Below are 144,179 nucleotides of genomic sequence, written 5' to 3'. Positions count from 1 at the left end.
ATGATTTAAATAAGATGTTGAACATTATGTTTTAACGAAAAGATCAAATGTTTTGTATCAAATGATTCAAGTTAACGATTCCGCGAAAGTTTTAATAAACTCTGATTTGTAGAACTGTGTTTATGAGTAAATCCGACGATAAAGTAGGGCTTCCGGGAACGGGGTCTTACACTCGATACCTAAAACCTTATAACAGAATAACTAAAATAGAACATATAAAGTTATAAATTCTCTAGTTTATAAATTTTATATAATATGTATGTTAAAATTATATTTTTGTCTTTTATATATCAAAATATGTAAAATAAAAAAATTTGAAAAAGTTAAAGGAGCCCGGCTCGAGTTTTAAACGAGTCGAGCTCGAGCTCAATATTTTAGATCGATAAAGAAAACGAGTCGAGATCGAGCTAGCTCGATTAAGTCTGAGCTCGAACTCGAGCATACTCGGCTCGTTTACAAAATGCATTATTGAATAAATTTAGACTAGTCAAAAGTTTTTTCGAAATACGAAAATTTCATGAATACGCACTGTCTGATAATATATTAATCGAATGTATATAGGTGCATGCATAAAATACAAAGTTATAGGGGTATATTTAAAACTAGAGGGTGTAACTTTGTCTTTAACGTCTAAGAAGCAAATTACATTGCTGTCGATCGTGAAGCTCCACCGGTTAATTCGTATGGTATGTCTAACTTCTCAGTCAATCAAAAGCCTTCGGTTATCTTACTATTCAATTTCACAATTAGTTGCCACAGATTTTGAATGATTGTTAGTATTAGTGTTCAGATCGCGAAGTTAACATTTGTTGAAACTACGTAGCTGTAATTACGCCCTAAGTTACTTCACGGTGATGAATTGTTCGTTTGTTCATTGATCACTCAGTTGATAGATGAAATTAGGCTCAATTGATAGATGATAATGAAATTAGGTTATCTAATGGATTCAATTGATAGATGATAATGCAATTAGGTATTTAATTAGGTTATGATTGTATGAAGTGTAACCACATTAATTAATTACATTGATAGATGATGATGAATTTAGGTTATAATTATATGAAAAGCAATTAAGCAACTACTCTTATGGATTCAATTGTGCCTTAATTGAGAATTAGGTGCGAGGCACGAGTAAACCGGTTAGTTTGGCATAAAAAAAACTCACCAAAACCGGTTTCGGGCTTATTTTGTGCTATAAACATTAATGAATTTGATATCTTGAATAACTGAAGTGGGATTCAAATTGAGTTGATGATTTCTTTGGTTAATTAACAAGCTAGATTATACAAACTGCAATTTGGTTCGTGGGCTTGCTGGTGGATCTTGTGCCAAGTCTGTTTGTCTTCCCCTTGATGTGGTGAAGAAACCATATCGTGTAAAGCTTTTATAGTCTTAATGCTAACATCTTTATATAGCAACCTGTAGTTTTCGAGCACACTAATTGTCTTTTTTATGTCATTATTTCTAGCCATTTATGTCTTTATTATGTCATTATTTCAGTAACATGAATAATTTAAAGGTATACATAAAGCTCACCTAGATCCCATAAGTATAAAATTATCTTATTACCCTTCTCATATCGACAGACTAAACTTCCAAATAACTGTAATTATGTATTTTTGGTGCCAACATCTTTGTATTCACATGAATGCTTCGCTGTGCATGTCACGTCCCACCTACACATCTGGCAAGGATCCCAAAGTCTTATGAACAGCAGCAGTGGGCACTCAAAGTCGCTGATCTTTAAGAAGTATGCATTTCATATTCCTATTTAGTTTTCAACTTTGATTAATTCTATATATATTTATATTTATATTTCAGCCTGGGCCTAGGGTAACAACAAAATATCAGGAAGAGGGAACCGAAAATGCATTTTCACTTTCCAAAGGTTAGAAAAGTAATTTTACATTCTTGTTATGAAGTTTGTCACATAATTGGATGACATGAAGTATGTTTTTTATTTCGTAAGCCTGTTATTTTTATTTTATTAATGAAATAGAAACAAAAAATGTTCAAATTTCAAAATTTTCCAAATAACTTGCAATATGATAATAGTTATATTTTTCTTACTACAGAATTATTTAGTTGACACTTGACTTATTAATTGTCATGCATGGGAGCTCACGAAGCTTTGTATGTAATTATGTATGCAAAACCTCACTAATGCCACAATGTACAGTTTAGTAACTCGTGATATAATATAGGAAAAACCATGAATTTAATTTCGGTTATTTTGGCATTTAGGATCCTACCATCGTAAAACTGCTTTCTGATGTTGCTCAGTCTCTACACAATAATACTGACTTTTCAAACACAAGACAAGATGATAATCAAAATGCAGAGCATTTGGTTGCTTGTTTTGTTGATAAGGTAATTATATTCTGGCCTAATCAATGGTTTTTATTACATGATTTTGTGTAATTTGTAATGTTGACTTTCCATTATTGTTAGGTACGCCATGATATGGAGTTGGATCGCCATTTGGCTTTTTTGATTGAATGTCTTGGAAGCATAAATGATTTGAAGGTATACATTGTGAACACATCGTGAAACCTTGATGACTTCTTAGGTTTCTCATGTTAATAGTGGCGGTTGATGAAACCCTAGGTTGCACACTTGATTCTTTTTTATTTGTTGTGTTAGTTTCGTTAATATTAAGCTTCTTTGATATATATGTATAGAAAATTTTAGTTTGATTTGTGTTTGCATCTATATTTGTATGATTTTGTAAAATTTTGTATATATATGATAAAACTTTTAAAGAAGCTTTTTTTCCAAAGAAATTGCGACTGGAAAATAGTAAAAAATAGCGGTCGCATGATTGGTGCAGCAGTGGTCTCAGTATTTGCGACCGCAACAGTGCTCTCAGAATTTGCGACCGCAGCAGTGGTCTCAGAATTTGCAACCGCAGCAGTGATCACAGTATTTGCGACCAAAGATTTGGTTTCAAAATTTGCGACCGCAGAATTGCTCAAATATTGCGGTCGAGAATCGGTATCTAAATTTGCAATGGCGGCAATTATCGGAAAAATTCGTCGCAAATAAAATGGCGGTTGCAAAATGGTCGCAATAGGGCAATTGCGACCTGTGTTTTTCCCACCGCGTATATGGTCGCAAAGTCGTCGCAACTAGGCTATTGCGACCGTTTTGCGACCGAATATGTGGTCGTAAAAGCCTAGTTTTCTAGTAGTGTTGGTCCAAGATATTTTAGCCTTTTTATTTCTAGTTACAATTTAAAGAAACGAGAATTGTAAAATAGTCGATTATTAGCTCCGTCTTCAATTTGTTGGCATTGATTCGTTGGCATAAAAAATCGGTTGTCACACCAAGTATTATTTATAGACACTTATTTCTCCCAAACACCATAAAATTTCTAATACCTATTAAAATATTAAAATTATATATTAGACTATTCTAAACTCTTAATTTGTCACGAAATTGTTCACAAGGCGAACTAAAAAGTCCCAAATTCAAACCTGTAAAATTTTGTTTCATGTTAAACGTGTAGCCCAGTTTCGTGCCATATAAATAATTAACACCTACTTGATCCATGAGAAGAAATTTGGATTGTAAACCGTGTTCTTTATGATATCTCCAACGACTCCATCACTTCAAATAAGTGATATAATGAGATTGTAATTAATTTATAATCATATCAAGACATAGATAATTAATCGTCGATAGTTAATGAGACTAAAACACGAAAGCGGTTTTGTCCCTTAACCGAACAATTGTGTATACATTAGATGACAATACAGACTTTTCTATAAGTTTTAGGTCCGTAAAAATCAAGGAAGAGAACATGCTCGAATTCATTTACAATTATTCCTTGCGGATCTATTGGTTTATCAAGATACAAGATAAGTTAGTACATTACCAATCAATTAACCCTAGACAATCCAAAATTTGAAACATATAGGAAGGAAAACCAAAGCACTTGTACAACATTAATGTTTGTTTTAAGTTACTAGATTCCTCCAACATGGGTTGAAAGATTGACATAGGCTTAAAGTGAAGCATATCTTTATTAAATATATGATGCTCCATAAACTATTCAATATTCCTTGATTCGTGTCGATCTAAGAGCCAATCAAGTAAGTGGAAAACTTTACTACCTAGAGTCACGACAAACCTTCACAACATGAACATCACAATCATACACAATATCCATCTTACCTTTAACTCAAATTAGTTAAAGTGGGTTAATACGTACAAGTCCAATTAGAGTTACAAACAACTTACGTCCATTGATTAGCTATTGCTTTTATATGTGATGTGATGTTTTTATTACTTTCATTTTATAATTGTTTGACTATAGACTATTGTATTTTAGTAGTTAAATTGCACAAAGTATATAGTAAACCAACATTAATACTACTAGTGATGATATATCTCTTTTGTTAAATTGTTGGAAGTAATGTTGAGTTTAATTCGTGCATAAACATCTTCTTTAACAACAGCTGGTTTCCTCGGAGTTGAGTATTATGAGGGAGTTATTTCTTCGGAGTTGAGTAGTACGTCCAGAGTTGTGACCACAGGTGAAGTGAACAGTTATTGTTTGTTAAGTGGTGTACTAGGTGTGACTTTACTACCACGGGTAAAGGGTTCAGTACGGGAGAAACTTTAGGGGGCTTGTTTGTACTTCTTGAAAGTTAGTTTGTTAGCGTCTAACAACAGGCGATTAGGATATATTACTATATTAGGGCTCGTTTTAGACATAGATTTAGTTCGTTCAATTTGATTTCGATTTTGTATAATTTTTCGTAATCAATAAAAGTGTGTTAGTCCTAATTCAGTTTGGGGTTTTATTGTGTAATTATTGTTGGAAGTGATGTTTAGTTTAATCCGTACTTAAACATCTTGTTTAACAACGGGTACTTTCCCCGGAGTTGGGTATTACGAGGGAGTTATTTCTTCGGAGTTGAGTGGTACGTCCAGAGTTGTGATCACATGTGAAGTGAACTGTTATTGTTTGTTAAGTGATGTACTAGGTGTGACTTTACTACCACGGGTAAAGGGTTTAGTACAGGAGAAACTTCAGGGGTTTGTTTGTACTTCTTTAAAGTTAGTTTGTTAGCGTCTAACAACAAGTGATTAGGATATATTAGGGCTCGTTTTAGACATGGATTTAATTAGTTCGTTCAATTTGATTTCGATTTTTTATTATTTTCATTATTTTCGTAATCAATAAAAGTGTGTTAGCCCTATTCAGTTTTTATTGTGTAATTGTTCTAGTTCATAATTTGTGTTGAGTCCATGTTCTACGGGGTTAATCGATATAAGGGGATGTTTGAGATTCCTTATCTTTACCCCCTTATAACTTATTAACTTTTGTAAGTTAAAATGATGTTTGGATAATGTGACTATTTTAAGTTTTTAAAGAAGGAAAAAGGAATTTTGATAAGTTAGAATATTGTAACTTATCAAAAACTCCTTAAATAAGTCAAAAGAAAGGGTAAATAAGGAATCCCAAACATGGCCTAATTTATGCTAATTCGTTAACAAAAAGGGTTTCTTTTAATTTTGCTATATATTTATTTTATGTCATATGAGAAAATAAGGAGTTAACATATGAATAGGAAACAATGATCACAATACATGAGACAAATATAAAGTTGATGGCATATATCATATTTCTTAGATTATATTTAATGGTGATTGGGAACACGTATACCCGCGTTAATGGCACTAAGATTCGATTTAGGCAGACATAGAATAAGCACTATTAATCATACCCTGCACATGCTTTTCTATACCACTATACCACTCTAATTATCCAAGGATTTAATATATACACACACTACAAATTACGTGACAATGTGATTCACTGATTATGTTTATGTTAGTCATGTAATACGTATAAAGAAATCTTTAGCTACTATATATAATATATGTGTGCGCAGGGCCGGCTTAGACCTCATCCTGGGCTCGGCGATCGTTTAGGACACAGTTTTAGTAGATGACACAAAATTTTTAAAAAATATTTTATTATGTATTTTATACTTTTTTTTGCCCACTTTTTCAATATGCTTGTTGACTTTTCTTTTATCTTTTCTGTTTCGATAAATAATACAAACTTTTGTAGGTGCTATCATATAAGTAATCAAAGTGGGTTTATATTTTCATAAGCAATTTAGCAATCAACCCATTTATAAATGTGTTTTTTTAATGTTTGCCATCGTAATGATTCGTACTTTGTATTATTTATTATTACAATTATTGTTCATATTTTGAAAAAGAAAATTATATGAGGTCCATTTTTTATATTCGTCTCGGGCACTCGAATCTCGAAGACGGCCCTGTGTGTGCGTGAGGCTTTTTATGTAAAAACGATGACTTATAAGTATCTCGACCATGAAACTGCAACCTCTAGACCTAAATCCGATCTCCACATAGTAAAATGCGTTGACTCGTGCTACGAAATCTCTATTTGAAAACCAAAATGATTATACAACCGCTCTGCCCATGGAAGACGTTGGATTTATGGAGTCTTGATTGGGTTTTCTAAGTACAGATCGTTTTGAGCCTATATGGAGATCGCAAACTATGATAGTGCATGAGGCTGGCACTAATCTTTTATTATTAGATCATTTATTTTTTCTTGTTAAATAAACTAGTAACCTTAATATGTATATATATAATTATACATTGTACTACGTATTTCCTCACGAATGAGGTTGATAGTACTAAAAGTATTACCTTGGTTGCAGCCCGTCGATATTGGTTGCTTGATTGAACCACGTAAATTTGACATGTTCATCTTTGTTTTTATATTCTCGTGCAGTATCATTCGTGTTTGTGTGTGTGTGTGTTTTATAATTGAATCCCTAGTAGTAGTTACGTATAGAGGTGCACAAACCGGTTTAAAACTCAAAACCGGTTCGGGTTGGTCAACAAAAGTCAAAACCGGTTTATGATCGGTTTCAGTTCGGGTTAAAACCGGTTTCTTGACTAGTTACGATCGGTTTCGGTTCGGGTTTTGACCGGTTTCGGTTCGGTTAATCGGTTTCGAACCGATTTTGGTGGCGAAAATTACAAACCGGTTCCAAACCTCCGGTTTCAATCAGTTCCAAACCGGTTTTTACATAATCGGTTTCAAACCGGTTCCAAACCTCCTGTTTCAATCGGTTCCAAACCGGTTTTTACATAATCAATTTCAAACCGGTTCAGTTTCAGTTCGGTTAACCGGTTTATTTGCCCACCTCTAGTTACCTACTCCATTAGCTTAGTGCCAATACTTTATGAGACTATTTATTGTACCTTTTATGTTTCCTCATATTTAGAAACTAAAATAAGAAACCAAGCATTTGTAAAGTGGAAATTAAAATTTTAAAAACAATGAATGGGAGTGGAGTAGGCACCAAAATGGTTGCTTGCATGTGGGATCCAATTAGGGGCTGGTTTAACATATACAACAGGCTTAAAGGTGACACATGTAGAGAGACAATCTTTTTCTTTAAACCCACTTGTTGCATTACATGCATGATGAATCTAATCTAATGTATAGATCAATGGTTATCTATTTATGTGATGCTTTTATGATCAATATACCTTTTCTCCCATAACTTTCAAAAAAAGAGCTCCCAAGATTGTTATTTATTTATTTATTTTTAAAAACATAATTTTCTAAATTATTTAAAGAAAATTGTACAATTGGTTCATGCGGTTTGACTATTTTGCAAGTTTGTCACATATTATAAAAATTGTAAACTTAGTCCAAACATTTGTGAGAGAGTTACACATTAATCCTAATTACTTTTTAACGTAAAAATGATGTTATGTGTCGATCATTTGATGTTAATTTTGTTTTTCAAATTTGAAACCCTATTAAAAATACTATTTCAAACTACAAAACTCTTATTGTCGAAATCATCACATTAGGTTAGCGCAAAATTGAATGTTTAGTTAAACTGAAGGTGGCCAAGGCGACGTTAGGAGTTTAGTTTAAAGTATCATCATATATTTGATTCTTTCTCTCTGATCACATCTCCTCAAAACAACTCTCTTGAATTTTCTATCGGAATTGCTACCACCAAACAACTAGCAACGTTAGTGAACATCTTTGACGCTGAACCACAAAACACAAACCATCCCGCTAAACTAATTTGAGCAACCACAATTCCACCAAAGATAAAGCCCAAAATCAACACCTTAGTTTATTCATCTAATAGAGCCGCATCAGCAACAAATGCCACCACTACTGCTTTGTAAATATTTACTCTTTAATTTAGGTTTAAATCTTATTTGTGACAACTGACGGAATAGGTTGAAGTTGTCTTTAGGCTCAATCGGGGTGAGTGAGATTAGGGTTATTATTATTTTGGTAATTTACATAACTAGCCCTTTTATTTAAAATGTGGGTTTTAAACAAATGGCCCTTGTAGTTATTAGAAGGCAAAATTGTCATTTCATACAAAGTTAACTAAAATTTTATTGAAGGGACTGTTTGTTTACATACAAATGGAACCATTTAGATGTAAACATCTGATTCATTCAGACCTCAGACTGTTTGGTTCCAAACAAAAAAAAATCTGAATAGTTAAAATTAGGTCTCAATCATTCAGACTTATTGTTGTTGCTGAATGGGACAGATCTGGCTCATTCAGATCTGGCTCATTCAGATCTGAATGAACCAAACAGCCCCTTCGGGTAACTTTGTATGAAATAAATTTTTACAAAATTAAAAGCATCCCAAAGTTGTCACATTTACATATTAGTACCTAAAGATGTAATTGTACGTAAACCATAGATACCATCTTTGTAACTAGCTCTATTAATAGAGTACACTTCTTGGAGCACATTACCGGTCTCTTTCCCTATTTTGATTCAGTTAAGGAAATTTCGGAATATCCAAGCAAGCATAAGGGCACTAAAGATGAGTTTGAGGTAATACAAGCAATTTCACTAATAACATGTTAGTTGATCTGAAGAACAAGGAATGCCAAGTTTTTTAAGAACAAGTTGTTCTCGTTGGACAAGTGGTGAACGATATCAAAACAACCTCCCTTTTATTGGTGAAGCATATTAGCATAGGCACTTAAGATCATGTCTAGACTGGAAGGCTTGATACAAGTTTAACTTTATCAATTAATTGTTCAGTTTGATTGTTTTCCTTGTATGTTTAACCATCTTACGACTTGCAAGGTGCCCTTTTTGGGTTTTTTTTATAATACTGCCCGTTCAAAAGAAAAAAAACAGGAAATTTGTAATTTACCTGAAAGTAATAAAATTTTGGTGTAAGATTGTAAATATCACTCCTTTTTAAATAAAAAATAAATTTCAAATTTTTAGGAAAAAAAAAATAATAATAAAAATAAAAAAGGTAGAAGATGGGAAACAGTTGTTTAAGTACGTGGAAAAGGTTGACTTTGGGTTGTTGGTGTCAGCCACTAACACACTGATTCTTTCTAAGATTACTTTGGACCACTATACCCCTTGACGCCATCTCCACTTTGGTGGTATGGTAAAGGCTTAGGCCTTTGGATGAGAGGTCCAGGGTTCGATCCCTGACAATGACGGTTTATTGTAAATAGTAGGAGGCAAGCTTAAACATTCAAAAAAAAAAAACCCTTGACAATGACCAAACACCCCCATATATCTTCAATGGTGCTTCACATGACTGGTATGGTATCATCATCATGACCATAATCACATCTCCATATAAATCGGAACCATTTACATATCACAATTACATATCATAATAATGTTAACTTCATCATCACTCATGTTATTCTATTATTCTATGCATGCTAACAAAATAACAATTGTTATATAAAGTACATAAATCATAATCATTTAAAATTACTTTTACATATTAAGTGATAGACGGCTTGATGCAATATGAAATAGATTTTAATCATAGCGCGCTCTAACTAAATTGTTGTCACATGAACATAGATGTCGTTTATGACACACTATTGGGTTCGATCCTGAGGACGTCCGAGTTTTATCATCAGTGGACCTTTGAACAAGTGGATTTTACCCATAATTGAAGACAATTTGGAGGTGTTTAACGATTCTGTATGGTTGGGTTGGGTCAGGTGTCAATAACCTTTGTCATTGGATCATTCCATACGAAATTCGTAACCTTGATAATTCTTTGTTTGTATATGTAGGTCGTTTAAAAAATTAGTGAGATGTAGACCGCAAGACTAGAAGATTGTGTACATGTAAAATATCCACTCAAAATAGTCAATTAAAGTCAAAACATATGAGTGGGTTGTCATGGCATGTTTTTTTTAAAGTTTTTAACTAAAGTATCCCCCCCCCCCCACCCCACTTCAACTCCCAACAACATATATAGTTATATACATTACACATATATCACACACACTCTCACACAACACCACCCAAAGTAGAGACAATGAAGCACAGCTTCCGTTGTAGTGTTCCTTTCATCTTCCTTCTCTCACTTATTGCCTTCTCACATACATCTGCTCGTTTCTTGCACACCAAACCAGGTAATAACAATATTAATATTAATTTTCATAATAATAATATTCACTTGCATCAAATACTTTACCTTCATAAATCTATCAACACTCTCTAAACCTTAACTTGACATCATTTTGTAGATGAACACATGGTGAAACTTGATGAATCCATCAACACTTCTCTTCTTGACTTCAATGTATATTTACTATTTACCATCTTTTTTATTAATTAGTTTGTGTTATTATACACTTATACTATAAAGTTCATTTATTAATTAGTTTGTGTTATTATACACTAATATTATAGGAGGTTATGGGATTGGAGGAGTGTGAAAATAATGGAGATGAAGATGAAGAGTGTTTGAAGAGAAGAGTTCTAGCAGATGCTCATTTGGACTATATTTACACTCAACACCATAAGCCTTGAAATAAGTTGTGTTACACCCTTTATCTTTATATAGCTTTAATGTTTCTTCTCATTGTAACATAGGGTTAAGGTCCAATAATAACTACTTACTTAATTAGATTGATGGTCCAGTTGATTAGTTATACTTAATGATGTTTTCTATGTAGGTTATATCATATATGTATTCTAGGTAATGCTATTGATGATATTTCTGAATTTTGTTATTGGAGATTGTCACTTGAATAGTTCAATTAAATAAATAAGAGTAGTATGTATGTTTTGTTGTGAAAAGATGTACCCGAAATGGCGAATTATACCAACGATTGCATATTAACATTTAGTTGAAACAACACAATCTATGATTTTGTTTAACACAATGTTTAATGAAATATAAAGTTTGTTGTTGGTTAAAAACAATTGTTGGTTAGCGGAAGTTCATAATGCGAATTGGCTTCTATCAATAGGAATCTAGTTGCTACTGATTGTCACGTAAACCGATTCCTATTGATCGTTCAAAAACCACATCACCCATTATTAACCGATACTGGAAATTGTATTAATATCAAACAAACTTACATTCCGCACCTCCTATTAGACCAATAGTAATGTTGGTAATAGTGTAGGGACTATTCATGTAATATGGTGGCTATGTAAATATGTAACTCACCTATGATGTAACCCCAAATCTTACAACAATACAATCTAAAACAATATTCTCTATGACTTAGTTGTTCCTAACTCGTATCAAAGCTTATTCGAATCTCCGTTTGGTCTTAATTAAATTCCCAATTACCTAAATTCATTCGATTACATTAAAAATTAACATTTTCAACTAATAATTAAACTATTTTGACACTAGTATAATCAATCGTTAAAAAATGAAAAGTTGATTGACCTACCTTATTGAAAATTTGTCACAAGATAATTAAACGGTCGGGACGATAATACTTGAACACTAACACTTGAAATATAGATTTTGTTGTGTGTGACTTTGTGAGTTCAATTGTAATACATTACATGCATACATTAATGAGCATTTAAAAAGACCTATATATATCTGAGTATAAGTTGACTAAATTTGCACATTAATGGTTGTCATGGTTGCAAGTTTCAAAGATTGCAGTTACCATCAATATTTCAACAAGAAACAACATTCAATGGGAGTTAAAATAAGTTAAGCTTTTTAGACAGTTGGATCATCAACTCATCTTTCAATTTCATATGACACTTTCAACAGTTTTACCAGATATGCCTCAACAAAATTTATGACTGACCCGACTCGACCCGACCCATTTACCATGCAGACTGAGTGTTGAGAATATAGTGCCAGAATAATAATGATATGATAGTAGCATGATACATAACACTATAACAGCTGGAATATGATGGTAAAGTAACAGTGATAATTTTACTCTTAAATAATGGTGTTAAATGGGTCCTATAAGTCCTGACCATGTGCAACAATGCAATATATATATATATATATATATATATATATATATATATGTGTGTGTGTTTTTTTTTAAACAGCAGTTAATAACCGAAAGTATGGCTACATTAGCCCCACTTTAAGTAGTGGAAAAAAATAGTGGCTTTTTACGGCTAACTCGTTTAATTATGAAATTCTAAGAAGTAACAAATTATACATAGGTAATTTTGTTTTTAAGATCGTTTGACGAGTGATTTATAACTATACATACGTATAAATGACAAAAAGAGTCCTATGTATTTTAGATCTCAAAAGAGTGAGGCGTCCTGCATTTAATATCGTTAATGAGTCTTAACAAATGATGTTTGTATTGAAAACTTTAACATAAATATGATATTTTTTTATTTTTTATATTGAAATAGAAGGCAAACGAATAACATGCCTCAACCATAGCTCTTTTTGGATTTCAAATGATGTTGTTATAAGCCATTATCATATGTTTTTGACAATAATAAACAAAAAAGTTTATAGTCATAAATATTTGACTAATAAGCATAAATAATTCTCAAATGTCAAGTGTTGAAACGGGATATTGGAAGATAGTCGAATCTAACTCAATGAACTATTGCGCTTGGATGGATTAGAACAAAAATCGACCGTGTGTGTTGGGGGTGAATATGAATGGTGTAACGAATGCTCTTGTTGGTGGTTCCTTAGAGGTTGAACAATGATCTCTGCGTCAATTACTGTTCATATTGTATTTTAGTGATCGAGGCAACCTCTTTCCATAATAGTTTAAATGCCGCAGGGTCTTGTTTGGAAAGTCTGCCTTATTGGAACTCTAAGTCGTCAGACTCTCGGCAATCATCTTGTCAACAGTCTTATTGGATCGAGTCATGTGATTCGATCCGGAGTCATGTATTCGTTGTTAAACACGAGAAAGCTTGTTTAGAAAATCAACATGAGTTTTTCCTATTTACTTTTGATACATTTGGTTTTCTGATGCCAGAGACTGTGAATTTTCTGAGTAGGGTTCAACGTGTCGTGCATGGTACTTGTTCGGCTCCTAAGTCCCAAAGCTTCGCTTTTAGTAGGATTAGTTTTGCTATTCAAAAGGGGTGATGACGCAACTTGTTACCCGTTTGTCTGCCACATTATTGTAACCGTTTTGAGTTTAATGAGATATGAAGTACATTCAGTTCGCCTATACCTGGTCATGCGTCCGGATTTGTCGGTTATAATCTCAAATAAACACAAGTCAACTCTCAAATGGCTCATGGCCAAGTGGTAGTAAAACTTTCTCAGAATATTCAACAACTGCATATCAGATTTCACGATTTAAGAATATCAAGACAACTATTTTCTGTGTTTATTAAAATTTAATATTATATTTCATGATTAAGAATGACTCTATATATAAATTAAGCAAATCAGAAACATAATCAAACATCAAATAAGCAATTAGACTCAAGAGTATCTCTTTATAAAGCATAAAATAAGCATAATATCATTCTTTCAAATTGTTCAAACTGAATAAGATATTGTTCAAGAAATTAGACATAAAATAAGCGAATCAGGGATATGACTCAAGTTGAGAAATTCAACTGAGTACTTGATTCATATAGACCATTAACCCTGAATCAGAATTCATAATCAGAATTTTGATCGATCGATGATACGAAAGTTGAAACTATGAAAGAGCAATGATTCAAAGCTAGGGTGTGCATGAAAAAAAACAACACAATTGTAATTAAAACGAAAAAAGATAAAGAAATTAAATCTAAAAATCAAACCGAATTAAAAACCGATTGCTTGGTTTTATTTTTCCTAATTTGGTTTTGCACTAAATAGAAGCTGAAAAACCAAACTTAAATCCAAACGGTTTTCAAATACTCAAAAACCGCGACCTCAACCGACCCATGTACGCCCCCTAAATCAGAGATACACTATTAATCTGTAATGAAAAAACTCACCGAGTGTCGAGAATCCTCATTACTCGACGACCGATTCCCCTTCGAGAGTTCGGCCCATCGTAGCGATGGATGCCCCTTCGTATTAAACACTCGATTTTGAGGCCCGAAGATTTCGAACAATTCTTTTGAGGCTTTAATGTTCGGCCCAATAGATAAATTGTATGTATTTAAAGTTTATTGATGGGGCTTCAAGATTTTGGGCTCAATGCACTAGCCTATTTTCTATTCGGCAGCCCCCACGGCCCACCTCTGGCATTATAACCCAACCAGGCTTAAAATAAATCACATCATATCCTATATCCTTTTGTATTTATTTTAGTTTTTACAACTTAAAAGTTCGTTTAAGTAAACCGTGTTCGATATTTCGGGTTCTTCAAACGAGTACTAAAAAATGTCCTTATATATATCTTGTACAGTGAGGTTATTGCTTAACCACTTATTATGAAAAGTGAAATTTGTAGTTTATAAAAAAGGACATATATGCGAATATAGAGGTGCACAAACAGGTAGGAACCGGTTCCGGGTAGGAGAACAAAAAATAAAACCGGGTCGGGTAGGAACCGATTCCGAGCATAGTCGGAATTTGACCGGGTTTTTTCGGGTGTCCGGCTCAGGTTCGGTTCTTGGTACAGGTCTAACGAGAAACCCAATACCAGGTCCAGGTCGTAGCCACATGTCCGGTACAGGTAGAAACCGGTTGTTCAGGTACATCGAGTCATGTCCGGAACTGAATATTTTGTGCACATCTATGCCAATATACATACAAAATGGGCTCATTAGTCACATATTTTTATATTAAAAAATGGGTGCCTCTTAATAACGAGCCATTAGCGAGCTTTGAGGCTTGACTACCATATGAGCTAGCTCTACATCCAGTGGCGGATCCAAGAATTTTTTCAGGTTGTGTATAAAAAAATTCCGAATTGGTTTGAGTTTCGAGGACGACTAACGGAGTGAGGTTGCCGCCTAGAAGATTTGAAGAGGGTCAGGGGAGAGGCGCTGGCCGTTGTGTGCAGTGTGTTTTGTGTACTGGTGTCTTTATTTTTATCATAAAACCCTAACTGATGTTAGGGTGAGTTAGTTAAAAAAAAGTTTCAAAAACCGGAATCGAAACTGCGACCTCCATGTTACAAAACCAACAAGTTACCACCTGGACAAGCACTTCAAATGTTTATAAGGTGGTTCCTTCCTAATTTATAAGGTGGTTCATTTATTATTTTCTACTAGTCAGATGCCCGCACGATGTAGCGTGAAACAACACTTAAAAGGTTGTTAGCGAGCCAAGCCTAGCTCGAGTCGAACATCATATCTAGCCGACTCAGGTCAACTCGAAATTAAAGATAAAATCTTAAACTCAAGTTCACATTGATTATTTTGATATTTATATGATTTGAATACCTTTAATCATATTTTTTGTATAACATATCAAAATAAAATAATATTTATATAAACATGAGGTGTCAAGTTGTAGGTAATCCTTTAAATAATAAAATTTGAGTAAAGTTGAGGTTATATACTTGTAATTATATATTATTTAGCCAGAGAAGAGTGAACTTCAATCTGTGCCATAGAAAATATCTGATTTAATCATGACCATTAATATTGATGTAGCGGTTACAGGCGGTTTTCTTCCTATCTAATCCTCTCTCATGCGGTTACTTCCCTCTTCTTAACCACACGCTCCCGCAACCGTCTGTTCTAATTCTACACGTCCTTCCAACTATCTTCTTCTGCTTTTATTTCTCTTGAAGCCGGTGATAGGAATCATTGTTTACGAACTTGAAGATTCAATCAATTGGTGTTGGATTCTAAGCAATAATTTCAATTGCGCTGGTGCGTCAACTAATCGCCGGTCAGGTAATAATTGCTGTATGATCAATTTTTTTATTAGTTGCAATGCAATCGTATGATTGATTAGGTTTTGGTTTTCATATTCCTTCTCTAATTACTGATTATGCATTCTTCCATCTCCATTGGATACTATTTTAGGGGTACTCTTTGTATTTTAGGGTTTTTTTTCTTCCATGAACACACAAATGTGATATTGATTAGGGCTAATCAAAATCACCAAAGATTTTTATCATAGATGATGTACCTGGGTTGTTTTGATCACACAAGCCAAGCTCTGAACTTTTATCAGGCAGTGTTTTCTTTAATACTTACAATTAAAATGCTTACATATAGTTATTGAGCATTTTAAATGAAAATATTATCATATAGATAACATGCAATACTGAAGACATCTTAAACTCTTTTTTCACATAAGTTTATGAAGATTTTGAAGTAATTATATTTATATTGATTGGTATAGTTTGTTTAACCATATCAGACTAATTGTTAAATTAGTGTTATACATATCTCTTGCATATAATGCAAAATTGTACTTATTTATTTTGATTTTATTTTTTTATCAGATCCAAGCAAGATATTTTTCAAAAAAAGTTTTGATCACAGTTTCATTTTACTAGCTAAATTTCACGCCTGAACTCGACCTTCAGATTCCAACTGCTTTTGGTAAGCACTTTCTGTTGTAGTTTATCTTTAATAATTTATTTTCAAACTCTTTTTATTACTTGTATTTGTTTTTATAGACCCCTTTGCTGAAGCTATTGTTGAGGATCCTGGTGATGGGTCAAAAGAGTACATTCATATTCGCATTCAACTATGTAATGGTAGGAAAAGCTTGACAACTGTGCAGGGTTTAAAAAAAGATTTCAGTTACAATTAGAATTTGAAGGATCTCAAAAGGGAATTATGTTGCAATGGCACTGTTGTTCATGACTCTTAACTAGGACATGCCAGGTTACTTATCTTGCATTATTATTATTATTGATATTATTATTTTTATTATTATTATTAAATCTAAAATTTTCATTATCATTTTTTTGGTTAATGTTGTTTTAAAGGTCATTCAGCTTCATAGTGATCAGAGAAAGAACATCTCTACCACTCAGATTATTATTTTGATACTTTGTTTTAGCCAACATACATAAATTAATGTGCCAAACCAGTTTCGGTTCAAAAGTGATTACATTTTAAACTTGTCGAAACGGTTTCAATTTAATATCAATTGCTTTGTAATTTGTTGAAACAGGCGGTGTTAAGTTGATCCAAAACAGTTTTCGTTCAAAATTTATATTTTTTTCTTAAATAATTATTTAATGTTAAAAAGAGATTACAAATTTCATATTATTTTAGCGAGTAAACTACAATTTTACTTCCTAGTTTGTCGAAAATACTCCTAGGCCGACGGCTATAATTTGGCTTTTTTCTAGTATATTAGTTTCAGTTTCATCTCAATTAAAAACGAAATGTCTAATACTGTTAAAATGAACCCATTCCTTTTTGGCGTTGTTCAGCGCATTTGATTTGGATTGTTAAAACCGTGACAAGGTATCATCATCACAATTAAGCGAACTGAAATTTGAACTCGACCATGAAACCGGTCTTATCAAGGAATATTTATCTTTTCTTTGAAGCATCATTGTTTATACGGGCCTGTAATTAATATATTAATATTAATGAGTAGGTTGACCACATATTATATTCATTCGTGGTCTCCTTTTAGCTGACAAGGAGTTAGGAACCAACTATGATCAAATTGACATGCATGAGATGTTACATTTGTACTCAGTAAACCTCAGCCCACCGACCAAGGATGTTCGAGGTATTAGGATGTTAGAGGGGGACGTTTGGCCGAAAAATGGGCCGCGGCAAATAATAATATAAATCCTAACACCATGAGAAAGGATGGGATGGTCTAAAACTTGGAGACAATAATGATGACTGTACATCAAGCATGCTTGGTGTGATTTTGATGGATTTAGTTAGCACTATAAACAGGAAATGGTTTAAAGTTTAAACATGTACCTTTTTTATTTTAGTTTTATAAATAGTTAAAAATGTGACTATATTTATCACTCAAAACAACTGTAGGTTTTTTTTTATCTTGCGGTTTGAATTTTACATGAACTTTATTGTATAAATATAGCAACATATATGGTGAAATTCTACATGACCTCGTATCACATCCAGATGTCTTCTGCTCATTTATGTTACAAAATAATACAGTCGTCAAATTCCTGAGTTGATGAACCTGTCCACCGGACGGGTAAAGTACTAGTTAATTTTTAGTTGTAAAACTAACTTGTACATTAATGCTTATATCCATGCATTAATGACTTGTACAATTTAAGCATTAATGTACAAGTTAGTTCAGATTTAGTTTTAATGAAAATATCCTTGAATATTCAACCTCAGCCCACTTGGTATGTTCAGATTTAGTTTTAATCAAGTTTTTATAAAAGATATAACAAGAAAACCAAAAAGAATAAAGTTAGAGTAAAACTTAGGTAAATATGAGGAATGAAAGTTGTAATTATTTCTTAAATTAACAAAATTGGATTACAGTTGAGGTACCAAACTTGTAATTATATTTGTTGAAATTAAATGAACGTTTGTTTAAAAGTTAATTACAGTAATATTTCAAAACTCGAGTGGTTTGAAGGAACCACCCATTTATACCGTAGATCCACCCCTATCTACACCCAAAAACGTTACACATGCGGATCACGACTACGTTGTAGTTGCAACGTGAAGCATGTATGATTAGTTTATATTATATTATACTATCAATAATAATTGAGACGATATTCAATACTAAATTATTTAACTTTTGTAATTATAGTAGACGGTTGAATATTCAAGGAATTTAAAGTTTTGGCCAATTCGAATCTTTAAGAGGCAACCACGTCAGCAATGAATAACTGGGATATTATATTGATGCCTTTCGTGCACGACACTTGACAACATATTACCTTCTATCCTCCTGGTCCCACTTTGTATATAAGGGTGGTGGGACCGGTTTCACCACCTCGATCTGAGTAGGGAACTGTGGATAGCGATCGGGTTGATTTTTGTGTGGCACCAAGAAGGGCGGGTGATAATTGGTAAACTGCCGGTACCAAGCGGCACCGCCCCTTCTTGAGCTCCAGTGGCGAAGCTTGGACGAGTTCGTCAGGGGCGGACTCAAAATGTATTATAAAAATCATAAACTAGGGGGGCCGGCCTCAAGTTTTCGGTATAAAACGGGTAAATTTACACTACGTATACAAATTTTCGGACGGAAAAATGGTCGATTTACACTACCGCGCAAAAACAGGAGGGGCTGGGGCCACCCCTGGCCCTAAGAAAGTTGCGCCCCAGCTGAGCCCAGTCCGTCTACCCTTAATCTCCAATTCCATGAATTTACTTGTCATACCCTTTCGTAGCGTGTGTACGATTTGATTTGAGTTTGGGCTAACACCGAAACTTCAAATTTTAAACTTTTAAAACCGATTTGTTTCAGATATTTGGATTTTTGTTTGGGTTTTGTCGGGTTTGGTCCCGGTTTTGCCGTTTGAGTTTATAAACTTTGGATTGAAAAAAAAGAATGACCCAAAATAATGAACTTAGATCTAAATTATTTTGTTAATTTAAAGCTAATTGATTATATATATTTGAGCTAAAATATTTTGATTACATATTTATTATTCTTATAAATTATTAAATATAAAAATTACAAAACGAGAGTATACAAATGTAGTTTGATTCGTTTTTTTTGTTTTATTACACGCAAAATCAAAACCAAACTGTAAATTCGGTTTTTGCAGTAACATAAAACAAGCAACTAGTTTTTCTTTAGATTCATTTTGTTTCGGTTTACTGTATTCGAATTTCAGTTTCAGGTCGTTTTTTTGGTATCGTCCATAGCCCTATGTGAAATGGATCATAGTGGGTTTTTCCTGGAATTGGTGGCTTATAGACGATGTATGCGATTATAGATATACATGGTTGGCCAGGTTTGTAGGTTGTCAAAAAAGTAAAAGATTAAATTTTGACGATTTTGAAAGCAATTTCCTTGTTTTCAAATATTTGAGTGAGTGGAACATATATTTATGATCCTACTTGATTTATTAAATACGTATGAACTTAACAAGAATTTAAAAGTCAAGTTGTTTATTTTCTATTCGTTTTAGCCTTTCGTGTATTCTTTCTCCTTCATAAGTTAATTAATAAACTTGATTAAATCTATTTAGCTGAAATTAATTTGAATTGTACTAAGCTTAGAAGTTAGAACTGATAGCTAACCAAATAAAGCAAACAACCATAAATTCATTTTTAGCTCGACCAAACTAACTCAAATTCAATGTTTACATATCCGGACCGCAACTGGGACCACCAACTATGACCGGTCTGGTTCAACAGTTGCGATCATTTTGAGTTTGAGACGACATGCTCGGCTATTGATGGTTGGACAATGTCTTGTTCAACATTTTGATACCACTAGGCCAAAGGCATTTTCGGTTGTTAACGTGCGTTGTTTAACAGGTGGGATTTTTTGTATATATTCCTTTCGTTTTTTTCTTGGTCGGTCAGTTACTTGGGCCGTGCTCTAGGATAACTTAATATTCGGGAAGAAAGAAGACGTTTTTAACCTATATTTAAGAAAAAAGTAAATAAAACTTATTTACTAGATCATAGTATATTTAAACATGTATTATTTTATTTATTACAATAAAATGAAGGAGGTTTATCTATGCGAGATCTGAAAACAAATCTTTCCGCGACACCATCGGTAAGTACTCAATCTATATAGTTCGGTTCTTTAACAGGTTTATTGATAAATTATTTTTTTGAAGATTGTGGGAAATTTTTGAAAACTTTAAAACAACCAATTTTAATAAATGCTTTTATAACAACCAATTTGGTAAAAAAAAAATAATAAGAAAGTAAGAAAAAATGTAGGTGCAATATTTCAAAGAAGTTATTAACTTATTGGAAAATAAATGAACAACTTTATTTATGAAAGCAAGATGTATGGATATCTCAAATCAATCGGTGAGGTGTGACCGAGGTGTGGCACCTTTGACAAAGACAAAATAACATTGTTAGGTGTGACCACATTAATCCAAAGGCAAGTGTTCGTTACTGTTACTACAGTTAGAACTCTAATGTTAGAAGATATTATTGAAAGTTAAACATGTGTTGTTCAGTCCAAAATCAATTCTAAATATATTAGATTCTATATATCAGTTGATTTTATTGCGTTTTGAGCTAGTTAATAACCGTATAACGTATTTTTTTCATCTCTATGTGTTGTGTTTTATAAACGAAAGGACAGATGGAAAGCATCTTCTATGCATATAGATGAAACATGGTAAATATATATATGAGTGTTTTAGAGAACCTGTTGCTGGTAACAACCCGAAAGATTAAGATATTGAGAGTTAAGCCTCAAGAATCTAGTCCAAAATCATATTAGACGCTAAAATTAGTTGATTTTAATGTGTTTTAAGCTAGTTAACAATTTTGAAGAGGTATGCACCCGCCTTAACATCGAGCGGGGCGGGTCAACCCACAAGATATAGACAAGAGGCTTGAAATCAAGATGTCATGAAGGCACAAAGCCAAAACCTATGCGCATGACGCATATCACATATGCTCACGCATCACATATGCTCACGCGTATCACATGCTCACGCATCACATATGCTCACGCATCACATATGCTCACGCGTATCACATACTCACGCATCACATATGCTCACGCGTATCACATGCTCACGCACCATATATGCTCACGCATATCACATCTGCGTGTGGCGAATCTGCGCGTGGCGCATATCACATATGCTCACGCATCATATATGCTCACGCATATCACATCTGCGCGTGGCGCATATCACATATGCTCACGCATATTACATATGCTTGCGCATGAAATATCTGCGCGTGAGAATAAAGAGAAGACCTCGCGCATCCTCAGGATAGGCGCATATCACACATGCACATAATCAACCTCGTCCTTATCCAAATCAGGATAAGGACAACCCTGATTGTGCTCATCAGACAACCTTCCAGAAGGTATCCTTTAAGGAATAAAGAATATGCTGATGTTGACAGCTGCCAATGAAAGGTGGACAACTCAGCAAAACCCATGTGCTACCACGTGATTGCACATGGGTCAGGTGAAATACCTTGGTCAGAGAATAATCAATGAAAAAGCACCAGGTGTCCTAAGGACACGTGGCGCAAAGCAATAGGAGGAGGCCAAAAAGGCCCTAATGGGATCTGAGCCCAATCATTGGAAACCCTAACACTATAAATACCACACCACCTCCACAAGGGGAGGTAAGCAAGAAAATACACTCTAAATCCTTACTCACTCTCAGATTATTATTATTCTCATACAATCTCTTATTCTCACACCGGAGGGTTACCCCAAAGAGGACCCCTCTGTCCCTTTCTGAGGGGTAAGTTCACGGTGCTGCTCGTTTTGTAGGTGGAAGAATTCATACTCCGGAGAACCATCGGTGATCTAGCATACTCATACCCGAGGAAAGTTGATCGTCTACCAGTGAGCCGATCCACGTTTCTTCATTGGCGCCATCACCTGTTACAACGGCAACAAAACCACTGTCTCATCAGTTCTCTCTAAAAATCTTCACCATGGTTTCCGGTGTTCGAAACAGCGATCAAGTTCTGGAGGATAATGAGCTTGAGGATGTTAATGAGGGACAGCAGTTTCTGAGGGCGCCACGTGATTCTGCGCGCACCACCAGTAACCATCCCTTCATCACAACTCCTCATAGCCAGACTGAAACTCCTCCAGACGATCTCACGTTCCAAAATCTGACGGGTGCAAAACAAAAAGGACCAATGGGTCCAGAAGTTGAAACCAATGACCCTAAAGAATGGCTCATAAACGAACAACGGCGTTTAATGGACAAATACAATGAGCTGGTCAAACACAAAAAGTTAGCCGACTTAACACAAAGGCTCGCATTTGACAAGCAAACCATTCAGGGAACAACAAAAAGGGCGCGCGCGCCGGAAGATGGTCACTCTGTTCACACCGAACACGCTGATTTTAGTGATGAAGAAGTGCACAACATGAGGAAGACGCGAGATACTCATGCAGGAGGCTCACAGCTCCGCGCACACATGAACATAGCGCCTGGAGCCAAAGCCGATATGGATCTGTACACATCGTACAACCCACCAGCGAGAGGGCAAGTGGACGTAACCACACCATATAGGCCAGCCATCTTGGTGAAGCATTCAAAATTCACTGAGCGCATCGCGAAGGCTCCCATTCAACACAAAACCAAGATGCCAAGTGGTTTGGGCAAGTACGATGGCACAACAGATCCAGGCGATTTCTTACAAGGTTTTTACAACACTGGAAACCTAGAAAGCTGGACGTTGCCAACATGGTGTCACATGTTTGCTCGCTGCCTCACGGGCGCAGCACGTGTCTGGTTCGAAAGCTTGCCGACTGGACAAATCGATGGGTTCGAAGAGCTATTGGAGAAGTTCCAGGCTCACTTTGTACAGCAGCGCAGACACACGCGCGACCCTGATGACATCATGCACTGCGTGCGCAGGAATGATGAAACCATTGAAGACTACATAACTCGTTTCAATCAAGAATCTCTTGCAATTGGAGGTATCACTGAGCAACTCTTGCGCGTGGCCTTAATACAAGGTGCGCGCAGTGATCAACTCCGCAGAGCTCTCGTGAGCAGAGATGGCATGCCAACCACTTGGGCTAAGCTAATGGAAGCATCGCGAGTCTTCGCGCGAAATGAAAAACAAATTGCCCAAGACAGAGCAAGAGACAGAGGGCATCAAACAGAAGCACCACGCAACAATGAACGGAGGGGCAAACAAAACTCCGTATGGTCCAGGTTGCAACAAACCAGCTATTCTCCCGCAGAAAAGCAAGCGCAACCAAGTTCACCCCAGCCCCAAAAAGACATTCGTAATCGCGGAGAGAGTGACAAGAGGGAAGGCGGCAGAGAGCCTAACAGACCTCTACCAAGAATATGGACTCCCCTCACCAAAACGCCTTCGCAAGTGTTAAGCACGGAGAATGTCCAGTTTAAAAGCCCCAAGCCATTACTCCATAAGGGGCCACCAAACAGTGGCAAGTATTGTGAGTTTCACAAGTCCACAGGGCACAACACCGATGCATGCCACCATTTGAAGGATGCGATTGAAAAAGATGTGAAATCAGGCAAGTTGGCTCACCTGGTGAAAAACCCAAGACCAGAGAATGAACAGCCAGATGGAGCCCCAGCAAGTAAAAAATTCAAAAGAATCTGTGTAGCCGAGGGAGGAAGGCTGGGGCAAAGATCGAGAAAGAGAAGCGCGCAAGTCCAAGGAGATTGGCGCGAGCAACAAGTAATCTTCCCAAGAATCAGAGGAGGCCTGTCTATCAGCAGTCCTCTAGTCATCACTACACACATTGCTCATTATGAGGTGTCAAAAGTCCTGGTGGACACCGGCAGTAAATCAGACATCATGTATGAGCAATGTTTCAGGAAGTTGGATCCAGCAGACCAAGCAAGGCTCGAAATTGTGAATGCACCAATCTCGGGTGTCTCAAATGAAATTATTCACCCCCTAGGTCAGATACAATTTGAACTAACTATGGGGGATGAGAAACACAAGCGAGCTGAAATTGTCAACTTCTTGGTCTTGCCCACCACTTCATGCCATAATATGATCTTGGGTAGAGGAACGATTGCCCAATTCAACGCCATACCGTCACCAGCGCACGGCACGTTGAGGTTCCCAACACCAACAGGTGTAACATTTGTATACCGAGATCATTTGTGCGCAGTGACAAGTATACCGCGGGAAGGGAGAATGAAACTTCCAATGGCAAACAACGCGCCAGAGGAATGGATTCTCAACCCAAAATTCCCAGAGCAAACAATCACAATTGGAGCTACGATATCAGACGACACAAGGTTGAGAATGAAAAGATTGCTCACAACGTATATGTCGGTCTTCGCGTGGCAACATTCTGATATGATTGGGGTTCCGCGAGACCTGGCACAACATTCTCTCAATACGTTCAAGTCTGTAGAGCCAATTGCTCAAAAGAAGAGAGTCATGGGGGATGAGAAGGCAAAGGCCATGAATGAGCAAGTAGAGGATCTACTGCGCGCAAATATCATCCGCCCAATACGATACCAGACATGGGTAGCCAATCCTGTGATGGTAAAGAAGAGCAACGGGTCATGGAGGATGTGCATTGACTTCAAGGACCTCAACAAAGCATGTCCAAAAGATTGTTACCCCCTCCCAAACATTGACGCGAAGGTGGACTCTGTGGCGCCATTTAAGCTCAAATGTTTCCTGGATGCCTATAAGGGCTATCACCAAATTCAAATGGCACCACAAGATGAGGACAAGACTGCCTTCAGAACTGACAAGGGTGTTTTCTGTTACACAAAAATGCCCTTTGGTTTGAAGAATGCAGGAGCCACTTACCAAAGACTCATGGATGCGGTTTTCAACGAGCAAATTGGAAGAAACTTAGAAGTCTACGTGGATGATTTGGTGATTAAAAGCAGGGAGGAAAAACAAATGCTCAAAGACATCGAAGAAACCCTTTGGCGCCTAAAGGAAGCTCAACCCGAGCAAATGCACATTCGGCGTAGAAGAATGGAAATTTCTAGGTGTAATGGTAACCAAGGATGGTTTCAAGGTGAACCCAGAGAAGGTGGAGGCTATCCTTGACATGCCCTCACCATCCACCATGAAGGAAGTTCAAAAGTTGAATGGTAGATTGGTATCAATTAACAGGTTCCTAGCGAACCATGCAAGCAAATCTACCCCATTCGTCAACACATTGAGAAATTGCTTAAAGAAAAGCCAATTCAAGTGGACGCCTGAGGCCGAGCAAGCTTTCAATGAGATAAAAGAATGTCTGATAAATCTGCCCGCGCTCACAGCTCCACTACCTAGCGAAACTCTAACGTTGTACCTGTCAGCAGGAGAGCGCGCCATCGGCGCAGTATTGTTGGTGGATCGCAAGGGAATCCAAACACCAATCTATTATGTAAGTCGGGTGCTGACAGATCCTGAGACGCGCTACTCCATCATGGAAAAGTTAGTTTTATCACTAACGCATGCGTCACGCAAGCTTCACAGATATTTCAATGGTCATCCTATTGAAGTCCTGACTGGTTACAACATCCAGCAAGTCTTGCGGCGTCCCGCACTCTCAGGAAGGCTGACAAAATGGGCGCTGGAATTAGGAGAGCACACGATCGCCTATAAGCCCCGTCCAGCAATAAAGGGACAAGTCTTAGCTGATTTCATCGCAGAAATCCCTGAAGGAAAAATTGAAGAGGCTCAGCGCGAGGTAGACCCTCCGCAAGCCAATAATGAAGAAAATGTTTGGAGATTATTCACTGATGGAGCTTCAAACAACGAAGGATCCGGCGCAGGCCTCAAACTGGTGGATCCAGAAAATCATGAGTATACTTACGCAATCAGGTTGGATTTCAAGAGCACCAACAATGAAGTTGAGTATGAAGCCCTGCTGGCTGGTCTGCGCATCGCGCACAAGTTCGGAGTTAAAAAGCTAGAGGCTCATGTCGATTCATACTTGGTAGCAGCACAGGTCAATGGCCTTTATGATGCCAAGGAGAACACTATGCCTCTGTATTTAGAGCAGGCGAAGAAACTCACCGAGCAATTTGACTTCTTCAGAATCATACATATTCCGCGCAGTGAAAACAAGTCTGCCGACGCGCTGAGTAAGATGGCATCAACCAGCTTCGATCACTTTGGCAAAGATGTCAGGGTGGAAGTAATGAGCAACCCGTCGGTGGGAGCGAAGTCTGTCCTTGTAATTCATACAACACCTTCATCATGGATAACTCCATTAATGGAATTCTTGAAGGAGGGAAAGATACCGGACGATCGCGCACAGGCGAGGAAGATAAGACACAAGTCGCAGAACTACGAACTGCTTGATGGTACGTTATATCGACGCTCTTATCTGGACCGCTCATGAAATGCCTAGATGCTGAGGAAGCAAGCTATGTGATCAGAGAGATACACGAAGGAATCTGTGGAATACATGCTGGCCCGCGCATGGTGGTTGCCAAGGCGATGAACGCAGGTTACTATTGGCCAGGCATGTACTTGGACGCGTTAAAAGAGATCCAAAAATGCAAAGCGTGTCAGAGCTATGCGCCAAACACCATGCGGCCAAAGAACAACTTGATTCCAGTGACCTCCGCATGGCCTTTCCACAAATGGGCAATCGATATTGTGGGTCCCTTACCACAAGCGCAGGGGCGAGTAAAGTTTTTGGTAGTGGCAGTAGAGTATTTCACAAAATGGGTTGAAGCCAAGCCACTAGCAAAAATCACGGCCGAGGCAATGAAGCAATTTATCTGGAGCCACATCATATGCCGTTTTGGCCTGCCATGGAAATTGTGAGCGACAATGGCAAACAATTCACTGACAGGAAGATATCCAGTTGGCTCAAGGAATTGCGCATCAACCAAGTCTTCACTTCAGTATACCACCCTCAAGGGAATGGCCAAGTGGAGCGCGCGAACCAAAGCTTGCTGAATGGGCTGAAGAAAAGGTTGGAGGGAGAATCCCATTCATGGGTCGAGGAGCTACCTAATGTCCTGTGGGCGCACAGGACATTAAGCAAAACCAGCAATGGCGAATCCCCGTTCAGCCTAACCTATGGAACGGAGGCAATGATCCCAGCAGAAATTGGATGCCCATCCCATAGAGTGCTCATGATGAGTAAGATAGATAACGAGCGCGAAAGGAGGTTGGATCTCAACTTACTTGAAGGGCGCAGAGAGGCGGCTATCATCAGTGAAGCCAAATACAAGAAAAAACTAGAAAAATATTACAATCAGCGCGTGAAAGAATGCCACTTCAAGAAGAACGATTTTGTCCTTCGGAACAATGAAGCTAGCCGCGCGATACCCCCGGGAAATATGTCTCCCAACTGGGAGGGACCTTATCAAGTCTCGGAAGAATTGGGAAAAGGCGCATACGCTTTAAAAGATTTGAATGGAAAAAAGATCCCGCGCACATGGAACGCAGCGTAGATTAGAAAATGTTTCATGTAAAAATTGTCAAGTTTGTAATCAAGGCTTTTTAAGCCATTATGAATAATGATACGCGCTGTCTTTTCTTAATATGTGTTCTATTACCTTTTGCATACATGTTTCACACTTCCCTTTATTAATTTTGAGCAATATGACAACATTGTATTGACATCAAAACTAAAAATAAAACGAAGTAAAACATACATGCGCGAGCTTCAAGCTCAAACGCGTTAACGAGTTTTAACTCTAAAACGTCAGGGCCTTAGCACAATAATATGAGCCTTAGCTCAGGGCCTTAGCCCAATAACACGAGCCTTAGCTCAAATTACTCACAACATCCATCCTACATGCTGCGCAGCTAGACCATAAAAATACCTAAGCACAGCTAAGGCAAAGCACATGCCAAAACATAGTTGTTACGGTCTCAGGTCGAGTTCGCGCATGGGATTGTAATGGATATCAGAGTAACACATACTGACACGTAAAGGCTAAAAAACTCATAATTCCCTATAATAAATGCGCGATAACGTCGCGCAAAAGAGGAATAATGAAACGCCAAGGCACGTGTCAGCATATTCAGGATATTGCAAAATAACTTGAAATACGACAAGGATTAAGTAAAATAATTTCCTTACAACCTTGTTCAAATTTCAACGTGCAAGCATATCTTATATTCAACAAGCAAACACATGCAATATAAAGAGATGAATTGGGAATGCGCAAGATGCGAATAAGGGAAAAACAAAATTTCATTCCAAAACATAGAAGTTTACAAATTTACAAAATGATGAGATAAAAACTACAAAAAAAAAAAAAAACATGAAGGGCTTCTCAGGTCTCTATATCAACATCAGCCTCTTCATCGCCCTCATCATTACCTCCCTCAGCATCTGGCGCAGCCCGCTCCTCGTCATCTCCAAACTTACCATAATCAAGCTGTTCGTCTTGAATGGAGTCGTCTTCTATCACGATAGTGTCAGGAGCGGGTCCTTTGGCCACGCCAGAGCCGCTAGCAGAGGCAGCATTGCCCGCGCCATCATCGCTTTCACCAGCCCCTTCACACTCGTCAAGTAATTTCTTTAGCGCGCCGAGATCGGGCTGGTTAGCAAGCGCGGCTATCTGCAAGTCACAAGGAAAAGTATGAGTACAAAAGACTAGAAAAATAAGTCAAGGTAAACTCATTAAGGTTAAAATACCTGCTCAAGGATGGGAATCGGAGTATTCAAATACTTCTCCCCCACCTCGGCCATGTCAGCGCAGACAACGTCGAGCTGATAAGGGTAGTCGGATGGGTTCTTCTTCAGCATGCTATATTCACAGCCATCCTTAAACCCTTCAGCTCGACCCACCAAGCGCGACGCAGCGTTGCAATCCATCACAAGGGTCTGAAACTCGTCTGAGTATTTCATCGCATAAGCGCAACGAGTCATACCCTGTGAGACTAGCCATTGGCGATCCTGCGCGAGGGAAGAAACAGACGTCTCAAGAGCAGGAATCTGAGAGTTTATGTAACATCCCGAAATTTCAAGATAATATTAATTATATTACTTAATAATAGAGGGAAAGTTTACTCGGATTATCAGGAGATAAATAAAAGAATGGGAGTTGGTATGGGTCGGGCTAGTGTCTGGTAATGGACGTGGGTTATGGACTCGGATTAATAGAGATGGGTTAAATGAGAATGGGCCTTAGGTCCATGGGATTTCAGGGGTATAAATATCCCCTAAACCCAAAATATCTTTCATTTACATCTATTTCTTCACACACTCAAAACACACATATTCTAACCGATCAAGATTCGAAGCCAAGACCCGAGATTTTGTTGATAGATCTGAGTTGGTAAGGTAAGAACAAATCCAACAAAGCTAATATTACTGAAAATGGTTAGGATTGGATGGGTTAACCAGACCCGAAACCCAAACTGCCCAAATCGGACCCCTAAAAGGTCGATTTTATGCCGATTTGATGGTTGGGATTTGTAGGCGCCGATCATACGATTCCGTGGGTACCAAAATCGAGTTATTTGGCTAAGAAACGAAGGATTTATGGGCAAACAGATCTGCAGCGCGATAACTTCGCCTGCAAGATTAAGTTCGCCTGATGAACTTCGCCTTCAAGCGTAACTTCGCCTAAGGTTTAACTTCGCCTACGGCCAAGTTCGCCTAAGGTTTAACTTCGCCTGAAGCCAAGTTCGCCTAAGGTTTAACTTCGCCTGAAGCCAAGTTCGCCTAAGGTTTAACTTCGCCTGAAGCCAAGTTCGCCCGAGGTTTAACTTCGCCTAAAGTGAAGTTCGTTTAGAAAATAAATTATAAAGCGATAAGTTAAAGTAAGCTAATACTAGGCCACCAGATTAGATCAGACGAGTATTAATATGTATACTTGTTATACAGTCAGCCGTGCACAACTGAAGAAAGGGATTACGATCAACGGAGAGCGTAACCGTGTTCAGGTGAGTTTCTAGCCCCATTTCCTTGCTATGTTTTCGGGGCTGTGTGCATACTCGATGTGAAGTGTGAATACACTTACCTTAAGTGGTAAGTGTATGCTATAGATGTTATATGAGGTATATATTTTATAATGCTTGTCGGTACGTGAACGATCTTCGGATATTGCACGTATCGCCAAGGATAGTAAATTCCAAGTGGTTGATAGTGTGTATGAATGTTATGATGTGACTTGTTTATTACGCAAATACTGAACTGATATGAAGTGTGATATAGGCAGGTAGAGGTAGAGTGTGTTAGAAGTGGCAAGAGTCTAGTAAGGGTGTTAGTGGCATAACGTGAGCGCGTGATAGGGAAAGCCTGTACGTGCCATCGTTATTATGTGTGTATGATTGTTGATGTTACTTGCTTAGTATGTAAATAATGTGCTGGTAGGAAGTGGGTTATAGACAAGTAGAAGTATAGTGTGATAGAAGTGAATAGGGGTCTAGTAATAGAGTTAGGGGCATAACGTGAGCACGTGGTAGAGTGAGTCTATGCGTGTCTTCGTTATTAAAGTGGCACAAGTGGCATAAGTGGCATAAAGTGGCATAAGTGGCATAAAGTGGCACAAGTGGCATAAAGTGGCACAAGTGGCATAAAGTGGCACAAGTGGCATAAAGTGGCACAAGTGGCATAAGTGGCATAAAGTGGCATAAGTGGCATCAATGGTTAAGCTGTAGGGGTAATTAATTGGCTAAGCAGTAGGGATAATTAAGTGGTTGAGAAGTAGCGGGTTAGACAGTGGGTTAAGTGTCTTCGGACACGTATATGATGCATGTAGTGGTTGTATGATAAGTTGCTTGATTAACTAGAACTCACTCAGCGTAGCTGACTTTTAGTATGCACGCAGGTGAGTAGAATGAGACAGCTAGCTTGAGCGGGCACATGGTGGGCGAATAGGAGACTGGCATCTGAAGACTCAAGATGTTTTAATGTAATTGACGTTTATTTTGAAAGACAAGAATGTTTAATTAAGGCAAGTTTTGGATTGCTGTAACGTTTCATGAAAGTTTTTATATTCCGCGAAAGTTTTAATGAACTCTGATTTGTAAGAACTGTGTTTATGAGTAAATCTGACGCTAAAGTAGGGCTACCGGGTTCGGGGCCTTACAGTTTAACAACTCAACAGTTTCCTTGGTCTGTTTTAGCTCTTCTCTGTCGGACGCTGCTGCCGCCAAGGCCTCATTCCTTTCCGCTCGCGCAGCATCGAGCTCTTCGCTGTTAGACGCTGCTGTCGCCAGGGCTTCATCCTTTTCTGCCCGCGCAGCTTCAAGCTCTTTCTTCAGGCGCGCAACCTCACTCTCTAATAAAGATTTGTCAGTGATAGCCTGCACAAGAGTTTGATCACGCGCCTCTGCCTCTAACTCCAAATCACGCGCTCGCCGCGCGTACCTGGCTGCATCCGCCTCTGCCGCCTGCAGCTTCTCCCGGGCAGCCTGCAGCTCATGCCCGCGCTTCACAAAGGCAGCGTTGGCACTTGCTCGGTTCTCGCTGAGTTCTGCTTGGAGTTTCTCAGCTCTCTCTCGAGCGTCAGAAAGATTCCAAGCAGAAACCTTAGCCTCTTGCTTGGCCTCCACAAGAGCATCACGCACTTTTATATAATCATAGCGAAGCTCTTGGGAGGCAGCAAAGAACGCAGACCCAATAAAAAGATGGTCGTTGAGCAAGTCCACGCGGGCGCGGTCCTCCTGAAACCTCCTTTCAGCTGGAGGCACAGAGTGAGCCCAGAAGTCTTCACACACACCCATGGACTGAAATGAGCTATCCTCAGTAATATTCCATCTCGGGCGGTATATGTAATCGGCTTCCTGCAAACACAAAGCAACGTTTTAGTCATCTAAACACTAATATGGAAGTCCGCACAGCGGAGCAAAACGAACTTATACCTGCGGAGAGCAAGCAGAAAGTCAGCGCCAGCAGAAGGCTGCGCCACGAAATCTCGTGGCGCTACAGGGCTTGCGCGGCCGCCATCGGAATCTTCAAAATGGACCTCCTCATCATCCTCTGTAACAGGTCTTTTCTCCTGCGACTTGGAAAAATCAAAAACAGTCTCGCAATGAGGGCTGCGCGCAGGAGGAGGTGAGGGAGGTCTCGACGCCGCTAGATCAGCGCGTAAAATAGTCTCTGCTCCTTAGTAATCCCAATAAGAGGAGATTCAGTGCTTGTCGGAGCAGGAGCAGAGCTGCGCCGGCGCCAGCAGCTTGTGTGCCAGCTATAATTCCTATGAAAAAACCAAAGAGAAATGATTCATGACTTGATCTAAAAGAAAAAAAGTCAGAAAATCAAAGCGCAATATATACCTTGGCGCACCGCCGTCCGCGAGTTGAACATCGCCATGAAGTCCATTTTCCCCCTTTTCGAGGGTAAAACAGGGGACTTCAAAGCAACCTTCGGCACAGCCTCGGTACCTTGCTGCGCCTGAGGTTGATCCACCAAGGTCGCCGGCTCTACAAACATTTGAGTGAGCAAAGATTCATTAATAACTCTATCGGAATCACGCTCATAAAACCACAAAATATAAACAAAGTATACCTGTTGGAGAAGAGGAAACAGCAGGCGCAGCGCCGCTTCCCTTGTCCGCCGCGCGAAGAGATGAGGTGGCGGCACCATACCTCGTGTGGACAGGAGGACTGCCCACACCTCGAGGCAAGGAAGACGAGGAAAACTTGAAGGTAAACCCCTTGGTTTTCTCAAGTCCATTCGCTTGAGTAGGAGGATCCTGAGCAACAGGGGCGTCATTTTTCTTCTGTTTTTTACTGGCCCTTGCGCCAGTTTTGCCTTTAGCTTTGCGCTTGAGTTGTGGCGCCTCAGCTTCTTCCTCCACCTCCTCTTCTGCGAGCTCCAGCTCATAGTTCTCGAGCGCATCTACAATACGTGCAACAGAAATGTTAACCAAATTTGGTATTCTAAAGGAATAAGCATAAGTACAAAGGCTTACCAGGCGCATCGCTGTCAAAGCAAAATCCCAAATCAACAGGGATGAACATATCATCGAAGCGATCGGGGAAAGCAACTTCCCCAGCGCCCAGCGCGACAGAGCCACCCTCCATATGCTCATCATAGGCGGCGTGGACGTATTCCTTGCTGACTGCATAATACAAGACAAATGATATCAGTAAAACGAATTATATTCGCGAAGAAATAATGCAATGAGCTAATAACTCACCTAAGCCATCAACTTGAATGACAGGCTCAGTCGCGCTGTCGGTCCACCTCCTGCTCATACCAACCCCCACCAGCGCCTCCTCGCAAATATACTTGGCAGGGGATGGTTCAGCAGTCAACTTATTAACCCATGCGCCAGTTGGGTTTTTAAGAACATTTTCATCCGCGGGCGCAGAAGTGATCGCGCGCATGGTCATGCGGATGGGAATCACACCAGCCTTAATATAAAAAAATTTCTCAGACCAGTCATGAAGGCTTTTGAAGGAAACAGTGCAGCACTTAACCTTCTGACTGCGAGGAATGAATGAGAACCAAGAATCTTGGATTTTTGGCTTGTAAAAATATTGAAAGCGCCGAGGGGTGGGCTCCTCGCGCTGAGCTTTGCACATGAACTCAAAATGAGTCATGCGCACTAGTCCACAAGAATGGACTTGGGATATGTGAATCCCATGAAACTGAAGCAGCGCACCCATAAACCTTGTCATCGGGAGACGAAGGTTACAGTGAGTGAAAAAATGACAGTATAAGGAGATATAGCCGGTGGGCGGATCTGCCGCCGTTTGCCCGGCCGCCGGGAGCATACAGCCGTACTCAGGGAGAAAACCCTGAGAGGCGATGAGATTGTCGAAATCAAATTGTTTCAGTTTGCATGGAATCTCATCCCACCTCTTCACTGTTTTGCTCTTCCCCACCTCCTCCGACGAGGCCTCGGCAGCCCGTTTTCCCTTGCCGGTCTTCTTCAAAGTGGACATGACTAATGATTTTACACGGCGTTTGCTGGGGGAGATTGTGGTGTCTGGGTTATCAGTCATACAACTGTGAATCAAACAGCGGTTACTTCAAGAACGGAAATCTGGAAGCAAAAGACAGGCTCTTAATCGGAATGAAAATGGAAGGAAAGAAAAAGCTCTGAAATAACAATGAAGATGAAGAATAACAACTCAAAAGGCTTGCTTTTATAGGCCCAGAAGAGAGAAAGAAACAGGTACTGATCAGAGTTCACGCGCCCCCACTCGCAGGTGCAGGCCAACACGAGCGCGACACGTGTTCCTGACACTGTGTGAGGAGACATGAAAGGCAACTGTAGCACCTCGAGCACACGAAAAGTCTGACACATGTCTCCATCTCTGACGCATGTCAGCACCAACCAACCACGTACATGGACGATTCATTTCAACCAAAAGGATAGAATTTCGCGCAACGATGAGAAATAAAAAAGAAAAGACAAACCCTATTAAAAGAGCAAACTATTAAGTCTAATATCTATCTTACCTCGCTCGCGCGAGACAAGACACGCATTAGACTGGGGGGCTTGAAGAGGTATGCACCCGCCTTAACATCGAGCGGGGCGGGTCAACCCACAAGATATAGACAAGAGGCTTGAAATCAAGATGTCATGAAGGCACAAAGCCAAAACCTATGCGCATGACGCATATCACATATGCTCACGCATCACATATGCTCACGCGTATCACATATGCTCACGCATCACACATGCTCACGCATCACATATGCTCACGCGTATCACATGCTCACGCATCACATATGCTCACGCGTATCACATGCTCACGCATCACATATGCTCACGCATATCACATATGCTCACGCATCACATATGCTCACGCGTATCACATGCTCACGCACCATATATGCTCACGCGTATCACATCTGCGCGTGGCGCATATCACATATGCTCACGCATCATATATGCTCACGCATATCACATCTGCGCGTGGCGCATCTGCGCGTGGCGCATATCACATATGCTCACGCATATTACATATGCTTGCGCATGAAACATCTGCGCATGAAACATCTGCGCGTGAGAATAAAGAGAAGACCTCGCGCATCCTCAGGATAGGCGCATATCACACATGCACATAATCAACATCGTCCTTATCCAAATCAGGATAAGGACAACCCTGATTGTGCTCATCAGACAACCTTCCAGAAGGTATCCTTTAAGGAATAAAGAATATGCTGATGTTGACAGCTGCCAATGAAAGGTGGACAACTCAGCAAAACCCATGTGCTACCACGTGATTGCACATGGGTCAGGTGAAATACCTTGGTCAGAGAATAATCAATGAAAAAGCACCAGGTGTCCTAAGGACACATGGCGCGAAGCAATAGGAGGAGGCCAAAAAGGCCCTAATGGGATCTGAGCCCAATCATTGGAAACCCTAACACTATAAATACCACACCACCTCCACAAAAGGAGGTAAGCAAGAAAATACACTCTAAATCCTTACTCACTCTCAGATTATTATTCTCCTACAATCTCTTATTCTCACACCGGAGGGTTACCCCAAAGAGGACCCCTCTGTCCCTTTCTGAGGGGTAAGTTCACGGTGCTGCTCATTTTGTAGGTGGAATAATTCATACTCCGGAGAACCATCGGTGATCTAGCATACTCATACCCGAGGAAAGTTGATCGTCTACCAGTGAGCCGATCCACGTTTCTTCAAATTTCATAACATCTTTTTCTGCCTCTATGTATTGTGTTTTCTAACCAACATGACACGTGGAAAATCTTCTGCGCGTAATCAATCAAACTTTGTTTTCTCATATACGTGCATGGTGTGATTACACGATATACATATATGAGTGTCTTAGATACAATTTGTTGTTTGTTATGTTTGTTAAAATACTAAAGATTAAGATGTTGATAGTTAACCCTCTAATATTTTGTCCAAAATGAAGTCGAAACATGCTACATACTACAAATCGACTGAGTTTATTGTATTTTGAGCCAGTTAAGGTCTTTTTCAACCTCTATATATGAATTAGGTTTTCTAACCAACAAGGCAATTGAAAAACATCTTCAACGCATAGTTGATATAACTTTGTTTTTTCTAAAATTCGTATATTGTGTCAAACGAACACAATCAAAATGACATACATATACGAGCTAGTGTCTTAGACACAATCAAACACATTTACCGTCACGTCTGTGTGGGCTTACATAGTGTTTCTTACATTATATTCTTTAGCTGAATATATAAATAATAAATAAACAAAGAGTAACACGTCTAAAAAATTATTAGTTTAATAATAATTGTACCAACCAAATGAGTAATTAGGTCTTTGGAGTTCATCCGATGAAGGTGTTAAGCAAAACAACTTATAAAACACATGCCTACTTTTAACAAGAAACTCAAAGCTTTCCAATACTATGACTTAATGACAACGATAGACAGCCAATTAAATTAAACTTTGAGTGTATATAATTCTAAGTATTTGTTTTTAAGGTTAACATAAATGTAGAAATAGGTCAAAACCTGTAGCTATGTATTAAGTTAAATATTTCTAACCGTCACGTCACCGCTATCAAATTTGTTAGCTTTTTATAAATCTCTATCCACATTCATAAAACTCAACCCAGGTGACTTTCATCGACAATCAGACCATCCATTCCTTGAAAACTCTTTAAATGAATAACTGATGCACTTCTTTCTCGTTTCCCTCGCTAAACTTGCGCCTTCTTTCATGGGTGGTCCGTACTATACAAGTAGCACAACGTATCCCGCTCTAGCTCCTTGCCACGTCAACAATCTCTACTCTATCTGTTCTTCGGATATCGTATATACCCAATGCTTTGACTATAAACGAGACCACTTTCAAATTTTCTAAAGTTAATGTTGATATTCAAGTGAATTTGAATCGTGTCTTTTAAACGGGTGACAAAAAACTTGCATTTTCTAAAGTTTCTTTGATCATGAATATGTGCTACACTTTTGACATTAGAGAATAATACATACTTTTTAATTAGTAATGATCTCTCTTTACAAAAGCAAAGGGAATACTTGTTTTCAAACTGAATTTACCACCTTTCAAACATGTATTGTTTTCTAACACTCTTATCTACCCATCGGGAGTGCTTTTAAAAATTTGTTTTAACAGCCAACGAATCCTAAAACATGTATTATTTTCTTACACTCTTACCTACCCATCGAGAGTGCTTTTAGAATTTATTTTAACATCCTACGAATTCTTCAAATGAACCATTGGCTAAATTACCTAATCGGGATACACTGACCTTTAAATCCGAGAAAAATTTTCACCAAAGACCAACGCCCGTCAACACTTGCCCTAAGACACAACAGTGCGATGAGTGAAAACCCAGTTCAAGGAACCAACTTGTGAAGGCTACTTACTCGTACAGTCTTTCATCATCACTCTGATGTCATTAAAACTAAATGTTGAAGACAAGAATCGAACTTGTGTCACATACCAATGCATTTAGATAAATGTTTAAAATCTATACTCTCTCATAAAACGCTACAATGTTTTGCCACTTATCACTTCCACATTAATCCTCACAATTATAAACCAATTTAATCTATGAAATCTTTCATTACCATTTATTTGTTAATTAATAAAATTAAATACCTTTTTTTAACAACTAATTTTTCTCCATGTCTCAAGTGAGACTAATACCCACAATTATTTGGTTGTAAGACATACATCTTTGTCACTAGACCAAGTTAGTGATTAATAACATTAAATTTTTTTATTTTTTTAAATTTATTATATTTTTTGATTTTTAGAACGATGACTTTCTTGTACTTAGGCTACCGCACAATTCAAATTTAGAGAGCCCCGATGCCCCACCCTGACCATACTACGTTGTCTTAATCGGGGCCCCACTTGTTTCAGAGTTTCGCTTGGGTGTTCCCCCATGAACCATACCGCCGACTGCCACTTGACAGCCGTTGTGCCACCACAAGAGCAAAACTCTCTAGCGTAACACATGGTGGGACGAAAACCGAGTGGGCTCAGGGTTCGAACTGACAGCATTTGCATAAGGCCTAACTCAAATCTTTCATTTCCAATATCCACCCAAAAATGACACAAGTAGGATTCGAATTTGAGTCTCCACTTAAAAAATCAAGCCTCCTACAAGACCACACGTTAGGGATTGTTAATAAATTAAATACTAATTTGAATGATTGAAATAAACGAATAAATATCTAAACTGTGTTAAACACTACTGTACAACAGTTGTCTCTTAATATGCATGATAAGTTTATTTATTTAGTTGTTTGTACTTCGCTTAATTACTAAACAAGATTTTTTATCAATTGTCCGTGTAATACACGGGTAACTAGTAATATTATAATTTTCTATTATGCACGTGAATGTATCTATCCACCAAATGGGCATATCTACCAATTCCCAACCGCCACTATCTACTGACTCCTAACCTGACATAGAGAATAGATTCCGCCACGTGTTATTTTATTTTAAACATCATGTCAATTGTTGTTCGTCCTGTTTGAATTATTGATTTTGGGTTGATAATATTCAAAGAAAATAACAGGCAGGTTTGAAAATATTAGTTGGGTTAAATAATAATATTCAAGATACACGAGATGTAATAATTAAATTTTGATTTCAAAGATAAAGACATTATGGTAACTTAGAACCACTTTTTGTCTCTTTTAGTGTTATTAAGAACGAAAAAAAATAAAAACCATATTATATACAATGATCATACAACTCTATTTATACTAACTTAAACTCGTAAGCAACTCTAACTCTAATTAATAATAATACTCAAATAATTGATAAATAATCTCTATCTTTATCTCTAACAATTATCTCTATAATTCCATCACAATCGTCACTTTTAATCTTTAACCCTTCAACTTTGTTAATTCGCCATTCTAGTTCTTTAATCAAGATTAACACTTCATTTAAGATATGTCCTTGAATATGCATTTAATGTTGACAAATTAACGAGTCCCATAATACACATGAAACGAAGTTTAGCTTCAAATAGAAAAAAGATGAAGATGATATGAAAAACGAACCGCTAGAAGAGTTACCCACTGTGGTATATGATCTTTATAATGAAAGAGCAACGTGTAGTTTACTTTGTCACTATTTAAGAAGTAGAGAAGTTAAACTAATGTTTGAGCATTTCCAACACGACAGTCTATGTGGGTACGACAGGGAAAAGAGAAGGAACATTTTATCTATATATGAACGCACACCTACATAAAATCTCTGAAAAAGAAAATCAAGAATAAATAGAGAAAACGTTCTTAATTCCTAAAGGATATGATCTTAATTTCACATATAAATGAGAGTTAAGTATGAACAATCGAGAAGTATATGGGGTGAACCGAAAAAGAAGTTTAAATTGTAGGTTAGGATAAATGTAATGTTTTCTTATAGTTTAGCATTCCTAGTTTTGAGGAGTTAATATTAATGTTTAGGATTTATTAATTAATAGTTTGAGTGTTATTAGGAAGTACAAGGGTAGAAAGCCCGTAAGGCTATGCGTAGTGGAGGGGCTACAAATTGGGGCGTTTTGCGTCGTGTGGCGCCCAGTCAGCAAGGGGTGAGAATTTGTTTTTGGGGTGTAATGGTATAGGGGCTACAATAGTTATAATATATATATATATATATATATATATATATATATATATATATATATATATATATAACACATTAGAATATAATAATAATAATAAAAAAGAAAGGAAGCAAGCGATAAACTGTTGTAGCCCCGCCCCTTTTCGCCCCTTTTTATTGCCCACTACGTATGGCCTAATAGTTAGTACGAATATGGGTCTTATGTAAAAGTTTTATTTATGGTTTTTGTTCTCATTTAAATCAACTTGTGATTAGTCATACAACCATGTTATTTTTATTGCTCCATTCAATTGTTTTTAAGCAATACTATTTACTTTTTAAGAGTTTGGATTAAATACCAATTAATTACCATACTTACTGGACGAATAAAGTAGTATAATTATATATATAACATAATGTAACCAAAGTGTTAGTTATAGTATAATTAACATAATGTAATTACAATACTTGATTCACACAGTTAACACGTTAATTTAGTTTACTCCCCCTATTTTTTTAATCTATCTAAATTTCTTTAAAGGCGTGCGTATCACGGAATTCAAAGGAATTGGAATTAAAATCCCATAACATAGCGTGTTCGTTTTGTTGGAATTTGAATCTTAATTTTATTTTGGTGTTTTCGGTTCAAAGAATTGAAATTAGAATTCAATTCCTTCAAATTCATGTAAATTAAGAAATTCCAAATCATTCCCAAATGTGGAGGAATTCAAGGCAATTCATTGGGACCTTTTCTCGAGTTTATTTTAACGAAGACAACGAATAAAACATTTTAACTTTCTTACTTTTTTTGTTTTTTTATTTATATTTTGAGTTATGAATTTTTTATTATTATTTTTTGAATATTTTTGAGGGTTTTTGATCGTCATAGAAAACCCATCATAAAAATTTTTTAAAAAATAATAATAAAAAAATCATAATACAAAATATATATAAAAAAATCTAGAAAAACTAAATGTTTTCACCGTTATCTTTATTAAAAAAAAGGAAAAAAATGATTCATGTTCATTTGTCAAACGAATACATTAAGAATGTAATTGGATTTCAGTTCCCTTCAATTCCAATTCATATTAGGATGTTTAAATTCCAAATCCATTTCATTCAAATTTTAAATCTTATGCAAATTTCAATTTCAATTCCATATCATTTCGTGAAACGAAATTGCCCTAATATTTTTATAAGTTTTACATCAACTAGGATACCATTGGTTTTCAATATTTAAGCGGTAAGATTCCTTATTCAGAATTTTAGATAACATTTACAAATACCACTAAACCCCAACTCACACACCATTGGCTATTGCCGGTCACCATCAACCCCTCAATTTGACCACAACCTACAATAACCGGTTTCTAAGCAATCACCTTCTATATATCTCCAATACTCATCCACTTATAGTTATATAAACCTAACACACTCTTATTATTATTATTATTATTATTATTATTATTATTACCCAATGATCATCTCTTGTTTACTTCTATGAAACTCTAGGTTATATTATGGTACTTCTTATTGAACTACCAGAAAACAAGCCACACTGCTAGCTCTTTTCGTATAGCAAAATCTGTCAAAACTACGTCGTTTAAAAATATATTACAACGATGTCGACGAAGAAAAGCATAGCGAAAGGCCAAGGGAAGAGTATTACGAACAAGAAGAACCGATTATCAGATAAATCGATGTCGTTTCACGGCCGCGTGTCCGAACATATGGTAGAGAAGTTGACAAGGCCGAGGACGGTGCCAGAGTTGATATCCGGTAGGAGTGTTGTTTCGAACGAAACGACGATGGCGATACCGAAACTCACGAAATTGTTGATTAATGTTACGATTCAGAGAAGTTTAGGTCCCGTGCATGTGTTGGTTTCGCCGGAATCGACCGTTGGTGACCTTATTGTTGCGGCGTTACAGAAGTACAATAAGGACTGCAGACGACCGGTGTTTTCGTGTCTAGATTGTTCTGGATTTGAGCTCCATTATTCACAGTTTAGTTTAGAAAGTAAGTTATTTAATTTCTATCTAATCTAATCCCACAACGTTTCAAACGGTTGATATATGTCGGATGGTCGTTTTAAATATTAAAAGTTTGATCGTTTGTCTATGGTTGGAACGACTGTCCGGATATTGGTCAAACGACCGTTCTTATCAATAATTTTCAAAGTTTGATATCCAATGGTTAGAATGGCTGTCCGAATATAGGTACCGTATAAAACCGGTACTGACCAGACACAATCATTATCGGTATCAATATTTGTTTTGACCAAAAAAAAATATTAAAGTTTGATAGTCTATGGTCAGAACGACGATCCGGATCGTTCTGACCAATGATTTTAAAGTTTGATCATTTTGACCTCCAATGGTTAGAACGGTCGTCTGAAAATCGGTACCGTTTAAAGCTGGTACTGACCAAACAAAATCCGGTATCGGTATCAATATTCGTTTTGACCAAAAAAATTTAAAGTTTGAACGTCTATGTTCAGAATGGTTGTCCGGATATTGGCCAAACAGCCGTTATGACCATTAATTTTCGAAATTCGAAGTTTGACCTTCAATTCTTAGAACGACCATCCAAATATTGTTCATCCAAATATTCTTACCATTAATTTTCAAAGTTTGACTTTTTTTGGTCAAAACGGCCGACGGAGTGTTTTTATAATTTTCTGGACACCCTTGGTGTAGCTATAACATGACCCTTGATTCCTTGAATAGCCAAATCTCGTTTTTTCGCATATTTTATTCAACGCGAATCGTCGTTCGACGAATAATGATGTTAGTTGACCTAACTTGTTGCTTATAACTTACCAACAGGTTTATCTCCGAAAGCAAAGTTGAATGAGTTAGGTTCAAGAAACTTCTTTTTGTGTCCAAAGCAATCGGCCACCGGGGTTGGATATGAAGAAACCGGAGGTGGTTATCGTGCTATGACTTCATCGTCGTCCGCTTGCTCAAAGGAGGCGGAGAAAGGGGCGAAAGGCGGACCGGTTTGGCTCAAATTCATGGAGTTCATGTTGTGATATTTCATCATATAAATTTCTATAGTATTAATTGTGTAGAATATGTGGTTTCAATATGGTGATCTTTGTACACTGATCATTATCAAAATCATCAAAATAATATTGATTGATGATTAGATTGTATTGTTTGTACAGTAGTGGATTAGCTTGTATTCATGTGTATAAATTATGAATTATGAATACAAAATATCAGCTTAAATTCTTAAAAGTCTTTTGTGTAGTATAGTAATGTGATTTGAAAGTAATGTGTGATATGATGGTTTTTATTTTAACTCTAAATTTCTAATACCATACCTATTTTACCGGTTCGCAATCGGTCGGTACCTGTATCATTAAAATATCCAAGAATTTGAATACCAAATGGTATCGAAACCAAAAACATGAAAAATGAATATCGATACTGGACCAATTGTTATCGATTGGTACCGGTTTTCAATGCAAAATTACACATTCTTAAAATATAGATGGGAAATGATAAAATAAATAAACTAGGCTAAGCCAATATTATTAAACGAATAAGGAAATTAATGATTATTATATGAATACTATTTTTATTACTACCTGATTATGTTAAGGGCTTTTGGTCCAACGGTATCAGGGTATTAAAGAAGTGTTTATTTTTACAAGTGATGAGGGTTTCAGTTCTGTGGTTGATAAAAAAAAAGTATCATTAACGATCAATGAATCTCTAGCATTATGGAATGGTATTATTGAATCTAAAAGTGTCATTAAGGAATGAACCAATTATAGTCACAAGTTGTATACTATTCTAAATGTGACTGTTTAACTCATTTGGTTGCCACTGAAGTTTCAACTTAATATGTAATTTTTCTTGTTGATTTTTTACCTGTTATGACTTTGTAAGAAGACAGGGAGAATAAAAAAATATAAAATTATAAAAAAGGTATACAATTTTAAACCTCTTTGAAACTTGTTAATAATTTAAAAAGGTATACAAATATTGAAGTTAGAAGATATCGCAAAGTGTATTTGACTGAAATGGCTCATTAAGAGTCAAAAATACATTGTTAAAGTAGCTAGGGCGGGGCGTATAATATGTCACTAGGTGTATTCTATGCTGACTCATCATGTATATACACACCTAAACATGCTACCTACGCCGCTACAAAACACCGAAGAATCCCGGGTTGAGCATATGATACCCCACCCGGTGTAGCATACACTCAGTCAGTCGGTTGTGCATTATTTTGACGTTATAGCTCTAACGTGATTTTGTTAAATTACCATTACATATGATCTTAGTTTATCTCGTATATGATAATATAAATAAAAAGTTGTAATCATACTTAAATAATATTCGTGTACTATACACTAAATAGATACAAGTACACAAATAACTTCCCATGCTAGGTAAAAAATTATAAAAAAACACATACTCATAATAATATGACAGAAAAATTAAAAGTTAATACCAAAAACCAATTTTGAAAATAAAGTACATTAAGATAAAAAAAAAACTATTAATAGTGGATCAACGACTTGAACCTAACCGTTCTAACTTCTAATCAACATGTAATTTTCTGTTTATAAATGCACTTTGGCTCATCATCCAACTTCTGTGGTTTGTCATCTGTATTTAAGTAGCGTTTTATCCTGCGCGTTGCGCCGGGGCAGGTTGGTAAGACCCAAGCGTTATCGGTCGCAAGGGCTAAGACGGTAAGTCGATGCGAAATTGGCCAGTTTCAGTCACGCGTGTTATTGTACCATAACTAAAGCCAAAATAAAAACAAAAATAATAAAATTTGAGGTGGACCAAGTGGCGTCGGCCGGTAAAACTCTATCATTGTCAATCTTGGACGTTGAAACGGTGAATCTACGCGAATTCGGTTGGTTATTGTCATGTTCGTTACGGTATCAGAACTAAAACAAAAAACAAAATTGGCATTCGGTTGGTTTTAGCTATGTTTGTTACGGTACTGGAACTAAAACAAAACAAAATTGACATTCGGTCGGTTTTCGTTACGTTTGTTACGAACCGAAACTAAAACAAACTTAAAAAGACCAATAAGGTGTCGTTAAGTTGCCCAGTCGGGAGTTTGCGGCACCAAACTTTGTAATTATATTATATAGTAATTATATATTATTTCTTAAGATTTATGTGTAATGGTGTTTAAGGTCCTTGGCGTCCCTAGAATTGATGAATAGGCTTGGGCATTACTGAAGGATTAATCTTGAATTCTCAATAAAGTTGAGGGTTTATTTAATTATGTTTTAGTTTAGTTATTTGATTTTAATAAATTTAGGAAATGTTTATGAGGAAGTTTAGCAATTGTCTTCAAAAGAAAGTTAAGTAGATCTATAAATAGGGTCTAGATTATTAGTTTTATTTGAGATTGTCAGGAGAGGTCTCTTCTCCTTGTATATTCGTGAAATTATGTTCATTTGATTATATGAAAAGAATCGTGAGTTGTCACTCCAATATCTCGTGTTTGTTCGTTTGATATGATTGTTTGATCCGTCTGAGTAAACAATTACTACGTTAACCCATAACACATAATCTAATCGAGAATACAAACTTACACTATTTTATATTTGTATTAACCAAAATACAACATGTTTAACTAACATGGCTTTTATTTGGTCTACTGAAAATTATTGAAAAGGCCAAGGAGAGTGGAGGTGTTGGATCATGGCAAGTGGTGATAAATTCCAAATATCCAAAGATGAATATGTTTTCCCTTGTATTAATTGACTGATATTTTGACTTGAAATTTAGATATTTTCATATATCATCCTTTACATAATGTCACATTTATAGATTATGCTATTTAATATGTTCATTTTCATGTTTGTGACACTTACCAAAAAAGTAGATGAAATAAATTCTTTCTTTGAGTTTGACAGGTTATACTTGAGCCAAATGTTTAGATTTTATGTAGTGGTGAAAGAAATATCATGTATTAAAGGTGTTTGGGATTTTTTATGACTTATAACATATTAAAAGGTTAAAAAATATGTTTAGATTTGATTAACATCTAAGAGGAAAAGTTTCATAAGTTACGAGGTTGTGACTTATGACTTTTTTATAAGTGATAGAAAGGTAAAAATAAGGAATCCCAAACACCCCAAAAAGTTCCCCCCCCCATTTTTTCAATGTTATGAAGACTACATGTGCGCAAAATACCCGGTTTCGGACCCAAACCGAAACCGGTTGCTACTCGTACCCCATCCGTGGGTACGACCTGGTATAGGATTTCTCCCCGGCGCCGTACCCGGACCCATCGGAACGGGAAATAGGGATGACAATGAAACCCGAACCCGATGGGAAATCCCGAAATCTGACATAAATGGGACGGTAATACCCGACCCATTAGGGTTTGGGATTAATTTTAAATTTTTTTTACGGGTTTGGTATGGGTTTGAGATTTCTAAAATACTCGATTACCCGATAACATAAACTCATTTACCCGATTATATACCTGATGTACCCGATATAGCTTATTGTATTATACACACACACACACACACACTATATTCCAAATATATTATTTGTCGAAAGTTGTTTATGTTAATTATTTGAAATATTTTATCTTTATGGTAACCATTGTAATCAATTAGTTATATTTTGTCAAAACCCAGCGGGTTTTGAGCCGGGTATACCCGACGGGTACTTTATCAAAACCCGATGGGAAAACCCGAAACCTGACGGGTAATTACCCGATTAAAACCCGATGGGTTTGGGACGGGTTTGGGAAGAACTTTAATAACCAGGTATGGGTTGGGAATACCTAAACCCGATCCAAACACGACCCATTGGCATCCCTAACGGGAAACTCAAAACCAGACTCTACCCCGAAACCTGAAAAATACCAAAAGACCAGGGCAAACCCCGGTCAGATACCCGACTATACCCAAAACCGATTCCTTACCCGACACTGTTTTAACTTTTGTTGATCATACCTGAAACCGGTTCTACCCAATTCATGAAAGTATCTAGTTTGTGCACCTCCAATAAAGACTATATAATCCGCCTTGATTTAATAACGTAAAAGTTTATGATCCTAAAACATAAATTAGACAACTTGTTATGACTTGTATCAAGATAATATTATCACCATTCACCAATGTTGTTCCCCATATTAGTATTATAGTTTCTATAATAATTTTAAAACATTTGCTTGTGGGTGGGGAATATGGCAACTACTAAGCATTCCCAATGCATTATCTAATCAATCACACAAGAATGCCCAGCCCAATTGCTTTGCCACAGGACAAAGGTATCGCATTACAAAGATATGCTTCTTTATATGTTTGCACATAATATATATGCATGGGTAAAATTTTTACATAAAACTAATGAATAAATTTAATAACTTTGAAATTAGATATGTATAAGTTTTCTTACATTAAAATTTTATAATCTTCATGTTTTATTTCAATAGTTACATCAAAATATTAATATCAAAGTGATCATCGTGTAAAATTCAAATCATGATTCTCATTCAAGTTCGGAAAGTGATTACAATCAAGTATATATAGACAAGCATATGCGCTAACTAGACTAACATTACATCAACGGATGAAGTGATGCAGACAACCACTAACACAGTGATGATGAATGAATTCAATCGAAATCGATTGAAATATGAATCAACGAAATCGCTGATGAATAAAATGAAAATTTGAACCGAAGAGGATCGAATGAGATGAAATCAATTCAACGAACCGATATGAAAGATGAATCGACAAAATCTCGTTGATGAAGATGATTTCGATATTCAAACCAAAATCGGAATGAATGAAGAGAAGCCGATTCAATGAATCGAGAAGAAAATGATAAGATGATCACAAAGAAATGAGATCAAATGGAATGAGAACCGAGATCGAACGATGATGCGGAATCAGATCGAGCAAGATGCTTTGATACCATGTAAAATTCAAATCATGATTCTTCAAGTTCTAAAAGTGATTACAAGCAAGTATTTATAGACAAGCATATGCGCTAACTACACTAACATATACGCTAACTATACTAATATATGCTTTAACTACATATACCCTAAAATATATCAATACACTGCAATATTATTTACATGAAAACTAATTCATTTAACTTGCATATAAACATTTTAAATTAATTCAAAATATTGTAATTTTTGAAATAATTTTAAAGGTTATGAAGTATGCCCAATACAGAATAACATATTTAATTTGGCCCAAACCCAATTAGGCAATTAAAGAGCCACACGTCTCAAACACACCATCTTAAGCAACCTTATGACCTTATGTAGTGACAAGTTGAAATATACAAAACTCCTGCATATCATTCATTCTTATTCCACCTTTTCTTCTCAATTTGACCGACGAAACACGCATTTTCAACTTCTAATTCGCATCCACGGCAATGACATTTAGGATAAATACTTATAGTTTCTCTAAACTTAAATTTTCGAAGTTGCTTTATTTCCAAAGTTTAAGCCAATATATCATAATTACTATAAAAATAAACAATACAAACACAAGTTCAAACCCAAAATTGAATTACAACCAAAATATTAATATATATATTTTAAATAATAAATTTGAGACAACAAGGTGGTTTGCCCGAGTGGTTAAGGGGGAAGACTTAAGATCTTCTGCACATAAGTGCGCGTGGGTTCGAACCCCACAGCCACCAAAACATTTTAATTTTTTTTTTCCAATTATAAGTTTATATTTTTAAAAGAAACATTGCAAAATTTTGGTTCATTTGATGGTCTATAATTCAATTCTAACAAAACACATCACATAGATACAATGAAGACTCATAAATTAAACAATTTGCTCATAACTTACTACCCCTTCAATAAATCTAATGTAAAATTCACTAAAGAAACCCGATGCAACTCGAATAACCATCACCGTCAACAGATGCTTTTACTTCTTCTCCCTAAACCAACTTTTGATTAACTGTATCTACACTCTCCTCGTGTTTCTCTGTTTCTTTTTCAACCATGAAGAAACAAACATTGTAACTACTTTGATATCACGTACGAGGAGGAACAACTATCACGCATAGTCATGATGTTCTCTAAGATCTCTAGACAACCGTGCCCACATAACCTACTCCGATAATCAAGAATGTTATCACTTGGAGGAAAATGTATATGAAATATTGCCGCCTTCCATACATTACGTCGTAGCATCCAATGAAAAACAAGAACACCGCAAATCCAAGTTCAGTAACGTGAATCCTGATCATTAAAACACAAAAAGGTAAGTCTTTTTTCAAAATTTATATTATTTGGTAATACATTCCATAACAAATTTATCAATTAGCACATGTGTATGCTTTACCTATCCCCAAAGTTAATTTTGAATTTAATGTGTCTTAATTTTCGATTCTTGAGACAATCTCCAAGCTTCTTGGTGACAACCCACTCGTTAGATCTCTTTGCATCGAGAAGACCGATTATTGTTGCCTTTGTTCGGTGAAATGACATGACGTTCTCAAAAAGAATCCAGTAAAATAATAAATGGAACGACCTGAATCACTAAATACCATGTATGCATTTATATATGCATAGAGGGAATTCATTTCAAAACAACCAATACAAGTATATATAAACCATGCATATTTTAAACCTTGGTGTCCCGACCGAGTTTAATATCGTAATGATGCAAGGAATGTAGATGGCTCCCCAAACCGGGACTTCTACTTCCGGGACCAAGATGGAGAACGGGAGAACGACACAAAAGAAGAAAAATGTGACCATGTGTGCGATTATCTTTCGCACCAAGAAAAAACTATAGATCACGTACACCTTCTTCCACACCGTCACTTTCTGCAAACACTCGTGTTAATAACAACATTACAGAGAAATATCGAAAACCGATGTGTGATTAACAATCTTAGCTAGCTAACCTTAGTTCTAATGATTTCTAGCACCATCTTTCTAAACAAGTTAGCCGGCCCACAAGACCACCTATGTTGTTGGTAACAAAAGGCTTTGAATGTGTTAGGAAGTTCACTTTTAACCTGCATAGACATCATTACATAAACATTACATAAACATTTTCTTTTATTATTAGGTGGTTTAATATACGGCTAACTATTTTTTCTAAACGATTTTATAGTAAGTTGTACTTCCAGCTACTTCGGTACCATGCAAGTACAAGCAAACTCATACATGTTATGACAATTTTTAATATCTAAAAAATTGTCATGAGTTAACACAATATGAGTTGGCGAATTGTCAAGAAGTACAAAAACTTATAAAAAAACGTCTAATAATATTTAGCTGAATACAAAAGCACATAATAATCCAAAAAAATTCATCATTAAATTTTTGAAATTAAGATTATTGGAATATAATATTTAGGGTTTTAGTATCGAGCCCACAGACCCAGTTTATCTCTATATATTGTAACCTTTTATTGAATGGAAGGATTAATTATCGGTTTTACTTTCTTACAAAGATACCTGAAGTTCACCGAGATAAAGAAATTTCCATCCTTGGAGACCAGCTCGAACCGCAAGATCCATGTCTTCGACAGTTGTACGGTCCTTCCACCCTCCACACTCATTAATGGCCGCAATCCTCCAAACGCCGCCCGTCCCTGTAGTAAATTACGATATTGCCCTTTATGTTATTGTTGGAAATGTGGTGTTTAGTAAGTTTAAAGGGTTTATATAACATGATTTAGTTACCATTAAAGCCAAAGAATGCATGAGTGGCTGATCCCACTTCTTGTTCCACTGTGAAATGATAATCTAGTGACATTTCTTGCATTCTTGTTAATAAACATTCATCCGAGTTCACTACAAAAATGTACCCAATATAAGTTTTTATAAAACCCGGGAAAATTTTCAAAACTTAATCATGGTTAATTACCAAACCGCCATCGAGCTTGAACAAGCGTGATTTTGGGATTAAACTCGAGAAATGGGATGGCTCGTTGGAGAAAATCTGGTTCAGGCCGGAAATCAGCGTCGAAAATGGTGACATATTTACAGTCTTCGACATAATCATGTGTCAATCCGTCTTTAAGTGCACCCGCTTTGTAACCGACCCGGTTTTTCCTGATTTGGTACCATATATTAACTCCTTTGCTAGCCCAACGTAGGCATTCATTCTCAATCATATCCTATAAAAATCATATGTCCCAAAAGGTTAACAAAAGAATTTTTTATAGTTAAACTACACACGATTATGAAGGATCATGTTAATAGGTTACCATTTGATAACGTTTCTATTTATTTGTTTCCTTAGTTCATAATGCTTATGTGAATGGTATAAATATCGACGTGACATTATTCTATTAAGTAAAAGAATTAAACTAAAAAGTTGAGTTTTTTTTCTTAATTTAGAAAAATGGTCTTACATATAAAATAATAATTTCTAAGAATGAGCTAGTTAAACGGTTGCAACTACTTTTTTTTTTTTGGTTGGGGTGTGAGGTGGGGGGGGGGGGGGGGGGGGACAAGTTATGCGGTAACGTGTTATGCTGAAGGGAATGGGTTATTCTAGTTCACTATTTATGCTGGCGTGACTTGTTTGAGGTCATCGGAACACCACGCCCCCCCTCCTCCCAACCCTTAGGCCTTAGGTCATTGGTGACATGATCCACGTGACCATCCTCATGCACTTCACTAACCAATCAACCTTTTTTTCTTTTTTTTTCATATTTTTTTTATTTGTTTTTTCTATTTAAATATTATAAATAAATTGAATGATGGAGGTGGGGTTAAATGATAGAGGGAAAACTAAGGTAAAGCTGATATGACGTAAAATATTGATAAAAAAATAAAAATAAAAATTAAGAAGTTATGAATGATTTTAGTGGATTGATATCAAAACGTTTTTTTAGGCTTTCCTAAAACAATATTATCATATTCTTTATGAAAATTGATTTTATTAATTAAACTATCACCTATCATCTATTTTATGTACTATACCTTAATGTTTTGATCGGTAGAATCATCAAGAACTTGAATAACAAGGCGATCGGTCAGCCACGCCAAACCACACGCTGCGCCAATTGAGATCTTGTACACCTAAACCGCAAACATTCAAAATCGTAAAATCAAAAACCGACCCAAACCAATCCATACACAAACATTTCAAAACCGAAACTTAACTAACCTCTTTTTCATTAAACATAGGAATCTGAATAAGAACTTTAGGATAACACAAATTCCCGGTTTCTGCATCTTTACAAATCGGTTGCCATTTATATCGTTGTTCGGGTTTCTTCCAAAAGAGTCTTACTAGAATAATAACAACTCCCATGTAAAGTCTTTCAATAAAAAGCATTACAATCATGGCTAAACAAATGTACACTCCAACTTGGAGCAATGGGACTATTAATGGTGCCTTTAAAAGCTCCCATAACGTCCCGAATGGGGTCAGGAACACCGTCGTCTCTGGTATGAGTTCCGGTGTTAGATTGTCATTAGAGATAATGTCTGCCATTTTTTCTCCTTAGCAAAAGTTGAGCTGAAACAGAGAAACTGAAGAAGATTGTTAGATATAATTTGTTTTTTCTATTTAAATATTATAAATAAATTGAATGATGGAGGTGGGGTTAAATGATAGAGGGAAAACTAAGGTAAAGCTGATATGACGTAAAATATTGATAAAAAAATAAAAATAAAAATTAAGAAGTTATGAATGATTTTAGTGGATTGATATCAAAACGTTTTTTTAGGCTTTCCTAAAACAATATTATCATATTCTTTATGAAAATTGATTTTATTAATTAAACTATCACCTATCATCTATTTTATGTACTATACCTTAATGTTTTGATCGGTAGAATCATCAAGAACTTGAATAACAAGGCGATCGGTCGGCCACGCCAAACCACACGCTGCGCCAATTGAGATCTTGTACACCTAAACCGCAAACATTCAAAATCGTAAAATCAAAAACCGACCCAAACCAATCCATACACAAACATTTTAAAACCGAAACTTAACTAACCTCTTTTTCATTAAACATAGGAATCTGAATAAGAACTTTAGGATAACACAAATTCCCGGTTTCTGCATCTTTACAAATCGGTTGCCATTTATATCGTTGTTCGGGTTTCTTCCAAAAGAGTCTTACTAGAATAATAACAACTCCCATGTAAAGTCTTTCAATAAAAAGCATTACAATCATGGCTAAACAAATGTACACTCCAACTTGGAGCAATGGGACTATTAATGGTGCCTTTAAAAGCTCCCATAACGTCCCGAATGGGGTCAGGAACACCGTCGTCTCTGGTATGAGTTCCGGTGTTAGATTGTCATTAGAGATAATGTCTGCCATTTTTTCTCCTTAGCAAAAGTTGAGCTGAAACAGAGAAACTGAAGAAGATTGTTAGATGTATTGAATAAATTAATGTGCATGTAACGTTTGGAAGCATTTGTTATTTTGTCACACATTTGAATGCAATATAAACACATTTTATAAAATATTCTATTATGCTTCGTATTGTTGTATTAAAACCTATTATTTGGTATTGTAGTTACAGTAGACATGTGAATCCGAACATGACATAATATTAACGGATTACCCGAGTAAGATTTGTTTATCTTGAAATTTTCTTCTTTTGCATTTTAATGCTTTAAAAAAATTAAAAAAAAATACAAAAGAAAATATATCAATACAAAACAAGCATGTTTAATAAAAGTTGATGCTAATTTCTATTTCCCTTTTAAAACTTAGGTATAGAATACTAAACTATTTAGGTATAGAATACTAAACTGTTTACATGTAATAGCAAACATTTAAATGAAACAAAAAACGTCTTTAACGAAATACACCAAACCCAACACGTTAAGCTAAACATATCCGATGGTTCAACATGAAAATAAAATGTACTAAACAAAAATCCGCAAAAATCCGCAAAAATCCGTTTTTGTTCGTCACAGTTTTTCCCTATCTAGTCATAAATTCACACCTCTATATCCAAAGGTCATGATATAGCTAATAAAGATCAATAGTCATATGGTTATATCTTAATTGATCAATAGTTATCTGCTAAACCACATCAAAAATTAAAAAAAATTTACCTATTTTGAGAATGTAGCCAGCTGAGTCGAGCTCTCTGGCTTGGAATGAAGCCTAGTCCAAGATAATAAGAGTTATCTTGGGTTTGGCGTCGTTTTAAGTCAGAAGCTCTAGATTCTTATAACGACAATCCCAACCTTCTCCAATGTATGTTGTTATCGAAGATTTAGGATTGGAAAGAAGAAAGAAGTGGTGAAAGATTCGCATTTAGAAGATTTTGCATATATACATCACTTTGCCATTTTTTAGGTAAACCATTAAATCATAAATAGGTGTTTGTGGAGGGGGTTTACTTTGTAATGAAACCACAAATATGCAGACTTTCTATTTATATCCTAGCGTTCTTCGAGCACCATAATTTGCTCTTTTGGATTTGTTTTGTTATAATGTTTTAAATTCTCGTATTTTCGATCGCTTTGTTGGTCATAATGTATATATAGTTACAACTTGTGATTGAATTAGAGCCCATTATCTAGTAACTTTCACAGTTCACACAAAAAATTCGTAGTTTAGTGATATCAAGACGTGCAAGTAACGGTGTTCCTTTAAATCCCATGGGAGTAGGATTAAATTGTAAGAGTTTGCGGTTCTAAGAAAATGGGTAACTTGTATGCTTTTTTTTTTGTTAAATCATTAAAAAGTTTAAGCATAACTTATAAATATTAGTTAAAACTTTGAAATAAACTGTTGTTTTAAATAAATATGTACTAAACATCGTTTTCTGTTCATTTTCTTATTAATTGAAAGGTGCACAAAACACAACTTATAAGGTGATCTCAATATGTTTGTTGTGTTTAAGGATTATCTTAACTTGCATGTGTATACTATGCTTAAATCTTCATTTATATAAAATCAATTTATTTTATACTAACAGGTAAATAGTCATAAATTACATAAAAGATTATGTGAATACATCAGGAACTAGTTGAAAAACTAATTTTTTTAATGGTACATGTTTAGTATTGAGTTTGAAAACCATTTATAGACTTATTGGCTTTTTTTTTTAAAAAACAAGTAACTTAAAAAAAAGTGTTAGGCAAACATAGAAATCCCTCTTATATTAGCTTTTTAAAAGGGTCAAAAAGTTGTTTTCAAAAAATCCTTAAGTCTTAGCTTTTTCAAAAAGCATCAAATCTTGTCTTTTTGAAAAAACTATAAGAAAATAAGTTGTTTTCAAACTCAACATTTTTGTTCGCAGAAAAATGGCAAGGTCACACGGAATGAAAGTGGGAGGAACAACGACATAAATGAGGTGGCAATGAGGTATTGCTGGGAACAACGTCACGTGGCCTTCAGTGTTGGTGATCGGGAGGCGAAGCCCGAACCACTCACAGTTTTTAAAGAGAGTTATTGAAGGTCGAGAGAGGTTAGGTGAGAAGTGAGAACAGCGGGAAAGAGAGGTTCGGGTGCACTAGAAAACCAAACGTTTTGGTATCTATTGTTGAGCTTGATAACACCTGATGGGTTGACATAAAAGCCCAGCCCAAAACACTAAAAGTACACCGGGTAATCTAAATTCTAAAGCCCATTTTAGGCTTTTAACTTGTTAAGCACAAAAGTTTTATCACATAATACATAATCAAGTCAATAGTATCAATTAGAGATGCACAAAAGACCCGTACCCAGCACCAGACCTGAAAAAATACCCGGAACCGGTTTTCTTTATACCCGGGTATTCTATACTGGAAACCGGAACCGACCCTACCCGTAGGGTATGGATAGGGTATGCATTTTGAGGTCAATACCCGTACCCAATTTATACCTGGTTATACCCGAACCCGGTCATACCCTATACCCGATACCTGGTAATACCAATGTTTTAAAAACCGGTTTTTTACTCATACCGGATTGGTCTAAAAATGGTACAACCGGTTGAACCGGTTTATACCTGGTGGTTCAACCGGGTTGAATAGTTTACCGTGTATTTTCATATAAATACAACTTTTACTCAAAAAAATAACCCAAAAGTATATAATTCCATTAAAAAATGTAATCTAAAAGTTATTCTATAATAAAAAATAATACAAAAACATTTGATTTTCATAAAAATAAGCCAAAAGTTTACTCATTTCAATGTTAATCGCTAGGTTAAAATTAATTTTTATAAAATATGGGCCATAAAATATCAAAAATCTCTTGGATTTAGAACCGGTTTACCGGTTTAAACCGGTATTTTAGAAAAAACCGCCGGTTTGATGTTCTATCAAACCGTCCAAAAATACCGGCCTAGTATGCAAAATTCGGTATTACCGGTTCAACCGGCCGGTACGAACCGGTTTTTAAAACATCGGGTAATACCCGATACCCGATACCAATTTTCTAATACCCGAAATAATACATGAGTTTTTATAGTATATTTTTATATTTACTTTACAACTTTTATGCTTAAGTTTTTTGTAAAATGCATATTACTAAGTAAATAATTTATAATTAAGTGGATTTATAATTTTTGTAATATAGTTTAATTATTTTTATAAATTACAAAGCAAATTTAAATTTTAAACAAAGTAAAAAATGTATAAAAAAAATTACAAATTCAAAACCGGGTATTAAAATACCTGGTTGTACCCGGTTCCAATACCCGAACCCGATCATACCCTACCCGTGTACATAGGGTTGAGTTTTTCTCCTCAATACCCTACCCGAACCTTACCCGATTTCTCTCAATACCCGATTTTTCAATACCCGATAATACCCGAAACCGGCTCATACCCAAACCCGGGTATTAGAAAAAACCCGATTTGTGCACCTCTAGTATCAATTATAGAAACAATTAAGGGGATGTTTGGCTGAGCTTTGTAAAACTGCTTATTTGTTTTTTTGAAAAACAAAAGTAATTTTGAAAAGCTCCAATTTGAAGTTTTTCAAGCTTTAAACTGAAGCTTACCGAACAGCTTTTACTTTTCAAAAATTAAATAATCAAATAAGTTGAAAAGTTTCTTTTATTTGCCATTAGAACTAGTTGGTAGAACATATTAAACAACCACCTTTTATGTTAAATTGTTTGTTACTTTCCAAATCTTACATAATTGTTTGATACAATTAATAATTACACACACAGATGGACGTTCATGGCTCCTTTTTATAGACCCAAGACGATCTGACGAGTCAAGTGTCAACAATGAACACAACATTTTATGGTCTTGTTGTGAAAATAGGCTGCGGTTAGATGGACATTCACAAATAGTAGGCGGCTTCTTGCTCCATAGATCCTAAATATGTAACGTAGTAGATTCTTATTTGTGCAATCGGTGCCTCAAACTTGGAAGGACCATGAAGAAATTAACGATACCTTTTTATCTTTTGAATTATTTTGTCGGGTCGGTCACTCAAGATCTTTGGACTCTACCCTGACCCGATGAAAAAATGGGATCACTTGTTATGTACTTGAAGAAACACAGATCCACTCCATGGGTCCTGAATCCAATGAGTCACAGGGTAAGATACGATAATTACTACCAATGATATGAGTGTGACTTCCCAAAGTCCAATGACCGGAACCTGCAAAACAGACACCGTGAGTCTCGTTACAGGAAGGACAAGAGGGGGGGGTCTTCCTGTAACCACCCTCCGGCGTGAGAATCAGTAACGTTCGTAAATGGAGAAAGTACTGAAGTAAACAGACTAAGTGTAGTCAGAATGCAAGTGAGTGAATACCTACCTCATACCGTTTAAGAAGGTATTTATAGCCGAAGGATGTAGGAAGGTGATTGAGCCAACTATCCTCTTCCAGAAGATCTTTGATAACTGCCTGGACGCGTGTCCTCTTATGATAGGTTGAGCTATACGTCCCATGTGCATGGGTATAACAACCTGGACACGCGTCGCCCAATGATAGGATGGATTGCACCCTGGCCATGTGCACGGTTATAACAAACTGGCCAGGTGTCCTTTATTTATTGGCTGTTCAGTCACGTATTCCCCAAGTGAGAATCATGAACCTTCTTCTAGAGAGTTTTTGAGTGATGACAGCTGTCCCGCTGGCATTGCCTTCCGGATGTTTAGGCGGACAGATATAATGTCCTGCGGATGACTTTTGAGGATGCCAGGATGCTTCCGCGTGTGTTGTGAGGACGTTCCTCCTCATTCGTGATATGCGGGTGGTCCATGTGTTCCGCGGGTGGCTTACAAGAGGATTCTCTGTGACCCGCGGGTGGTACTTAAGGGTATTTGGGTCTTTTTGGGACCCTACCTCTACAAGTCCCCCCAGTCCAGTGTTTCTTTCGTGTGAAATCTTTATGCGGGTGAAATTCTGGACTTAATACGTGTTGGGGATTTTTATTGTTCAGAAATTATGTAGAAAATATCTTCTGATGGTATGGATAATCATGAAAAAGGACAAGTTGACCACTCGCAGGCGCGTGAACAGGTGATGGAACGTTTTTTACGGCTATCACTGTACCCGACTGTACAACTTTTTCTCTTTTTCGAATTTCCCGCGTGACGTGACAGTCACTGGTTGGGTGATGTTTTTCTCTCTCTTACTGTTCATATCACATCGCATTAATTGCGATGGATATAAATAAGGAGATATTCCTTTCTTTAGAAGTTTTATCACTTTTTTCCTCTGATTATCTTCTTATTCTTTCTCTGATAAAGTATCGAATCTTTCTTATATGTCTTCCTTAAATCTTCCTAAAATGTCGAATGTTCAGACTGAAGTTGATGAGATAGAAATTGTATGGGACTACTCAGAATATGAAAAGTTACTGGAAACGTATGGTATTCCACCTGAGTGGGAACCAGAGTTTCCTTCTATCGGTTCTATAGCCAGCTTTCCACCGCCTGGGAAAATGGCTTTGTATGCCGATTATTTTGTTCATGGGAACTTCCGTTTATCCATAACGAGATTCCTTCAGAAGGTGTTAACTGCCTATGGAATCCATTTATCTCAACTGCATCATCGTGCTATGATGCGAATTCGTCACTATGAATTCGTATGCATAGCACGTGACATGGTGCCACATATTGATCGATTTCCAGTTTTTTACCGTCTTGCCATTCGTGATGGTTGGTATACGTGTCAGGGGTTTTCTGACCGAAGCATCGGATATGAAGTTAAGAAGGTATCTAAAGATTGGGGAATAAGTTCTATTGGATTTCTGAGGACGTGGTGCCGTTAAACATGGTTCGCCGTCCGGTGAATTCTGCCTTTCCGGACATTGTTACCGCTAATCATGAAGGTCAAGAATGGTATCGTGTACTTACGATGGAACCAACACCAATGCGGGCACTGCCAGAAGAAGCCCTGGTGTGGGCAGGCATGAGTCGTTTATGGGCCTCAGAATTTATGGAGCCTATTTTTGTTGACTTATATGAACGTAAGTTATTCTTACTGTTTCTTCTTCTTTTTTGCGATGTATTCTATAATTAAAAATTTTTATCTCCTCAGGTCGGGGTTCGATGTTCAATTCCCTTTTTGAAGATAGGGGTTGTGTCCGACATGGCATCCGAGATGCCAGTGGCATGCCTATTCTCGAGAAAACTAAGTCCAGCTTCCTTTTTCCAAAGAAGGTGCGAGCTGAGCCCATTGTCTCGAACGCCACCTTTGAGACAGGTGCGTATGTTCTAAACCCTCATCCGCTTTTTGCTATTACTTCTGACGGGACGATCGCCACTTTATTGTCGAGTGACGATAATGGCGATAGTTCTAACTTCTCGATCTCCCAAGGAGAGAGGGAATCTGATGATGACATACCTGAACCTTCTTCTGTCTCCCATTTGTTGGCAGAATTAGAGAAAAAGAGACCTTTTATGGCTTCTCAAGCAGGACAAGCGGGCGTCAAGGCTGCGAATGTTGAGGCGGGACCTTCGAAAAAGAAACGAAAAATTCGTCGTCCTAAGAAGCCACAATATAGCCTTGCTGACCGTATTGACACTGTTGAAGGTACATACTAATCTTTTTAAGTACTATATTTTCATAAGATGTGTAGCTAAAAATAGCTTTTGTGTTTGTAGACCCACTGATCTTTAGTGAAGATGTCTCTGAGAAGTTGCCTACACCCACTCCTCAAACTGAACAGCAACCATCTCCATCTCCAGAGAAGAATGTGGAGGATAAGCCTCCGACTCCTAGCAATATTAACACGGAGGATCAACCATCCTCAACTTTGGTAGAGGAGAGAATGCCAACCCCTCCGATTGATACTGCCACTATAGAGGGGGCTAATATACAGTCTGAGACTGATGATCGTTTTAACTATCTTTTTGAGGCTGGGGGTGGTACTGGTAGTCAGCAGGACAATCCTGCTGTTAATGAGGAGAGTTACAGGACTGAGGAGTCTCCTCCTCAGCCTCCTCCTCAACAACTTTTTTCAACCCCAACTGGCCTTAAACCTTCGGGTTCTCGTTACTATAGGGATACGGGCCTGGGTGATACACATGAATTGTTTATCCCTCCATGGGGGATTACTAACGGGTCATGGTTCTCCCATCCTAGAACTTGTATGGATTTCGTTGAACATTGTACGCCACCCATTGAGATGGCAGTTCAACAAGACCTTTCCCGCCATGACCTACATACCAACGTGGCTTACCACCTGGCTAATGCTTTAGCCGGTAACCAAGAAGTCCTAAGTGAATGGCGTACCTTAGGCGGGAAGGTGGGAGAGGCCCGGCGGGCCGCTGAGGCTGCTAAGAAAGAAGCTGAGGAGCAACGCATTGCTGCCCAAACTGCTAAATGGAAGCAGGTCGATGCGGAGAATGCCCTTAAAAGTGAACAAGATCGTAATGCTGCTGCTGCTCGCCGATGGAAGGAAGCTTGTGAGAAACAAAATTCCCTTCTTGAAGCTGCTCGGGCGAAGACCCAAAAGGAGAAAGATGACTTAGCCGGCGCTCAAGAAGCCAATTCTTCCTTGGAAGATCAAGTGGCCCTCCAAGGTGCACGTATCCATGATCTCGAGACGGAGCTAAAGTTGCAGAAGGAGCGAGCCGAACTTAAAGACCAGAGACTGCTGAAATTCAGATTGCCTATGACTCTCTTCTTCGAGCTCATGAGGAAGCTATCACGGAATCGAAGGAATTCCAAGCGCGGGCAGAGCGTGCAGAGCAGGACCGTCAATGGTTCCTTACTCGGGGAGTTGATGCTGTAAGTTAATCTTTATCGCTTATTATTTCGCTCTTATTCTTTGATATTGGGAACTTATGTTTTTGTCTCAACAGGTCGTCCGCCATATTAAAGAAAATAAAGAGCTGAATGATAGCTTTGCTAATGTGATGGCTGCCTCTTCTTCGCTTGGGCGTGTGGCGGGCTTCCATGAAGGAGTGAGTTATACTCGAAGCAACCGCACATTTCAAGACCATCCGCAATATGGTGTAAACGTCAAACAAGATCGTGCGGACCGGGTCAAGTAGCATGACACTTTAGTGTTTCCTTTACAGAAGATACTTCGCAGAAGGCTCCGGAAGATCCATCAGGCTCGAACCCTTAGGATATTCTTAGATTTTTATCACTTGTAATTTTTCTTTCTCGTTTTGTAATTATCTTTTGAATAATTAATGAGAAAACCTCTTTGAATTTTGTGGACATTCAACTGTTTGGAGAAAATATCTCTAAAAGATATTTTTGAAATTTACAGCTTTTTTGAAATGTTTAAACGTTTGGATAACTATGACGATGTGGCGAAGAGAGAAATTCTTTTGAGGATAACTGACAAGACGTGGAGAACGCCAGTGACAGCCTGTTTGCATCATCTTGAAATTCCCGCATGACGTGTCAACCATCTGGCGGTCTGCGGTTTCTCTCTCCTCTGTTACTTTATGAATCGCATTAATTGCGATGGGTATAAATATAACCCTTGCGATTTCCACTTAATCTTTATCGCTTTCAAATTTCTCCCAAACACTTGAAACTTTTCTGCAACTTTCTGAGATTTCTTAATTTTCTTGAAACTGAAATGGCTAAAGAGAAGAAGAATACCCTCACCATCAACGACGTTGTCGTCTGCCTTAAAGAAGAAGATTATAATGACGTTGTTAATGTTTACGGATTAACGACGGAGTGGAAACCGGAACGTCCTGCTAGTAGTTCTATTGCCACTAATCCTCCTCCGAATAAAATGGCTGTCTACGTGGACCATTTTACCACGGGGAACTTCCGGGTTCCGATTACCAAATTTGTCGGATCGATCTTAACAACTTATGGGATTCATCTATCCCAGATTCATCCCTTTGGGATGTTGAGGATTCGACATTTCGAATTTTGTTGCCAAACTCATAACCTAGAATCGACTGTTGGCATGTTTGCTGTTTTTTATAAGATGACCTTTCGTGATGGATGGTACAGTTTTGCCTCCATCGAGAAGATGATTATAGGCACGGAATGGCTCCGTAGCCTTCATGGCTGGAAGCCAAAGTTTTTCTGGATTCATGAGGACGTCATTCCGTTCAAGATGACGAAACGTAAGGCGGACGCTCCCATGCCCGTAGTTATTGCCAGTGCTCATGAGGATCAGGCGTGGTATAAAACACTGGTCTCCACGCCAACTCCTCTACGTCCAATTCATGAAGGGGCGATGGTGTGTGCAAAGATGAGCCGCCTGTGGCCGTTTCCAAGTCTGGAACCGTACTACTAGTAGACCAACAAGAGTAAGTTTGTTGTTTTTTCTATTTCGTCACTAAGTAATTTCTAACTTTATTTACTTGTTTCGTGTAGGTGAAGGTTCCGCTTTTAGCATTTCGTTGGATCGCGATGGGGGAATGATGGTGCGCCGCTCAATCGATAAAAGGGATGCGCCTTTTCTTGAGCGCACTCGTCATAATTTTGTATTCCCCACAGCTTTCCGCCCAGAACCTAAAGTTTCCGAGGCGATGTATGCCAAAGGTGAGGCATATGTTAAAGATTGCATCTAGAAAGGTGAGGGCATTTTGAAACCCAAACCTATGACTGCTATTACTTCCATCGGAGTGATTGTGCTCTTCTCGTCTAGCGAGGAGTCATCACTTTGTGAAGAAGCTTGTTCAACTGATGTTAATAGAGCTGTGGACTCATATGCATGTCTCACTCGCCAGAGGGCTGCGTCTATCCAAACGGCGGATCAAGATGATGCTACAATTGAAGTAGAAGGTAAGAGACCTGCGTCTGATGACGTCACTGCTGAGGGTGATCGTCAAGCGAGTGAGGCGGACGTCTCCAAAGCGGCTGGAAAACTCAAGGTTAATCCAGTCAAGGTTGTCTCAAAGAAGAAGAAATCTAAAATGACAAACCCTGCTGCTTTGGGAGCTCGTTTGGATCAACTCGACGCTGACGATCCTTCGTTAGGTAAGCTAAATCTTTATTATTGTGAATTAGAATGTTTCTAACTCATTTGTTGATGTTTTTCAGTGAACCTGGATAACCTCTCTGAAGGTATTTCCGGTTTGAAGGATTCTCCTGTTCGTCCGCCACCACCGCCTCCTAATACTGCCAAGGACCGGGTAGTTGTGGCGGATGATTCGCCTTTGAAGGATAAGGGGGTCGACACGACTGATCATGCCAAGGTGTCGCCCTCTTATAATGTTTACCATTTCAGGGATCAAGGGGGTATAAGCACGTTCCTCTATGCTTCCCAAACTTCCCCTACTCCTGAAGAGGAAGACCCTACCCCGCATCAACCTAATTGGACCCTACGTCGGGATTCGACATTCCGTGACGTGGACGCATGTTATGAATTTCTGCGGGAGAGTCTTCCGCATGGTGAAAAGGAAAGACGTCGCCTCAGTGTCCGCCAGGAGTTGCTGAACTCCCATACTTACTATGTGGCAAATTCTATTTCCACTACCCATGAGATAACCAGAGATTGGCTGGCGATGAATGAATAATGGGACGAATTGGCGGCCTATGCTTTCGATGCCAAAGAAGAAGCTCTTAGGGCTATTAATGAAGCTAGGGAAGCCAACCAGGCCCTGGAGGCGGAGAAGGTTGCCCGATCTGCTGCCGAGGAAGCCAAGATTACTCTCCAAAAGCAACTGGATGAACAATCCAAGATGATGGCTGACCAGACCAAGTTGCTGGAAACCCTGCAGGCTGAGTCAGCGGCCAAGGACAGGCGCCTGGCTGATCTTAATGTCAGAAATCATGATCAAGCCCTGAAATGCGCAAAACACAAGATGGAGCTTGTTCGGGCCAAGGCGGATAAAAAATGGCTATTGGCGGAAGCTATTACCAAAGTATGTACTTTATTCTAGCCACAAATAATCTAAGTGTTTAGAGTTATTTATGCGTGATGATTTTGACAGGTCATTGCTGATGTCCGGGCTAGTGATGAGCTTGGGAATTGTGTTGCTATCCTCCTCAAAGCTTTTGAACAGGCCGGTCGCCAACTAGGCTTCCAAGAAGGTTATCAGTTTGGATTAAACTACAAGCTTCCTGAGGAGTATGTTTTGGCTGGCCAAGATACTGTTGCCATCCTCAAACAGAAATCAAAGGACTTTGATTCTTTGAAATTTTCTTTGACGGAGCAGATATCCGAGCTTGCTGATAAGGAAGATAGCATCCAGCAGCTAAAGACTCTTCTTGAACTTGATGAAGAAAACGAAGAAGAAGAAGATGACGAACATGCTGATGATGCGGGAGGCGAGGGTGCGGAGCATAATGATGTTGCACCATGAATTTTTCTGTTCTTGTAACTTGATCTTTTTTATTTGTTTGTAATCCCATTTGTGTAAATAAAGAAGGTTTTATTTTGTATCTGGTACACTTTGTTTATTTGTCATAATATAAGTGTTTTGTAAGATCTTCTTTGTATACCAATAAATGATTTCATAATAATACAAGTCTCATATGACTGAAAAGAAAATTTTCACAACTGAGGCGTAAGCCGATTTACAAGAAACGAAATTACAAAAGTTCTTAACATCTAGTTAGGCACGCAGGCCAAAAGAAAGACCAACTAAATGTAACATTTTTTCAGTTGGGCCCCATTCCAGGTTCTAGGTATCTCTGCCCCGCCCAACCTTTCAAGTTTGTAGGTACCTTTGGATAGAACTTTATGGATTCTATAAGGTCCTTCCCAGGTAGGAGCCAACTTGCCCGAAGGCTCTTGCCCGGAGGCTTCATTATTGCGGAATACAAAGTCTCCCGCATCGAATTCACATCTTTGAACCCGCGAGTTATAATATTTTTGCAACTGTCGTTTCTAATTATGCTCGCGGATTGATGATAGTTCTCTCATTTCCTAAAGGAGGTTAAGGTTCATCCGGAGTTCATGATAGTTATCTTCGATCATGAGAACTCTGGCGGATGGGATTCCGATTTCGGCTGGAATCATGGCCTCTGTGCCATAAGGCAAACTAAAGGGGGTTTCGAAATTACTGGAATTTTTCTGAGTGCGGAAAGCCCATAGTACATGGGGCAATTCGTCCACCCAACCTGTCCTTTTAGTTCCTAGTCTGGCCTTGATTCCTTCTTTGATGGTCCGATTAGTTCATTCAGCTTGACCATTTGCTTGCGGGTGAGCTACAGAGGTGAAGGTTTGAGAAATGTGTAATTCTTTTAGCCATTCTTGTAACCCATTGTCCGCGAATTGTGTTCCGTTATCACTAACGAGCTCTAGGGGGAGTCCGAAATGACATATGATGAATTCCCACAAGAATTTTTTAACACTCGCTGCTGTAATAGAAGCAACTGGTTTGGCCTCCACCCATTTTGTAAAGTAGTCGATGGCTACTATTAAGAATTTGACCCGTCCAGGGGCTTCAGGGAAAGGTCCCATGATGTCAATAGCCCATTTTTGGAATGGCCAGGGTGAAGTGACTGGAACTAACTCGTTCTTTGGTCGTAGCGTGTTAGGGCATGTCTTTGACAAGAATAACACTTTCTGATTTCATTTACTGCATCCAAGTGCATCCCCGGCCAATAATATCCGGTATTCATTAACTTCGCCACGACCATTCGCGGGCCAGCGTGAAGACCACAAATGCCTTCATGAACCTCTCTGATTAGGTAGTTCGCGTCCTCAGCATCCACACATCATAGTAGTGGTCCGAGGAAGGAACGCCGATACAAGACACCGTTAAGTATTTGATAGTTCAAGGCTTTGTGTTTTATCTTCCGGGCCGCTGTATTTCCCTCTGGAAGTACTCCGGACGACAGGTATGCTGTAATCGGTGTCATCCAGGATTCCACTCCCATTTGGATCACTAAAACCTGATGTTGCGGGACAGACGGACGGTCTAATATTTCGATGCGGATGTCTTTGGCAAAGTGTTCGAAGTTTGTTAAAGCCAGTTTATTGAGGGCATCCGCTGATCTGTTCTCACTTCTCTTTATATGAATGACTTTGCAAGAAGAGAATTGGAGCATCAGATCTTTCGCCTGTGACACATATGAAGCCATGATATCATTTTTTGCTTCGTATGTGCCGTTGATCTGTCCCGCAATCAACATGGAATCCACTCGGGCTTCCAAATGGTTAACCCCAAGCTTTTTAGCTATCCTCAAGCCTGCCAAAAAAGCTTCATATTCTGCCTCGTTGTTGGTACTTTTGAAGTCCAACTTTATGGCATATGTAAACTCATGGCCTTCGGGATTGACTAACCTGAGGCCTGCGCCACATCCCTTACTGCTTGAAGCTCCATCCGTAAATAAGGACCAAATCTATCCTGATTCCGGGGGTGCTTGGGGTTGATGCTCAATCAAACATTCTTTTCTTTGTGCTGCGGGACCTCTGTCACGAAGTCTGCCAACACTTGCCCTTTGATTGCTGGCCTAGGTTTGTATTCTATTGCATGTTCACCTAGTTCGATGGCCCATTTGGCCAATCGCCCAGACAATTCTGGCTTGCTGAGAACGTTTTTGAGCTTGTATCCAGTTAAGACATTGATGGGGTGCCCTTGAAAGTACCTGCGGAGGCGTCGTGCAGCGTAGACCAGTGCCAAAACAAGTTTTTCTAGCATGGAATATCTTATTTCTGGGTCTGATAGTGTTCTGATGACGTAGTAGATTGGTGTTTGAACATTCTTGCGATCTGTCAGAAGGACAGCCCCGATAGCAATGTCTGAAGCTGATAGGTATAACGTTAAAGGTTCTCCCGCTTGGGGTGCTGTTAACGTGGGAAGTTCCATCAAACATTTTTTAACCTCCAAAAAAGCTTTTTCGGCCTCCGCGGTCCACTTAAATTGTGCTTTCTTGAGACAATTTCTTAAAGTTGAAATGAAAGGATGGGACTTGGCTGCATGATTCGCCAAAAAACAATTTAAGGCAACCAGTCGACCATTTAATGTATGAACTTCTTTGAGGGAAGATGGGGAAGGCATGCGGGCTATACCTTGAACTTTATCTGAATTAGCTTTGAAGCCCGCATCCGTGACAATCACTCCCAAAAACTTTCCTTCTTCCATTCCAAATGAGAACTTGGCCGGATTCAGCTTCATGTTGATACCTTTCAAGGTTTCGAACGTCTCTTCAATATCTCTCAACATCTGGTCTTCCTCAACACTTTTTATTACGAGATCATCCATATACACTTCTAAATTTCGGCCAATTTGATCTTTGAACGCCATGTCCATTAATCGTTGATATGTGGCTCCCGCATTTTTCAGTCCGAAAGGCATCATTTTGTAACAAAAAGTGCCTTGATCGGTACGAAATGCTGTTTTTTCCTCATCGTCCGTTGCCATGCGGATCTGATGGTAGTCCTTGTAGGCATCCAGGAAGCATTTGAATTTGAATGGTGCCACAACATCAACCTTGAGATCTATTTCAGGTAAGGGATAACAATCTTTGGGACATGCTTTATTTAGATATTTGAAATCAATGCACATCCGCCATGACCCATTGCTTTTGGGAACCATAACTGGATTAGCAACCCAGGTCTGATAACGAATTGGGCGGATGATTCCAGCTTGTAAGAGGTCCTGGACTTGCTCATTCATGCTTTTGTTTGTTCCGGACCCATCTTACGTTGTTTCTGAACAATTGGCGTAAACAACGGGTTTACCCTTAACTTATGTTCCGCAATGTTCCTCGGAACACCGGTCATATCCGCGGGTTGCCATCCAAAAACATCATTATTCTTTGATAATAACTGTTTCAAGAAGGTCCGCACTATCTCGGAAATAGCAGGTCCTATTGTTACAGTTTGATCAGGAAATTTTTTGTTCAAAACCCATTTCTCTGGTTCAGTCTTCACAGTTTGTTTTGGAATTTTGCTTGGTTTTGAGCTCTCGGTTGCAAAGCAGTGCCGATTAACATAAATTATTGCTATGCTAGTGCAAGTTGGAACTCCTACTGCACCGTGTGCTGTGGACGGATGAGCATTAAAGTCACCAATCGCTTCTCATCCAAGAATAATGTCATGTTTTGATGTTGCTGGCAGAACCAAAAACTCGACTTCCTCAGTCCTAGAGTGAATTCCGTCACTTAAGGTGACTGGGAATGAAATTACACCCCACGGATGCATTATTTCCCCTCCGAACCCCGATACTGGAGCGTGGATGGATTTTAACCTTTCCTTATCTTCCTCGTCAAGATGTTCAAAACATTGTTCATACATAATGTCGGAAGTACTACCGGTGTCGAAGAAGACGTATTGGGAACGGTAATGTCCGAATTGGGCAATGATGATCAAGGGGTTCTTGTTATTCGGGCCCCCTTGATACGAGGAAAGATCACTGGCTCATTCTTCCAGTTCTCATCATCAGACCCCTTCCTCTTTTTCCTTGTATCGTACCCGCCTTGTATCATATGGACGTTTAAATCTCTGACTTGCTTTTTACTCGGACCTTGGATATCCCGTGCGGGAGCTTTACCATTTTCAGGTTTTCCACCTTTTACCAAGTATCCAAGTTTTCCAGACTTTACAGCTGCTTCAATTTCATTTTTTAACGTTCTGCATTCATTCGTATTATGACCAATGTCATCATGATACGAACAACGCTTTTTCGGGTCAAGGAATGATCTTCTTGTAAGTGGCTGTGGTTTTTTAAAATTCACATTCTCCGTGGTGAGAATTTCGGCAGGAGTCTTTGAAAGAGGAGTCCAATTATTGGGACCTCGGTTCGAGGGTCCCACTTTGTTTTTGTTGCCTATGAGGGATCGTGCATCAAATGGTTTTGATGCTTCCGCACTTGGCTGAAGCCTTGACCAGATAAGGCCTTTCGCCTGTCTATTAGGTCTTGGAGTTTGAAACTCGACTTTGAATTTTTTCTTCGGGTTACCATTTCTCAATGTTTTCTCAGTGTTAGCATACACCTTTGCCGCGGTCATGAGATCGTCCCACTCTTTTGGCATTCCATCTCTGCCAGTAAGTGTGCGGACTAAATCATCACATCTGATGTTTTTGCGGAAGGCGCCCCGAAGCATGTCTTTACTAATTCCACCGATGTTCAGGCTCTCATCGTTGAACCTGGTGATAAAATCTTCCATGGACTCGTTATCGCGACGAACGACATCTAAAATTTCTGATTGGTCTCGAGTATGTTTCTTTTGCTGACTGAACTGCTGAGAAAATTTTTTCACCAAATCGTCCCAGCTGTAAATTTCACCATCAGGCAACTTTTCAAACCACTCTCTTGTTGCCCCTATTAGTGTTAATGCGAACATGTGACACCAATAGGGAAGCGTCCAACCACTAACACCACCTACCGCCACAAAGATCTGGAGATGATCGCTTGGATCAGTCATACCATTGTATTTACCTACCGATGTAGGTATTTTAGCATTAAAAGGAAAGGGTGCTGTGGCAATGCTCGCTATAAATTTTGATTTTTCGACGAAAGCCGGGGGGCGATATGGTTTGGTAAAGTCTCGTTCAGCATTACTATGGTACTCGGTGTGGCGGACGGTGTCATGCGGACGACTACTTCTCGCCTGGGAGCTCATCCTACTATCCCCGGTATACATGCTGTAATCTCCCGGGTGGTAGGATGAATCGTAACTATCAAAGTCGTCCAAATAAGATGGTATCCGCATGTCTATGCGAGGACGAGGGCGTAGCCTTGGTAACTCACCAAACTCCGGCTCCGCCTGTTGGCTGTAACGAATCTGACTTCCTCGCACTATTGGTGGCGGGGAAGGAGATCCACTAGGGGATTCCTCATAATCCAAAGTGCGAGCGTGAAGTCTTTCACTACGTTTTCTTCTCTCGTATTCAGCCACCAAATTTTGTTGTTGCATGCGGAGCCACTCTTCAGGAGTTAATGCTCCTCTGGATCTAGAATTACGTTGGTGAGATCTCGCGATGTCAGAATCGCCTGAATCATTTTCCAGATCCAATTCTGACCGTTTCCGGCGAGTCTCATCCGTAATTCGTTTTTGACCCAAATTAGAACCTTCCGGTGCCAAGGCACGTCTCATGTTTGTGGGAGTGGGCTCGGTTGGTGCTGTTACATTTTCTAGGGAAAAACCCCCAGGTGTTACCTTAGTGATTTGTGACCCCGGAGCAGTGACACGTTCAAGAGCATGGCCACCCGGAGTCGTGATACGTGCAAAAACACTAAGACCCGGAGGTGCTTCTGTGTTAGTTATACGTGAATCGGGTGCAGCAGTTCCCGTCGGCCCTTCAGGAAGTTTACTCATATCAAACGAACCAAAAACCGACATAGACAAAATTATGCAGTTCTAACACCAACACGGATGGCGCCAATGAAGAAACACAGATCCACTCCCCGGGTATAGGTCCTGGATCCAATGAGTCCACAGGGTAAGATACGATAATTACTACCAATGATATGAGTGTGACTTCCCAAAGTCCAATGACCGGAACCTGCAAAACAGACACCGTGAGTCTCGTTACAGGAAGGACAAGAGGGGGGTCTTCCTGTAACCACCCTCCGGCGTGAGAATCAGTAACGTTCGTAAATGGAGAAAGTACTGAAGTAAACAGACTAAGTGTAGTCAGAATGCAAGTGAGTGAATGCCTACCTCATGCCGTTTAACAATGTATTTATAGCCGAAGGATGTAGGAAGGTGATTGGGCCAGCTGTCCTCTTCCAGAAGATCTTTGATAACTGCCTGGACGCGTGTCCTCTTGTGATAGGTTGAGCTATACGTCCCATGTGCATAGGTATAACAACCTGGACACGCGTCGCCCAATGATAGGATGGATTGCATCCTGGCCATGTGCACGGTTATAACAAACTGGCCAGGTGTCCTTTATTTATTGGTTGTTCAGTCACGTATTCCCCAAGTGAGAATCGTGAACCTTCTTCTAGAGAGTTTTTGAGTGATGACAGCTGTCCCGCTGGCATTGCCTTCCGGATGTTTAGGCGGACAGATATCATGTCCTGCGGATGACTTTTGAGGATGCCAGGATGCTTCCGCGTGTGTTGTGAGGACGTTCCTCCTCATTCTTGATATGCGGGTGGTCCATGTGTTCCGCGGGTGGCTTACAAGAGGAGTCTCTGTGACCCGCGGGTGGTACTTAAGGGTATTTGGGTCTTTTTGTGACCCTACCTCTACAGTACTCGTTGAGAATGAAGTGGAAGACACTCTGGTGGGATTCTCATGACATGCAAACAGTTTGATAAGGATTTCAATATCCGTCAAATAGTCTTTGCAACTAAGTCATACTTAAACATTTTTATTTATAAATATCTTACAATACATATCTTTAGCATGTTTTAATGTATCATATATCTTTAGTCGGGAGTCATATCTAAGCAATTTGCAAGTGATGAGTAAAGGGTCAAAAGGTGTAAAAGGATTGCGACTTGGACTGCTTATACTTGTTGCTGAGTTATAGTGGGTTGTTGAGTATTATTGGACTTGTAGCATTGTAGCAAGAGTCGAATAGATTTCTTGTTTATTCTCTTGTCTATTATCTTGTCACAGTTTTTTTATTTTTCATCTTGTTATGTATGTGTCACAATTTTGTATAATCTCACCACAATGGTAGAGATTTAGAGTAGACATTAATCATAGAAACTGTATTGAATCTGTAAGTTAGTCAAAATTATATTATTCTTGTGGTCGTGTTTATGAGATACATGTTTTGTGATAATAAATAAAAAGAATAAAAAGCTGCCTCTATGGAGGTGCAACATCGCCTCTTCACGTAGAAAACGGGGTTTTGAAGCCCCTCTTCAAAACATCTCTCTGTGGTTTGCGTTCATTTGTTGCCCCACTATATATATGCATATATGTGTGTGTGAAAGAGAGAGAGAGAGAGAGAGAGAGAGAGAGAGAGAAAGATGCAGGCCCCCCCCCTCCTCCCTAAATCGCCTCCCAATCCCTCCCCCAACGCCCACAAGGAGGTCTTAGAATCTTACACACAATTAGATTTGATGTGATTTAGAGACAAACATGTGATTAACAAACGACCATAAGATGTACCAGAATTTTCTAAAACTCTTATATTTATATAAGCATCGTATAATTATACTATATATATAGAGAAACATAATGCTACAGCTACAGTAACTTTAGTCTACGTCCAATCAGCCACTATTTTTTTTTATAATATTTCGAAATTGTTTTTAGTATTTATTATTTGAAAGTAACAACAGTAACAAACATGGAAGCTGTCAAGCTGATCTAGGTGTATTGTTGTTTTGTTGCAACCTGTAGGTTGCCCGTTCGAGCATGCTATTAGCCGGATTTTTTTTGTTTTGTTTTTTTAAATAGAAATAAATTTTTGTATATATAGATTTTATATTAAGTCAAGTAATAAAAAAATAAGATGGTGTGATGATAAAGTTACTATAACATACTATGTTTTATGTGTGTTTGAATCATATGATCAGGGTAATGCGCCTAGTAAAACCTCTAGTTACTATGATAAATATAGAATTGATTTATGTTTTGAGTTTTGACTGGTTTTTTTTTGAAAAGATATATTTCTCTTATCCTAAGTATTATTTCTATTAATCCGACTTTCTACAAAATGGACACATTTCTCCCTAACAACTCATTCAATAGGTTTATCTCCAATAGAAGCACGTGTCTTTTACATATTAATTGTAAGCCACAAGAGCAACAGTCAGTTTGACTCGATTGTTGTATCATGAACCGCCTCAAACAATATTAAAAAACAATCTACATGAGTCTAGAAATCAGTATCCAAATCTAATTCATGTAACATTTATTATGGCAAATAGAAGGTAAAACAAATATTAAATCGGAATTATTTACTTATATATGATTGACAAAATGACAAACCTAGTCCTTTATGTTTGTACATTTTTTCAATGGTCGTCCTTTATCAAACTTAATGACAAAAAACATTCTTTAAGTTTTAAATCCCTATCACGTTACGTCCTTTGTCACTAAGAGAGTTAATTTTACTTGTTAAATCTGGTCATGTGCATTGCACATGAGGGTAATTTGGTCATTTTTATCTATTTATTAAAAAACATTTTAATCTCTTCACCTATCATCTTTATTCTCTCTCTCTCTCTCTAACATTCAGAACTACCACCTCTACCACCATCACCAACCAGCCACCACATGTCACCGCCATCACCTGTTGTTATAAAATTACAAGACTACCCTCATGTGCATTGCATATGCTAAGATTTAACGAAAAATTTAACCGGGTTAGGCACAAAGGACGTAACGTGATAGGGATTTGAAACTTAAAGGATGTTTATTGTCATTAAGTTTGCTAAATGACGACAATTGAAAAAATGTGCAAACATAAAGGACTAGTTTTGCCATTTTGTCAACATGATTTGAGTCACATTATTAGTCGGCATCTGTTAGGCTATGCGTAGTGGGGGCTATAAAATGGGGCGTTTTGCGCCGTGTAACGCTCAGTCAGCAAATGATAGGAATTTGTTTTTGGAGTGTAATGGTGTAGGGGCTATAAATAGTACTATATATATATAGATATATATATATATAACACATGCATAAAATAATAATATATTTCCCCCCTTTCGGCGACAAAAACATCCCGCCCCCGCCCCAATTCGCCCAGGGGCCGTTGTGCTCCACAAAAATCGCCCATTTTCGCTCTCATCTCTCGCCCACTACGTTTGGTCTTATGGACTAACACACACTACCACATTATTAGGGTGGGGCCCATGGAACCTCAACCAAATCGCCATTTTTTTAATTTAATTTCTAGTTAAACCACAACGTAACAATTAAATGATAAGTTAGTTAATAGTTCACTGTCTAAGTGACAACGACGTAACAAATGATTATTACACTATTTAGTTAAACCACGACATATAGACTTATATAAAACAAAAGGTTCATATATATATATATAGAGACTAAAACCCTAAAATAAAGTATCATGGAAACCTAATGAAGTTGTTATTTCAAATAACAAATGTTCTTTGTGTGAATATGGTGCACCAAATTCGATACCAAAATATCATTTCAAAATTTCAAGAGCAAGGTTACTTCTAAATAATATTTGAATTTAATTCACGTAGCATATATATATCATATACAAACAAAATATCTTCTAAAGAATACACGAATAAAAGACGTGTTAAATTGGTTTCTATTGACGAGTTGGTTTCAAAGCTTCAGTTGGGGGAGGCTGAAGAGTATTTTAAAGGCAGTTTGAATAACAACTTTCTTCCTCAAACAACATAGGATGGGATCTTCTTTGTAGCATATAGATCTTTTATATATGTAACTTCACTATTTATAAGGTGATACGACATGGTTTCTTTGTTTTTATTCAAGCTCACATTTTTATTCACCACTTGGCATCACTGTTGTAAAAATCGTTAATCGCTAATCTGATAGTGAGATGAGAACTAGCGATTAATCGAGCTTAATCGGATAGAACTTTAATGTATAAATTTTTAGGTTTATACATGCAACGCACACATTTTTATATTTAATTTTCAATTTTAGATATATACAAACACATTTGGCCGGAAATTGGCTGGAATTTCGTTGGAAACAACTGATTTTGGTTGAAATATCACTGGAAACTGCTAATCTTGGTTAGGCCCTCGTCGGAAAAGGCCGAATGTGATAGCAAACTCACCAGTAACGGGTAGGAATTGAAATTGAATATAAAAATGGATAGTTCAACGGCTCGTCTCGGATACAGATTCACCACCGAAACAAACACTCACGCTGCGTTCTTTAACCGAATATCTGTTAAAGGATCGGACATCCAACTTGTAAAGATTGAACTAGCATAGACACATATTAATCTAACTCACTCCCAAAAAATAAATCAATACAATAATTTTTCATCAAATCACACACCAACTTCCCATTGCCATTTGTTGGATACATAAGAAAAAAGAATAACATACTACCCACTAAATAGTAACTAATGATTCCACTAACCTATTTTGTTTGGAAAAAAGTAAAACCATTATAAAAACAAGGTGCATGAAAGAAAAATAATAAATAATAATTTAAAACTAAAGTTTACATGGAAACAAATATGTTTCCATTTTCTTTTTAACGGGTCCACCTGGGTCGAACAGTCCAAAACGTCTCTCGATTGTACCAACCCGTCTTTTGTTCTGTTATCATGAAGGGCTAGGATCGTTGACACAGGAGGTGTCTATCAGAATGAGTCCAATTATTTCTAACTTTGGCCAGATTTGACCATTGACCGATTAATTGGCAGATTAACCCAAAATTAATCAGTGCGGGAACTAGCGTGATTAATCGTCGCCTAGTCAGGATTATGAATTCATATCTTTATTATAGATATTCTTATTACAAAAATGATTTAAACAATTTTTATTTTAAAAAATATACGTGAATATAAATTATACTTGTTCAATGCTATCTGGTAGATATTGTTTTCTATTATTGTCAATAACCAGCCTACATGATTTTGAGAATATAAATAAATAAATATTAAAGCCATAAACATAAGTTACATAAACTTAAGAAAAAAAGTTGTTGGCCATATATAGCTAGAGAAGAGGTTTGGTACTAAGGGCGAAGCTTCATTGAGGCCCGGGGTGGCCCCGGTCCCCCTGTTTCTTTTCGCAGTAGTGTAAATTTACTCGTTTTCGTACGAAAATATTTATACGCAGTGTAAGTTTAGCCTTTTTTCGGTCGAAAATTTGAACCCGGTCCCCCCTCATTTGTGAAATTCTGTATACATTTTGAGCTCGGCTCCCCCGGTGCCTCAGTCCAAGCTTCGCCACTGTTTGGCACTTTGTGTGTATGTATTTGCTATTAAAACTAATCATTTTGTGTGCCATTTTCATATCAATCTCTCTCTCTCTCTCTCTCTCTCTCTCTCTCTCTCTCTCTCTCTCTCTCTCTCTCTCTCTCTCTCTCTCTCTCTCTCTCTCTCTCAGAGAGTGATGAACACAATTCACATAGGCTCAGTTGGAGAAGAAAACATGAAAGAAGCTGAAGCATTTTCCACCACCACCAACCATCACAAACAACCACTTGATGCTGGTGCTCTTTTTGTCCTCAAATCCAAAGGTACATGATTAATGTTTCCTCTTATAGATATGGTCATATGTTAAAGTTCATAAATTTAAGTACTATATATGTTCTTCCATGTTTTCATACCATCCAACCAACAACTAAGGCTTTTAAGATGTTTAATTAATATGAATCATGATCATCTTATCTTAATTAGCTAATTAATTATCATGAAAGAATTTACAATATCTTCTTTATTAAATTAGTCATTTGAAAATATCTAAGGGTCCAACCTAAAATATGGGAGAAAAAGTCCTTACCATAAATACTTATGTATATAAATATATATTTTTAATTATATGTCAGTAGAATTATATAATTTTCTTAAAATAATATGTTTGTTCATTAAAACAATATATGGTATTACAACAATGATCATTCTTATACAACACATTTTTTAAAACCATTGTTATATATGTTACACTAAGAAACCTAGCTAGTATGATCATGAATATCTTGTAGTTGGCATTGTCACATGTTATCAAGTTGTTGAATCTAAAAGAACCAATATGTGGCAGGATCATGGTGGCATAGTGGCTATCATTTGACAACGTCTATCGTTGCACCACCGTTGTTGAGTCTACCGTTTGCATTTGCATCATTAGGATGGACCGCCGGAGTGTTGTCGTTGGTGATCGGAGCAGTCGTGACTTTCTATTCATATAACCTTATTTCTCTCGTCCTTGAACACAAAGCTGAGTTGGGTCACCGGCATCTTCGGTTTCGTGACATGGCATATGATATCTTAGGTAACATCTTACTTCCATTTATTGAGATAACTAGGTTAGCTACCCGTGTAGCACACGGGTTAAAATAAATAAACTTATTTAAATAATAACACAATGTAAAATATAAAAAATATGTTCAACAAATATAAAGATAAATGCTACACGAGTTAAAATAAATAAACTTATTTAAATAATAACACAATGTAAAATATAAAAAATATGTTCAACAAATATAAAGATAAATTATATGGTAGAATAAATTACACAATGCATAATATGAAAATAAAAAAGTTTTCACAAATTCATGAATCTCAAAATATTTCTTTGTACACGATATTTATAGTTTTATTTGTACCTTACTTTCTATATCAAAATTTAGTAGTTTGACACTGAATCTGCTTTTAACTCTAGATAATGCAACACATGACTAACAATAAGCTAAAATAAATCTTTTAAAAAATAAACCAACTATCTATAATGATTGACCTTAGCTTTTATCAACATTCATTGCAAAACAAAAATAAAGTGAAAATATCATTCTTTGAAATTAATTATTTTATCTAAAGGTGTAGGATTTTTTTAAAAATAAAAGTATGAGTTCCAATATTACTTCTTGATATGAGTTCGGCTTCTATAGTACGGTTATCATATTGTATTTTCATATTTAGTCTAGTTTCATTGCATATATCAATTTTCTAGTTAATATTTTAAGCAGCATCAATTCAACGTCAGCTTGACTAACCTCAATGACTTGCTAACCTTAGATTTTGAGGCCATAATATTTCTTGTAACGTATCATTTTATGTTTGATAGACAAATGGTAAAATTTTCATCTCCCGGAAACATGTATAACAAACGTTTGCTAAATTCTTGAACGACCTCATTTTTTGATGCAAGTACAACCCGTTCACTAAAGGATCTATATTTTTATAATTTTCAATAATAGAAGGATATACATAGTCAATTTTTCATCATCATCCTATTAACGGTGTGCTAATGTCTAACATTTGTATTCCAAAGAAAAATTGTCTTAGCCACCTGAAACTCAAAACATGTAGTCTAGTGTTTATATTTTTGTGAATTTTTAAGGTGATGAACTTAATATAAATAATGGGTTGATTAAATAATCAATTAAAAAAAGTTGTTAACGGTTATTTTTTAAACCAACCTGTGACCGAAACTCATTCTAAAAATAAACTGTTTTAACACAAACCATGTTTGATACTTTAACCAGTTAAAGAAACTCGTTCGTTGAAATTAACATAAACACTGAGAATACATCAATAGTGAATTTGTATTTTCAGGTTTTTGAAAGAAAAAAACTTGAAATTTAGTAATCTTGCCTCTTCATCCAATAATATCATTTCTTACAAAACCTTAATATTAATTAACTAATATATAATAAATTTAAAACCTTAACTTTTGCAATCATTATTCAAATAAACGTGAAATTGGTTACTTATAAAAAACTAATATTAATAACCAATACAATATATTTATATAAAACAAAATAACATATTTATGTTGGTATATGATTTTTTAAATCAAGAAAAATTTATTAAAAAGAGAAAATGAAAAATTAAAAAGAAAAAATAATAAAATACACAACTATTAATAAGAGAGATAAATGCATTTAACATGAGAGAGAGAGGGAAAAATTTTGTAAGAAATATCTTGGTGATGACATGTGTCATTAGAAAGCTTTATTTATTATGTTGTATAGATTGGACCACACTTTTATAATTTTGTTACTAGTAACATAATTTAAAACTATTAGAAATTCTAACATATTTCATTTGCATATACCATGATCATACCAACCACACCATATATACTTAATTTAAATTGCTAAGAAAGGAAAAGCATAAAATTTCAAAAAATATGAGTTTTTTTTAATTTATCTATTGTTGAGATGATGATTTGTGGAATTTTAGTTGGAAATATAATAAAAAAACGCATTATGAAGTATGAGCTTATCTTGATGGTAGATAATGGGTCCATAAACATTTAATCTAATTAGATTAGTAGTTCTTAGGATTAAAAATCAAGATAAAAATCTTATACAAAATCTTATGCTTGTAAAGATTTTATTAAGGATTGATTATTATTATTTTTTGTGTGTGTATCATAAGATATTAACATAAATAGTTAAATACTGTGATCTTAATAATTTTGATAGTAACTTGTGTATCATGTGGCTATCTTGTATATATGTTTTTTTGTTAAAAAGTATTTCATTTTTAAAAATTATGAATAATTTGTATTTTGTTGACTTTAATGATAATGAAAAAACGAAAATGTGTTTGTGTGCTTTAAGCCTTTGAATTTAGGGAAAATTCTTAAAATGATCCAATTGAGGAGAAAGAAAAAAAATGTAATTCTAATTATATCAAGATTCCCAAAACAACCCTTAAAATATGTACTGAGAAGACGCATTGGGAAAATAAACGACCATATTTTTTAACCAGTCAAAATGTGACACGTGTAAAGGTACTGACACACCAGACGAGATTTTTAAAAATCTCGTCTGGTCCGACCATATTTTTAAGTTAATTAACTTTTTAAAAAACCGTTTCTCCAGATGGTTTTTTTATGTTTCTCGTCTAGTATGTTCAAATTATTATTAATAATAACTTCTTCTTCATACCTACAAGATCTAATACCCACCTCCACGACCACCGCCACCACCACGGCCACCACCGACGTAACCACCGCCACCGCCATTGGGACACTCCCTAGCCATGTGACCATCCTCCCCACACTTAAAACAACCACCACCGCCTCCACCACCTCCATAACCACCACCACCTCCATAACCACCACCACCACCGTACCCACCTCCACGTCATCCGCCACGTCCATCTCCATTATAACCACCACCGCCTCCGCCACCATAGCGATCACCACCGCCACCCGCCACCGCCACGAGTACTCCCCTGAACCGGTCTTCACTAGACGATGAAGATGAAGAAGATGAAGTTGAAAAAAAAAAATTGTATGACATTAGAACTTGTAGGTATGAAGAAGAAGATGAAGTTAAGATTAATAATGATTTGAACGGACCAGACGAGAAACATAAAAAAACCGTCTGGAGAGACGTTTTTTTAAAAAGTTAATTAACTTAAAATATGGTCGGACCAGACGAGATTTTTAAAAATCTCGTCTGGTGTGTCAGTACCTTTACACGTGTCACATTTTGACTGGTTAAAAAATATGGTCGTTTATTTTCCCAATGCGTCTTCTCAGTACATATTTTAAGGGTTGTTTTGGGAATTTTAATATAGTTAGAATTATTTTTTTTTTCTCTCCTCATTTGGATCATTTTAAGAATTTTCCCAAGAATTTATGGTAACTAAAAGTCTATGGTCAAACAGGCCCAGGATGGGGCAGATACTACGTGGGGCCCATTCAATTTATGGTATGCTACGGTGCAGTGGTGGGTAATATCCTTTTGGGAGGTCAATGCCTCAAGGTTTGCTTCTAACTCCCTTTGGATGGTTGAGCGAGTCATCAGGTTTTGTTTTCTGAATGGTTAAGTGATTCTCGATGTCTGGGTCTTTATTGTTTAAAAAAAGTTAACCTTTAATTCAATCCTTTTTAGAGTTAGTTTTCGGCTAATAATAACTAACAATCTATAATTAGAATATAAATAGCGAAATTTGTGGGTTAGATCTTTGGGTTTTTTTGTGGGTTAAAAATAGATCTAATTTGTTTTCGGGTAATTAGGTTAATTGGTATAAGTTTGTCTTAATTTAATTGGTTGTGTTGGCGGTGGCTCCTCTAGGCTCGATGGAGGGGCACTGGTTTTCTGTTTGTGGCTGTTTTGTTTTTGTTGGTTAATGAAGTTTATTTTTCAAAAAAAATAATAATAATAAATAGCGAAATTTGTAAGTACTTATAATAGAAATTAATTTCACATTACTCAGTCTCTTTACAACACAAAATAAAAAAATAAGGCAAGACAGTCAATATATTTTAGTCGTAAACTTTCTTTACGTGACAATACTTTATATTTGTACGGTTAAGTTCTATAGTTTATAAAGAGCCAACAAAAAAAAGGTATTTATATAAAGTTTAAGAACAAAGATGTCATCTATTTTAAAATGTTTTATTTAAGTTGTTAAATGGTATTTTTCAAATAAAAATAGAAAGTCAAAAGACTTGTAATTCACTTAAACTTCAATCACCCAATGCAATAACGAATTGCTTTTTTAAGTGTTGTTAAGTAATCTTGTGCTAAATAAATAAGATATTTGACTAATTAGAGGTAATATCTGAATCATCAGCGTAACTCTGAAACTTAACCATTTAGAGACTCTATAAGCCACTAAGAGGTGCAACCAAACACACTTCGTTTTTGGCTGATTCAGAGGTACCCAATTAATTAAATCATTAAGATGTTACCAAACAACCCCTTATTATTAATCAATTTTCTTTTGATTTTTTTAAAGTGAGCTCAAATATAATTGAAAACTGGTTTGAATTTGGGTTAAAAACATATGTACTTATTTAAGCCATGTATATCACTAAAATTTAAATACTTAATCAGATTTGAAATTTCGAAAACCGAATTTGAATTCTTAGTTGGTGAAGCCAAATGGAACAAATCCTATTCAATTAATGAACACCCCCTCCATGCAGGCAATATATGTGCTATGGAATCCAAATGGAACAATGAAACTATATGAATTTGTAGTTATTTTTGGGGCTTTAATGTTGGTTTTGGCACAAATTCCATCCTTCCATTCTCTCCGCCATATCAACCTCATTTCTTTAGTCTTGTGTCTTCTTTATAGCGCATTCTATTTACATAGGTACAAGTTTTACAATTTATTGTCATTATCATTTATAAATTTATTTACATTTTTTGTTTGTTTCTTTTTAGGGAATTCTTCAAACGGACCACATAAAAACTACTCATTGAGCAACAATGATGAAACACGAATTTTTGGAATCTTTAACGCAATCGCGATTATTGCCACCACCTTTGGAAATGGCATCATTCCAGAAATACAAGTAAATTGTTGCTACTCAACCTGATTTGATTATGCTTACCCAATTGTTCCACACTAAAAAGTAAATGTGTAGACTGTTACTAATAATGTTGCAAAATTCGCTAGGCGGCCGACCCTGTTGGGAGTACTCAGACATGTTAAATATAACTAAAATTAATTATTGGATATTATATGTGTGTGTGTGTGTGTCAAAACAAGCATAATTCACGTCGAGACCAAACCAACGTTTTAAAATTTTAAATAGAACCCTAGTGTGGTCAGTGGTGAGTGGTCTAGCATCAAAGAAAACCAAAACATTGAACAAATTCAGCAAATTAGGACTTAGAACCCTTAAATTTCAAAAAATGGCAAAAAAAAAAAAATGAAGCAAGACCTTGGAGGTGGAGGTCCAAGGACCGAGTAATCACCGATTCCAAGGCCTTGAAGGCCAAGTAAACAGACTTTTAACTGAGTTTGACCATGGACAGGTAATATTGTTGAGTTGGAAAAAGTCGGCAACGTGAAGGTCCTAGAACCAAATAATCGCCAATTCCAAAGCCTTATAGGTCGACTTTTACAACACTAGTTACTACTCAACCCGATTATACTTAACTCATTTAACTCGCGCTAAAAAGCCATTGTTTCAACAATTACTATTCAATCATGCCAATATCACCACCAACCTTTTGTATTTAGACGGATTCTCGTGTTTGTTTGTAGGCAACACTTGCACCACCGGTTAAGGGGAAGATGTTTAAGGGGTTATGTGTTTGCTACACAGTGGTCATAGCAACATTCTTTAGTGTTGCGGTTTCTGGGTACTGGGCTTTTGGTAACGAATCCGCGGGTCTCATTCTAAGTAATTTTATAGACCATGACGGTAATCCACTAGTACCGAGATGGTTTATTATGATGATCAACATCTTTACCATACTCCAGCTCTCAGCAGTTGCGGTAGTAAGTATCCTAACTGTTGATAACTATATATTAGCTTTTATAACCAATGATTTAAAATAACATTCTTGTACTTTCACTTGCTTTTAAAGGTATACTTGCAACCAACAAACGAAGTTCTTGAAAGAGCATTTGTTGATCCAACAAAAAGTGAATTCTCAACAAGAAATGTGATTCCGAGGGTGATTTCAAGGTCAATATCTGTGATACTAGCAACAACAATAGCAGCAATGCTACCATTTTTTGGAGATATTAATGCAATGATCGGAGCATTTGGGTTTTTGCCACTTGATTTTGTTTTACCAGTGGTGTTTTATAATCTTACATTCAAGCCGTCGAGGCGTAGGGTCTTGTTTTGGCTAAACTCGAGCATTGCAGTGATATTCTCGGTAATCGGAGTTACAGCGGCGGTTGCAGCTGTAAGACAGATAAGTCTAGATGCCAAAAATTATAAATTGTTTGCAAATGTATGATCTTTTTATCATTCAAGGGGATATCGTTTAATGAGTATTATACATGTTACATTCTTTTTCGCTTCTTTAAGTTTTACCATTTTCGCTTTAATGAGCTAACATATATAATCTAGACGAGTAGAAGTAACGTGAAGGAGAAATTATATGTGCTGGACTATGATTCTCTTGTCCATGGTTTTGTTCCTTCGGGTTTTTCTAATAACGTTTTTAATAAGACAACATCTTCAGACATATTAAGTTGATAACAAGGTGTCATAATTATTATTTATTGTGATTATTTAAATTATAATTGTATTATTATCTCCATAGTATTGTATATACTGCATTGGCCACTAAACACCTTGTATGTATGAGTCTTTTGTATGAACAAGATAAACCATATGAAATGATACATGTTATGTTGATAAGCAGTTCTTTCACAACTTTGTAATTTAGGAATAGAATAGAATAGAATAGAAGAAATGGAAAAATGGGATAAAAAAAATAGCGAGAGGGAATGGTTCTGATAAAACAAGAATACATGTGTAATCGTCAATTCTTTTCCACTAATCAATCAAACACTAATCATATTTTTATTCTCTTACAATGACTTATTTCATTCCTCCTTGTATTTTCACGTATCAAAACTACCTAACAGTTTAAGACTTTAAGCCAATAGTTGACTTTAAAATCAAACTTATTTTCATTTTTATTTTTGCATATGATGTAATAATGTATAATTATATATCCATGAAGTTGGTAGCAACCATTATCTCAGTAGCTCCCCCAAAGAATCATAATAAAAATAGTAACGTTAATATGCATAGCTATATACTATTTATTTTATTATTTAATATGAAGAAAAAGTTGGTTGTTATCATAAAAAGGTTTTATAAAAGAACTTGAAATCATAGCATATATTAAAAATGTAGTTTTAAAATCCATGCAAAGATGTCCACATATTATGCCCCCTTAAAACTCCTTTAGTTAAACAATAGCTTTCAAGTTCCATTAATCACACAAGTAACTTTAAACATGTCATTTACATATGTTATCCCACACTTTTTAGAATGATAACACTTAAATTTCATTAATTACACAAATAACCTCGCAACCTTTTAACATGATAACCCTCATGTTCCGTTAAGTTACACAAACAGATTCAGACATAGTAAGAATTCACAGACTGAGAGTTCTTTCTTGATTCTATGGGTGATGGTGCGTGGACGTTCTTAGTTGGTGAAGCCAACCACCCGTAACAAACCAAACACAACTCATGCATCTTTACGATGGAAATTCCCAAGAAACGTTCAACTAGTGACCACCAACAAGGCAAAAAAGCAATGCGGACAGCCAAAAGCCATGGCAATCCACATAAAGCATCGGGCGACGTCTATATTTTAATTGGTAACGTGTCAGGTTTACCGGCCAGCGTGCTAGGTTTTCCGTGCTTTGCACTTGCATTGTGGCAAGGTTACCGGGCAACGTGACCCCACAAGTTTTTTAACATGGTACAAACCGCTACTGTAACAAATCAAACAGATATCAATCAAGTTCCCACCACATTCCTCTTACCGTGCACGGGTTTATAGCAACTAGTTAAAGTCAAAGACATTTACTACAAAACCTTGGTGGAATTCATGATAAAAAGAAATAGTTTGGCTTGAAAAGAAAAGGATTGACACTTTGTTTGTAGCTATTTAAAGCTATCATTTTGGGTGCCATTTTCATCTTCTCTCTCTCTCCCTCCACCCCTATCTCTCTCTTGTCTCTCCTAATCTGTGAGAGAGATATGGCCACAACTCTCACAGGATCCATTGGAGAAGTGCATGAAGAAAACACCAAAGAAGTTCAACCATTTTCCACCACCTCCAACCATAACAAACCACCACTTGATGCCGGTGCTCTTTTTGTTCTCAAATCTAAAGGTACACTATTTTCTTCTTTAGATGGTTATAATTAAGGTGAAGTTAAGTTTATCAATGTGTCATTTGTTGATTATCATGAGTATAACAAAATAATTTGTTTGATCCGACCCGACCCAATTTTCAAACTATTTTTTGTACTCTATAGTTTGGTTTAGGCTTGTTAAAACAATATGGTGGATATCATTAGAAATTTAGAACTACTTTTATTTTCTTTTCACATGTTAAAAAACTGCTAGCAAGCATGGATTACCGGTATTGTGATGATGTGATCATCAATACTTTTGTAATAGATATGTTTATTCGACTATATACCTATAGTAGCTTTAGAACCCATGCACGGAATGCTTAAAAAAAATAGAATTAAGCTATAGAATGTAAATAATTAAAATAAAAACCTTATATTTTATTAAATTAAATGATTTTATAAGTTCAAACTATATATATTTTAATGGAATATTCATATGAATGTGTTGTGTATCTCACGTAATGTCTTTATAATCACCAAAAAAATGAACCTATTGATTTAATTTATAAGTTGTAATTATATTTTTTTTAATGAAATAACGAATTCTAACAAAAGATGACAAGGTGTTTCATTATGAATAACATTAAAAAAAAGACATCGTATATAAAATTAGCATCAATAAAACGCGTTTTTGTATTACAGTTTCGAAAGAGATAGATGCAAACTTCATGGATCTATGGAGGTTGAATAAATATGTGAGAATAAATAATATCCTTTATCATTTTAGACTTATCGTTCATTGAATTTTACCACATTCATCTCATACACTTCAAAGTGTATATAAATTGATTTAACAAAAAAAACATATATGATTTTATCAAAGATATAAATATTTTGATATGTTAACATAAATACCCGCGTATCTTTAATCCTTATAATCTAGGTAATTAATTATTTTATTACAGGAAGAACTGAAATGTTTTTTATTACACTGACATAAAATGTTTTAATTAAAAATAAAAAAACAGTTAGAGCGGGAAATTTAGGTTGTGAATGAACCTCTAAGTGACATGTACGTGTCCATAGTTATTTTATTTTATTAGAATAGTTAGATTAAGTCATATTTTATATCATGTATTCCTAATAAATTTTAACAAGTTTAACTTGGTCGGTTACAATTTTACAACACGTTCTCATCAATGAAACAAAAATGTCCCTATCTTTATAGGTTTAAACTTTAAAGAGATCATATTTATTCATTGAAATTTATATGTAGAGCCCAGCACTAAATATGATAACGTCTAGACGTACGTCTAGTTATCCAACTATATCAAAAGTCAGAAATACCATAAATGATTTTTAGTTTTCTTTAAATGACATCAAATAGAATTATATAACTTTAACGTCATGGACGTTAAACCTAATTTGACAATGCTTAACGAATGAGACACCAGTACTTCCTTCATGGTTTAAGGGCCGTTAAGGGCAAAATTATTTAAAATGTTATGGGACTTTAAATATTCTCTACACTCATACCAATAACTTAAGAATTATTTTTAAATTAAATTGAGAATGATTAAATGGATTAAACAATTTCCTTTATGTGACTATATATGAGATGAAGTGAAAAGACTATATATGAGATGAAGTGAAAAAGGATATATGAATATATACACATGACCTAATAAGTCATAATTGCTATGATTTTACAAATTTGAACTTGAGTTGCTAAATTTATGGTACTTAAATTATGTTATACTAATAAAAAGTAATTAAAGTGTGAACACATGTAGGCAAATTTAGGTAGGGCACGATATGAACACAACTTTAAAGTAGTGTACTCTGCATGCACATAATATCTTCCACTCACAGCAATATCGGTTCACATGTAAACGTTGTTAAAAAAAAGATCTCTCAAGAACCATAAATCTCATCATTAATTATATATTAACTATACACCTTAAAGGGGAACTCGACCAAGCTGACAATCATGTTGTACAGTGACGGATCCAGGAAATTTTCTCACAGGGGTCGGGAATTTTTATGGTCGGTACTAATACAACCGTCGGGTTGAATCGGGTCGGATCGAATCCGGTCAAGTCGAATCCGGTCGGGTCATATATAAAAAAGGATTACCAAACAAAATATTAGATAACCAATATATTAAGTTGTTCTCTACGAGTTTTCATTTTTTGAAATCTAACCATTCATCATCTACTTTAACATTGATAAACAAGTCTTTATCAATGTAACAAATACAACTGTCGCTTAAATTTCATCACCCACTCGATTACGCAAATCGGACTTCACATACTTCATAGCCAAAAAGGATCTTTCAACGGTTGCGGTTGCGACGGGTAATATGAGAGCTAACTTTAATAAACGATACACCAATGCAAAGGAATGGTGTTTCTTTGTTTGAATCATCAATTGAACAAGACTTGCTAAACTATTCAAGTTTTTAAATCGTTTATCTCCTTTCAAATTATCGATGTATGTCGCGAGTTCAACCGAGAGTCTTCTTTTATCACTTTCAACAAAATCATATGGGTACAACTCGACTAATCGTAATATTTTTGGAATATAAATGCCCAAAAATTATCACAAGGAGTCAAACAACTCAAAGAAACAAGCAAGTCAGATGTTGGACTAAAAATTGAGTAGGTTTTGAGTTGGGTTTTGGGTTTAAAAATTGGATTGGATATTTGATGTGTGCTGTGCGTGTGGTAGTAATATTATGAAAGGTTGGATAATTTGCTTTTGCACAAGATCGTGTTTTAAATTTATAAAAGTGATTTCTACAAAGACTAAACACACACAAAACAGGCAAGTGTACCTATCGTATATGTAGAATAGTATTGGTAAGAACCAAGTATCGATCCGTGGACACAAATGTTTCTAATAATAAATCGTTGTTTTACTTTAATCGGAGGTTTTAATCATTTTGGGGTTAATTTTCTTTAAACTTCTTATAAAATATAAATACTTATATATATAATACATAGGTGACCAAGAAAAGAGATTCTAAACGAGTTGTTCAATTATGCGAAGGTTACCATCTAAGATCAAGAATCCACTTCATTTTAGCATTGATAAATAATATTTGAACATGTGGTAAACTTGCCATAATAATATATGATAGATAGCTCCTTAAACCTTAAGTGAGCATCTTTGGCACTAAGGAGATAGCATGCGCATTTTAAAGTCCACCCTTTCCTAATGTCATGTCATCTCATTGATGTCAATTTAAGTTGGCAAGTAGTTTCGTAAAGTAGAAAGATTAGGATTGACTTCAATTTCTCAAATACCAATTCTAACAACTTCGGGTGGTTGTAGTTTAGTCACACAACCTCCCATTGGTTGATTTATGTAGGTTATAATTACACATTCCGTTAACATATGATTTCTTTAACTAATTTGATATCCTAAGCAAAGCCATTTTCGAATTACCAAGGTTTAGAAAAATACATCATAACTTATATCTCATCATTTCTAAGTACAATATAAGGATCCATGTTTCGATAATGTATCAAAGTATTTCTATCTTTCAAGAACATGAATCGATCATGAACGATTGCCAATGGAATTGACAACCATCAACTTTGAATTAGTGATTTAAATTGGTGAAACATTTCTCATCAAAAGATAATTGTAATATAACCATGTACTTTACTAGACTACACCACATGTTTTATATAATTATCAAGTAAAACAAAGCTTCTTCATAGATTTTAGATGGTAAAAGGAGTTTAGCTCATAATGAGCATGATGACAAACATTAAGATGAATGATAATAACAAATACATGATTAAACTTGGAACAATCTAACCAAATGTAGATGAATCTTCCTTCTTAATGATGATGATGATGGATGATGATGATGATGATGATTAGTGGTGATGACTTCCAAACCTTCGAACTCTTCACTAGATCTTCAAAGTGAGTGTTAGTGTGTGTTTTTATAAGTGAAAACCGGAGAGAATTCTTTTCAAGGCACATCAAATGAGTGCAACATGAGCCACTATTTATAGGCAATCTGGATAGTGAGGCACGGCCCCGTGCTTGATGAGCACGCCCCCGTGCATTTTTATGACATGTGCCAGATTTGTTTTGTCGTTTCTGGAAGGTAGGCACGGCCCCGTGCTTCCTGAGGCACGCCCCCGTGCTTTTTAGTGACATGTGCTATTTATTTTTGTCGTTTCTGGAAGGTAGGCATGGCCCCGTGCTTCCTGAGGCACGCCTCCGTGCTTTTTAGTGACATGTGCTATTTCTTTTTGTCGTTTCTGAGAGGTAAGCACGGCCTCGTGTTCAGCTGTTCACTATTTTGTCTTTTCTTGTAGATTTTTTTGTCTTTTCTGAAAAGTGACCATAAGCACGGCCCCGTGCTTCCAAAAGCACAGCCCCGTGTTTCCCAAAAGCACAGCCCCGTGTTTCCAAAAGCACAGCCCCATGTTTCCTGAAAGCACAGCCCCATGTTTCCTGAAGCACAGCCCCATGTTTCCTGAAGCACAACCCCATGTTTTGCTGTTTTTTTTTGTTTTTCTTTGGCTTTTCATTCGTTTCTTCGTTTGAGGCTTGAATTCACCTGAAATACATTTTAACATGATAAGTAGTTATTTTAACTATATTATACGATAGAAGTTGCAGTTTTTAGAGATTATTTGATGCTAAAAAGATGTATATTTTTATATACATCAATATTGGACTAATGGACTTATTTATATTAAAGTCTACTTTAATAGGAAAAATTGTTTATATAACGTTTATATAATAAAAGTTATAAAATTTTCATTGTATTTTTTATCACAGTTAGTCTCAAAATCTCATGAGGTCGTCTTGAAATTATACAGTGTTTGGCTTCAAAATTCACAGGGGTCGGGATCAAATTTTTACAGGGGTCGATCGGGAATTTTCCGATATATTAACACTAAAAAAAATTTTCACAAGGGACGGGGGACACCCCTCACTTACATGTGAGTCCGCCCCTGATGTTGTATGGATCATACTCTTATGTCGGATACCCTCTCTGCTGTAACACGTATGCATGTTATTATAGGTTTATCATATTATCATGTTTTTTTCATTACTAATATGAATAAATCGAAAATATATGAACCATGTGATGAGTATGAAATTTATAAGTTAATAAAAGACACATTCATGAACATAGTAGGGGTGCATATGTACGTATATAAATCCTGAAAATGAAGATGCATGATAATTTGAATTTAGATAACAACACATGACTTCATAAATGTTTGTAGTGGTGACATATTAACAATTTCGTATATAAGTTCGACAACAAAACAAGATGGCTTGAATATATATAATCTTTGTTCATATCTAGATCTGTTCATATTAACCAAAGATGGCTTGCGACAATGCTACCAACTGTACCAAGTGAACGAAAATAGGCTCTAATACTTTACAAACCATGTTACGCATTTTTGAACAGCACAGACCGTTGATAATGGTTTGGTTTCACTTTTTAACGGTTTTGTTTCGGTTTATGTGATCCTAGTAAATGTTTATTTAAAAACTATCAAAACTGGATCGCAAACACCGTTACGTAAATGTTTATTTTTTTAACTAAAAAAACTAAGACGATATCATACTCAAATTAAAGAGAATAAAATTCTCGTTTTTGTGGTGCCGGTTTTTTTTTTTAAATATTAGTGTATGAAAAATTATGATAGTTTAAAAGTCGTGGGTGGAAGTTGGGTTAAATGTGAAATTATATATATATATATATATATATATATATATACATATAGGGTAAGGATCCTAATAGCATTCTCATCCCATTCTCTATCCTTATCTCTATAATTATATTAAAAAACACTACATTTCTCTCTCCTGTTCAATTAAATAATATTTTTTAATACCTTTATCATTACAGTTTTCTTTCTCCTTTACTCACAACCAATCCAACAAATATTAAAAAATAAATAGGGGCAAACAATATTCCCCAAATGTTTCCCCAAATTTACAAAAAATCACTACATTTTTCTCTCTACCCTATAATTTACACTCACAACCACCTAAAACCTCACCCTATAATTTACATACTCTCCTCACATAAATTTGGAGGGTGGGATGTGAATGCTCTAAGAGAACCCTTTACAAATTGAGAACTTTGAGAACCATTTTGGACCACTAAAACCACCTTTAAAAAAATATTTAAAAAAATCATAAAACAAAAAAGAATAAAAATTTTAAAAAAGTAAAAAAAACCAAAATTATTATGTTTCATTCCGGTTTCATTAAAAAAACGTAGTATTATACACATATGTATAATTTTAAAATCTTTAGTTACGTAATATACACATATGTACAACATCATTTATCTTAAACTATACACATGTGTACAAAAAAAACATGTAAATGTATATATATGTATATATTATACATATGTGTATATAATTTAGCTAAACCGAGTTTTTTTTATATTTTTTATGAAACCGGGATGATAAAATAAGAATTTTGATTTTTGTGTTTTTTTTATTTTTATGTTTTTTGTGGTTTAAAATGGTTCTCATAGTTCTCAATTTCAAAAAAGGTTCTCTCATGATCCTGATCCTATATATATATATATATATATATATATATAGTTAAAAGTTAAATGGCTAAGATTGTAACTATTACTTAAATTTACAAAAGTTAATTAAAGTTGAATGACAGTATTGTAACTATTTTTAAAGAAATTGAAGTTTACTATTTTGTCCCTCTTCAATATGCTATGTAAATTGTATCATTTGTTAATTAAGTTGTAAATAATTTAAAATCTAAGTGTTTTAATTTGCCAATGAGTTTTGTATTATATATAGTATAGATTGTTGCGTATATTTGTTACAACGAATGAATCGAGTACCATAATTGTTTAGATTTACCTACTTCATATTAATGTATGTAACATGTATTCATGTGGCAGGGTCATGGTGGCATAGTGGCTATCATTTGACTACATCCATTGTAGCACCAGCCTTGTTGAGTCTACCATTTGCATTTGCATTTGCATCACTAGGATGGATAGCTGGAGGGTTGTCGTTGGTGATCGGAGCAGTCGTGACTTTCTATTCATATAATCTTATTTCTCTCGTCCTTGAACATAATGCTGAGTTAGGTCACCGTCATCTGCGGTTTCGTGACATGGCAAATGATATCTTAGGTAACATACTTTATAGTTTCACTGATACCACCACCACCAATAATAATAATAATAATAATAATAATAATAATAATAATAATAAACAATTTGAGGTATTTTGAAAAGGAATTTATGATAAATGATTTTAGATTTTTATTTAGGAAATATAATAAAAAGAAATTATGAAATACAAACTTATCTTGGTGGATTGAATGCAAACCGACACCAATGTAGGTAACGTGACGCCGACTATTCAATTTTTTCTAACACGTTTGATACAAATTTGTAGCCCTATTTAATATCAATTAAACGACCAAGACGAGTACTAGAAATGACTCTTATATAAACGTTTTTAAAGATTGACGATAATTGTAATACTTTATTATTTTTACACTAATAGACTTGTTCAGATTTTTTTTGTGCCCTTATTGTTGGACGTGATTTCCGTTGGATTGACTCATCGAGCCTATGATAAGTTTGTGTCTTGTTTATCAAGTTGAACACGTAACTTAGTTTACATGGAATAAATTACTTGGTGAACAAGTCGAGCTAATGACTTGGACAACAAGGAATTTATTTATTTATTATTGTTTAAATATGTTTTTATTAATTAGTATTTTAGTGGAATAAAGAGTTAGTATTCTAGTCCAATTAGGTTTTCATGTTTAAACTAGTATATATATACCTGAGTTTGTGGGTTATATCAATTAAGAATTAAAAGAATTGTGTATTGTAATTTTCGAGTTAATGAGAATTACAAAGATCGAGCTTATGATCTAAATTTCGTTTTTGTGTTTATCGATCCTAGTCACTAAACTTCAAACTTCACTTATTAGTTTCCTATCAGTCATTTTCAACCCAATTAATCAATTGAGGTTAAAAACATTATGCTTATATATATTCTAATAGTGGGATAGATAGTTTTTTTTTATCCTTTTAAATAGTGTTCATGAATGGTTTTGAGATATGCAGATAAATTAGTTCAAAATTGTTCTCTCTAAATATTCATTCTCTTTTCTTTGATAAATCATACAAGACCCACATCTTAGTGCAATATGATTTGTAGTGATATAAATCAAATTAAGGTTATTGTGAACTATTTGAGTGTTAACTCTTGAAATCTAATAATTAATATAAACTTGATTTAATCAGCCACTTTTGTAGTTAGTCCTTATGTTATTTATTTTTTCATAGTTTACTAGTTTAAAAATTAGAAATTAAAGTTATGCAAGATCATATCAATATTTTACGATCATATAATCAAGAGATCGGGGACATATACGAAATGTTATACATTCAAATATCCTACTTAAGATCGATACGTTTTTTCTTTACAAAACTATTAAAAGCATAAGATATTAACACCAAGATCAGGTAAATTAGTATATTATCTTTTTTTGTTTTTCTACTTTTTCCTGGAAAGAGAAAAATCTATCCAAAATAAGTATTATTTGTATGAGGAAGGTTCATGTACGTTTTAATTTAACATGAGAACATAAGAAATAATACTAATTTATAAAAAAATGAGAACATAGGAAATAATACCAAATACAATACCAATTTACATAAACAATGATTTATAATAACAAAGAAAAATACCTAAAAGTAAAAGAAACAAAATAGTAACAACAAAATTTAAATCAGTTATACTTATAACGTCCCATAATCGAAAAATTAGCAAATATGAACAAAAAATAATAACAAGCACTTATAAAAATAAACCTAATGATAAGAGTATGTTAGTTCTTTTTGTTTTTGTTTTTATGTTAAGAATAAAATAACAACAGATACTTATTGTTGAAATTATTCAAAGAAAAAAAAAAGGTTATGTACTTATGTGAAAGGTTATGTACTTATGTAATCAACAGGCCCAGGATGGGGTAGATATTTTGTGGGCCCAATCCAGTTCATGGTCTGCTATGGTGCAGTGGTGGGCCTAAGCCTTTTGGGAGGTCAATGCCTCAAGGTTTGTTTCTAACTTGTTGTTCTAATTTTCCTTGGCCTATAGGTGCACAAACCGGGTTTTTTATAATGCCTCAAGGTTTTTTTTTTCTTGAAACCGGAACATGGTAGATATCAGTTCTGGTTTCGGGTATAGTCGGGATTTTGACCGGTTTTGCCGGGTAGAAATGAAATGGGTTCGGTTATGGGTTCAAGTATGTTTTTCTGAGGAACTAAAACTTGGCTCGTATCTACGTGCGAGATACACCAGGTCAGGTCTAGAACCAGGTCCAAGTATCAATCCAGATTGTTTCATTGTCTTTTAGAGTATTCACATCAATATCACATTATATGAATCCTAAACCATATAATTTAAGGAAAACTTTAAGGTTTTTGTTAATTTTTGGATATCATTCGATTTCATAAAAATATGGTGTAGATATATCAATTGAACACTGATTATATAATTACTAGTCACTCCCTATATACAATTTGTGACTTGTGAGTGAAAGAAAAATATAATAAAAGGAGATAAATAAGTATTATTTAAATAAAAAGATATAGATTTGAGGAATCGGACGTGTGGGGTAATAAATAATTAAAAGATATAGAAAGTGAATTTTAGCAAAATGGTTATTTGTATATAGTTTGATAACTCAATTATGTAAAAGAGAAAATCAAGTTTCTTCAAAGTAAGTATTAAAAGAGACCTTTTTTTTAGGAAATTGGTTTTAAATACTTCTAACTATGCCTTATTGGCAAATAACAGTCTCAACTTCACTATTGGCGGGTGACGGTCCTAACCAATGATGTATTTGTTTTTAACGGTCCCCGACTAACGGATTGTTAACTCCGTTAGTATGTTGCTTACGTGACGTGCTTTGTTGTCAAAATCTTGATTACGTGGCATAATATGTGGCAACCATAATAATAATAATAATTAAATATACATAGATAAAAGAAGGTTACAGATCCACATCATCCATCATTGACCGTCTTCTTCCTCCCCCTCCCGAACTTCACCGTCTTCTCCGGCACCCTCACCATCATCCGGCGAGTCATAATCTGCCGCTATGTTTCCAAACTCCTAATTTCGGCAGCTTTTTCATGTTCAATTTAAATTCTTCCAATTGAATGCCACTGATGTCGCTGCCCGTTGACCTCGACGCCATGGTGGTGGTGCTTTCATCTGGTAGCGTTGAACCGCCATTTGTCTCCGCCGCCATGGTGGTAGTGGTGCTTCGTTCTTTAGTTCCTCCCGCTCTGACTCTGGCACTGAACCTTCGTTTAGCACTCTGAAAGCTCAAGTTCCGACCTAGGGTTTGTGTAGACAGCCACGAACTGATGGATTTTGCCATCGAACAAGAGAATTGAACATGATTGGGTGAGTGGTAATCGGAGATGAGTGGTGGTGTGTGATGGAAGGTGGGAGATGGTGGTGGGTGGCAGGATTGTTTTAAGAGATAGAGAATACTAAAATAAAGATACTGCCATGTAAGCGGCCACATAATCAAGTTTTTGACAACTAGACGCCACGTAAGCATCAGACTAACGGAGTTAACTATCCGTTAGTCGCGGTCCGTTAGAAACAAATACATCATTAGTTAGGACCGTCACCAGCCAAAAATGAAGTTGGGACTGTTATTTGCCAATAAGGCATAGTTAGGAGTATTTAAAACCAATTTTCCTTTTTTATACTAAGTTTTTTTTAGAAGTGGGCGTGCCTATTCATATAAAAATTAAAGGTCACACTTACAATTTATTAAAAATTTTAACTTAGGTCATAAAAGTTAATTTAATTTTGTACTGGAACATCCGAATTCGGGTTGATTTGGAAATTAAAATTATAATTTGGAAACAGTTTGGTTTGAATTTTATTCATTTTAAATTTTATTTGAATAATAAGCATCTCTACCTTGCAGACAATATATGTGCTATGGAATCCAGATGGAACAATGAAGCTATATGAATTTGTAATTATTTTTGGTGTTTTAATGTTGATTCTCGCACAAATTCCATCATTCCATTCTCTATGCTATGTCAATCTCGTATCTTTAGTTTTGTGTCTTCTATACAGTGCGGCTGCTATTGCTGCTTCTATTTACATAGGTCTAAATTTTAGAGTTTTTATATTAAAATTATTATTATTATCATAAAAATATGAACTTTCTTTTATATATTTTTATGTTTTTTGTTTGTTTTTATCAGGGAGTTCTTCAAAAGGACCCCATAAGAGCTACTCCTTAAGCAACAACGATGAAACACGAGTTTTTGGAATCTTTAATGCGATTGCGTTTATTGCCACCACTTTTGGAAATGGCATCATTCCAGAAATACAAGTAAACTATTACTCGATCTTGTTTGACTCAATACCCACTACTAAAATAGTGCAACCTTATTATACAAAAAGAGTTGCATTAGACCTAATGCAACATTTTTGTTACCTAATGCAACTATATCCCAAAGAGTTACTTCATAAAAAGGCTACAATTGAAAAAAAAAAAAAAAAAACAGTTGCATTATGTAACAAAAATGTTGTATTAGGTCTAATACAACTGTTTTTGCAAAATAAATGTTGCCTGTACCTAATCCATTGATTTACCCGCCTTATCCCTTTTACTAATGTGTCTAGCGTCTGTTTTTTTTCCTTTTTTTTCGCCTTTTGTATTTAGGATCATTCTCATATTGTCACATTATGTGTAGGCAACACTTGCACCACCGGTTAAGGGAAAGATGTTCAAGGGTTTGTGTGTTTGCTACGCGGTGATTATAGTAACATTCTTTAGTGTTGCAGTTTCCGGTTACTGGGCTTTTGGCAACAAATCAGCAGGCCTTGTGTTAAGCAACTTTATAGACCCTGATGGTACCCTACTAGTTCCAAGATGGTCATTGTGATGATCAATATCCTTACCATGCTCCAACTATCAGCAGTTGCAGTAGTAAGTATATGTTAACTGGTATTGTCCATTTTCCGAGTTTACTACACACGCCATTCATAAAATCAATGTTGTATTTTCGCACTCTTTTACAGGTTTACTTGCAACCAACAAACGAAATTCTTGAGCGAACGTTTGCAGATCCAACTAGTGGTGAATTCTCAATAAGAAATGTGATTCCAAGAGTAATTTCAAGATCAATATCTGTGATACTGGCAATAACAATAGCAGCAATGTTACCATTTTTCGGAGATATTAATGCAATAATCGGAGCATTTGGATTTTTGCCACTTGATTTTGTGTTACCGGCGGTATTCTATAATATTACATTTAAGCCTTCAAAACAAAGCCTCTTATATTGGTTAAACACAAGCATAGCTGTGATATTTTCGATAATTGCAGTTACTGCGGCTGTAGCAGCAGTAAGACAAATAAGTCTAGATGCCAAGACTTATAAATTGTTTGCTAATGTGTAATCTCATTATCTTTCTAAAGAGATTGCAAACACTAAGACCATTTATACTTTCTATAAACGTATATTTCTTTACATGTGATGTAATATAGTTTTTTTACAAACATAAATATGATTCACAAAGTATAATGTTGGGATATCTAGCCCCAATAACCTTATAAATAAAGTTAATCTCCTTATTTCATTTCTCGTTATGGAATTCACATATGTTGGATGTAATTTCTTACTCCAAGTCACACGTCGGTGTACTTGAGGGACCAATACTGGCAAGTCGGTTATAATTGGTTATGTTTACTATATGTTTCTTAATTGATTTATAATTATAATTGATAATGTTTTGGCTAGCAAGTTAGCGTTGGTCTATATAAACTGAGTTATGGTTAGACATTAAAAACAAACGAGACGCAACCGAGTTAAAGTTCATCTAGAGAAACACGAGTTATGTGTAAATAGCTTCCTCTATATAATATTGAGAGTTATTTAATATTAATTATTTTGTGTTTACGTTTTCGTGAGTTATATTAATTCGTTCTTGAACATCACCATGTAAAAGATTGTGTAAATATCTTGTTTCCTCATGCTCGAAATGGCTAAAAGAGTGGTCGTGTTTAATCATAAAATATGCTAACTTCTCGTAATTGCTCGATATAAAGACACACGCTTCTCTGATTGTCCGGGTTCATCAAGATTAAAACACTCGGGAATATGTTATTAGTCGATCGACAAATTTGTCTATGATATGATTTAAACCTTAAGTTAGACCATTTAAGTTCAAAGTTTGACTAAGACAACAATTAATATCTAATTGAGTTGATACTTAATAATTTGTTTGTATACTACTATAATTGTCATTTTATGTACCATTTTCAACCATTCTCACTCTCTTGTCTAGCTCTCTATGTGTGAGAGAGAGATGCATGAAGAAACCATCAAAGCATTTTCTACCACCACCAACCACCTCGAACAACCACTCGATGCCGGTGCTCTTTTTGTTCTCAAATCTAAAGGTACATGACCTTTTCCTCTTTTACACACAAGTTAAAGTTCATGAGTTATTTATGCGCGCTTTGTAAAATAAACGGGCCCTGTAAGTTATAGATCAACATTTACTAGTAGCACCAACTGCTTGTAAGGTGATTATCATGAATCATAAGAAAAGAACTTGTTAGATGTTGTTTTGTAATTTTGATTATAAACTCCTTTTGTATAATCCGAGGTTTGGTTTGGTAAATTGGTTTGGTTTTGTTAAAATGATATTGTATATGGATGTCATTACCTCAGTGGCCTATCTAACTTGTTTTCTTCACCGGTTGAAATTTAAAAAAGTGGTTAGCAAACAATGATTGATGATTTTTTCTATTTTTTTAACAACCAGCAAACTGAAAATTGGCTAGATACTATGTATGGAGTGACCTAATGACATAATGCTATCGCTAGTTGACTTAACCCAACCGTACGGAGCCCTTAAGCACCTCCAAGTTATTTCCAGCTTTAGGGAAAACCCACCCGCGTGAAGGCTCACTTGTGATAAAACCCGGATACACTCAGGATCGAAGTGGAGATCACAATGATCACAGTCTTCTTTTATTAAGTCACCAATGTCCCTCCCAAAGTGTTGTCAGTGAGAATTGAACCTGAGTCTTCATTGAGAAACTCAAGTTTCATACCACTACAACACATTGGTAAGACGTATGAGATCAGTTGTAAAAATATTATTTTTAAGGTTGGGTAATATTTAAACACGAGAAAGCGTGTTTAGAGAATGAACATGTCTTATCCCTTTTATTTTTGATACATTTGGTGTCCTAGTCCTTATGGAGTGTCTAAATAAGGTTCACCGGGTCGTCGATACTAATTTTTCGGCCCCTAAGACCCAAAGCTTTGTTTTTAGTATGATCGATTTTGGTATTCAAAAGTTGTTTCGCAATTTGTTGTTCGATTACCTGTAACTTTATTATAAACGTTTTAAAAGGCAACTATAAAGGTATTAGAGAAAAGAATGAATCTAATGTAACTTGTTGCAGGGTCATGGTGGCATAGTGGCTATCATTTGACAACCTCCGTCGTCGCACCAACGTTGTTGAGTCTACCGTTCGCATTGTCATCACTAGGATGGATTGGCGGAGTGTTGTCGTTGGTGATCGGAGCAATGGTGACTTTCTATTCATATAACCTTATTTCTCTCGTCCTTGAACACCATGCCGAGTTGGGTCACCGGCATCTTCGGTTTCGTGACATGGCATATGATATATTAGGTAACATTGCACTTATTATTTACTGGAATGATTACGTAAAACTGTAAAAACCAATATACTTTCTTATATTTATTGATAATAATAACATAGTTTTAAAAAATATTTATGTATAATTATAACATAATTGAATTTTATGAAACAAGGAATTAGTGATAATGATTTGTGGAATTCAATTTGGAAAATATAAGTGGTCAAAGGTATGGCGTTGATTAAAAAAAAAAAAGAGGACCCATAAAGATAACGTGACGCTGACGGTATTTAATATGAATTCATCTACGTATCTAACATAAAAAAATATCTTATGTTTTTAAATATTTTTGTTAAAATTGTGTCACAATAATGAGGTGTAAATATCAATTTTATATTTTCTATTCTATTAAAATTTTGCAAGCTATTTAATATCTGTTATTTTGAAACTAATATTTCTATTTTTATGATGATCTAGACTATTATAAATGCAATTTTAGTTATTAAAAAAAATCTAAGATTTGATAAAAGTATCGGTTTCAGTCTCTAAACTTTTTTTTCAAAATAAAACTCTATGATTTCCGTTTCATCCCTAATGTTCAGTTTTGTACAAAAAAATATATATATACAACTATGTAGTTTTATTTATTTATTTTGTTTAGTGAAATAACGCTATTTTTCAAAGTGTGCGGTTTTATGAAAAAAACTATATCGGAATGTCGAAAAGAAAAGTTAAAACAAATTTATGCATTTACATGTTTAAAAAGGTTGAATATTACAAGTTATTAGAGACATTAAATTTATATGAAATATCTGTATCACAAGTTTCTAAATATATCTTTTTTATAAACTTGAATACAAGTTTTTAAAAGTTGATTATTTTTTTTTTTTCATTTTTCATATCCTTTTCGTTTAAAAGTTAATTACATTTACACATTATTTGTATTTGGTTTACTTTAATTCAGGTCCAGGATGGAGTAAATATTATGTTGGCCCAATCCAGTTTGTGGTCTGCTATGGTACGGTGGTGGGTCAATATCTTGTAGGAGGTCAATGTCTCAAGGTTAGAACTTAGAAGTTTAGGGTTTAGATCAAATACAAATTAAATTAGCGTATTAATTGTGAGAATCAAGTAATGTAATTATATATACAACATAATGTAATTATAGTTTAATGTAATTACACACTACTTACAAATATATTACACTACTTGATTATCACAGTTAGCACGTTAATTTAATTTGTACGTTAACTTTGTAATAACTAACAATGATTATTAATAATTTGTGATTATTACAATATTTTTTTTTCAAAATAAGTAATCCCAATTAAAAATTCTGTTTCGTGCAGACAATATACGTGCTATGGAATCCGAATATAACAATGAAGTTATACGAATTTATCATTATTTTCGGGGTTTTAATGTTGATTTTGGCGCAAATTCCATCCTTCCATTCCCTTCGTCACATCAACCTCATTTCTCTAGTCCTTAGTATTCTCTATAGCGCCTCTGCTGCCGCTGCTTCTATCTACATAGGTCCAGATTTAACCTTTTTTATATTTAAAATTATTCTTATTATAAGTAATATCGTGTTATATTTGCTTGTTTCTCTTTAGGGAGCTCTTCAAAAGGAGGCCATAAAAACTACTCCTTGAGCAGCAACGACGAAACACGAATTTTTGGAATCTTTAACGCTATCGCGATCATTGGCACCTCTTATGGGAATGGCATCATTCCGGAAATACAAGTATAGTATTGCTAGAAATGAACTCATTAATATTGTATACAATATTTATTATCATTATTATTTGCAATATTTTGCACCATTTTTAGTAATTTTGGACTAATTCATGTGTTTGTGTGTAGGCAACACTTGCACCACCGGTTAAGGGGAAGATGTTCAAAGGCTTGAGTGTGTGCTACACGGTGGTCATAGCAACATTCTTTAGTGTTGCGGTTTCTGGGTACTGGGCTTTTGGTAACGAATCCGCAAGTGTTGTCTTAAGCAACTTTATTGACAATGATGGTAACCCACTAGTCCCGAGATGGTTCATTATGATGATCAACATCTTTGTCATATTCCAGCTCTCAGCGGTTGCAGCAGTAAGTATATTATTAACTTTATTAACTTACCCTTTTCAACCAATGATTTGAAACATCACTTTTCACTTTTGCGTGCTTTTACAGGTTTACTTACAACCAACAAACGAAGTTCTTGAACGAACATTTTCAGATCCAACGAGCGGTGAATTCTCCGCAAGAAATGTGATTCCAAGAGTTATTTCAAGGTCAATATCTGTGATCTTGGTAACAACAATAGCAGCAATGTTGCCGTTTTTTGGAGATATTAATGCAATAATTGGAGCATTCGGGTTTTTACCTCTTGATTTTGTGTTACCGATGGTGTTCTTTAATCTTACATTCAAACCGTCAAAACAAAGCCTCATGTTTTGGTTAAATTCGAGCATAGCAGTGATATTCTCGGTGGTCTCAGTTATAGCGGCCGTAGCAGCAATTAGACAAATAAGTCTAGATGCCAAGACTTACAAACTTTTTGCTAATGTATGATCTCATTATCTTTCTAATTATATTGCTTAAACCATGTACTAGTTCTACAAACATAAATCAAATATATATTTTTGTTGTATTGGTTTTTATTAATCCTAACTCATCTTTTGGTCGTTACCGGTCCCAACTAACAAGTTAGCTGCTGACTATCCCATCTTTTAACGTATTTGTTCCCAACGGTCCGTGACTAACAAAATCCTAACGCCGTTACTCACAAGTAGCCGGGTAAACGTTTTTAGTCGGAAAAGTCACTTTTTTTACCAGAAAACTCAACCTGAACACCACCACCACAACTGACTCACCACCAACCAAACACCACCACTTGAGCACCACCAACCGATTCCAACGATGGTTCAAGAATTCCGGTGATCTCAATAATCAGGACTTTTACTAGAAAAGGGTTTCTAAATATCCGATATAAAGTTACAAAGATCTTTGGAACGAAAATGTTGAGTTTTCCGAAATAATTGTGAGTTTTCCTGTCAAAAACGTTTTTCGGCGATTTGCAGCCAACGATGTTAGAATTCTGTTAGTCGCTGATCGTTGCCCGTTGGAAACAAATATGATAAAATATAGGATCGTTATGAGCCAGTTCATTAGTTAAGACCGGCAGCGACCAAAAGAAAATAGTTTAAATTAACAGTAAAGCTTAAAATTCACAAATAACATTAAATCATAAAAGAGAATCAAATATTTTATGAATTGACAACCAAATGCAAACAATAATGTTACAATCAAAATCAAACTTCTTCACATCCTATTCATATTACATAAACAAATTGATGCAACCACTCCCTATATAATATAATAATTATATCAAGCCAAAATGTTCAAAACTTGTATAAACAAATAAACCCTCACCAAAAATGAGAGAAATATAAAAAAACACAACATCCCACAATGTTACTCGACAAACTGACACTAACACTATGCCGCTCATGTAAGCTTACATTTTAATCCCGCCAGCCCATGCTTGTATCATTGTCCGCCCTTAGTTGCACAACCGCTATTACAATTTTTTTAGCAAATGGGCTTGTATTTTAATAATATACTGTTTTAAGGTTTTTTAAAGAAGACCCGCGAGCAAAGCCCCCGGGTCGGATGATGCAATCGGTTGATGATTGGGTTGAGGCTGTTGAGCCACGGGTGCAGGCGGCTTGCCAGCTGTCGGGGTGCTTACTAAATTTTCCTTGATGAATTCCTTTAGCCTGTGTAATAGAAAAACAGTTATTATTATTAGAGCTGTTATCATGTAGTACGAAACTCAAAACTTGGAACTAAAAACGTACTCAAATGTTAGTGTCGGGTCCCCTGATGCAACTGTCATACGGAGTTGTGTACGATCAGCTGGATCAGTTTCAATTCTTATCTGAAAAAGAAAATGCACAAGTTTTAGTCAAAATTTGACTTTAAAAGTCAAAGGAACTTAAAAATAGTCGAAGAAACTTATATGAGCTTACCAGGCATAATACGGTTCGAGTACTTTCAGAATAAAATGTTGTGCTAGCAACTAAATTACATGCATTTGGATCCTGAAAAGAACATAAAACATAAGAAAAAAACGTAAAGTTAGGCTCGTCGCCTATAAACAAACCGAACAACCTTTTATTAACCTTTTGTTCTTTTAGTTAATCAGATGAACTTGAAGACATGACAAGTCTCGTTCGTCCATTTATGTTTTAGTTTATGTTTGTTCGTTTATGTACTCATTTAAATTGTGAGGCCCGTTACAATCTACTCTAGTTTTCTTAAAATATCACCCACTACAATTTAGTCTAGTTTTTTTTTTCTAGGCCCAATAGATTGATATTTAAGTTTACTTATATTGGTGTTTGCTGAGTTATGTTAGTATACATTTCGTCTTTGTTCAGATATATTCGTTCATTTATGTTCATTTACATTCGTGAACCTTGGTCTACATTATTAACGAACGAACATTAATACACATTTTCTTCACAAATGAACACATTTGAAAAAAGAGATTGTTAATAAAAATAATAATATTAAATAATAGTAATAATAATTATTATACGCACCAGTCCAGGGCAAACCATCAACCTCAAACTGTTGAACAAATTAGCCATTTCTCCCAATGACATAGGTTTCACACCTCTAACCTGTTTCATTATATAAATATAAATAACAAATTATGTAACTTCATAATAAAAAATAAAAAACGAATAAACATATCAAGTAAAATTCACAAACCACTTCTTGAAGTTTCAAAGGAGGTCCAGGTAATGATCTCCACTGTGAGAAAAATTCTTCAGCTGATACTTGAATAGGTTGAAGAAACTTATTCAAAACCGCAGGAAGCCTAAGTTTATTATTCACCTGTAATTTAAATATATAAATACTTATAAATCTTTACACAACACAACGTTGCAAATAAAAAACATAACAATTTCCACATAGTCGCATACCAAATAAGTTCCAAACTTGTAGGAGAAGTCAAGAACCGCAACGTCCCGACTCGGATGAAGGTTTACCACTTCAAGTGGGCACTGAACCTTCATAATTACAAAAAGGGAAGTCAATAAAATAATAAAAGTTGATATTAATTATTAATTTAACAATAGGTAATTTGATATTTGACCTGTGCGCGTGGAGGTATAACTTCTGGAACTAAAGAGATGTCTAATTTCAAATGGTAAGGAGCTAACACTAGTGCTTGTACAGAATCAAGTGGAGCGGTATTCTTGTTTCCCAAGAAAAGAACCATACGGCCCTGGTGACCTCGCCATTCCGCTTTGATGCCAATCTGGCAATAATAATATTTAATAATATATATTGATATTTATTACCTTAAATCCTAATATGATATCAATTATTATGAATCAATCACCTGAACGTTCGGATCTTCATAGAGTACGCCACTATCTTTAATGCATAAAGCCTGAAATCTTTCCGCAATATCTCCAATTGGCTGTAAAAAGCACATAAATGATATTATTACATGAACTACATAATAACAATTGACAGTTTAACCCATCACAGTACCTGGACAGCAGATTCTTGGTCTCCAACGGGTGCAAGGGCTAAAGCATCATTTGCATCAACTTCATGAGAAGGAACACCATTAACCTCTGGTTGAGACGATACGCCAGGTGGACCTTCAATAGCCAGTGGGCTTAAAAGATCCCCAAGGATATCACCAACAGGAGCTTGATCTTGAGGGTCAACAACACTTAGATTCCCATTTGACTGGGTCACCCGTTGGTCAACAGCATTTTGATCCTGTAACGTATATATACAAAGTTATACCAAATAAAAGCTAACGAAAACCACAAATATTATATGTTATATATTGATTTCTTAATTTCTTACCACATTGCTTGTGCTAGGAACGAGAACCATTCCGAGTTGACTCACTTGTGGGGCCCCATTAACGGGACGCTGATCTGTCAACACCAGAGCATTAGACGTCTGCTGTTGTGTCCTTAATTTAATGGCACTTAGCTCTGCTGTATCAGCTTCGGTATCTTCAGCTTTCTTAATCAATGAGGACTTCAAAACAAAGCATTGATGTCACAAGGTAATTACCATAAAGAATAATACTAAAGTTTTGAAGTTATTAAGGAACAAGATGATTACCTGGCGTTCTGGGAATTTAGGCATTTCAGCTAATATATCCATTAAAGCTTCACCTTGTCTACTCAATGCTAAATACTCAACTGCTCTTTGTTGTATTTCAGCATCAATGCAACTTTCATACCTAAAAAGATGAAAATTTGTGTTAAACAATAAAAAGTTAAAAAAATATACTATGAATTCTTGAGTTTAAAACAATTGTTAACCGACTTGCTGTATACTGCCCAAACTTGATTTTGTAATTCTGGGTCCGGTGGCTGTGAGTGCATTAGAATCTTCGCATATGTTGTAAGAAGAATCGGGATTGTAGGTGTGCTGAACAAATAAGCTGGTCTTAGATGTTTATTTAATAAATGATAAAAAATAAAGTTACAAAAAATATGTATACGTACGAGACAGTAGGAAGTTTTTCATGTATGATACTAAAAATTTCCTTTGGACTACAACCGGGGCGTCTCGCCAATAGATGGCTGTATTCTCCAAGAAGATAAGCACTAACCTGTTCAAATAAAAACCAGTTTTAAACTTAACTTGGAAATTAGAAATTAGTATTTGATAAATATGAAATTAGAGTTGTACATACTTTGACCATTGTTTCATGTATGGCGGTCTTATCAAGATACTCCCTGGCCTTTAGTGCTGCATAAGGCTAATGAAATATACAATTGTACAGTGAGAGCAGGGCCATAATTATATAAAAAAGGATTAAAAATATTACTCTAATATTAAACTAAAGTAAGACATGAACGTACGTACCTGAAGGTCCTCATTGTTGGTTACAAACTGCACAACACGGAACCAAATGTCATCACTGACAAAATCTCCAGCTTTGTCGATCAATTGAAGTATAACATCGACATACCTGAATAAAAATGAAGTGAAAGACAGAGTTATGTTTGTGTACAAAATAATATTCCAAAAAAAAGTTCATCAAATTCTGGAATAAGATGTGACTGCATACCATGATAAATCAGGAGCAAATTTCTCTGCAAGAATAGCAGCTTTCAGAGCCAACTCTTCACGCATTGCAAAATCTGCTGTGGCGAGATACTACAAACAAAACAGGTGTATCAGTGGCATGATATATATGGCTGATTACAGATTGTTGTATTATTATGAAGATAAAAAATTTTAGGTTTGATTTTAACAATTATTGTGATTTTGGTAATTTGAGAATCTATAATCAAAATTTAATAAAACTTTCTAAGTTTCTAAAAGATATTTTGTGGCTAATTACAAATTGGGTTTGATTTTGACGATAATGGTAATTTTAATCAATAATATTATATAAATTAAGTTTGGGTTCTTGATTTTATGAATATGGGTTTAAAAGAGTTAAAAGATTGAACAAAGATGTTGAAGAAACGAACAGTATTATCATCATTTAACTTGGATGAGAGGCTGAGGTGTTACCAAACCTTATGAAATACACAAATTCTACCAACCACAGGAATGAAAATTGCATTTTACTCATCAAAACTTAATAATTCATTGTTTTCAATAAATAAACTAGAGCAGAGAACGATTATATCTTGCAATTGTATACCTGCAATAATTCTTCAACAATGTCTTTGGCATTTGAGACATCACACATGCCATAAAGCAGATCCAAAGAACGCCTCCGAATGCTGTGTTTTTTTATTGAAAGATTATTAATAAATAGCAAGATGTAACATTAAATAAAATGACTAGTTATTAAAAGCAATCAAGATTCACCTGATGTCGGGATCTTTTAGTGAGGTAATTATTTGTGCTTGATGTCTTTTTATTATCTCATGAACATCTGTAACCATCAACATTCTAGTCATATTCTCCTGCATATTCCATTTTCACCAATTATTGCCATCAGATAACAAAAACAAAAGATAATAATAATAATAACACTAATAATAATAATAATAATAATAATAACACAAATATAATAATACTAATCTACACTGCTTCATTGCTTACCAGACCCAAATACCGAATATTCGGCTCACGAACAGCTATAAATTTCCCGAGCAGTGCCACACATTGAGACATCATCTCCTTCTCAGAATCAAGATGCATGACCTGTTAACATTTTGTTGAACCAAAAACTAACTTTAAGTACTTAACTCAATGAAAACAATCCACATTAAATTATGTTTTCATAAGTTGAAACATGAAAACAGGACTCATGAACTTACAAGAGCAAGTGCTTCAAATAGAACAGCATGAGAAGCATTGTTTTTATTAACATTTTTCACCACATCTGTTCCCATCAGTATTCTTTGTAGAACCTAATCATTGAAAATAAATTCAATTAGCTAATCAATCTTATCTTATCCAAAACTTGGCATGTAAATACCTCAAATAACGCTCTTCTGATGCTTGGATCTTCAACAGTTGGGAAATACTGAAGTGCCCTCATTGTTTTAACCTGCAAAACCAATTTATATTATAGATGACAATAACAAATGTCTTATGTGAATAATATGTAAAAAGAGAGTTACAAACCTGAAGCCATGGAGAAGGAATACCATAATATGTGTATTCTTGAGGAATATCTTGATTTCTAGCAAGCCTTTCCATAACTTTAACACATTTTGGAAGACAACTCCAATATGCTTCATGGTTGTTGGCTACTAAAGCAACAAAAAGACTCATTGAAGATGTTAAAACACCAAGATCACGTTCATCCAATAGTTGTGACATTCGATCTGACCTGAAAGGTTAAACCACAAATACATAATTAGAGAGAAAGGCAAAAAAAACGTTAACAAAATGGGTCATATTTGCTAACTCAGAAGCAATAATAAAAGAAAGAAGCAATACCAGCCATCAACGTTCAGAATATCAGAATTCTTTCTGAATAACCGTAACAGACATAATGCAGCTTTCTTTCTCACTAGTGGTCGGCAACTACTAGAAAGCTGACGTAAACAGAGTAAGTATCAAATATTAATTAAATTAATTAAAACTAAATTAAAATCCATGTGTGCATTTCATCTTACAAGCAACTTCTGAACATCGGGTGCTAGTGATTCAGCAAATTCTCGACCACCGATATTCCCAACCTGTACAAAATGAAATTCTCTAGCATTTGATTATACATTTATAAAAATAATATATAAACATTCTAGAATGATAATGATTATGTTACTATGCCCATACCAGAGTCAATGCCAGGCACTGAAAAGTTTCGTTGCGACCAATAATATCATTTCGGACAGCATTTATCGCTAATCTTAAGAAATCGTGATTCTCGTTGAGCAGGCATGATGTCACTATATATCCAACCTGCTTTTCGGGGTATTTGGGAGCAGATATTAAAGAAACAGCTTCCATGTGACCAAAGTCAACATCGTATCCTAGCATATAAATGTATAGCATCTTCCAAACATATTTCTTCTTTTCATATGGCGTCAAACCCTGTGAGTGGAAATGTAGAATAAGTAAATACGAACATTGGCCGAGAAGTCGAGAATAAGTCAAAGGTAGTTTATTACTTATTATAGTACCGGCAGTTTCGTATGCATTCAAGGAGATAACATAAAGTACATTTATAACTGCATACACGGAAAGAAATTTTTCGAGTGGATGTTTAATGATAAGCTTTCGTTTGTCAACTATGTAGCTACTAGTTATTACTTATGTCATTGAATTTGCCTATGCATTTATTATATCTATGTAAAGAATTTTAAAGAAAAATAGCATAAATTCATTGGATTAGTCATTATGAGCACTTCTAATAAGCCTCCTTATGGGCATGCTACTCTATGGTATGTTAAGAAACAGCCATATTCGTCTTTTTGCACCTTAACACATATTTGTAGTCATTTGCCAAGTAAAGGAAAATGTGGATGCATGTAATATATAATGTCAGGTACTCGAATTCAACTAAACTCCACTCAATTCATGCAACAGTTACCTTTTAACATCCTCATGTCTAATCCACCATATCCTTGGGTTGCTACAACTACATCTTATAGATTAACAGCCATCAATCTTATGCACTTGCTACTTTTTAAGTGACACATCACAAAATTTGATGCGACTTGAGAGCATGGAATCCTAGTTATCAATAGCAAATAGCGGTCAACAGCGACAGCCTACCTATACGCTACATAGCGATAGCGACGAAATAGCGGGCGCTATTTGATGTATAGCGATAAGGTATTAGAATTTTTTTTTAAAAAGATAGGATTTTCATTCAAAAAATTGATTTTTTTCAGTGGAACTGGATAACTGGTTGAGATTGATGCTGTTTAATCGATTATAATGCCTAAAAGTTCAGTTTTTGATTTTTTTTAACCTAATTATCGCTATATCATGCTATTGAGGTGCTATACATCAGATAGTGGGATTGTACCCCTTCGCTATGATGTGCGCTATAGCGAGCACTATCCTCACTATTAACAACTACGCATGTGGCAGTTTCATCCATTGTATACTATTTAGCCTATCCACCCGTTAAAACTTGCTAAAATTGACCTCATGAATATATTCACACTGAGATTTGATTATTAATTCAATCTCTATAATAGTAAGACTATTAAGACTTTCTCTTTCTAGTTTTCTTAACATGGTTTTGAGATTAAATTTTGGTTTTCAAGTTTATGTATATATTACTAGCGTGAACCACAATCAATAATGATACATAATTTTGTAAAACTAAGTTCAAGACAAAAACTTAAAAGCATGACAAAAAGGTAAACTTTGCAATTAACATATGACATACTAAACTCTAAAGTAATAATTGGTGCAATTTTCATGTGAAGCGAGTATGATAAACAATATCAGTCATTATTTCAGTAACTTTCCAGCTTCAAAGGCATAAAATAATATTTATGCCTTTAGGTTTAATATTCCATTGCAATTCAGCTCACAAAAGTACAATCCTCTCAACTACAAAGCCAGCTAAACCTAATCCGAAATTTAATTCACCTGAAATGTGACCTCATAGCTATCATTTTCTACAAATACTAAACTATATCAACTAACATGTGATATACTAAAGTACTAAAGTAGTAATTGTTGCATTTTTCATGTGATTTAGAGTATAATAAATATAGTCAATCTATCACCTTTTCAGTAACGATCCCACTCCAAAGGAGCGAAATACATACTTCCAAGAGAACTCTTGTGAAGATATGCTGATGGCACCCCCCCCCCCCCCCTTTTTTTTCTTAAACATTCTCATTAATCCTATTTCCATATAACCTTACCTACATTGCACCACTAATCCCTATCTTAGCCTTGTCTACAAGTTTGTCCGCTAATTAGGTCAAACTAAAAACATTCTCATTAATCACATACCCCTCACCCACCCACACACACTCTTAATCATAATTCATGTAACCATAACTACATTGCATTGCAACACCAATCCCTCTCCTCTCCGCGCTTTGTCCGCAACTTTAACCCCTATTTAAGTTCAACATTTCTACATAAAGCACAACAATTATACATCCAGTAGTTAAACACAATCCTCACAACTACAAACAAAGCCCTAAAAGCTCAATTCACCGACAATTTGACCTAATAACTTACACTATTCACAATAACACTAAATTAAATCAACACATACACACTTTACGACATTCAATTAATCAAATATCTGTACAACCTAATCTGAGCATCCAATTATCCTAAAACTTAACCTAAACAACTTACACTTTCCACAATAACACTAAATTTAACCCTAACCTTATCGTTTTTAAACCGAGTACAGATATTTCCAAGCTTTTTATCAACACTAAGACGTAGAATTTCAAAGCCCTAACTAACCTAACCTAAAAACTCAATTCACCTAAACAACTTCCACATTTCACAAACACTAAATTACATCAACATACACAAAGTTCATCCGTACAACTTCAAAGTCAGCTAAACCTAACCTAAAAATCTCAATTCACCTGAAAACTTAACCTTAACAACTTCCACATTCCACAATAACACTAAATTAAATCAACATACACAAACTTCATTACATTCAATAAACCAAAACAGCTTCAAAGCCAGCTAAACCTAATCTGAGCTACCAATTCACCTAAACAACTTACACTATCCACAATTAAACAATTACATCAACATAAACTAATAATATACAATTCAATTAACCAAAACCCTAAGTATTAACTATTAACTAACCTTCTCGTTTTTAAACCGCGTACGGATATTGCCAAGCTCCTTATCCACACGGAGGCGTTCTTGCTCTTTATTCCGGCAATTACGCACGTCGGATATGAACACCGATAAGCCTCGCATACCTGACATCGCCATGTCCGATCAATTCGTTCAGTTTATCGAATGTGATCTGAAATTAAGTGACTAATTGAGCTTAATTGGAGTGAAATTGAAGAGGATTTGATGAGAGAGAAGATGGCGATCTAGAGAGAGAAAGTAATGGTGGACTGTTTGGAATATAGACGTCGGCGGGTGAAGAAGAAGACCGAAGACTTTCTTTGTTTTCTTTTCTTTTCTTTCGGTTTGAAACGTGTTCGGTTTTGTCGGTAAAAGTCAAAACTGGTTTATGAGTGGTTCCAGTTTGGGTCGAGACTTGTGTTTCTTGACCATGTCACGATTTGTTTTGATCGGTTTTGGTGGATAAAATTACAAACTGGTTCCGATTTGATCGGTTTATGATTAGTTTCGGTTTAAGTTGAAACTGGACTTTTGATCAGGTTACAATCGGTTTTAGTTCGGGTTGATCGGTTTCGGTTCGGGTTTAAAACGGGTTTTTGTCAGAAAAAGTCAAACGGTTTATGATCGGTTTTGGTTCGGATTTTGAGCGGTTTTGGTTTGGTTAACCGATTTTGGTGGATAAAATTACAAACTGGTTCCGAACCTATGGTTTCAATCGGTTCGGGTTTGATCGGTTTATGATTAGTTTCGGTTGGGGTTAAAACCGGACTCTTGATCAGGTTACAATCGGTTTCGGTTCGGGTTTGATCGGTCTCGATTAAGGTTTTGGTTCGGTTAACCTGTTTTGGTGGATATAATTACTAACCGGTTGTGGACATACGGTGTCAATCGATTACAAGCCGGTTTCTACATAATCGGTTCCGGTTTGATTTTTAGGTTGGTTCAGTTAACTGGTTTATTGTTCACCTCTAATCGGGATACACTCATCTTTTGACCATGAGAAAACCCTCAGGTCAGCGACCTTGAACAGTCACTCGAAGGCACGATTGTGTGGTGAGTAAAACTCGTTCATTGAAGGATCCAACTAGTGAATGTAACTTACTCGTTTAGTCTCTCATCATCACCCAGTGTCGTTGAAACTAAACAATGGGGACAGGAATCGAACCTGGTTTACATGAGACACCAGTTGTTTTCATTACCACTCCACACAAGCTTATTGGCCCTTTTAATATCTTTTTAACAGTTTCAGCTGGCAAGTCCTTGAATAGAAGTTTTTGTATTAGTAGTTTCTTACCAAAGTTCGAATTATCTTATAGTAACATTCTTTGCTAGGGATGAGATATCTATTCAAATACACATACTCATACATGTAGCGCATATTCCGTACAAATATTTCGGGAATTCGGTACTTACCCGGTACATGAACGAATGTTGGTATTTTAGTACTCGGTACCCGTTTGAAATATGTAGAGTTATATTGGGAAATCTAACCCGTACGTATCTTCAAACGCATATTTTAGTACTCGGTACCCTTTAATATTATGGTTTGTTGATTTCGTGTTGGTTTAGTATTATGTTTTGGTTGTGGTATTAGAGTTATGGTATTATAGACTATAGTTATTGAATTTCGGTATCGTACCGGTATCCGTAACAATTTAGACAATTTGGTACTCGTCACGTATTTCTTACTCATGCAGGTACCAAGTTTGGTGGAGATTTGAAGAAAAAAAATGGTACAAGAGTGGGTACCGTACTCATACACATTCTCGTACGCGTATCATAAATTCGGTACGATACTTGATACCTTGTTATTATTGATTTTCAGTAGTTTTCCCCTGTAAGTGGCATACGAGGTTTCTGTAAATGACCGGGACGGTTGACATCTCGTTACAGTTAAACTCGTGAAAAACATTATAAAAAAAAATGAAATACACTTATGAGAATCAAACATAAAATCTCCACATAAGGAAACTTTTTTGTTTAATTTTTATTAAATGAGATTTTGAGGATCATTATTGCATCTGGAACATCCAGCTGTGGGATGTCCTCTTTATCGTCATTATTATATTTTTTTAACGGATTTGTTAGCATAATAACCCCAAAGGCTTTATATATGCTTAGTTTTTTTAAAATAATTTGATGAGCATAATTGTTTATTTTGGTTTTATATTAACTGTATTAATTAGTAATAATAGTAAAAAATGTTATTATATATCTTACAAAATGTATATTTTATTTTACCTAATAGTAACCAAATGTTTTTCAGTCACTCACATTTTTTTCTAAGTTTAAAAATTAATAAGTTTTAATATTGATTAAGTGTTAAAAAAAATTTATAGTTATGAGACCTAAGATTACCTTCATGAGGCTATAGTCGGGTTGTGTTGGGATTAAGAGTAATCTTAGATCCTAACCGGAAGTCTAGAACATCTTTAACTATATTACATATGAAACTTGTATAAAATACACTAGTTAGTTTTTTTTTTCAAATTTTTAATATGAAGTAGGATGCCATGAAACCCGAACTTGATTAAAATACACGAAACCTGAAACATTGGGACGAGTGTAGGGTCGGGTATGAGAAATTTTACATGAGTAATGTTGGTAATGTGAGTGCACCGAAACATTAGTTTTCAATTTCATTTTCAATGGTGATTGGTGAGTACACCAAAATGATCAAGTTCCATTGGTCACTCTTTCGTTTCTTATAGCAAGTGCGTAGAAACTAACTTAGTTCATGCCCTGCCAGGCTGCCACAACACCACCTATTATGTGAAACTATTTAATGAGGTATTGTTTTTCGCTTCTGATGACATAATTTGATTGGATATGTCATATGTATATGATATTTAGAATTTAATTTTGTATATATGATAGTTGGCAATTTTTATAGATATGATATTTGTCATGTTTGATAGAATTATATGTTTTATTTAAGATTTGATTTGAAAATTGCGTGGAATGACTCTCAAGCTGTTGTAAATATTAGTTGCAATTGCTCTCCTCCGCCTCTCTATCCTCCCGACGGTTTCCTCCTCCCTTGGCCATCAACTTTCGTTGTCGTCGTTAAAAATGTCGGTGATCTATCAAACAATTGAGAGAGAAACCGTTGGGTGAGTAATCCGGTCGTGGAATGAGAGAGAGAGAGAGAGTAGCGGTGGTATAAGGTATAAGATGGAGAAAGTAAATGGAAATGAAGGTTAAATGCAATAAATACAAAATGAGTATGAGATGTACATTTATTCATCTTAACAAATCATATAAACAAAATAAGTACAATTCAAATGAACGTTTAATATGTACGTAGAAATTTAAAAAATAATATATATAATAATTCTCTCTAACTTTGAATACTTTTTCCCTATCTATAAATAACTAATAATCATAAAACCTTATTTGATAACAAGCATATGAGAATACTAAAACAAATTAATATATTTTATGCATATTAATCATCATCATCATCATCATCATCATCATCATCATCATCATCATCATCGTACTCAGTATATCCCACCAATAGCAATGCTATGGTAGGGTCTGAGGAGGGTAAGATGTAGACAGCCTTACCTCTATCCCATAGGGATAGAGAGGCTGCTTCCGGTGAGACCCCCGGCTCGATAGTAGTTTTGAATCAAGCCTTGGACATAAGACACATAACACTCAATCATCGGGACACCGGCTGATTGGTGCATGTGCCCTTGTCTTTCGGCTATCAACGCCACCACATGATGCCTGATTAACCTTCCGCCACCTTTAACGTTATTTTCACGTGATTAGTAAAATAACGTCAAAATTAGTGTAATTTTACTTTTGCCCACCCAAGGGTTCACACATATATACATTATATGTGCGCACCGCAAGCAGGGCGTATTTTATATTAAAACACATATCAGGGTATAAGATAGAGAGGCTGCTTCCGTTAATTTTATGCATATTAATAATTATTTATATTTCAAGTATCAAGTTTTAAATTTAAAACACTTTATTTCATTTAACATTAATTTAAACTTAAAACACATATATTGTCTTAACACCAATTTAAACTTAAACACACAGATTGAAGGGGAAGAAAGGTACATTTAGTTAAGTGATTGATTAACTAGAATTTAGTTGTACTGTATTTTACTATAAAATGCGAGTGGGAGTTATGAAAAGAAAACTTCAAGTTGTTACCATCGTTCGAAGATGATATGGAGATCGCGTTGGACCAAAATAACACTACACGTTGTGGTTTACAATCAAAAAGTTTTCGGTTAAAAGCACAAAGTAAGGATCGTATTTTTATGAAAACTTTAGATCGAATCACATAACCAAGTTTTTCCGAAACGACAAACAGTAGCAGATGAATTCGGTGGGCCGCAAGTCCATTTTACTAAATTTACAATTTAACGGTTTAAACCAAAAAACCAAATTTTGTATTAAAAAGAACAATGTTTTTAAAAAAAATTATAAATAATAAAGATTAAACCGAACCGGATTCCAAATTCCAAACTGAACCGCTAAGGCTTTTGGAAATGACAAATCGAACCAGGCGAGTTGAGTGGGTTGGCTGGCAAACCGGTCCGTTTAACTGATTTTAACGTTTTTAATTTTACAGTTTGAACCAATTTTTTTCGTAAGCATTTCGTTTATTAATATATTTATAATGATAAAGTTAAGCTATTGATTTGAAGTTCCAAACAAAATCATTGAAAACAAAACGCGAAAAACGAACTGTTCAGATCTCAAACTGGCTTACTTGTATCGACTCAAACGATATAAACAAATGGCTGTAAGTCTGTAACATCCAGACCAAGATCAAATAAATAATAAATTATAATATCACAATGTCTAGACAAAAAAAATGAAAAGAATACAACACACTCGAAGACTCGAAAAACACACAAATCAAAAGAACCGGATTATTATGTTACACAAGCGGAGTTCCTACTAGACGTTAGAAGTATTAGCAACTACTCTTGACATAGAAAAACGGATATCATCGTCTATATATGACATCATTCCAACATTAAGATCTTTGAAAAAGAATAATATCATCTACACGAAAACCAGCATCCTTACTGTGTGCTTTTAATTTGCTGATGGCTTTGCGATTGCTTGCTTGATAGCTTCGGCGTATGTCCTGTGTTGGTATGTAAGTGTCGATTCCAGTAAGTCCCAAAGTGATGTCTTTGGATTCCAACCTGTCGTTAATACAAAATAACTTCATATGAGTATAACTTCATATTAATGTTCCAATGTTTGCAGATATTATCATTATAACTTCACATAGGTATGATTACTTCATATGAAGCTTGTAAATGAACTGAACGTTCGGTGAATTGTTTGGAGGAAAGTTCGTTTATGTAATAAACAAACATGAACAGAATTTTTTGTTCATTTAGTTAAATTAATAAACATGAACATGTCTCGTTTGTTCATTTATGCCAATAAACGTTTGTTTATGTTCGCTCATTTAAATTCGTTTTTGTAATTTACATATTCATTTAAATTTTTTAGGACCACTACAATATAGTATAGTTATATAAAAGTAAAATATCACACGTTACAATTTAGTCTAGTTTTTTTAATTTTTAGGCTCGACAGATTGATGTAAACATTTACTATAAATTGTTGTTTGCTCAATTATGTTGGGTTATATTCATTCGTTTATGTTCAGTTATTTCCGTTCGTTTATATTATTAATGAACGAACACAAACACGAAAACCCCATTCATTTAATTGTCCGTGTTCGATTGTTCATTTTGGAAAAAGTTAAAACGAACAAACACAAATATGCTCTGTTCGTGTTCATTCGGTGCATTTAAGTACCTTTACGGATTTACATACATTTAATTTTTAGGACCGTTACAATTTAGTATAGCTATATGAAATTAAAATATCACATGTTACAATTTAGTCTAGTTTTTTTTTTAATTTTTAGGCCCAAAAGATTGATGTAAACATTTATTTTTAATTGGTGTTTGCTCAATTATTTCCGTTCGTTTATGTCCGTTTAAATTCACAAATTATTAACGAACGAGCACACACACGAAAACACCATTCATTTAAGTGTCCATATCCGTGTTCATTCGATATGTTTACAAAACCTATTTCATATTTATATTCTAGTCTTTGCAGATGTTAGAAAAGCATAACAGTACCTAATTGTTTGTTTACGATGGTCATATCTGGAATTCGCTTATCACTGTCATCATAACCTTCTCCATAAAACTCTTTGGAGCTCACATCAATGGTGGGACTCTCTATTGCAGCTTCTCCACTTACTTTCGAGTACACCTCGGTCATCATTTCAGCAAGTTGTCTCACTGTAACTTCATTGTTCGGGTTGCCTACATTGAAGATATGACCACTAGCTCGGGCTGGGTTTTCCTGATCAGATAAAACAGTTACAACTTTACAATCACTTGCCAAAAAACAATATTTTACATATGTTAAAAGAAAAAAAAAATATTAAACATACAATCATCAAAAGAACAGCTTCGATAGCATCCTTGATGTAAATGAAGGTTCTTTGTGATTCACCACCGTCCACGAGCTTCAATGGCTCCCGTCTCAGGAGATTCTGAGTGAAAAAAAAAAGCAAATACTATTAGTAATAAATTATATTTTTGGGAAATTTAAAGTGAAAGATATTATCATATTATATAAACTAACATTGCTAAAGCAGGCAAGAACTCTTGGAACACCTTCACTGGGACCGTCAATCCCGGGAATAAAGTCCATTCTCGGGCCGATCCAATTGAAAGGTCTTACTATGGTGAACTCAAGACCGTTCTCTGCACCCTCGGCTATTGTGGGAAAACAAAAAAGAAAGTGAGTGGGAATATGATATCTAGAACTTGATTATAATAACATAATGTGGCTTGAATTTGCTAACCGTAAATTAGCCTCTCTATCAACTGTTTAGCACATGCATATGACCATCTTTGTTTCTCAACGGAGCCAAAGATGCATGGGGAAGTATCTTCCTTCAGAACGTAGTAAGCAGGATCCTGTAGATTAAGGTGTTCATAAATATGGAGATAATAAATAGATGTAATCGAAATATTTAATCAACACGAATCGATAATCACTAACTACTAACTAGATATTATAGCAAGCACTAGCTTCAATCATCAGCTCAGCAAAATGTCAATTTAGCTCACTAATCATGAATCATATATTTTAATTTTCAAGCATAGTCATGGAAATATGTGTCTGGGTGTCGGGCCCAGCATATCATAGAATAAGCGGAGAGTGCTCCTATTTAACCTTTTTGGTAAGTTAAGCTTAATAATCATTACTTAAATAGATTAACGGTGATCATTTCGCTTTTTTACAACACGAATTTGGTAGAAAACAAGTAATTTGAAGAACAATAAAATAAACAACACATAAATCACTGTATCAAATGGACAGCCATCATATACAAAACTTACCTGACGTAAGGGACTATCTTTGGGAAGAAAACTACCGATCGTTTTCCCATATACTTCACAAGTGGAGAAGTGAATGAGCCTCTTGTTGTTCTCTGAGCAGTACTTAACCTATAATCAATAATAACATAAATCAAAAAATTATTTGTTTGATTAAAAATTATACAATGACAAGTTACAGCAATGTAAACAAAATGTGATACTTACCACAGGAAGTGCATCAATGAAATTGCTGTATATTGTGTCAAGAGGGCGCGTGTTGTAATCTGCTGGAGTGCAAATAGCCGCCAGATTTATAGTCTAAATACAAACACAGACAAAAATTAGTCAATCACTCCAAATGGATCTCCTTGCACGGAAACAGAATCACACAATACAGCATTCTCAATATATTAACGAACTTAAGCATGTTACTGACTACTAAAACATCACTATTCATGTTCAGATGGCAGGAAGATTGAATTAACAGTATACGTAAACTAAAACAGCAAATTTGGAAGGAATGATGAACGAATTACATCATCGACTATCTTACATTGTAATCCTATAATAGAATGAATCCGACTAGTAGGGGTGCAAATGAACCGAGCCGAGCCCGAGCTTGACTATGCTCTTTTAACTTACAAAGAGCTCGAGCTCCACTCGTTTCAATCTCTAATTCTAAAGCTCGAGCTCGGCTCGTGAATAGTTTTTGAAGCTCAAGCTCGGCTCGGGCTCGCTCGTTTACTATTTCCTAATTACTTTTAATATGTTTATACTTATTTTTAAAGATTTTTTTTCAATTGTAATTTTATGTATAACCCAATGTATATTATTTAGTTATTTTCATAATATTATATAGATTAAATAATAATTCTTAAAATATATATATATATAAAATTATATTATTGACAGCCTCAATAGGCTCGCGAGCTGGCTTGAGCTTGATAAGTGAAACTTAGGCTCGCTCGGGCTCATTACTTAAACGAGCTTAGTTTTAGGCTCGAGCTCTTTTTCAAGCCGATCTCGGGCAGTTCGGCTCGTTTGCACCCATAAATCCGAGTAACTAGACGGAGTTAATACCTAGTAGTGATTACTCAGCAAGTAATAATAATAATAACTAATAATAATAACATAATTTATAATTTTAATATATATATATATATAAATTATGTTTTATTTTTTAAAGTCAAAATCAGCTCAAATTGACCGCCTTTAATCGAATCCGAGTAACCATACAGAGTTAATACTTTGTAGTGATTAAATAGTAATACTGATAATTAATAATAATAATTATAATAACTGTACCAGATCGGAGCACTTAGTGAGTCCTTTGAGACACGAATCGATTTTTAATATTATATAAATATAAATTATGTTTTCTTTTAAAAACAAAATCGGCTCAAGTTGACCGAGTAGATCTAATTGTGACAGCAAAGGTTGACCGCCGTTAATCAAATCCTATTAACTACACGGAGTAATAATAATAATAATAATAATCATAATAATAATAATAGTAATACCTTGTAGTGATTACTCAGTAAGTAGTAGTAATAATAATAATAATAATAATAATAATAATAATACCTTGTAGTGATTACTCAGTAAGCAGTAGTAATAATAATTAATAATAATAATAATAAATAATAATAATAATTCTCTTCAGATACTAACAAACTTAATAACGAACGAATTACTGTATTACTGTAATCCTATAACAGATAATAATAATAATAATAATAATAATAATAATAATAATAAATAATTCTCTTCAGATACTAACAAACTTAATAACGAACGAATTACTGTATTACTGTAATCCTATAACAGATAATAATAATAATAATAATAATAATAATAATAATAATAATAAAAATAAATAATTCTCTTCAGATACTAACAAACTTAATAACGAACGAATTACTGTATTACTGTAATCCTATAACAATAATAATAATAATAATAAATAATTCTCTTCAGATACTAACAAACTTAATAACGAACGAATTACTGTATTACTGTAATCCTATAACAGATAATAATAATAATAATAATAGTAATAATAATAATAATAATAATAATAATCTTCAGATACTAACAAACTAAATAACGAACTGTATTACTGTAATCCTATAACAACAATAACAATAACAATAACAATAACAATAATAATAATAATAAGTGTAGTACCAGATCGGAGCACTTAATGAGTCCTTCTAACCGCGAATCATTCTTAATATTAATCCGGTGAAACTGAATCCGTCCGGTCCAAGGAGCCGAGTCCGGTTCAAGCAAGTGTTTGATCTTATCATTATAAACATCAACAGCTAACACCGTGTGAGGCGTATCGGACATCAACTTCTCGCACAAGTGCGAGCCGATGAATCCACCGGCGCCGATCATGCATATTGTTAACGGCGTTATCACGTTTCCGTCCAGATCTACTCGAGCCATTGGATTGGATGTGTACGGGAAGATCTTGAGGTGAAGGTATTTAACGTAGAAGATGAAGGTGGGGTCCAGCTGTGTGAAGTGGATTTTTGTCTACGCGCATGTGTATGGGTAGCGAGCAATGTTTTTATACTCGGTACGAACCGGGGTGTGACATTCGTCATTTTCGGTTTAACTTGTATTCGTTTTTGTGTGATAAACCTGACCCGTTTTATAAATCGGATTCTTTGATATTAATAAAGATAGTGGTTTTATGTTGTTTTGTTGCATTATTTGACTTATTTAACCAATCAAAACGCATGCAAGCCTTGAAATAAAACACATAATTAAACTTTGATCATTACCTTATATAAACAAGCCCATCTCTTCCATTCCAACTTTGTTCATTCATTTTCTTTTTCCTCTCAAAAAAAGATCATAACTCTTCACCCCTTCAAGGTTCTTACTAGTTTGATTCTTTCTTTAATTTTAATTTGTTGCATAGTAATTGAAGCTTGTTGTACAACATATATAATATGCACCGCTTGTTTTCTTGGGCTCCCACTTCTTCGGTCACAGTCTCCGGCTCGTGTACAAACCCCTTTGCCAATAGTGGCGAACGAGCCCCTGTGTAACATCCCCAAAAATTTCGATCCAAATTTGACAAATTAGTAAAGTTGAAGGATCAAAATTATTCTAAAAAAATAAGTAATGAGAAAATTTAAATAAAGAAAATAAATCATTTGATAAGGAAATAAAAATATTCCATAAATAAAGTTATCTTATGTTAAGGATATAGAATAAGAAAATTTCATCCCACATTGATAGATGTAAAAAGTGGAAGATTTTCACATGGGTATAAATAAGGAAAATGGAATCCATCCCACATAGAAAGTGGTAAAGATTTGGAAGCCCTTTATAAAGAGATAAAATTCTGTAGTAATATTCTTTTATGCCTAGCATGCACCCAGTGGTCCTAGCAGAGGGTGTGAAGCACCCGACGCGCACGGGCTCGGGCGAAGGGCGTTGGGCGATTGGCGCACTTTGCACTTCGCACGTTCGCATCGCCGCGAGCCACTTGAGATCCGCCTTAGTTTTTTTGGACAATGGGAGTTAAACCCAGAAGTAACAAGCTACCAAAAGACAAATGACTAAAAGTGAAAATTTGAGTTCAGGGACCCATCGCGCTACGCGATGAGCGCAGAACACATGTCATCGCGTATCGCGATGAACCTTGATGAGTCAGCGGATACGTGTCAGCACTGAGTATGGCGGAGTATTTTGGCGGCGCCGCGATACGCGATGGGGTTGAGAAAACCCATCGCGTATTGCGATGGGATGCGAGATCAGCCTATAAAAGGGGGGCTAAGGCTCATTCATCCCTCACACCAAACAACTTTCTCTCTCTAGAATTACTCTCTCTACCTCGGTTTCTGTGCACCGACCCAACAATCGTCACCTAGTAATTCGTGCCGTACACCGACGATACCTCGAAGTACGTGCCACCCAAAAATAAACCAACAATCTATCTCGAAGTACGTGCACGACACGACGACCACAATATGTCGCCTCGTTTTGTGTGCCGAGTATCGTAGTGCGTGCCAAGCTCTGAGGTTCCGAGAGTCAAAGCTCTAGAACGCGATAGAGTGGAATTGTTGCTCGATCAATCTTAATAATAGAACTTCGAATACCCACGTAAGGTAGAGGTTCTGTCTAAGTCATTATTTTATTATTATATTATATGGCTTAGACCATAGTCAAGGGTATAGCCCAAGCCTTGATCGTAATTATGTTTACATAAGCTTTAAACATACAAAGGATTATAGTAATGTTTCTTTGCAATTAAGAAACACGTAATCTTTCATTCATAAGGATATAGTCAGAATATAGTTTCTTCATGATTAAGAAACGTAGCATTTTATATATAAGGAATATAGCTAAAACATTGTTTCTTTATAATTAAGAAACATAATATTTTTCATACAAAGGTAGCAGTCAATGAATGTTTCTTCTTGAAGAAGAAACAGATTATAGATGTTTCTTTATGAAGAAGAAACTCAACATATGATTAGTCAATAAACATAAAGACTACAGGTCTAAATATTTTATTCAAAGAAATGATCAATCAAGTTTTAAAGCTATCAAAATTAGGGGTGTTCAAAACCGGATATCCGGAGTTTCGGATATCCGAATTTCGGATATTCGAAAATTTCGGATAGTCAATTTCGATATCCGAATCCGTATCCGAAATTTCGGATATCCGAACTTTGGATACCGAAATTTCGGATCGGATTCGGATTATCCGTTCGGGTACTCGAATTCTTAAAAATAAATAATAAAAAATATATGTATATAAAAAGCGGACAATAATTTTAATACATATACAATCAAAATCAGTTTAGATTAACAGATCTTGGTGCTGCAAAAAAAAAAATACAAAAATAATTTTAATGAGTTACTCTTTGCCACAAACAAGGGATCTTGGATCTTGAAGCTTTCATATTCAGTGACGTTTGATTGTTTGAAGAAGGTTCTCAAAGAATCTGCCATTAACAGAAACAATGGAGTACGGTAGCGAGATGCAGCGGCGAGTGTCTATAACTACGGGGGACAGTCAATATAGCAGGCTTGCAGCGGCGGATGCGAGGCGACCTCCGGCGATAGCGGCGTCGATAGCGACAGTCTAACAGGGAAAGTTGAAGGCTTGTAAATTTAACGACGAGAGGCGATTTGACGGCGAGAGGCAGATTTGAAATTAGACGCGTGGGATCTGATAAAGTTTGGATTTTAGGGTTCCAAGATTATACATAAATATAAAAATAATTAAAAAGTTTATTAAATTTAATATTTTGGATAGTTCTGATATCCGAACTATCCGAAAATTCTCAAAATTGCTATCAGAATCCGAATCCGAATTTTCGGATATCCGGGATTTGAATATCCGAAATTTCGGATATCCGAATTTTCTGATAATTCGGATTCCGATTTCCGGATAATTCGGATACGGATACGGATTCGGATGTTTTTGAACACCCCTAATCAAAACTAGACTAAAGGTCTATAGCCGGATCAAAAGATATTTATATACCTATTTTATTATAGGTCAATCAATCAATCAGTCAGTCAATCAATAATTCATTCACAGTCAAGGTTTCAAACGAGATCACCATATCATTCAGAATAGACAATCACAGATGAATACGTTAACCTTTTCAATCAATCAAAACATATTTATACTTGATAAGATGAACGGATGTTTGTCTTAACGAGTCAATCAATGTTTACATGAAATTATGTGATCTTTAAAACGTTATACTACAATATAGACAATAAAAGCAACTCAGACCGAGTACACATGTGTCTGGATCCAAACATAACTGTCCAGCCCATCAATCAATGGCCGGGGTGGCCGCGGGCTAACGGTCAAACTAGTTCTCCTTGCAGGGGCTATACGCATATAGCTCGGGAGAACAATTGTGTGTGTGTAGGGGAGTGGTACAAAGCCCAGATGTGGACGTGCATCTGCTGAGTGTACAGAAAACTATAATTGTATTGTAATGGTATTCAAATATTTTATAGAGTCATACGTGTTCACCAGCATATAGTTGACGTATTTTTCCCCACATTTCAGGGAAAAAGATTAGCACAGTTAGCAAGATATTATAAACATTCATGGAGATAGATGCTCGCAAGGTAAAGATGGTTCAGTTTTAAATTATTACAACAAGATTTAAACATGATTAATAAATACAACACTTGGGTAATTATTATCCAAGAAGTATTCAAATAAATTAATATTTTATTCAACCAAAGTCTTCCGCTAAAATAAACCATAAACTCTGATGTATTTACAAAACATGTACCAACTTGTGGTCACACGCCTAGGCCCTAAACCGGGGTGTGGCACCCTGGGTGGCGTCAAGGCATAATTATTAATCTGATTGTTTCGTAGTGTCATAAGATATTCTCTAAAGCTTTCCCATGACCCGTTCAAAATATTGCTACTACGGCCAAAGGGGTATGTTCACCGTCAGCCCCAAAAAACTGAGTATGGGGCTATTCACCAAATCTAACCATATTTTCGGTCCTGGAGACTTCCATCGAATATTTTACGACCCTACAAAAGAATCAGATCAATTTAATGTTCCTAGAGCTTTCCCGTGGCCCGTTCGAAATTTTGCTACTACGACCAAAGGGGTATGTTCACCGTTAGCCCGAAAAAACTGAGTATGGGGCTATTCACCCAATCTGACCATATTTTCAGTCCTGAAGACATCCATCGAATATTTTAAGACCCTACGAAAGAATCGGATCAATTTAACGTCCTTAGAGCTTTCCCGTGGCCTGTTCGAAATTTTGCTACTACGGCCAAAGAGGTATGTTCATCGTCAGCCCGAAAAAACTGAGTATGGGGCTATTCAACGAATCTGACCATATTTTCGGTCCTGAAGACTTCCATCTAATAGTTTACGAACCTATGAAAGAATTTGATTAATTTGATCTCCCTAGAGCTTTTCCGTGACTCGTTCAAAATTTTGCTACTACGGCCAAATGCGTATGTTCGCCGTCAGCCTGAAAAAACTGAGTATGGGCAATTCACCGAATCTGACCATATTTTTGGTCCTGAAGACTTCCATCAAATATTTTACGACCCTAAGAAAGAATCGAATCAATTTGATGTCCCTAAAGCTTTCCCGTGGCTCGTTTAAAATTTTGCTACTACGACCAAAGGGGTATGTTCACCGTCAGCCCGTAAAAACTGAGTATGGGGCTATTCACTGAATCTGACCATATTTTCGGTCCTAGAGACTTCCATCGACTATTTTACGACCCTACGAAAGAATCGGATCAATTTTATGTCCCTAGAGCTTTCCCGTGGCATGTTCGAAATTTTGCTACTACGACCAAAGAGGTATGTACACCGTCAGTCCAAAAAAACTTTGTGTAGGGCTATTCACCGAATCTGACGATATTTTTGGTCCTAGAGACATCCATCGAATATTTTAGGACCCTACGAAAGAATCAGATCAATTTGACGTCCCTAGAGCTTTCCCGTGGCCCGTTCGAAATTCTGCTACTACGGCCAAAGGGGTATGTTAACCGTCAGCCCGAAAAAACTGAGTATGGTCTATCCACCGAATCTGACCATATTTTGGGTCCTGAAGACTTCCATCGAATAATTTACGACCCTATGAAAGAATCGGATCAATTTGATGTTCCTAGAGCTTTTCCGTGACCCGTTCAAAATTTTTCTACTACGGCCAAAAGCGTATGTTCACTATCAGCCTGAAAAAACTGAGTATGGGTCTATTCACCAAATCTGACCATATTTTTGGTCCTAGAGACACCCATCGAATATTTTACGACCCTATGAAAGAATCGGATCAATTTGATGTCCCCAGAGCTTTCCCGTGGCCCGTTCGATATTTTGCTACTACGACCAAAGGGGTATGTTCAACGTCAGCCCGAAAAAAGTGAGTATAGGGCTATTCACCAAAACTGACCATATTTTTGGTTCTGGAGACTTCCATCGAGTATTTTACGACCATACGAAATAATCGTATCAATTTGATATCTCTAGAGCTTTACCGTGGCCCGTTCGAATTTTTGCTACTACGGCTAAAAGGGGTATGTTCCCTTTCAGCCCGAAAAAACTGAGTATGGGGCTATTCACCGAATCTGACCACATTTTCAGTCCTGGAGACATCCATCTAATATTTTACGACCCTACGAAAGAATCGGATCAATTTGACGTCCTTAGAGCTTTCCCCTGGCCCGTGCGAAATTTTGCTACTCTGGCCAAAGGGGTATGTTCACCGTCAGCCCGAAAAAATGAGTATGGGGCTATTCACCGAATCTGACCATATTTTCGGTCCTGGAGACTTCCATCAAATATTTTACAACCCTAAGAAAGATTCAAATCAATTTGATGTCCCTAAAGCTTTCCCGTGGCCCGTTCGAAATTTTGCTACTACGGCCAAAGGGGTATGTTCACCATCAGGGCGAAAAAACTGAGTATGAGGCTATTCACCGAATCTGAGCATATTTTCGGTCCTGGAGACTTCCATCGACTATTTTACGACCCTACGAAAGAATCGGATCAATTTGATGTCCCTAAAGCTTTTCCATGGCCCTTTCGAAATTTTACAACTACGACCAAAGAGGTATATCCACCATCAGTCCGAAAAAACTAAGTATGGGGCTATTCACCGAATCTGTCACACCCCGGCTTAGGGCCTAGGCGTATGACCAATAGTTGGTACCTGTTTTGTAAATACATCAGAGTTGCGGGTTATTTTAGCGGAAGACTTTGGTTGAATAGAATATTAATTTATTTGAAAACTTCTCGGATAATAAATATCCAGGGTTTGATTTATAAAGCTTGTTGAAATACCGTTTGTAATATTTTAATAATTAAAAGTTGAGCCATCATTACCTTGCGAGCATCTAACTCCATGAATGTCTTGCTACCTGTACTAATCTGTATTCCCTGAAATGTGGGGAAAAATACGTCAGCTATATGCTGGTGAACACGTATGACTCTATAAAACATTTGAATGACATTATAATACAAACATAGTTTTCTTGACAATCTCAGCGGAAGCATTTCTACTTCCGGTATATGTACCACTGTCCTACACACACAACGGTATTCCCCGAGCCAAACGGCCCTGATCTGAGAACTGGTCGTGACCGTTTAAGCTCATGGCTTCATTTGCCTTTGATTGATTGATTGAGCTTTAAAAGTTATGTTTGGATCCATACACATGCGTATTCGGTCTGAGTTGATTTTATTCTCTTTGTATTATAATGTTTTAGAGATTGCATGATCTCATGTAAGCATTGATTGACTCGTTAAGACAAACACCCGTTCGTCTTATTGAGTATAATATGTTTTGACTGATTGAAAAGGTTAACGTATTCACGTTATAAAAGGTTTGAACGTATTCACCTGTGATTGACTGTTCTGAATGATATGGTGATCTCGTTTGAAACCTTGACTGTGAATGATTGACTGATTGATTGATTGACCTATAATAAAATAGGTATATAAATATCCAGATCGTCTCTTGATCCGGCTATAGACCTTTAGTCTGGTTTAAATAGCTTTAAACCTTGATTGATCATTTGTTTGAATAAAATATTTAGACCCATAGTCTTTCTGTTTATTTACCAAAGCATATGATGAGCTTCTTCTTCAAGAAGAAACATTTATAATTTGTTTCTTCTTTAAGAAGAAACATTTATAATTTGTTTCTTCTTCAAGAAGAAACATTCATTGACTGCTATGCATGTAAAATCTTATGTTTCTTACACATGAAGAAACAATGTTTTAACTATATTCTTTGTATACGAATGCTATGTTTCTTAATCGTGAAGAAACTATATTTCCTTATGAATGTAAAACTGATGTTTCTTAGTTGTAAAGAAACACTATTATAATCCTTTGTATGTTCAAAGCTTATGTAAACATAATTATGATCAAGGTTTAGGCTATACCCCTGACTATGGTCCAAGCCATATAATAATAATACCATAATGACTTAGGTCAGAACCCTTACCTTACACGGGTATTCGAAGTTAGATACCTAAGTTCGTACGAGCATTATTTCTACTCTATGTCGTGTACTGGTGCTTAGATTGTCAGAACTTCGAGGCTTAACACGAACTTAGAGGTTGGCACGCAAAACGAGGCAACATATGGTGGCCGTCGTGTTGTGCACGTACTTCGAGATAGATTGTCGGGTTATTTTCGGGTGGCACACACTTCAAGAAACACGTCGAGTATTTGCACGGATTACGAGGTAATGATTGTCGGGTCGGCATTGAAACCGAGGTAGTGAGAGAGTAATTTTAGAGAGAGAATCTAGAGAGATAGTGGAGAGGTGTGTGGGGAATGGGTCGTGGCCTCCCCTTTTATAGCTGATTTTGGACTCCATCGCGATACGCGATGGAGTCTTCCATGTGGCCATCGCGTAGCGCGATGCCACCACTTATGCATGACTGCCATGTGGCCTGCCACGTGTCCTACCCTGCTGCCACGTGTCACCTGAGTGTGACACGTGTCCCTGAGTCATCACGGTCCATCGCGATCGCGATGGCCGTCTTCTTGGACTCATCGCGTAGCGCGATGGGTGATTGTATATTATTTTTCACTTTTAGTCCCTTGTCTTTGATAGCTTGTCATTTCTAGTCTGATTCTCGTTGACCAAAAATACTATGGCGGCTCTCAAGCGGCTCGTGGCGATGCGAGCGTGCGAAGTGCAAAGTGCGCCATCAAAGCGCCACATTGCGCCCATCGCCCAACGCTCTTCGCCCGAGCCCGAGCGCGTGCGCGTCGGGTGCTTCGCACCCTCCGCTAGGACCACTGGGTGCATACTAGGCATATAAGAATATTATAATGGAAAACCTCTTCCTTATAAAGAGCTTCCACTTCTTTACCACTTTCCATGTGGGATGAGTTTTAACTTCCTTATTTATGCCCATGTGGAATGCTTCCACTTTCTTATATATTTCAATGTGGGATGGAATTTCCTAATTCCATATCTTTAACATTAGATATTTTATTTCTTTATAGAATGATCTTGTTTAAATTTTCCAACACTTATTTTAGGTAATAATTTTGATCCTTCAACTTTTACTTAGTTGTCAACTTTGGATCGAAATTTTGGGGATGTTATAGAATCTGATCGTATTTTCGATCTCGGAGACTTCCATCGAATATTTTACGACCCTACGAAAGAATCGGATCAATTTGATGTCCATAGCGCTTTCCCGTGGCCCGTTCGAAATTTTGCTACTACGGTCAAAGGAATATGTTTACCGTCAGCCCAAAAATCTGAGTATGGGGATATTCACCGAATCTAACCATATTTTCGGTCCTGGAGACATCCATCGAATATTTTACGACCCTACGAAAGAATAGGATCAATATGATGTCCCTAGAGCTTTCCCGTGGCCCGTTCGAAATTTTGCTAATACGACCAAAGAGGTATGTTCACCGTAAGCCCGAAAAACTGAGTATGGGGCTATTCACCGAATCTGACGATATTTTCGGTCCTGGAGACTTCCATAGAGTATTTTACGACCCTTCGTAAGAATCAGATCAATAGGATGTCCCTAGAGCTTTCTCGGGGCCCGTTCGAAATTTTGCTAATACGGCCAAAGGGGTATGTTCACCGTAAACCCGAAAAAACTGAGTATGGGGCTATTCACCGAATCTGACCATATTTTCCGTCCTGGACACTTCCATCGAATATTTTACGACCCTATGAAAGAATCGGATCAATTTGATGTCTCTAAAGCTTTCCCGTGGCCCGTTCGAAATTTTGCTACTACGGCCAAAAGGGATTGTTCACCTTCAGGCCGAAAAAACTGAGTATGGGGCTATTCACCGAATATGACCATATTTTCGGTCCTGGAGATTTCCATCGACTATTTTACGACCCTACGAAAGAATCAGATCAATTTGATGTCCCTAAAGCTTTCCCGTGGCTCTTTCGAAATTTTGCAACTATGACCAAAGAGGTATATCCACCGTTAGTGCGAAAAAACTGAGTATGGGACTATTCACCGAATCTGACCGTATTTTCAGTCCTGGAGACTTCCATCGAATATTTTACGACCCTACGAAAGAATCGAATCAATTTGATGTCCCTAGAGCTTTCCCGTGGCCCGTTCGAAAATTTGCTACTACGGCCAAGAGGTAGGTTCCGGTCAGCCCGAAAAAACTAAGTATGGGGCTATTCATCGAATCTGACCATATTTTCGGTCCTGGATACTTCCATCGAATATTTTACGACCCTACTAAAGAATCGTATCATATTTATATCCTAGAGTTTCCCGTGGCGCGTTCGAAATTTGGCTACGGTATGTTCATCGTCAGCTCGAAAAAACTGAGTATGGGGCTATTCACCGAATCTGATCATATTTTCAGTCCTGGAGACTTCCATCAACTATTTTACGACCCTACGAAAGAATCGGATCAATTTAATGTCCCTACAGCTTTCCCGTGGCCCTTTCGAAATTTTGCAACTACGACCAAAGAGGTATATCCACCGTCAGTCCGAAAAAACCGAGTATGGGGCTATTCACCGAATCTGACCGTATTTTCAGTCCTAGAGACTTCCCTCGAATATTTTACGACCCCACGAAAGAATCGAATCAATTTGATGTCCCTAGAGCTTTCCCGTGGCCCGTTCGAAATTTTGCTACTACGGCCAAGGGGTAGGTTCACCGTCAGACCGAAAAAACTAAGTATGGGGCTATTCACCGAATCTGACCATATTTTCGGTCCTGGAGACTTCCATCAACTATTTTACGACCCAACGAAAGAATCGGATCAATTTAATGTCCCTACAGCTTTCCCGTGGCCCTTTCGAAATTTTGCAACTACGACCAAAGAGATATATCCACCGTCAGTCCGAAAAAACCGAGTATGGGGCTATTCACCGAATCTGACCGTATTTTCGGTCCTGGAGACTTCCATCGAATAATTTACAACCCTACGAAAGAATCGACTCAATTTGATGTCCTTAGAGCTTTCCCGTGGCCCGTTCGAAATTTTGCTACTACGGCCAAGGGGTAGGTTCACCGTCAGCCCGAAAAAACTAAGTATGGGGCTATTCACCGAATCTGACCATATTTTCGGTCCTGGAGACTTCCATCGAATATTTTACGACCTTACGATAGAATCGTATCATATTTATGTCCCTAGATCTTTCCCGTGGCGCGTTCGAAATTTGGCTACGGTATGTTCATCGTCAGCCCGAAAAAACAGAGTATGGGGCTATTCACCAAATCTGACCATATTTTCGGTTCTGGAGACTTCCATCAACTATTTTACGACCCTAAGAAAGAATCGGATCAATTTAATGTCCCTACACCTTTCCCTTGGCCCATTCGAAATTTTGCAACTACGACCAAAGAGGTATATCCACCGTCAGTCCGAAAAAACTGAGTATGGGGCTATTCACCGAATCTGACCGTATTTTCAGTACTGGAGACTTCCATCAAATATTTTACGACCCTACAAAAGAATCAGATCAATTTGATGTCCCTAGAGCTTTTTCGTGGCTCGTTCGAAATTTTGCTACTACGGCCAATGGGGTAGGTTCACCGTCAGCCCGAAAAAACTAAGTATGGGGCTATTCAACGAATCTGACCATATTTTCGGTCCTGGAGACTTCCATCGAATATTTTACGACCCTACGAAAGAATCGTATCATATTTATGTCCCTAGAGCTTTCCCGTGGCGCGTTCGAAATTTGGCTACGGTATGTTCATCGTCAGCCCGAAAAAACTGAGTATGGGGCTATTCACCGAATCTGACCATATTTTCGGTCCTGGAGACTTCCGTCAACTATTTTACGACCCTACGAAAGAATCGGATCAATTTAATGTCCCTACAGCTTTCTCGTGACCCTTTCGAAATTTTGCAACTACGACCAAAGAGGTATATCCACCGTCAGCACGAAAAAACCGAGTATGGGGCTATTCACCGAATCTGACCGTATTTTCAGTCCTGGAGACTTCCATCGAATATTCTACGACCCTACGAAAGAATCAGATCAGATTGATGTCCCTAGAGCTTTCCCGTGGTCCGTTCGAAATTTTGCTACTACGTCCAAAGGGGTAGGTTCACCGTCCGCCCGAAAAAACTAAGTATGGGGCTATTCACCAAATCTGACCATATTTTCGGTCCTGGAGACTTCCATCAAATATTTTACGACCCTACAAAAGAATCGTATCATATTTACGTCCCTAGAGCTTTCCCGTGGCGCGTTCGAGATTTGGCTACGGTATGTTCATCGTCAGCCCGAAAAAACTGAGTATGAGGCTATTCACCGAATCTGACAATATTTTCGGTCCTGGAGACTTCCATCAACTATTTTACAACCCTAAGAAAGAATCGGATCAATTTAATGTCCCTACAGCTTTCCCGTGGTCCTTTCGAAATTTTGCAACTACGACCAAAGAGGTATATCCACCGTCAGTCCGAAAAAACCGAGTATGGGGCTATTCACCGAATCTGACCATATTTTTGGTCCTGGGGACTTCCATCGAGTATTTTACGACCCAACAAAAGAATCGGATCAATTTGATGTCCCTAAAGCTTTCCCGTGGCCCGTTCGAAATTTTGCTAATACGGCCAAAGGGGTATGTTCACCGTAAGCCCGAAAAAACTGAGTATGGGGCGATTCACCGAATCTGACCGTATTTTCGGTCCTGTAGACTTTCATCGAATATTTTACGACCCTTCGAAAGAATCGGATCAATTTAATGTCCCCACAGCTTTCCCGTGGCCCTTTCGAAATTTTGTAACTACGACCAAAGAGGTATATCCACCGTCAGTCCGAAAAAACTGAGTATGTGGCTATTCACCGAATCTGACCATATTTTCAGTCCCGGAGACTTCCATCGAGTACTTTTCGACCCTACGAAAGAATCAGATCAATTTGATGTCCCCATAGCTATCCCTTAGCTCTTTCGAAATGTTGCTAATACGGCCAAATGGGTATGTTTACCGTCAGCCCGAAAAAACTAAGTATGGGGGGGTGGCTATTCACCGGATCTGACAATATTTTCGGTCCTGGAGACATAAAACGAATATTTTACGACCCTAAAATAATCGGATCAATTTGATGTCTCTAGAGCTTTCCATTAGCCCGTTCGAAATTTTGATACTACGACCAATAGGGTTTGTTCACCGTCAAAAGAATCGGATCAATTTGATGTCCCTAGAGCTTTCCCGTGGCCCGTTCGAAATTTTTCTAATACGGCTAAAGGGTTATGTTCACCGTAAGCTCGAAAAAACTGAGTATGGGGCGATTCACCGAATCTGACCATATTTTTAGTCCTGGAGATTTCCATCAAGTATTTTACGACCCAACAAAAGAATCGGATCAATTTGATGTCCCTAGAACTTTCCCGTGGCCTGTTCGAAATTTTGCTACTACGACCAATAGGGTATGTTCACCGTCAGCCCAAAAAAACTGAGTATGGAGATATTCACCGAATCTGACCATATTTTTGGTCCTGGAGACTTCCATCGAGTATTTTACGACTCAACAAAAGAATCGGATCAATTTGATGTCCCTAGAGCTTTCCCGTGGCCCATTCGAAATTTTGCTAATACGGCCAAAGGGGTATGTTCACCGTAAGCCCGAAAAAACTGAGTATGGGGCGATTCACCGAATCCGACCATATTTTCGGTCCTGTAGACTTCCATCGACTATTTTACGACCCTACGAAAGAATTGAATCAATTTGATGTCACTAGAGCTTTCCCGGGGCCCGTTCGAAATTTTACTACTGCGGCCAAAGGGGTATGTTCACCGTCAGCACGAAAAAACTGAATATGGGGCTATTTACCGAATCTGTCCATATTTTCGGTCCTTGAAACAACCATCAAATATTCTACGACCCTACGAAAGAATCGGATCAATTTGATGTCCCTAGAGCTATCCCTTAGCCCGTTCGAAATTTTTCTACTACGACCAATAGGGTATGTTCACCGTCAGCCCGAAAAAACTTAGTATGGAGACATTCACCGAATCTGACCATATTTTTGGTTTTGAAAACTTCCACCGAGTATTTTTCGACCCAACAAAAGAATCGGATCAATTTGATGTCCCTAGAGCTTTCCCGTGGCCCGTTCGAAATTTTGCTAATAAGGCCAAGGGGTATGTTCACCGTAATCCCGAAAAAACTGAGTATAGGGCGATTCACCGAATCTGACCATATTTTCGGTCCTGTAGACTTCCATCGAATATTTTACGACCCTACGAAAGAATTGAATCAATTTGATGTCACTAGAGCTTTCCCGGGGCCCGTTCGAAATTTTACTACTGCGGCCAAAAGAGTATGTTCATCGTCAGCACGAAAAAACTGAATATGGGGCTATTCACCGAAACTGTCCATATTTTCGGTCCTTGAAACAACCATCGAATATTTTACGACCCTACGAAAGAATCGGATCAATTTGATGTCCCTAGAGCTATCCCTTAGCTCGTTCGAAATGTTGCTAATACGGCCAAATGGGTATGTTCACCGTTAGCCCAAAAAAACTGATTATGGGGCTATTCACCGAATCTAACCATATTTTCTGTCCTGGAGACTTCCATCGAGTACTTTTCGACCCTACGAAATAATCGGATCAATTTTATGTCCCCAGAGCTTTCCCGTGGCCCGTTCGTAATTTTACTACCGTGGCAAAAGGGGTATGCTCACCGTCAGCACGAAAAAACTGAGTATGGGGCTATCCCGAATCTGACCATATTTTCGGTCCTTGAGACAGCCATCAAATATTTTACGACCCTACGAAAGAATCGGATCAATTTGATGTCTCTAGAGCTATCCCTTAGCTCGTTCGAAATGTTGCTAATATGGCCAAATGGGTATGTTCACTGTCAGCCTAAAAAAACTGAGTATTGGGTTATTCACTGAATCTGACCATATTTTCGGTCCTTGAGACAACCATCGAATATTTTACGACCATACGAAAGAATAATATCAATTTGATGTCCCTAGAGCTATCTCGTAGCTCGTTCGAAATTTTGCTAATACGGCCAAATGGGTATGTTCACCGTCAGCCCGAAAAAACTGAGTATGGGGCTATTCACCGAATTTGACCATATTTCCGGTCCTGGAGACTTCCATCTATTATTTTACAACCCTACGAAAGAATCGAATCAATTTGATGTCCCTAGAGGTTTCCGTGGCCCGTTCGAAATTTTGCTACTACGGCCAATAGGGTATGTTCACCGTCTGCCCGAAAAAACTGGGTATGGGGCTAATTACCGAATCTGACCATATTTTAGGTCCTGGAGACATCCATCGAGTATATTACGACCCAACGAAAGAATCAGATCAATTTGATGTCCCTAGAGCTTTCCCGTGGCCTGTTCGAAATTTTGCTAATACGGCCAAAGGGGTATGTTCACTATAAGCCCGAAAAAACTGAGTATGGGGCGATTCACTGAATCTGACCATATTTCCGTTCCTGGCGACTTCCTTCAAATATTTTACGACCCTACGAAAGAATCGGATTAATTTGATGTCCCTAGAGCTATCCCGTAGATCGTTCGAAATTTTGCTAACACGGCCAAATGGATATGTTCACCGTCAACCCGAAAAATTGAGTATGGGGCTATTCACCGAAACTGGCCATATTTTCGTTCCTGGAGACTTCAATCGATATTTTACGACCCTACGAAAGAATTAGATCAATTTGATGTCTCTAGAGCCGTGGCCCGTTCGAAATTTAGCTATTACGGCCAAATGGGTATGTTCACCGTAAGCCCGAAAAAACTGAGTATGGGGCGATTCACCGAATCTGGCCATATTTTCGGTCCTTGAGACAACCATCGAATATTTTACGACCATACGAAAGAATCGGATCAATTTGATGTCCCTAGAGCTATCCCGTAGCTCGTTCCAAAATTTGCTAACACGGACAAATGGGTATGATCACCGTCATCCTAAATAAACTGAGTATGGGGCTATTCAACGAATCTGACCACATTTTCTGTCCTGGAGACTTCCATCGAGTACTTTTCGACCCTACGAAAGAATCGGATCAATTTGATGTCCCAGAGCTTTCCCGTGGCCCGTTCGTAATTTTACTATCGTGGAAAAAGGGGTATGTTCACCGTTAGAACGAAAAAACTGAGTATGAGGCTATTCACCGAATCTGACCATATTTTCGGTCCTTGAGACAACCATCGAATATTTATGACCCTACGAAAGAATCGAATCAATTTGATGTACCTTGAGCTATCCCGTAGCTCATTCGAAATTTTGCTAACACGGCCAAATGGGTATGTTCAACGTCAGCCCGAAAAAATTGAGTATGGGGCGATTCACCGAATCTGAAAATATTTTCGGTCCTAGTGACTTCCATCGAGTATTTTACGACTCTACGAAAATATCAGATCAATTTGATGTCCCCAGAGATTTCCCGTGGCCCGTTCAAAATTTAGCTAATACGGCCAAAGGGGTATGTTCACCGTAAGCCCGAAAAAACTGAGCATGGGGCTATTCACCGAATCTGACCATATTTTCCGTCCTGAAGACTTTAATCGAGTATTTTACGACCCTACGAAAGAATCTAATCAATTTGATGTCCCAAGAGCTTTCCCGTAGCCCGTTCGAAATTTTGCTACTACGACCAATTGGGTATGTTCACCGTCAGCCCGAAAAAACTGAGTATGGAGATATTCACCGAATCTGACCATAATTTTGGTCATGGAGACTTCCATCGAGTATTTTACGACCCATCAAAAGAATCGGATCAATTTGATGCCCCTAGAGCTTTCCCGTGGCCCGTTCGAAATATTTCTAATATAGCAAAAGGGGTATGTTCACCGTAAGCCAGAAAAAACTGAGTATGGGGCGATTCACCGAATCTGACCATATTTTCGGTCCTGTAGACTTCCATCGAATATTTTATGACACTACAGAAGAATCAGATCAATTTGATGTCCCCAGAGATTTCCCGTGGCCCGTTCGAAATTTAGCTAATACGGCCAAAGGGGTATGTTCACCGTAAGCCCGAAAAAACTGAGCATGGGGCTATTCACCGAATCTGACCATATTTTCGGTCCTGAAGACTTCAATAGAGTATTTTACGACCCTACGAAAGAATCTAATCAATTTGATTTCCCAAGAGCTTTCCCGTAGCCCGTTCGAAATTTTGCTACTACGACCAATTGGGTATGTTCACCGTCAGCCCGAAAAAACTGAGTATGGAGATATTCACCGAATCTGACCATATTTTTGGTCCTGGAGACTTCCATCGAGTATTTTACGACCCATCAAAAGAATCGGATCAATTTGATGCCCCTAGAGCTTTCCCGTGGCCCGTTCGAAATTTTTCTAATATAGCCAAAGGGGTATGTTCACCGTAAGCCCGAAAAAACTGAGTATGGGACTATTCATCGAATCTGACCATATTTTCGGTCCTTGAGACAACCATCGAATATTTTACGACCATACGAAAGAATCAGATCAATTTTATGTCCCTAGAGCTATCCCTTAACTCGGTCGAAATGTTGCTAATACGGCCAAATGGGTATGTTCACCGTCAGCCCATAAAAACTGAGTATGGGGCAATTCATCGAATCTGACCATATTTTCGGTCCTTGAGACAACCATCGAATATTTGACGACCCTATGAAAGAATCAGATCAATTTGATTTCCCTAGAGCTATCTCGTAGCTTGTTCGAAATTTTGCTAACACGGCCAAATGGGTATGTTCACCGTCAGCGCGAAGAAACTTAGTATGGGGCTATTAACCGAATCTGACCATATTTTCGGTCCTGGAGACTTCCATCGAGTATATTACGACCCAACGAAAGAATCAGATCAATTTGATGTCTCTAGAGCTTTCTCGTGGCCTGTTCGAAATTTTGCTAAACGGCCAAAGGGGTATGTTAACCATAAGCCCGAAAAAACTGAGTATGGGGCGATTCACCGAATCTGACCATATTTCCGTTCCTGGAGACTTCCACCAAATATTTTACGACCCCACGAAAAAATCGGATCAATTTGATGTCTCTAGAGCTATCCCGTAGCTCGTTCGAAATTTTGCTAACACGGCCAAATGGGTATGTTCACCGTCAGCACGAAAAACTTAGTATGGGGCTATTCACCGAATCTGACCATATTTTCGGGCCTGGAGACTTCCATCGAGTATTTTTTGACCCTACGAAAGAATCGAGTATTTTCCATCGAGTATTTTTCGGGCCTAGAGACTTCCATCGAGTATTTTCCCGTGGCCCGTTCGTAATTTTACTACTGCGGCAAAAGGGGTATGTTTACCGTCAGCATGAAAAAACTGATAATGGGGCTATTCATCGAATCTGACCATATATTCGGTCCTTGATACAACCATCGAATATTTTACGACCCTACGAAAGAATCGTATCAATTTGATGTCCCTAGAGCTATCTCTTAGCTCGTTCGAAATGTTGCTAATACGGCCAAATGGGTATGTTCACCGTCAGCCCGAAAAAACTGAGTATGGGGCTATTCACCGAATCTGACCATATTTTCGGTCCTTGAGACAACCATCGAATATTTTACGACCCTACGAAAGAATCGGATCAATTTGATGTCCCTAAAGCTATCCCGTAGCTCGTTCGAAATTTTGCTAACACGGCCAAATGGGTATGTTCACTGTCAGCACGATAAAACTTAGTATGTGGCTATTCACCAAATCTGACCATATTTTTTTGTCCTGGAGACTTCCATCGAGTAATTTTCGACCCTACGAAAGAATCGGATCAATTTGATGTCCCCAGAGCTTTCCCGTGGCCCGTTCCTAATTTTACTACTGCGGCCAAAGGGGTATGTGGTATGTTCACTGTCAGCACGAAAAAACTGAGTATGGGACTATTCACCGAATCTGACCATATTTTCGGTCCTTGAGACAACCATCGAATATTTTACGACCATACGAAAGAATCGGATATATTTGATGTCACTAGAGCTTTCCCGGGGCTCCTTTGAAATTTTGCTAACACGGTCAAATGGGTATGTTCACTGTCAGCATGAAAAAACTGAATATGGGGCTAATCACCGAATCTGACCATATTTTCGGTCCTGGAGACTTCCATCGGGTACTTTATGACCCTACGAAAGAATCGGATCAATTTAATGTCCCTATAGCTTTCCCGTGGCCCGTTCGTAATTTTACTACTGCAGCAAAAGGGGTATGTTCAACGTTAGCACGAAAAAACTGAGTATGATGCTATTCAACGAATCTGACCATATTTTCGGTTCTTGAGACAACCATCGATTATTTTACGACCCTACGAAAGAATCGGATCAATTTGATGTCCCTAGAGCTATCCCTTAGCTCGTTCGAAATGTTGCTAATACGGCCAAATGGGTATGTTCACCGTCAGCCCGAAAAAACTGAGTATGGGGCTACTCACCGAATCTGACCATATTTTCGGTTCTTGAGACAACTATCGAATATTTTACGACCCTACGAAAAAATCGGATCAATTTGATATTCCTAAAGCTATCCCGTAGTTTGTTCGAAATTTTGCTAACACGGCCAAATGGGTATGTTCACCGTCAGCACGAAAAAACTTAGTATGGGCTATTCACTGAATCTGACCATATTTTCTGTCCTGTAGACTTCCATCGAGTACTTTTCGACCCTACGAAAGAATCGGATCAATTTGATTTCCCTAGAGCATTCCCGTGGCTCGTTCGTAATTTTACTACTGCGGCAAAAGGGGTATATCACCGTTAGCACGAAAAAACTGAGTATGGGGCTATTCACCGAATCTGACCATATTTTCGGTCTTGGAGACTTCCATCGAGTATTTTTCGAACCTACGAAAGAATCGGATCAATTTGATGGCCCTAGAGCTTTCCTGTGGCCCGTTCTTAATTTTACTACTGTGGCAAAAGGGGTATGTTCACCGTCTGTATGAAAAAACTGAGTATGGGACTATTCACCGAATCTGACCATATTTTCGGTCCTTGAGACAACCATCGAATATTTTACGACCATACGAAAGAATCGGATATATTTGATGTCACTAGAGCTTTCACGGGGCTCCTTTTGAAATTTTGCTAACACGGTCAAATGGGTATGTTCACTGTCAGCATGAAAAAACTGAATATGGGGCTAATCACCGAATCTGACCATATTTTCGGTCCTGGAGACTTCCATCGGGTACTTTACGACCCTACGAAAGAATCGGATCAATTTGATGTCCCTATAGCTTTCCCGTGGCCCGTTGGTAATTTTACTACTGCGGCCAAAGGGGTATGTTCAACGGCAGCACGAAAAAACTGATTATGATGCTATTCAACGAATCTGACCATATTTTCGGTTCTTGAGACAACCATCGAATATTTTACGACCCTACGAAAGAATCGGATCAATTTGATGTCCCTAGAGCTATCCCTTAGCTCGTACGAAATGTTGCTAATACGGCCAAATGGGTATGTTCACCGTCAGCCCAAAAAAACTGAGTATGGGGCTATTCACCGAATCTGACCATATTTTCGGTTCTTGAGACAACTATCGAATATTTCACGACCCTACGAAAAAATCGGATCAATTTGATGTCCCTAAAGCTATCCCATAGTTCGTTCGAACTTTTGCTAACACGGCCAAATGGGTATGTTCACCGTCAGCACGAAAAAACTTAGTATGGGCTATTCACTGAATCTGACCATATTTTCTGTCCTGTAGACTTCCATCGAGTACTTTTCGACCCTACGAAAGAATCGGATCAATTTGATTTCCCTAGAGCATTCCCGTGGCTCGTTCGTAATTTTACTACTGCGGCAAAAGGGGTATATTCACCGTTAGCACGAAAAAACTGAGTATGGGGCTATTCACCGAATCTGACCATATTTTCGGTCCTGGAGACTTCCATCGAGTATTTTTCGAACCTAAGAAAGAATCGGATCAATTTGATGGCCCTAGAGATTTCCTGTGGCCCGTTCTTAATTTTACTACTGCGGCAAAAGGGGTATGTTCACCGTCAGTATGAAAAAACTGAGTATGGGACTATTCACCGAATCTGACCATATTTTAGGTCCTTGAGACAACCATCGAATATTTTACGACCCTACGAAAGAATCGGATCAATTTGATGTCCCTATAGCTTTCTCGTGGCCCGTTCGTAATTTTACTACTGCGGCCAAAGGGGTATGTTCACCGTCAGCACGAAAAAACTGAGTATGGGGCTATTCAACGAATCTGACCATATTTTCGGTCCTTGAGACAACCATCGAATATTTTACGACCCTACGAAAGAATCGGATCAATTTGATGTCCCTAAAGCTATCCCTTAGCTCGTTCGAAATGTTGCTAATACGGCCAAATGGGTATGTTCACCGTCAGCCTGAAAAAACTGAGTATGGGGCTAATCACCGAATCTGACCAAATTTTCGGTCCTGGAGACTTCCATCGAGTACTTTACGACCCTACGAAAGAATCGGATCAATTTGATGTCCCTATAGCTTTCCCATGGCCCGTTCGTAATTTTACTACTGCGGACAAAGGGGTATGTTCACCGTCAGTACGAAAAAACTGAGTATGGGGCTATTCACCGAATCTGACCATATTTTCGGTCCTTGAGACAACCATCGAATATTTTACGACAAGAATCGGATCAATTTGATGTCCCTAGAGCTATCCCTTCAGTCGTTCGAAATGTTGCTAATACGGCCAAATGGGTATGTTCACCGACAGCCCGAAAAAACTGAGTATGGGGCTATTCACCGAATCTGACCATATTTTCGGTTCTTGAGACGACCGTCGAATATTTTACGACCCTACGAAAAAATCGGATCAATTTGGTGTCCCTAAAGCTATCTCGTAGTTCGTTCGAAATTTTGCTAACACGGCCAAATGGGTATGTTCACCGTCAGCACGAAAAAACTTAGTATGGGGCTATTCACCGAATCTGACCATATTTTCTGTCCTGTAGACTTCCATCGAGTACTTTTCGACCCTACGAAAGAATCAGATCAATTTGATTTCCCTAAAGCTTTCCCGTGGCTCGTTCGTAATTTTACTACTGCGGCAAAAGGGGTATGTTCACCGTCAGCACGAAAAAACTGAGTATGGGGCTATTCACCGAATCTGACCATATTTTCGGTCCTGGAGACTTTCATCGAGTATTTTTCGACCCTACGAAAGAATCGGATCAATTTGATGGCCCTAGAGCTTTCCTGTGGCCCGTTCGTAATTTTACTACTGCGGCAAAAGGGGTATGTTCACCGTCAGTATGAAAAAACTGAGTATGGGACTATTCGCCGAATCTGACCATATTTTCGGACCTTGAGACAACC

General features: G+C 36.7%; 7 protein-coding genes, 2 long non-coding RNA genes and 1 other non-coding gene across 13 annotated transcripts; 7 read left to right on the top strand and 3 right to left on the bottom strand.

Annotated features, from left to right (window-relative positions):
- The first annotated feature begins 1,132 nt into the window (after positions 1-1,132).
- On the top strand, positions 1,133-2,619 carry LOC143583719 (uncharacterized). The gene is made up of 4 exons (XR_013144235.1): positions 1,133-1,750; positions 1,822-1,888; positions 2,245-2,370; positions 2,452-2,619. It is a non-coding gene; the product is annotated as an uncharacterized LOC143583719 (long non-coding RNA).
- Positions 2,620-10,313: 7,694 nt separating this feature from the next.
- On the top strand, positions 10,314-11,114 carry LOC143583718 (putative phytosulfokines 6). Its single transcript, XM_077065949.1, has 3 exons — positions 10,314-10,460; positions 10,575-10,630; positions 10,741-11,114. Exons 1-3 carry the CDS (start codon positions 10,364-10,366, stop codon positions 10,858-10,860), a joined length of 273 nt encoding a protein of 90 aa, XP_076922064.1. The 5' UTR covers positions 10,314-10,363; the 3' UTR covers positions 10,861-11,114.
- A 4,816-nt stretch (positions 11,115-15,930) lies between these two features.
- LOC143583717 (uncharacterized) lies at positions 15,931-17,134 on the top strand. The gene is made up of 3 exons (XR_013144234.1): positions 15,931-16,098; positions 16,656-16,755; positions 16,833-17,134. It is a non-coding gene; the product is annotated as an uncharacterized LOC143583717 (long non-coding RNA).
- A 24,632-nt stretch (positions 17,135-41,766) lies between these two features.
- Positions 41,767-43,413, top strand: LOC143583716 (uncharacterized). The gene is made up of 2 exons (XM_077065948.1): positions 41,767-42,199; positions 43,009-43,413. The coding sequence occupies exons 1-2, from the start codon at positions 41,803-41,805 to the stop codon at positions 43,212-43,214; spliced, it is 603 nt and encodes a 200-aa protein (XP_076922063.1). The 5' UTR covers positions 41,767-41,802; the 3' UTR covers positions 43,215-43,413.
- A 5,356-nt stretch (positions 43,414-48,769) lies between these two features.
- Positions 48,770-48,852, top strand: TRNAL-UAA (transfer RNA leucine (anticodon UAA)). Its single transcript has one exon. It is a non-coding gene; the product is annotated as a tRNA-Leu (tRNA).
- Positions 48,853-49,254: 402 nt separating this feature from the next.
- Positions 49,255-52,630, bottom strand: LOC143583710 (glucomannan 4-beta-mannosyltransferase 2-like). The gene is made up of 9 exons (XM_077065940.1): positions 52,301-52,630; positions 52,114-52,212; positions 51,050-51,302; positions 50,866-50,976; positions 50,638-50,774; positions 50,080-50,193; positions 49,800-49,999; positions 49,512-49,700; positions 49,255-49,408 (listed from the first exon to the last, which is right to left on the bottom strand). Exons 1-9 carry the CDS (start codon positions 52,628-52,630, stop codon positions 49,255-49,257), a joined length of 1,587 nt encoding a protein of 528 aa, XP_076922055.1.
- Positions 52,631-76,313: 23,683 nt separating this feature from the next.
- LOC143583713 (GABA transporter 1-like) lies at positions 76,314-83,807 on the top strand. Its single transcript, XM_077065943.1, has 6 exons — positions 76,314-76,505; positions 77,027-77,257; positions 80,611-80,708; positions 81,878-82,252; positions 82,951-83,187; positions 83,277-83,807. The coding sequence occupies exons 1-6, from the start codon at positions 76,379-76,381 to the stop codon at positions 83,655-83,657; spliced, it is 1,449 nt and encodes a 482-aa protein (XP_076922058.1). The 5' UTR covers positions 76,314-76,378; the 3' UTR covers positions 83,658-83,807.
- A 741-nt stretch (positions 83,808-84,548) lies between these two features.
- LOC143583714 (GABA transporter 1-like) lies at positions 84,549-102,877 on the top strand. 4 transcript variants are annotated; one of them, XM_077065944.1, is made up of 7 exons: positions 84,549-85,564; positions 100,050-100,280; positions 101,213-101,310; positions 101,598-101,784; positions 101,865-101,995; positions 102,115-102,351; positions 102,436-102,877. In XM_077065944.1, exons 1-7 carry the CDS (start codon positions 85,429-85,431, stop codon positions 102,814-102,816), a joined length of 1,401 nt encoding a protein of 466 aa, XP_076922059.1. In that variant the 5' UTR covers positions 84,549-85,428; the 3' UTR covers positions 102,817-102,877. The 4 variants fall into 4 exon arrangements, with proteins under 4 accessions (XP_076922059.1, XP_076922062.1, XP_076922061.1 ...); XM_077065947.1 differs by having other exon boundaries at positions 85,471-85,564; positions 100,050-100,177; XM_077065946.1 differs by lacking the exon at positions 84,549-85,564 and adding an exon at positions 98,861-99,032 and having other exon boundaries at positions 100,050-100,177.
- Positions 102,878-103,552: 675 nt separating this feature from the next.
- On the bottom strand, positions 103,553-112,671 carry LOC143583712 (AP-2 complex subunit alpha-1-like). The gene is made up of 26 exons (XM_077065942.1): positions 112,525-112,671; positions 109,546-109,803; positions 109,386-109,448; positions 109,207-109,304; positions 108,889-109,096; positions 108,740-108,811; positions 108,579-108,671; positions 108,361-108,462; positions 108,124-108,221; positions 107,954-108,035; positions 107,369-107,457; positions 107,164-107,269; positions 106,991-107,056; positions 106,800-106,906; positions 106,618-106,722; positions 106,411-106,531; positions 106,144-106,323; positions 105,817-106,053; positions 105,662-105,742; positions 105,413-105,577; positions 105,240-105,326; positions 105,025-105,150; positions 104,853-104,933; positions 104,277-104,348; positions 104,106-104,185; positions 103,553-104,024 (listed from the first exon to the last, which is right to left on the bottom strand). The coding sequence occupies exons 1-26, from the start codon at positions 112,654-112,656 to the stop codon at positions 103,883-103,885; spliced, it is 3,051 nt and encodes a 1,016-aa protein (XP_076922057.1). The 5' UTR covers positions 112,657-112,671; the 3' UTR covers positions 103,553-103,882.
- A 4,644-nt stretch (positions 112,672-117,315) lies between these two features.
- Positions 117,316-122,378, bottom strand: LOC143583711 (UDP-D-apiose/UDP-D-xylose synthase 2). Its single transcript, XM_077065941.1, has 8 exons — positions 122,109-122,378; positions 120,147-120,239; positions 119,943-120,050; positions 119,402-119,516; positions 119,179-119,312; positions 118,985-119,086; positions 118,665-118,893; positions 117,316-117,704 (listed from the first exon to the last, which is right to left on the bottom strand). Exons 1-8 carry the CDS (start codon positions 122,370-122,372, stop codon positions 117,592-117,594), a joined length of 1,158 nt encoding a protein of 385 aa, XP_076922056.1. The 5' UTR covers positions 122,373-122,378; the 3' UTR covers positions 117,316-117,591.
- Between the last annotated feature and the right edge of the window lie 21,801 nt (positions 122,379-144,179).

The sequence above is a fragment of the Bidens hawaiensis genome, unplaced genomic scaffold, assembly GCF_021521415.1.
Source record: "Bidens hawaiensis isolate Kalapana, Puna unplaced genomic scaffold, B.hawaiensis_p1.1 tig00032493_1, whole genome shotgun sequence".
In the NCBI taxonomy this organism is placed as follows: Eukaryota; Viridiplantae; Streptophyta; class Magnoliopsida; order Asterales; family Asteraceae; genus Bidens; species Bidens hawaiensis.
The sequence above is the reverse complement of the archived record's forward strand: the minus strand, read 5'-3'. Positions and strand labels throughout refer to the sequence as shown.

Excerpts from the sequence above, each read along its gene's own strand:
- LOC143583718 (XM_077065949.1), top strand. The coding sequence starts at position 10,364 with ATGAAGCACAGCTTCCGTTGTAGTGTTCCTTTCATCTTCCTTCTCTCA. Across the intron at positions 10,461-10,574 it reads TTTCTTGCACACCAAACCAG|ATGAACACATGGTGAAACTT; the intron begins GTAATAACAATA and ends ATCATTTTGTAG. Across the intron at positions 10,631-10,740 it reads CTTCTCTTCTTGACTTCAAT|GAGGTTATGGGATTGGAGGA; the intron begins GTATATTTACTA and ends CTAATATTATAG.
- LOC143583710 (XM_077065940.1), bottom strand. The coding sequence starts at position 52,630 with ATGGCAGACATTATCTCTAATGACAATCTAACACCGGAACTCATACCA. Across the intron at positions 50,194-50,637 it reads TTTATCTCGGTGAACTTCAG|GTTAAAAGTGAACTTCCTAA; the intron begins GTATCTTTGTAA and ends ATGTCTATGCAG. Across the intron at positions 50,000-50,079 it reads TAGAAATCATTAGAACTAAG|AAAGTGACGGTGTGGAAGAA; the intron begins GTTAGCTAGCTA and ends GAGTGTTTGCAG.
- LOC143583714 (XM_077065944.1), top strand. The coding sequence starts at position 85,429 with ATGGCCACAACTCTCACAGGATCCATTGGAGAAGTGCATGAAGAAAAC. Across the intron at positions 100,281-101,212 it reads CATGGCATATGATATATTAG|GTCCAGGATGGAGTAAATAT; the intron begins GTAACATTGCAC and ends ACTTTAATTCAG. Across the intron at positions 102,352-102,435 it reads AGCTCTCAGCGGTTGCAGCA|GTTTACTTACAACCAACAAA; the intron begins GTAAGTATATTA and ends GTGCTTTTACAG.
- LOC143583712 (XM_077065942.1), bottom strand. The coding sequence starts at position 112,656 with ATGGCGATGTCAGGTATGCGAGGCTTATCGGTGTTCATATCCGACGTG. Across the intron at positions 108,812-108,888 it reads TTCCTTCTCCATGGCTTCAG|GTTAAAACAATGAGGGCACT; the intron begins GTTTGTAACTCT and ends TTGGTTTTGCAG. Across the intron at positions 107,057-107,163 it reads CCAACAATGAGGACCTTCAG|CCTTATGCAGCACTAAAGGC; the intron begins GTACGTACGTTC and ends ATATTTCATTAG.
- LOC143583713 (XM_077065943.1), top strand. The coding sequence starts at position 76,379 with ATGAACACAATTCACATAGGCTCAGTTGGAGAAGAAAACATGAAAGAA. Across the intron at positions 76,506-77,026 it reads TTTTGTCCTCAAATCCAAAG|GATCATGGTGGCATAGTGGC; the intron begins GTACATGATTAA and ends AATATGTGGCAG. Across the intron at positions 83,188-83,276 it reads AGCTCTCAGCAGTTGCGGTA|GTATACTTGCAACCAACAAA; the intron begins GTAAGTATCCTA and ends TTGCTTTTAAAG.
- LOC143583711 (XM_077065941.1), bottom strand. The coding sequence starts at position 122,372 with ATGGCTCGAGTAGATCTGGACGGAAACGTGATAACGCCGTTAACAATA. Across the intron at positions 119,313-119,401 it reads GATAGAGAGGCTAATTTACG|CCGAGGGTGCAGAGAACGGT; the intron begins GTTAGCAAATTC and ends TTCCCACAATAG. Across the intron at positions 118,894-118,984 it reads AAGCTGTTCTTTTGATGATT|GAAAACCCAGCCCGAGCTAG; the intron begins GTATGTTTAATA and ends TTATCTGATCAG.
- LOC143583716 (XM_077065948.1), top strand. The coding sequence starts at position 41,803 with ATGTCGACGAAGAAAAGCATAGCGAAAGGCCAAGGGAAGAGTATTACG. Across the intron at positions 42,200-43,008 it reads TTCACAGTTTAGTTTAGAAA|GTTTATCTCCGAAAGCAAAG; the intron begins GTAAGTTATTTA and ends ACTTACCAACAG.